General features: G+C 46.4%; 1 protein-coding gene across 1 annotated transcript; it reads left to right on the forward strand.

The window, feature by feature from the left end:
• Window positions 1-7004: 7004 nt before the first annotated feature.
• LOC138579987 (myb-related transcription factor, partner of profilin-like) lies at window positions 7005-103250 on the forward strand. Its single transcript, XM_069650216.1, has 5 exons — window positions 7005-7425; window positions 7757-8261; window positions 9902-9966; window positions 10040-10115; window positions 103238-103250. The coding sequence occupies exons 1-5, from the start codon at window positions 7005-7007 to the stop codon at window positions 103248-103250; spliced, it is 1080 nt and encodes a 359-aa protein (XP_069506317.1).
• The last annotated feature ends 40929 nt before the right edge of the window (window positions 103251-144179 follow it).

The raw sequence follows: 144179 nt of genomic DNA on the forward strand, positions 1-144179 counted from the left end.
AACCTCCATGGCGCTAAGGGACCTCGGAATCAGGCGGTAAGGGTCGGCGCTGTTTACGCCGCCGTAAACCCCTTACCGCCTGAGTCGTAATGAGGGCCTTTATCTTGATAGGCCCAAAGATCTAGGCCTCTGTGTTGCTGGCGCTTCCTAGATCCTGACCTCTTCAGCTCGGCATAGGTCAATGAAAGGCAGTTGAAACAGTTCAACAACTGACCTAGTGTCTTCCCCAGCCAATCAGGACACAGATTAAGAACATCCATGTTGGCTTGGGCTAGTGTCAACACACTAAATAGCATGTTAAGGTCCAACTCTTAAAACACCTGAATAAAAACTTAAAATCACCCCTAATTATGTGAGCTAGCAGAACTAACCTAAATACATTCACTACAGTAGAGAACCCTGACAACTGTCCAGCAGGATTGTGTCGCCCGCAAATCCTAACTATGCTATTTATCACTATTTAGATGTACCAACCCTGATGTAGCTGAATAAACTGCCTTTACCCAGTACATAAGACAGGGATCAATTCCCCAGTTGTTAAGTTTAGCACATAATAGGGGACGAGAGACCAAATCAAAAGCTTTGAAAAAGTCCACAAAACAAAGGTAGAGCTTCTTAGGAAAGTGGCCTCTGAACTTAGCCATAGCACAATAAAGTGCACAGATGTTATGTATTGTGCTATGTCCTTCACGAAATCCTGTCTGCTATCTACGTATCAGCCTTTTTTTGTGGCCCAGGCATAAAGATGTTTTAGCAGTAATGAGGCAAATATCTTTTATCTGGAATCCATCATGCCCAGTAATCTATAGTTGGTGGGATCGACCCTACTACCTTTCTTAAGAACTGGAATGAGGATGGATTCCCACCAACCAGATGGTATGATTCCTTTAGCCATGCTGTCCCGAAAAAGGTGTTTCAGTATATACATCCAAAAGATAGGGTTGGCCTTGATCACCGCATTAGAGATACCATCGGCCCGGTGCTCTAGAGTTCTTTAATTTCTTTATGAGACAGTACCAATCTGTGGAGTCAAAATCTAAATCACTTGTCAGGAGCTGAATCATACTACAATTCCGTGATGGCCTTAGTCCATACAGACTCTGCAATAACATTTTGATCCTGAAGTTCACACCCTAGTGAGAAATGTCTAATCATGGCCCACAACTTTTTATTGTCATTTCTCCTGAGTAAGCTGTATAAGAGTTTCCAATTAACATTGGAAGTAGAGAATGTATGTGCCCTGAGCCAATTCTCATACTGAGTTGATAGTTTAGCTAATTGCGTCGCTTTATCCTTCGACGACAACCAGCTGTTAGATTTAACCATCGCTCTGCAACTTCAAAATCAATATGTTGAGTAGACAGAATTCATCTTCCAATGAATGGGAGCTGTGCCAAGAAGTTCTGGAGGAGCTCTTCTCTCAGTGGGGGATTCCTCACGTAGACCTCTTTGCTTCCATTGAGAACAAGAAGTGCACATTTTTCTGCTCCAGGCAATTTCCTCAACAGGGGCTCTGGGGGATGAACTGACAGTCGATTGGATATTTAACCTCCTCTATGTGTTCCTGCAGATCCCTCTCAGACTGCTAGTTCTCATGAGGCTGCGCTTGTTCGGGTCCACAATGATTTTGATTGCTCTGGACTGGGGCCAGAGAAAGTGGTATCTGAAGTTGATGAGCCTGTTAATCTGCCCTCCCTAGTGCCTTCCACAGAGAGTGGATCTGCTCTCCTATTCAGGGGGGAGGTGCTCCATCTGAACCTGAACAGCCTGAACCTTCATGCTTTGCTGCTGAGAGGCTGAGATATAAGAAGTGCTATTTTTCGCATGATGTCCTGGATGTGTTCCTCTGCATTTGGAGACCTGACACCAAGTCTATTTATGCCTGCGGATGGTGTACACTTATGGCTTGGCGCTGGGAGAAGTACCTGGATCCCTTTACTTGTCCCACATCCCCTGTCCTGGATTTTCAGCTTCCCTTGGCCCAGATGGGCCTGTAAATTGGCACTGTGAACCAATGCCGCTATTTATGTTTTCAAGACGACCCCTGAGCATGCCTTGTTCTTCAAGATCTCCACAGTTATGTAACTCTAGCGGGCATTGTGGTTGCCAACAGTGCCGCTAGGTGCATGAGTGCGCTCCAGGCGTTATCATTTGAACCTGTTGATGTGTTTTTTGTCTAAAGAGAAGGTGATATTGAGAATGAGGCTGTCCTTTGTGATGAATTTATGGTGACAACAAGTAAGACAGACACAAGTGATCACAGTTCAAGGGTGTTTATTGAACAATGAATGCTGTGTGCATGTTGGAAAAACACCTAATCTAAACCTAAATCTAAGATGGCAGTAGCAATCGACCCTCAAATGAACAATAAGGCAGTCCTAGTGGTGTTGTGTCAAAATAAAAGGGCCTATACTAAAAAACCCATTGCCAAACCTTGCAACTAATACAAAACAAGGGTGTGCGATAGTTCTCAAGAAAGGAAAGAAGTGTTCTCAAATAATATGTCAGGATGCAGTAGCCTGGGTCTCCCTTCCCCACGTTTTGGAAACGTGGAAAAATGGGAGCTTAAAGCACAGTTCAGTCTCAGGCTTCTCTGGCACACAATGACAGTTTTCAATGGAAGCTCTCAGGACACACTCAGGCTTTTCTAGCACAAGAAGATAGTTCAGTTTTTAACCCTCGAGCTTTCAGTTATAAGGGCCGTCGACGGCCAAGTCTCATTTCACTTGAAAGTCTCTTGCCTTCGAGGACCTGTCGTGTTCAAACAACAAAACAAAAGTTCATTTAACAAATGAAAGTTCTTTTCCAATGCTCACTGGTTGATGGGTTCACCCCAGGGTCCCCCGCTTCTGGGGTGCTGACTCTTCTCAATCGTATTCCATAATTTATCACAGTTCCTTTATCAATTGACTTTGGGTGACAGCTTCACCGCTGGATCTCCCTTGGTCGGGCTCGGACCCCTCTATCTTTTCAGGATTTATTTTCCCTTGGTTTCTCAATGTTTTCTCTCACTGTGAGATTAATTTCCCTTTCTCTCACATTGTTGGTAGATCAAAGTCTTTCGATTGTACAGGGATTTTGCTAGACTATCTGTATGACCACTTTGACCTATTTCGCCGGCCCTCCTTCAGCCTTCTGGTATCTGTAGTTTCTCTCATATGGAGCTCTACCAGAGTCTCTTGAATTGGCACCCATGTGGTGCCAGTTTCCCTCTGCAGCAGGTCTCCCCTTCACACTTGTACAGTTCATTCAAAGTTGATCAGCTTTGGTTCAAAAATGTTCTGCTTTGCGATTCTCTCTCAACACAGCCCGGCTCTTATCGGTACTCCCCTTGACTCACCGGCTGTGATGAAGCGCTTGGCTTTTGGCTTCTCTTGCGTCAAGGCCAGTACCAGCTTCCCTCGCTCCTGCTTATTGGCATAGGCTTGCCCTATGTACAGTTGACATCTGCTGCAGGACACGTGTCCTATTATTCACAGTTTTAGGCTCTCTTCCACGAAGTTTCAGCAGGTCTGGGACGAAAAGGGCAATGTCACTTCTTTTCTCGCCACACTCTCGATTCCTGCTGCCTTTCTCCTTCTCTTGAACTGCCATATGGTAGCCGTCTTGTCGTGCTGTCTGCTGTACTCGCCTTTCTCGTACTGTGCTCTCTGCCTCAACCTTTTATCCCTGTGGGGAAGGGAAACGGCCGTCAGGTGTGTGTGATTCTGATCAGCTGCCTGACCCTTGTATTGGGACATGTCAGGTAAATGGCTCTGGTGTTAGTCTGTTGTCCTTTGGGTTGTGCAAAAGTGTTAGAGTTAGAAAGGGGAGGGGCACAGTGGTTTGGAATGTCCTCTTTTAGAGGATGGGGAAAAGGTTTAAAAGGAAGGGGGATACCGCATCTCACCCATCGGTATCCCACTCCCTGGGGACCCCCATCCAGGTGGTCCTCCCTTACTGGTCGAACCCCAGGATCTACATCCAATAGCGATGGCCGTGTCGTGGACACCTGGATGACAGATCGCCAGGGACTAGCCAGGGAGACACCTTCAGGTTTCTCACACCTTCCTCTCAAAGATAGTCTTGGATTTCCATTTCGCTCAAAAGATCCATCTTGCAGTCTTTTTTCTTCTGCCTCATCCCTTCAAGGCAGAGGAGCGATTCCATCAGCTGGTCCTTAGCTACTACGTCTCTCAGACAAGGAATGGCAGGAAAGAGGGCAGCTTTTTGAGGGTTATGCTGTTACGTGCTGGCATGGCAGTGACCAAACAGAACCTGTCAGTGTGGATCATCCTCTACATTTCGCAATGCCATGATATGGCTGTTAAGGATGAGCTTGAAGGTCTCAGAGCTCATTCAACCAGAGGACTGGCTTCCCTGCACCCAGTAATTTCAGTTTTGGACATCTGCCAGGCAGCTAAGTGGACCTCTTTACACGTGTTCCCCAAATATTAATGTGTGGACTTCCAATCAGGGCAGGAGGCTTGCTTTGGTAGAGTGGTGCTCCAGCCTTTTCTTGTTTTAGTGGTGTCCTTGCTTTCCTCCCCCGTCCCCATCTCTGTACGGCTCTGGGTGGCTACTATAGATGGGGAATCTGTAGAAGAATGGAACCCATTAGAAGAACTAATTACTTACCTCTCTATAATGTTCTTTGTGGTGGATGTATCTCCCACAGATTCCTCATCACCCTCTCAACCTCCCAACTTGACAGATAGCTAGCACCCCTTTCGGTTCTGCTGCCCTTCACATCAGAGTGCTTGGGAAAAAGGGCAGTAAAGAACCGTGCTGGGCCTCCTGGTGGTGGCAAAAGATTCCGAAGATCAGCTGCGCTGGGAAATAGTTATCATATGAGGAATCTGTGGAAGGAAAATCCTTCAGCAAGAACATTACCAAGAGGTAAGTAATTTGTTCTAAAGTTGGCCTCTCGTGGAAGTTAGTTTGATGGCATGCTATCAGCTCCTCTAACTGCAGCGGAAAATGAAAGAGTGAGTGAGCAAGTTGGTATCACACAAAAAGACGTGGCTACAAAGATAAAAATGTTGTGGCAGTAAAGAGACAGCAACAGAGATTGATACAGTAAAAGAAACAGATATTGTGCCAAAGCAATACAAATAAGAACTGATGGGAAGAAACAGGGAAAGCAATGTAAAGAGGAAGTAAAAGCCAAAGCAATGTAAACCAGCTTGCTAAGAAACAGAGGATTTATCATAAAAAGTCAGCAATTGAGAGAAAGACAGAGTAACATACCAAGAGGAAATGGGGTTTATGTTGTTTGAATTTGTGGGTGCACTGCACTGCCACAGTTTAAAAAGAGAACGTTTACCATCTTTTACGTACTCTAGAATGGCTATTCTAACATGTGTGCCATTAAAGCGGCATATAAAGTAGCTCCTAACACCCAAGAGCTACTACTCAGCTCCTTTAGGAATTCCAATTTCGACCCCTAAGCACATATGCATTATGTCAAATATACAAAAAGGTTAGTAAAGCATTTTTTACACATATGCAAAATAAAGTTTGGTGTCCAAATTGGAACACACCATACCTTAGAATTCACACAGGAACAGTAATCTTAGGTGGGTGGGAATATGTTGCTATAATCCATTAACAAATCCAGGCCATCTCCTGGGAACAATGTTAATCGACGTTCAGTGTACGTAACAAAGGTCAGGTTTCTAATAATGTTATCCACAGTTCTCCCTTTGGGAGCAACGGGATCATTGCAATGGTAGTCTGACAGTCAATGCAGTACTTTCATGTAATATGTTTGATAGGATTCCTGGGGAGAAAATAGACAGTTACCTTTCATATTCAACACAGATAGGACGCCCAGGCTCATGTTCCGTAACTAAAAGCCTGGCTTAGATAGCTGCAGGGTTGGACTTTGAACCTGTTTCAATTTGGGAGGCGCAGGTGAATTTTAAATCTGGTATGTACCCTGTCTCCTTGGATCCTGATAAAGAAAGGAGACAAGCCCAGGTAAGTCTGACCATTGGGGAAAACTACTCCATCAGTTCTATCATAAATGGTCTATGGGTCACGGGTGCAGATTTTTCCTTATGTGGCATTTTTGGCAGCTGGGTCCAGCGATTCGGCGGTTTTGAACACCGTCAGCGATCATTTAGATTTGTATCACCACCAGCTAGCTTGGGTGGGCTGCTGCAAGAAGGACCCTTGGACAACTCCCACAATCCTCAGGCCTTGAAGACTCCCAGGACCCTCAGGTACGATGAGCAGTTAGCGTGACCCACACACAAGGGCTGGACGATGGACCAAAGGACTCTGGTGTACTAGGAATACTCTTCTCGGTAGAGAGCAGCGAGAGCGGAACAGCTATGTCCTAGGTCCACGACGAGGATGCACTGCACAGGTTACAGCACCAGACTGCATGATATGATATGATATGATATGATAGTTTATTTATATAGCGCCTATACACCATGTGTTTCAAAGCGCTTCAAGGCAAGGGGGGAACAAGGGAAAATACAACAACATTGTTACAGGCCATGAACAGTAAGGATGCGAAATTAACCATCGTACTCGGCCTGACGAAATTTCAGATAGTGCAAGTGCTAAGACATAGGGGGTCATTACGAGGTTGGAGGTAAGTTACGGTCCTTACTGGCATGGAGCAAATACTGTGTCTGTGTAGCCTAGCGCCCGCTATTAGAAGGCTATTATGACTTCGCGGGCACGAGCTTTGCGCCATGCCGGGAACGACCTTACCGACATGCCGCAAAAGACCCAAAAATCGCCCTTAGCGGCATAGAGTAAAGTGCAGATAGCACCACCGCCATCCATGCCTCCGGCATTAGCGGTGACCGCTATTAGCAGTGAGCGCTAATAGTGGCCACCGCTAATAGCGGTGACCGCAAATAGGCGGAACCAGAAGTAGCGTCACCGAACAGGAACGGGAAAGAGCACGGCTGCCATCTTGAAAAACACAATCCATTGCCATCCTCTGCACCGAGGATCCACATCACCACCATACCTGTCCCAAAACAAACCAGCAGCATATTAGAATGCCCAAGGCCCTGAAAAAAGGTGCTGCACGCATGCGCAAGGAGCGCTTCTCCGAAGAAGAGCTCAACATGCTTGCTGACACCTTGGCAGAAAATGGGGATGTTGTGTTTTCCAATGACATGCACCAACCTGCACTGTTTTGCAAAAAAGAAATCTGGGCGGAGGTGGCGCGTAAAGTGAGTGCGGTTGGCACCACCCCACGCACAGTGAAAAATGTCCAGAAGCGCTGGGATGACCTGCGGCTACGCGTCTGGAATATCATCTCGGCAAACCGTAGCCAGGGAATGGAAACAGGTGGTGGGGGTGGCTCACCCATAAAGATGACTCGCTGGGAGGAGACTTGTGCGAGCACCATCGGAATGGAGGCAATTGAGGAAGTGGGGGATATGGAGCGAGGAGCCCCGTCATCAGCTGATGCAGGTAGGTGTCCCAAATAAACCAGTGTAATGGAAACCATGAAGATGTCCCCCCGAACTGACAGTGTAATGATGCAAAGCAGGGGCCACCAGACACATGTACGCAAACCTGCCTACAGGCAGTGCACAGCACCATCTTGTCCACATGCATGATGCACCCCATACATGTGTCAGCCCAGATGCATCCTTGCATGACCCACCCAAAAGGCAAGCAACCCGTATGTCACTGCTCCAACGGTAAATACCCGCCATTCCATAGAAATGCTGCTACCCCAATGCATGCCTGATGCATGCAGACCCATCACTAATGCTCTCCCACTCTTCATCCCCCACAGGCACACAATCTGACAGCGATGATCATGACCCCAGGGAGCAGCCTGCGACACCAGTCAAGAAGTCCAGGGGCATGGAGGGAGCAAACAGGCCCTCAACATCAAGGGCAAGAGTGAAACCAGCACTACCTCACAAACCCCACACAACCGAAGAACCTACAGCAGCACCAATGTGCAGTATGCCCACCACCACAGCACCCACGCCAGCTACCACCTCACAGGAGCCAGTGGCTGAAGGCACTGTATCCACTGCCAGCAGTACTGTCGGAGAGGCAGCTGCCACAGCAGCCGTGTCAGATGATGAAGCACATAGTCTGACACCTGGCACACCTACCGCTACAGCCCCCCTGCAGTCACCCCATCTCTCCCCACCCAACATACACAATACCAGTAGCCATGAGCTGTCTGCTGAGGAGTCATGGCCAGGGAGCCTCAGGCCCACGGCGAGCATGCATGAAGCACCAACCATGTCGCATGCACCTTCGACATCCACCTGTGTCCGGGACAGGCAAGAGAGGATCAGGGCAATCCAACAGCGCCAGGAGGAGCTGGCAGGGCTGGTGACCCAGCACATCATCGAATGTGGCTAGGCATCGGAGGATATCAGGGAATGCGCAGCGTCTCTCAAATCTGCCATTGAGTCTACTTCCAAAGACATATGCAACAAATTGGCGGCTGTGTGGCAGGTCCTCACCCACATGGTGGCAGCATTGGAGGCCCTGCGTCCCGCACAGGTGGTTGAACAACCGGGCACCTCCTCAAATGCCAGCTCCACTCAGACCAGCCCCCTGCGTAGGTCTGGGCGGAACTTGCGCAGGTCGGACAGGGGTCCACCTGATGCTGGCAGTGGACAAGGGGTGTAGGTGCAGCCTGCCATTTGGAACTCACGAAGACTAATGGTGCATGCGATTGCACACCATGTGTGGGGAAGTTGAGGGGAGAGGGGAGGGGGGAAAGGGTGTGTGGGGAAGTTCAGGGGGAGTGGGAGGGGGAAGAAGGTGTGTGGGGAAGCTCGGGGCAGGGGGAGAGGGTGTGTGGGGAAGTTCAGGGGGGAGGGGGAGGGGGAAGAGGGTGTGTGGGGAAGTTGAGGGGGGAGGGGGAGAGGGTGTGTGGGGTGGAGGGCTTGTGCACTTTCTATGTTCTAATTGTTCAATATACCTGTTGTGAAATGAGAATTCACATGACCGGACATTGCTTATTGTGTACATGTGCTTTATTGGTGAACAGTGTACAGTGTCCATGTCCCTGACAACCCAGTGCCCTGAGTCCCACCTCCATGGCACACTCCGCATCCATGTGCGTTAGAAACATTGGTTAATCAAAGTCTGGCGCACGGCACGTCCCACCTGTGCATCGCTACCTCCCTAAAGTGCAGCTCCATCTCCACCCTCCTCACCCCCCTCGTCAGGTGGTTGCAGTTCAGCGTCAAGGGGCAGAAGCACACTCCGTCTGATGCACATGTAGCATGACACATGCCATGATGATCTTGCCCACCTTCTCATGCCCGTACTACAGGAGTGCCCCACCAGACCTGCTGAGGCAGCAAAACTGTGCCTTCAAAAGGCTAAATGTCTGCTCAATCACCACACGGGTATGTGTTGTTACGCTCACCTGGTATCCACGGGGGACGCCACCCAGCCAGTTGGTCGCTGATGCCCTTCTCAATGGTTCCCTGGTGTGGTTCTCAGTGTTGATGGGATTCCACCTGGAAATAAAGACTACGTTAGGACTGGACGACCAAGGTAAGTTTTTCCCCACCTCCTTTGTGATTGCAGCCCCTCCGGGTTCTCTTCTCACCTGGTTGTCGGAATTGGTGGGCTCTCCGTCCTGCTCTCTGGGCAGGGGCACGTTGTCTATGGTGGGCGCGTGCTGTCCAGTTACTTCACTGACTGCGGCCCTAGTAAAGTCTTTCAGGTAGGTCTTATTGCGAGTTTATGAAGTTGTTATTCTTGCATGCCTTTTCACTGTTCTAAAATGTCTCTTTTTACCTCCCTTAGGTGCGCGGAGTGTCCGCTTGGAGAACTAGGTAGGCTGCTTCTTGCCTGTAAACGATGGGGCACCAAAGCGCTATGATTCGGTAAGGAAGCGCTTTGCGCAGCACAGCAAAGTCTTGTCTTCACTGACCTGTGCTTTTCTCTTTTTTTGTAGGTTGCACTGTGCTCCCAGCGCTGATGGAGTTCCGGAGCTTTGCCGGTCGAAAATCAGCCAGCCAGGTAAGTCTCTAAGCGCTTTGTGGTTGTAATGTCTCTTCTACCTCCTTTAATAATGTCTTTCTCCCTTTTTCAGGTCCATCGATCCGGGCAGCAAACTCTTCAAGCGGAGCTGCCCAGGAGCTGCGAGCAGTGAAGGGTGGAGATTACAGGTAAGATTCTGCTGCTAACGATGTTCTTTGTTTTTCTGCAGGTCCGGAATTCGTCAGACTCGTGAGAAAGCTGGACACGGTGAGCGTCACGTTGCTAGTAGCAAAGTAACGCAAAGCGTGTTGTCTTGTTCGTGTGTGGTTTAAATAGCCACTACAAAGTAGTCCAGATAAAGTAGTCCCTAGGCCACCACACCCAAAACACTATACCGCATAGCTTGGTTCTAGGAATCAAGCTATGTGGATGCCTCCATGTTGACTGAAAGCCCTAAAAAGTAGTTCCACAAACAGATGTCTATCTTTGCTTATGAGCCTGGTGCCAAAGGCACCAGGACTGGCCCCAAGAGGGCCTGAGAAGTGGATGCCAGGCCTTATAAGCGATCCGAGTCCTGATTCCACCTGGCCAATGGGCTTGCCAGTGGGGATCAGGGCTGAGGGTCGTGACACGTGTATGCGCACGATTGTAGTCCTCTTCGTGCCTGTTCTGCGGGTTCCGGACAGGGGTAAGGAGCCACCTCTTCAAGGGATAGCTAGCATCACCTGCATGTGTGCAACAATGGTTATGTGTAAGTGATTACATCAAATGGGACCTGTATCAATGACACAATAGCATGCATTTATTTCCTGTTATCCACATATCCATGCATGAATAGAGCCACATAAAGTAACTGCAATGTATGAATTCATCTGATCGACAGGTATGCGTGGCATCGTCTAGTGGGCGCAGGGGTGTCCTATTCATTATGAGTGCTCATGCACTGTGGTAGTCCACGCCGGTTGTTCCCATGATCTAGGTGATGTGTAGTCAATTGTATGCTTTCATCCTGTCACCGTTGATGGCAGACTCTTGATGATCTCAATTTCCACGGCAGATGTTGCCATGCTGTTATGCTGGACCTCTGTGTTGGTGTAGTAGTGGGTTCATGTATTTTGCCCTCATGTGACTCCTTTGTACGCAGTAATGGACAACTGTCCTTTTTGATGATGGAATTTGGTCCTGTGCATTGGCCATACTAAATGCATGTCGCTGCATTGTGTTGCGGGGGATACGGTCTGATTATGTGCAGTGTACATGTTGATGGAAATGGAATGGTTGTAGCACTGCCTCATTTTCATAGTAGGGCAGCTTACGTCTTGCATTTAGGTGTCAGGTCCAGTCTGGCCTGCTTTGGGGTATGAGCATGGTCCATCCTCTCAGGTACTCTCAGCTAGGTGAAGTATGCATCTCTCCCCCCCATCTCAGCCAGGTGAAGTATGCATCTCTCCTCCCCCCATCTCAGCCAGGTGAAGTATGCATCTCTCCCCCCCATCTCAGCCAGGTGAAGTATGCATCCCCCCCCCATCTCAGCCAGGTGAAGTATGCATCTCTCCCCCCAATCATCTCCCCACATCACACTACCATGAGCTTGACATGCAACTCACCGAGTAGCCAGGATCTTTGCCCTGCGTGTCGCTCCATGTAGCGTGGTATCATGGAGTTCCGCATGACCATTGAATCATGGGTTGATCCGGGAAATCGGGCATAACAATGTGTGATGATCTTGTTTGAGTCACATACCATTTGTATGTTGATGGAGTGGTATAACTTACTGTTGCGGTACACTACCTCCATGGCATGTGGGACCACCAATTCAACATGGGTGCAGTCGATGGCACCAATGCAACCTGGGATGCCTGCCAGTGAATGGAAGCCAACTTTGGTGTTGGAGATCTCCTGGGCTGTCCGTGGTAGGAATATGTGGTCGCCTGTGTGCTTCAGGAGGGCATAATAATGGTTGTGATATGCCATGCATCTGCCCTACTGTGTGCTGGTAGGTGCCTGTGCCAGGAAGTGGAGCACAGACACCACCTTCAGTAGAGGGGGGATGGCAGTATGGATGTCTATGAGGCTGGCAATGTCGTTATGTATCATGTCCACAATGGTGGTGATGGTGTCCCGGTCCAGACGATACAGGGTGTGGATCTGCTCAGGGGTTAGGCTGAATGGATTGGCTCTGATTTGAGGGATTGGGGCCTGCCTGTGTGGTAAAACTGCCTGCACTGGTGGTGCATGCTGTTCCTGCCTCACCCTCCTTCTCCTCCTGTGTCTCCTCTGTGCTGCCTGTTGTTGTTGTTGTAGCTGGAGTTCCACTGCAATCATGTCCTCCAGCCCCAACATTGCTACTAGTATTGGTATAATTTTTGTGTGTGACTGGGTGTGGGAAGGGGTGGGGTGTGCTCCTTTTGTGTTGGCCCAGTCTACATTGCCTCCACCTGTGATGATTTTGTGCACCTGTCGCAGTTGGGAACACTGCACATGGCCGTTTACGGGTGGTTCGCGATGCCGGTATTTACTCCATGCCGGTAAGGTACTTTTTGGGCTTCTGTAGGCCGCTATTTGCATGCCGTCTGACTTGTGTTCAGCTCCAGTTTACGCCATGCCGCTATTGCCGGCATGTAAGGTTGTGTGCCCGCGCCCATGCCGGTATTAGAGGCACCGTTATTTACGGTGCCGCTAATAGCAGGTTGGCGGGTCGTAATAGGCCAGAGCGGTAAGCGATGCTGGTAATTCTTTACCGGCATCGTTTTTCCCTTACCTCCGACCTCGTAATGAGGCTCATAGATAAGGAAGGGAGGGGGGAGTGGGAAGGAAATGGAAACAGACATGCGACTACCGTACTTGCCTGACGACATTTCTGGTCGAGCCGGAGGAAAACAAAAGGTGAGGGAGAGGGGTGCAGAAAGGGAGAGGAGAAACAAAACAGGCGACAATCGTACTAGGCGTGACAAAGTTTGAGATAGTGCTGGAGGGAGAGGGGGGAACAGTAAGGGGATGGGTGAGCGACTGACGAGTTTGCAATCATACTAGGTCCAGTGACAATTCTGATAGAGAAAGTGCATAGAAGAAAGTAAGGGGAGGAGATAGGGAAAAGGAGAGGGGAGGGGAGGAGAGAACAGCGAGTAAGCAGTCAAAAAGAGTGGAGAAGCAAGAGGGGAGAGCGAATACAATTGCAGAAGTCAGTAGTAACACATAGGGCCTCATCACGACTTTGGCGGTAACCCTTAAATCCGGCAGTAGCGCTATTACCGCCAGATTTAAGGGTCCGCCAAATCAGGGCTTCGGCGGATTTCGCCCCAGCTCTGAGCTGGGGGGAAATCCACCGAAAATTCGCGCTCATACCGCCAGCGGAAAATCCGCCGGCGGTATGAGCGCGAAATTTCCCCATTGAGCCCAATGGGGAATGGGCTCAATGGGGAATGGGGAATACCATTACCGCCGAACTCGTGATCCGGCGCTACAAGCGCCGGGGGGTTCGGCGGCAGGGCAGATAGCACCGGCGCTAACAGCATGATTCAGAGCCACCATCAGTACAAGATGCAAAGGAAGTCCAGCTTGAGAGTTGAGAAAGGGTGATGCACCGTGAATCAATGAAGTCCATAAAAGTAAAATCCAGCATTGGCCACAAGACGGTGATGGTGAAACCAGAATGTATCAGGACAGACTCCTGTGTGCTGAAACGGGGAGGGGACAAGGGAACAACACGGGGGACCAGAGAGGGTGGGGATGGCCTGTGGGGACAGAGGGTTTAAACACATGTTGGTGCATGCTTACCAGCTGTCTTAGCAGGGGGTCGGACCCTGGATCCTCCTGGTCCGAACAGTTCCAAACAGGAATTGCCAAAAGGAAATGCCATTTTCTTTGACTGCCCTTCACTTTGGATGCCCGGGCGAAAGACGCCCTTGATCCAAGAGTTAAGAGCAGGAAAGAAGAGTGTTAGGGAGAATTCTCTGTTTAGGCTGAATTTCCTAACCTAGTGAGACCCCCAGCAGTTTTGCTGGATTTTTGCCGTTTATTTTTTTTTCTCCTGCCAAGAGTGAGACTCTCTTACCCTCACTCTTGGACATGATTTGAGTGTGTTCCTTTGACTCTAGATGTGTTTAATGGGCTATGGGGTCTTTTACTCCATAGGGCTTCATGTGTTTTTGTGATGTGTGTTACACAGCACCCTCAGTGCAGTAACACAGGGGTGTCATAGTGATCCCCCAGTATATACTCCATACCCTGGGACTGACTACTGTCTCCCAGGGCATGTAAAGTCACCATTGACTTTACTAGTCTTGAATTCTGAACAGAACCAGTACAAACCATCATATTGTGGACGTACTGGCTGGGGCAATTCGATTGCCCCGGGGTCTGTTAGTCGAGGGGGCACGTCTCCGTCCCCCCTGATCGAGTTTTGGCTGGTGGCAGTGGATACTACTTTTTATATTCCACCACGAATATTTCTCTATGGGATTTTCCCATTGTTCGAGGCTACTATCTTTATTTATTTAATTATGATAGCCTCGAACATACCGCCGGTTTATTTATTTATTATTAATTCTCCGGTTGGTATTTTTTGCCAAAACTCGGTTCTAAAATGGTGTTTGTGTTCTCTTCTGTGACTCCAACCCAAGCCAGCCGGCTCACCACTTAGCATGTTTGAGTGACAGCTAGGCTGAGTGAATGGGGGTTTTCTGCATAAAAGCAGGGCTTTGGGGACTGGAACTTCTGAAGTCGCCACAGGACCTAAGAATCCGACGAGGGAGAAGCTGAGCCGACCTGCTACGACGACACCGCCGGTGGAGCCCTGCTGAACCGTCTCACCACTTTTCCCAACGACAGAGGAGATCTCCCGCCGGAGAGTCTTCTTCCTTTGACTGGTGGGGATAACCAGTTTCACCGTCTTTTCGCCTTCCCGACGCATCTTGTGGCCGCCTTGCCTGTGCCAAGCACCTCGGCAACCGGAATACCACGTTTTACCACAACCGCGAAATAAAGGGTAATACCTTTAACCGGAAAACTCTGCGGCTGGTTTCTTCCCTGGCAGTGCAACAACCTTCATCTTTCCTCCAAGTCGAGATCTTCTCTTCCCCTGGACGACGCCGAGACTTGCACCAGCTTCCAGGAACAACTGCCACCGTTGGAGGATCCTTCCCACTTAAGGTACCGTGTTCCGCCTGGCTTCCCTTGCCACCGACTGTACGGGGTAGACTTAGCCCCCGGCTTTTCGAACCTGGGTTAGCCTGAGACACCCTGGCTAAACTTTTCTGAGCCTCTCTAAACTCTTTTCGAACTCTCTGCAAGACTTTCAAAGCCTAGTGTAACTGTGAGATCTTGGGCGCATTTGTGCTCTGCTTTCTCTAAGAGTGGGCCCAGCCTATGGACTTTGGCTCACCAGTGACTTTTGCTCTTCTGCCTTGCTAAAAGTGTTCCTAAATCTTAGAGTGGTGTATCTTCACATATTCTGCCTTTTTCCCTCCCTTTTTCAAGAATTTATTGGAGTCCCATCTATAGTTAAGCGCTCACCTCTGGAAATAAGTGGTGTTAACTAAGACTTGTCTGATAAGGAATAAGGGTTGTATATATCATAATAGTAACTGTGTTTAGAGTGTTTTACAATAAGAGTGCTGGAGTGTTTCAAACAGTGTGTGTTTAAATAAATAATTATATACTTTGATACCAAAGCTTTGGTCAGTGTTTGCTTGTGCTATTGTATCTGAATGCCTATTGTGTATACTTTGCATACTGCCTAAATCTTCTTGAGGGAAGTCTGACTGCTCAGCCACAGCTACCAGGTAAATATGGGTGGTACAGACTGCTACCAAGTGGGTTTACTGCTAACACCTGTAGTCCTAAATCTTTTGCAATGTTCCCAAAGGGAACTGCACAGGTTTCTGCCTAACAAAGAGGGAGGGCTAAGAAGGTGGGTGGTGCTTAGGCTAGGTGACCTAGATCCACTTGCACCTGCTCGCCATCTGCAAAGGAAAGGAGGCTGGAGGGCTCCTAAAGTAGGGAAAAAGAGCAGCAACCAGGAAGGCACCAGGTGGGCGGGGCTTGCTAAGTGGTGAAAAAGACCGGAAAACAGGAAGGCACCAGATGGGCGGGGCTTATGCCAGGTGACCTAGATCCACTTACACCTGCTCCCCAGCTGCAAAGGAAAAGAGGCTGGAGGGCTCCTTAAGTAGGGAAAAGAGCGGCAAGCAGGAAGGCACCAGGTGGGTGGGGCTTGCTAAGTGGTGAAAAAGAGCGGCAGGCAGGAAGGAACCAGGTGGGCGGGGCTTAGACCAGGTGACCTAGATCCACTTACACCTGCTTCCCAGCTGCAAAGGAAAAGAGGCTGGAGGGCTCCTTAAGTAGGGAAAAGAGCGGCAAGCAGGAAGGCACCAGGTGGGCGGGGCTTTTGCCAGGTGACCTAGATCCACTTACACCTGCTCCCCAGCTGCAAAGGAAAAGAGGCTGGTTGGCTCCTTAAGTAGGGAAAAGAGCGGCAAGCAGGAAGGCACCAGGTGGGCGGGGCTTGCTAAGTGGTGAAAAAGAGCGGCAAGCAGGAAGACACCAGGTGTGCGGGGCTTATGCCAGGTGACCTAGATCCACTTACACCTGCTCCCCAGCTGCAAAGGAAAAAAGGCTGGAGGGCTCCTTAAGTAGGGAAAAGAGCGGCAAGCAGGAAGGCACCAAGTGGGCGGGGCTTGCTAAGTGGTGAAAAAGAGCGGCAAGCAGGAAGGCACCAGGTGGGCGGGGCTTAGACCAGGTGACCTAGATCCACTTACATGAGATCTCAGCAAAAGAAGTCCCCACATCGGATGGTGTGCTCCAAGTACAGGACCACGACTCCTCAGATTTTGAGGGTGACCGCTGCTTTGGGCCAGCAGTTCAAGGGAGGGGTCATTGTGAACGTTCTTCCATGGTAAGTGAAGAGCAAAGCTTTGCCTTGTAGTGGATTGGATCTTGGCAGCAATCCTGCAGCATCCCACAGTGTCCTCTTCTTCTTGAGAGACTTGGATCAGGCAGTTAATTAAGGAATGCCTCCAGATCACCTACTGATATACTAAATCCTCTGCCGGGGGACTCCAGCCCACCAATGAAAGGACCTGCAATAGTCACACTCTGGACACCTGTCCCATAATGGACAGCCAGCTTAGCAGGTACAGCCATTACTCACACGCATCCAGAACATCTGATTGTGTTGGACTTTTTAACCACAATTTTTTGCAGTGATTTTATTGGGGCAAGCCCTCATAACCCCCTCAACCGCCACACTGCCCAAAAAATCAATATTAAATATATGTAACTGCCCCTCCTAAATAAATACAGAGAAAAATGCGTCAAAACTGCCATTTCACCAAATGCGGCGAAACAGCCATGACCAAGTGAGCAGGTACTGACTCTCACAAGGTCTTGTTCAGTGTATTGGTGCTGTCTGCAGCCCTTCACCAAGACCACATAGGTTTCAGGCACACAAAAGGCTGGAGCTTTGGCCAGAGCTTGTGAATAGGATGCCCATATATGGCCACATCCTGCTTCTGTTTGGAAGGAAGACAACAAGTAGGACACTGTAGCACAATAGACAGAGCTTCAACACAATGGGCCTTATTACACGGAAGGCGGTAGGCGGTTAATGGGGCCGGTAGAGCTGCCGGCCTCGTTAACCCCATACTGCCTCATTACAAGGTCTCCTCGTGGGACCCGCTAAGGACGCCTGGTAAAACCAGGCATCCTTAGCGGGTCCCGCAAGCAGACCATGATGCAAACTACGGGCCCGTCATTAACGGGCCTGTGGTTTGCATCCTACCCATTCCCATTGAGCCCTATGGGGGCTCGAATGGGGATGTACAGGGTCTGAGTTCCTGGAATGGGAAAACACCGGGCCCTCCAAGGTCGGAATGGCCTGGTATTTCCCCATTCCAGGAACCCAGACCCAGTACCCTGAATGGGGGTAGAGCCATGCTGCAAATAGGCTCCACTACACAGACATATTCTGAGGTAGTAGTTCTATACCATAGACAGAAATGCGAGCACTGGTAGTCTTAGCGGCTGACCAGTGTCACAAAAACTAATGGGTTAGGCCAGGGAGTGAGTTTGAAAAATATTTTAGATTTAAAAAAATTAACATCAAAAAACGATCTGCAGATATGCTGGGGTCTCATTGGAAAAAAATGAGTAAGCTGCAATAAGAAAATATTTTCCTAACAGTCCCAAGCCCCCCAGACTCACTTCAAGGAGCACTAAACCCATAGAATGATGGTTTGCCTTTTCCAGTTGGTTACACTTTCTGTACAGACCACAAGCATTGCAATGTCCTATGCTCTACTGTGAAGTCAAAGCATCGAATGCTTAGGGACCACCTGAACAGTTTAGGATTCTCTTCCTTCATGTTCATCAGCCATTTAAGAGGCATAAGCTCTGTTTGAATTTTGAAAGTAACTCTAGCAAGTAGGGTCTAGACCTCCTCAACGACCACACTATCGCAAAGTATTCTTTTTCCACAATGGCTCACCTCAACTCTCTGTATGAGAATCACCCAGCAAACCACCTAGGTACTGCGTACTCAACCATCTGTCAAAAAAGACCTCCCAAATACATGAATGAGAATTTACATACATATAAATGTATTATGTGTAAGACACATATAATGATCATAATAGCAGAATAGATGATCAAAATGTTGTTTAAATATACAATAATAAAAGGCAAGGTGAGCAGATTACATAAAAAACCAAATGCATTGGGGCATGACCAGGCAGCACTCAATGTGGACATGCCGTGTTATAAAGCCTCCCTGACTGCAGCGACCGGGCCACAGTGGTATGGGAATGCTGGAAGTGGCTATTCTGCAATGCGGCCCGAGCTGATCGGCATTGTACCCTGAAAAATATGGCAGCTCCTGAACGGTGCTTGCCGGTGCAGATCACGGCTTATGCGGGATTCTGAGGGCAATGACTGCAGGAACCAGAGCAGATGAGGCTCTCGCTCTGCTCCAGTAAGCAGAACGTGTGTAGCGTCCGGTACCTCAGTGCACACAAAGTTGCTGGGGAGCGGTAGCCTGGGGCAACCCTTGCCCAGGAACCTCGGCAGCCTTAGAGCCCAGGGTAGGCTGAGCGCATTACCCGGTGTGGAGCTGGGGTGGGGGCGCTCTCCCAGACCGTGGAGTGTGCTTCGATACAGTGGAGACCCGTGACTGCACACCTCCCCCCAGTGGGCGCAGTCCTGAAAGACGCACAAATGGGTTAGTCCCGCACTCCCCAGGGGGTGTGAGCGAGAGGGGGCAGGGGCCATCCAAGTGGAATGAGAGCACCATTGTTTGTGGCGAGAACGGGCGCCTGCACAGATAAGCCTAAAAGTGTGCTGGAGAGAAACTAGCAGATTAATAAAGCCCTGCAGGTCGGATTGCATGGGAAGAAGAGCTGGCACTCCACACGGCCCGTATGAGCTAGGGCTAAACATGTGATGGCCATAATTCCTTATTTGTCACTGTGAGAGACTACACATAACTAACCCTGGAGGCAGTAGAAAAGTTCCTGTGACCAAAAGTATGGCCTGTGAGCTGTTGCTGTAGATATATGGAGTGTATGGAGTGAGGTCGGCTGCATCATTGACAACCTGAGCCAGCTGGTGAGAATAGCAGGTTACTGGAGGTGAGGGGTCTCTGGGGCACTCTGGGGGATCCTGCATCTATTAGACAAGTAAGGGACCCCTAGACGGGCGTTCGAACCGTATCACTGTGAACGTGGGCTGCTGGAGACAGTGGGGGCACTCATTGTAAGACTGGGTTCATGAATTGCAACTTTACACAAATTACCATAAGAAATATTGCGACTGGCACTGACAAGTAAAGGAACCTCCAGCGGGCTGACGGACACAGTGGGTTAGGAACACTGATCAGGTCTCGGAAAGTGGCGAAATCGGGGGCAAAAGCCAAAGGGGGTGACTTCAAATCCCTATTAGGCGTGCAAGATAAGGAGGAGGGTGCTCAGGAAGTTTGTGCTGCGATGGGTTCTCCCCCTCCAGGGTCTGCCCAGGCAAATCCCACATTTACTAAAGACCTTATGGAAAAGCTTGTCACCCTGAAACAGGATCTCACAATGGAGATCAAGGAGGTCATTACGGTTAACGCCGTCGTTAACCCTTAACGCCTGATTCCAATTTTAACGGCTGCTTTTAGCAGGCGTTAAAATCCATGGCGCTAAACCGCCTTGGTGCTAATTACGGCACCGTAATTTACGGTGCCGTAATTAGCGCCTTCCCCACTCCCATTATGCCCTATGGGGCAAAAATGGGAATGGGGAAGGGTAAATGGGAAATGGGGATTTACCGCCCCACTCACCTTGGAATGGGGCGGTAAATCCGCCATCCACCATGGTGTACACATAGTTTACACCATGGTGGTAAAGTTGGTGTACTTACCGCCTGGGTCGTAATGACCTCCAATGTCTACGAAAGTCACGCTGGTCAAAACCATCACAGATCTCGACTCTCACCTACTGGGGCTGGAAGCGCGGGTAAATGATGGGGAAAATACACTATGTGAGCAGACGCATGACCCAGCAGAACTAACAAATAGGGTAGTGGGCATTGAGGAGCAACTAGAAGCGATTTGGCCCAAACAGGAGGATCTGGAAAACATATCGCTGAGAAACAATATCCGCATATGCATTGTTCCTTCACACACACAGGATCGGGACCTGACAGAGTATGTCCCTGACTTGTTCTGATTTTTGCTGGACCTTACCGACAGCATATTGTTACAGTGGATAGAACACATGGCGTTTACTCTTTGATGCAACAACGATGTAACCTAGTACCCGAGAGTCCATTACTTCCAGCTAAAGGAGGAGATCATGAGGGCAGCCTGAAAGAAAAAGCCAGTGGAATCCCGGGGGTTGAAGCTCTCCTTATATCAAGACCTCTCGCCTCGGACACTCGCAAATAGGAGGGGGCTACATATAGTCACGGCCTGGCTGCAGTCACAAAAGATCAAGTATCGGTGGGTCTTTCCTTGTAAACTGTTATAAGCACGGGGGAAGAGGCAGCCAAATTAATGGACGCTACCGGGACTCTAGCCCAGTCCTGAAGAAATGGGAACTAGTTTAAGTTCGGAATCTAGAAGAAGCACCAGGAAACCATGGGTCTGATGGGTGGTCTGTTTACTAGAGACTATGTATACTCTTCATAGAGTGCCAATTCTATTTTATGCCTTCAAGTGGCCAGTGTTGGCGCCAGTGGTCGAAGTGTATGAAAAGACCCTGCTGGCCTGCCCCAGCTCTCCACAAACTCCTTTTCCTCACCTCACCCACACGCAATCCAAACCCCCCAATCAAACGTGCCTGCTGTTTTAAAGCAACATTCAGTGCAGTGCACTGAAGTGCAAGTTTCAACTTCTTTCTACACTCTTTTTTAAACTGAACTAATTCCGTAATGGTTTCTTTTTAAAATTAAAGTATAGGAACGTTAACATATAATAAAAAGTAGAAGAGCACCGTTGCCGCCCACTTTGACCAGTGGTTGACACATACAGGTTGTTTACTGTTATACGGTTCTGAGTTATCGAAGAGGGTGAAAGGGGTTCCATGAGGGAATAGCACCCATTTACAAGTTACCGCGAATGTATGAGGAATTGTTTGTAATGTTCTGTTGCTATTTCATTGTTTGCCGGGGGATTCTTTTTTATTTTCTGGTCACATGAACGGTCTTTGTAGTAAATATTAAACAAGACTCACTAAAAAGAACGCTCTCACATACCGCTTTAGCTCAGTTGTAGGGTTTTTGGCCTGAAATAGAACATGAAGGTGTCCCCTGACCTTCCCTACCTGACCCTGAATGTGCAGGGTCTTAATTCACCACTAAAACGTAAGGCATTATTACAGAGACTTCCCTTTATGGATGCAATTCTGGTTTTCTTGCAGGAGACTCACCTGCGGCATAAGATGAAAAGCGTCTCTGTAATAGGTTGTATCTAAGGGTGTACTTCACCACTAGTGGCCTTAAAAAGCGGGGAGTCGGTCGCCATCATGTTCTGCAGAGGCTTGTCTTTGAGGGTATTGGGAGTGTTGAGGAACAAGGAGGGGAGAATCTTGCTGTTGAAAACATTGAGTGATCGTAAGGTCGCCATAGCAGTTATATTTGGTCCTAATGAAGGCTGTTATTCGGGGGGGGGGTCCTTATAGAGCAAACACTGGCTTGGGGAAGGGCCCATAAACTGCAGCAGGCCTTACTGGAAGACATAGTGCAAGACAGGTAGAAAGAACATACAGGGAAGAGTAGTCAGCAGTCCCTTTGAGAATTCTGGATAGCTCGGCAGGCCTTAGAAGCACACTTGATGGGGAAAACCGCCCAGTCGATACTCCATACAAAGCATTACTTTTATTCTAGGCGTAACAAGGCTAATAAATGGTTGGCAGCTAAATTGAAGGTGACCACTCGCAATTATATTGGGGCCTTAAGGGACACGGATGGGAAACAACAGGTTATCACAGAGGTCGGAAAGTTGGGTATTCAAGGAAAAGATCAAAGAAAAAAATAATTCTCCACCTACTCACCATTAATGGAATGCAGGGATGACGGGGGTGTCCCTCGCATACCTAAAAAGGGAAGCGAGGGACAAATTATATTTTTTTTAATTAAAGAAGCACCCTGCAGTGCTCAATGGGGAGGCGGAACTCGCATCGCAGGCATAGAGCCGTGCAGAGGAGCAGCAGGTAAGTCGGCGGCAGAAGTAAACATGAATGGTAGGGGGGTGGAGAGTGGGGGCATAGCGGGCAGGGCATGATGTGCGGGATTATTTTGTTATGGGCTTGTTGAATTTGTGATTTTAGAATTCCACCTTTTTGTATACGAAATAATCACGCACATCCGGAAAGTTGCAGGTGATGAAGGACTTCTTTTGCAGGGCCTCAGCCCCACACTAGGGGAATCACGCTCACATTAACAGTTTTATTCATCAAGCACGGCTTCCCCAAGTCCCAGAAGAGATAAGGGAGGCACTAGAAGGGGAGATAACCAGTCAAGATGTATTACAAACAATTTGCTCCCTTCCAACAGGCAAAGCCCCAAGCCTGGATGGCTTCACTAATACATTTTATAAAACATTTGCAGGCCTCCTGGCACCACACCTCACTAAATTGTTAAATTCTTTCTTAAACTCCGGGAAGGTCTCAGGATCTATGACAGAATTGTCTACAACCTTATTCTTGAAGCCGGAAAAGCATCCCGAAGAGTGTACATCATATCACCCAATAGCCCTCCTAAATACAGATGCAAAACTTTACAGTAAAATCTTAGCTACTAGATTGGGGGAGGTCCTCCCACATATAATCAATAGTGACCAAACTGGATTCATTAGAAACAAAGGGTGGTTGACCTAATTCCTTTAGCTACTTGTATTCCGGGTGGATTGTCCCTCCTTTCCTTGGATGCACACCGGCCTTCGACAGCATGTCATGGGATTACTTAAAGGCCTTTTTGCCTGCCAATGGATTTGGCCCATCCTTCAATAGATTGATTAAGGCAAATTTCCAAATTCCAGCTTCCAGAATTAAGATAAAGGCTCTTAGATCACCATTAATAGCCCTGAGCAGGGCCACGAGGCAAGGCTGCCCCCTGTCTCCCTTGGTCTTTGCGTTATCACTAGAACCTCTAGCACAGATCATATGAAGCCATTTCTGAGGCAATCTGTGGGGGGAATATGCAGAAAGTGGCATATTCCTACGCCCTGTCCCCTTTCCTCCATACTGTATGGGCGTCCCTCGCTAGGGATGGGAGGCAGAACCTTTTTCACCAGAAAAAATCTTGATCCCCTTTAAATTCAGAGGCACCCAGGGGCGCGGCCCTGGGAGCATGCACTCCCCTGACTCCGCCCAGCGGCGCCACTCCTCAGTCCCCACGTCGACGGGAACGGACCGCTTTCACCAGGGCTCCTGGGTTTGGCTTCGGCCTTGTAATACCACACCCTCTTCCCCGGATACTTTCTTCGATCTTTTGTCTTCTGTTTTTTGGTCTTAATCAGGAACTCGGTCCTCTGGCGCCATGCTCCTCCCCGGCACGTATCAACGTCAGCAGGCTTCAGCAGGTGTCCATCCTGCGAAGGGCTCTTCCCTACATCTGACCCCCACGCTTTTTGCCTCTGCTGCCTTGGCCCCAAATCACAGCTGGCAGGGTTGTACAGCGTGTGACGCGCTTACACCACACGCTCTGAAGAACAGGTTAGCTTGGTGGAGGGAGCGCTTCGAGAACTCGCCTCCCGAGGACTTGAAGGACTTCGTCAGACACAAGTCAAGGCCCAAGGTAGGGCCGCTTTTTTCCATCGCACCTCGCAAGGGCAACTCCTTCCCAAGGAAACGCCTGAGCGGGAGGAACCAGTCAGATTCTTGCACCAGCGCAGATACCGAGGCTACTTCAGCTACCGGCCATCAGGCCGAGGGGTCATTAGATCCTTCCGGGGACAGTGCTGAGGGACCGCAAGGTTCTTTTACCGGGTGTCTACCTGATGTGCCACGCCCTACTACCGGACAGATGTCTGAGGGGGCACCTGTACGCAGCACTACCGGCAACTCCGCCGAGGGCAACACGCCTACTAGGCCCCGGCCTGAGGTGCAGGGTAGGTCTCATGCTCCACCGCCAAGAGTCACGGAGGAGGCCGAGCCCAGCGGGGCGAGCACCACGCCTTTGGCACGCAGCCCAACAAAATGACAGCTGCGCCAGACAAGATGGCCGCTCGTCCGATACCGCCTCTTGGTGTGGAGCAGGTGGGAGAATGAGTTTCAAGGTGGGACTAGTTTCAACCAGGTACGTGGCCTAGAACTTATCCATCAGCATCCCCGGGCAGATTTATCCCACACCCAGCAGGCAGAGTATGCACAGACCCCAGCAGCCACCTGCTACTCTGTCAATACCTCCTACCACCCCACCAGCCTGTGAGGACAGAAGTTCCTCATGCTCATGAAGTCTCCTTAGATGGGGTCCATCCTTCGGGATGTGATCAGGGACATGCTCCCTCCGGTCCCACCGCTTGCGCCCATAGTAATTCCTCACATGGCTCCAGCGCCTCAGGCCCCCGCGCCGCCCTTGATGCCCACGCCAGGTCCTTTGATTCCAGCTTCCCTGACTACCACAGGTCAGGCGGTTCCACACCAGCCTCTGCAACAGCCATCGGCTCCGGTTCCTACACTGCACCCCTCCGCGCCCAGCACTCCACCACCCGCACCAGACCAACCGGACACCCTGGTAGACACCAACGAAGAGGAGGACCCTGACATGCCGTCCTCAGCCAAGACCTTTCATGAACGGCTCTCAGGTTTGGCAGAATATTTGGGGCTTCCTCAACCCGAGGTCGAACAACCAGAGGCGGGGTCCTGGCCGAGGTCCTCACTCTACACCTCGCTGCTAGAACTGGGATCCCGATGCAGAAGGATGTTGTCGACTTGGCCATAAAAGGATGGCTTAAACCCCACTTGGCCCAGCCTGTCAATCGGTACCTCGACACCATGTATAGGCAATTGGAGGTGGAGCCACTCTTGCTGTCTGCACACCCTCAACCACACTCTTTGATTATCGCTGCAGCGTCACTCCAAGCCTCAGTCGTCCTCGGCCACCTCGTCCTCTGCGCTTTTAGGCAAGGAGGAGAAGATCTTGGTGGCTTACGTAAAGAAGGTTTATTCCAAAGCCTCACATCACCTTTGTCAATCCAACGCAAACTTCATGCTGGCAGCCGTTAAAGGCTTTGGTGGGAAATATATGACTTCCTCCCAGAACTTCCGGTGCAGAGCCAGGCACATTTTCTGGCGAGCCTGGCGGAAGCTAAATTGGTGGCGCAGGACATCATGGAGTCCACTATTGCGCACATTGACACCTCAGGCTGTGCCATCTGCTTTGCCACGCACATGAGAAGGACTGCGTGGCTACGGGTTACCAAGTTCCACCCGGACGTATAGGAACGTATATTGGACCTTCTGGAGACCTCTTTCATTCCACCACCGATGAGGAGCTAGATAAAAAGAAAAACAGTTCCCAAACTACAAAGTCTTTATCCTCACGAAGGCCACGCTCAAAGCTTACACCCAGTGGGATCAACGCTCCGACAAGGGGCGTGCTTTTGGCGGGTTTCCGAGACTTCCAGGAACGGATGTCGACACAGCCTGACGTTCTCTGAGTCAGCACCGGCACAAATAGCAGAAGGGGGGGGAGCAAGGGTTTCTTTCAGTCCCCTTCCTCTGCACCAGTCTCAGAGGGAAAAAAAGCATGACGCACCCCTTTGAGTCCATGTGTCTCCGGTGGGGGTCAGACTTGCCCTTCATGCTCAGTCTTGGCGTCAGAAGTTCACGGATCCCTGGATTCTATCCATAGCGTCCACGGGTTACCGCCTACCGATTCCTTCCTCTCCTCCCTCCACCCCTCCAATCCCACAAATTGGAACAACAACTCTGTTGGCGGAAACTCGTTCGTTTGTAGAGAGCCAGGCAGTGGAGGAAGTCCCTCCTAGCGAGGCTTGGGCTTCTACTCCAGGATTTTCGCCATGCAAAAGAAGAACCAGGCTGGCCTGAGAGTTGTGTTGGACCTTTCTACCCTGAACCTCTCCCTCCCTTGCGGAGACACTGTGCAGGGGAGACTGGATGTGCTCCCTTGATCTGAAGGATGTGTATCTACATGTCCCAATTTGGCAACCTCATTGGTCCTTTCTACGGTTCAGGATCATGGGCTTCCATTTCCAGTACAAGGTTCTACCTTTCGGCCTCAACACAGACCCCATGGTCTTTACCAGACTTATGAATGCAGTGGCAGCCCTTCTCAGGGCCCAGGGTCACCATGTCTACCCGTATCTGGACGACTGGCTCGTCAGGGCGAGATCACCAGAGGCGGTTCACCACACTTCCTCCGCCCTTATGATCACACTTCACAAACTGGGATTTTCGATCAACCTCAAGAAGTCTCAGCTGCAGCCTACACAGAGCCTGACTTTTCTGGGCCTCATCTGGGACACAAGCTCTGAAAACGTTTTCCCCTTGGAGGACAAGATCACAAACATCAAGAGAGCCACAGGTCATTTTCTCAGCAGAGAGGTGACCTCAGCCTGGTGGTACCAGCATCTATTGGGTATCATGGCAGCGTTCCTACTGGCTGTACCTCACACGAGACTCAAGATGAGGAGATTACAGCTGCACTTCACAGCCTCATGGAATGAGGAGCGGGGCTCCCAAGCAGAGCTTGTCAGCATTCCTGCCTGTCTCCACCAGGACCGTGTCTGGTGGTCCACCGACTGCAACCTGCGGACGGGCAAGCCCTTCTGTCACTCAGCACCTCAAGTCACCATCACCAAGGATTCCTCCCTGGAAGGCTGGGGCGCTACCCTGGGCAACCACAGCGTCCATGGAGTCTGATCCCTCCAGGAGCAGAAGTCCCATATCAACTGGCTGGAGCTGAAAACTATCTGGCTCGCTCTCAAGGTCCTTCCTGCCACTTATCTGCGGCAAGGTGGCCCTCATTCAAACGGGCAACTCCACCAACATGTATTACATCAACAAGCAGGGTGGCACCAGGTCCCTCCCTCTGTGCTGTTTAGCTGTCAGCATGTGGGAGTGGTCCCCGGAGAACAGCATCTACTTGACTGCAATCCACCTCCCTGGGGAGTCCAACCTGGAGCCGGACAGGCTCAGCAGACTGGGAGCGGACAATTACAAATGTCAATTGAATGACCAGGTCCTGCTGGGGATCTTCAGCAGATGGGGGCATCCTCAGGTGGATCCACCTGGGTGAACAGGAAGTGCCTGCATTTTGCATCTTGGCAGGGGCAGGGCCCCCCGCTCCCTGGGCGGAGCTTGCCAGATACAGTGGAACAGCATGACAGCATATGCATTTCCTCCCACTCCCCTGACCCACAGGGTGATCTGCAAGATAAAAGAATTGTGTCACCGCAGCATCATTCTGAAAGCTCTGTGGTGCCCGGAGAGACCATGGTTCTCGGAGCTGCTCCGCCTCTCGGACAGACCTCCCATTCAGCTACCACTGGGCCCAGCTTACCTTCTATCTCGGTAGCGGGGCAGGGTCATCCACCCCACCCGCAGAAGTCATCCCTCGCAGTGTGGTTCCTGAGCAGGTCACACTAAAGCATCTGGGGCTGTCACAGGCTAACCTAGACATCATTCAGGGCGCTAGGAGCGATGCTACTAGGAGGCAGTACAAAAGTAAATGGACTAGGTTCTGTCATTGGGCGGACTCTAAGGAGATTGACCCGCTTACTTGCACGTTGGACGACATACTATCCTTCTCTGCACACCTTGCACACTCAGGGGTGCAAATAGACACATGCTGCACCTACCTTGCAGCCATAGGAGCTTACCGGAACTCGGAAGAGGAAGTCTTTTCTTGCTCCAACCCAGTGATTAAGCGACATCTGGCTGGCCTCAGCAGGCTCTACCCGCTCATTAAGAAACCACACCCTATGTGGGACCTCAATGTAGTGTTGGGCACACTGTCGCCAGTGGTCGAAGTGAGCGGGAGCGGTTGGGAGCGGTGCTCCTCTACTTTTTTTAATTAAGTTGTACAGCTCCTATACTTTTATTTTAAAAAGAAACCGTTCTGGAACGGTTTTGTTTTAAAATAACAGTGTAGGAAGACAGTGAAACTTGCACTTTCAGTGCACTGCACTGCACATTCCCTTAAACACGAGGCAAATGTGTTTGGGGGTTTGTATTGTGTGTGGGAGGGGCAGGGCAATGGGGTTTGTGAGGAGCCGGGCAGGCTAGCAGGGAACATAGTTCCACTACTTCTTTTTTTACACTTCGACCACTGACTGTCGCACAAACCCTTCAAACCAATGGTGTCCACAGACATCAGGCTGGTCACCATTAAATCAGCTCTCTTGGTGGGCCTTACGTCCGCATGCAGAGTTAGCGAAATCCAGGTGCTAGTGGCTTCAGAACCGTACACTACCTTTCACAGAGATAAGGTGATCCTGAGAACGCATCCAGTGTTCTTGCCTAAACTAGTCTCTTCTTTCCATCTAAACGAGGAGATAGTCCTACCTATGTTCTTTGCGGATCCTAAGGACGATGCTCAGAGGGTCCTGTACGTTCTGGATGCCAGGCGCGCTCTGAAATGTTATCTGTACAGGAACAAGAGCTTCTGCAAGTTGGATGCTCTCTTTGTCACCTTCGGGGGGTCAAGGCCGGGTTATCGGGCTTCCAAGGCCTCTATAGCAAGGTGGATGGGTTCGGCCATCAAGGAGGCCTATGAAGGGCAGCCCAAACTCTTCCAGCTAAAATGCATGCACATGCGGCCAGGGCCAAAGCGACAGCAGTCATGTTTCAGGGGCACGTTCCATGGCAGGCTATTAGTAGGGCAGCCACGTGGGCCACCCCTTCGGCTTTCTACAAACACTACTGTTTGGATGCCAGTTACAGGTCACATGCAGCATTTGGACAGGCTGTGCTAAGGAACTTGTTTTCTTAAGGAGGGTAACCTCTCCACCCTGAGGCTACATTCAGTTGTAATTGCCCATACAGTATGGAGGAAAGGGGACGGGATATAGGAGTAATTATAAGTTACTCACCGTAGTGACTAACGTACTCCTAGTCCATAGTCCCCTTTCCCCCATACGTCCCACCATCCTTCCCCCTAATAAAACTGGTGTCATTAAGCAATGGTAATATTGCTGACGCGTCAATGGGGACTGAGGAGTGGTGCCAGTGGGCGCAGTCATGGGAGCGCATGCTCCCAGGGCTGGATCCCCTGCGTGCCACTAAATTTAAAGGGGAAGAAGATTTTTTCTGGTGAAAAAGGTTCGGTCTCCCGTCCCTAGCGAGGGACGCTCATACATTATGGAGGATAGGGGACTATGGACTAGGAGTAGATTAGTCACTATGGTGAGTAATTATAATTTATATGCCGACGATATAATGTTTTCTCCAAAACCCTCTAGTGTCCCTTCCGGCACTTCTAGAATTGCTAGAGAGATTTGACTCGTTATCAGGCTTTTGCATTAACCATGGGAAGTTGGTGGGGCTGGTGATATCTGAACCTACTAAAGTCCAATCTGCCCACTGCACCTTTTTCCCATTTAGATGGACAGATCGAGAAATTACATATCTGGGAGTTCACATTGCCAATACATACAGGGCCCTCCTGGGGGCTAATATTCCCGCTCTGTGTAAAGAGGCCAAGGATATTTTCAGGCGGTGGGAGATGCAGGAGATCTCGTGGTTGGGGCGAGCAGGCGCGGTCAAGGTGACCTTACTTCCAAGACTCCTGTATACCTTCAAAGCCTTGCCAATCATTGCCCCAGAGCAAAACTTAATGGAAATACAGAAGGCAGTGCGGCAATATATTTGGCAAGTAGACCCCCGAGAATTTTTCACAAAATTACTCCTTAGATCTAAAGAGCTAGGGAGGCTAGAGGTCCCATGAATCCAGCGGTATTTTTGGGCACGACTGGTTGCCCCAATGTTAGATTGGGCATCGGAAGAGCGACACCCGAAATGGAAAGCAGTGGAACAAGTGGGCTGCCTTTTCCCCTGGCCTATCTTTTGTTCCACCCCAAATCTACGCGAATCATTCAACAGGGTCTCTTAGAATCCACTAACTCTACCATGTGCCATTGGGATAAAGTGTGTGCTCAATTAGGGTTTAAATCAGGTCACCTTTCCCGATACTACAGAATCCAGAGTTCTCCCCAGGCCTAGAAAGGGGAGAGTTTGCACAATGGGAATCTCCCAGGGTTTTACGGTTGAGAGACCTATACAAGGAGGAACACCATTTGCATTTATATAAAGTAAAAACAAGTTTAATTTACCTGAGGCAGAGCAGTTCAGAAATTTTCAACTCTGATACGAATTGTCAAACAATCAAGTTAAACAAGCAGGGTCCCGCTCGCCTAAGGGAATTGAACTTGGGGTGTTAGAGGGTCAAGAAAAACACACAATATATACCTCCTATCGATTGCTGGAAAATGCTGCTCTGGAAGATAGATTACCTTGGGAGAGGGAATTAGGGATTGAAATCTCTGAGGGATATTGGGGGAAAATGTGGTCTAGCGCCCATAAGAGCTCCAGCTGCACCTCCATCATAGAAAGGGCCATTGAATTGTGCTTTTGTTGGTATATGACCCCTCAAAGGTAGCATGCCATTCGCCCTGACTACTCAGATAATTGCTGGCATGGGCTTGGACAACTGGGAGATCTTGCACACATGTGGTGGCACTGTCCAATTATGAAAACTTATTGGCAGGAGATTCGCTCCTGGATAATAGCTATTACAGGTAGCTTACTCCCTAGGTGCCCATTGACTTTGCTTTTGGGGGATGTCCCCGAGGATGGTACCTTCACGCTTACAGGTGCTTGATCGGATCTAATATCACATTTATTGATGGCTGCAAGAATAAATCGGGCACGCTTTTGGAAAACTGCAGAGTGGCCCCAGCATTTCATACTGGAGGGTAAAGGTGTGGGAGATTGCAGCCATGAAAAAGCTTACTGCACACTTATTAGATCGCATGGCAGGGTTCTCCCGCACCTGGGCCCCCTTTTTAGAGTTTTTCCAAGAGAAAGAACACATGTTAGTACGGCCGCAAATCCTAAAATATTTATTTCAGAGCTGACTGTGCAAGGTAGTGCCGTATGGGTGGCAGAGGGACTAAAAAGACATTTCATTGTGGGGAGTAGGGGGCTGCGTAGTATTGGGAAGGGCCAACCGTCTTGCTTTCTTTATTGGAGCTCACAAGCCTGACTTTGTCTACTAGTGTGACTGTACTTGAATTTATTTTATTTGTTTAAGTTGTCCTTCTTTAGTTGGAGGGTTCAATTATAATATGTCAAAATGAAATTCCGATGTTTCCTCATTTTCGTTGTGTTGCTATGACGTTGATATTATGATATGTTCATTGAGATTTCAATAAAAAGATAAATTGATCCAAAATAAAAGAAAAAAAGCAAATGCATTTCGGACCCAAGTCCATCATCAGGGCTGGATCTGTATGTGAAAGAAAGAAAGAAACAATGAAACAAAGAAAGAAACTAAGAAGGAAAGAGTATTCGTTCAAAAACCAACATAAATTTGGATATTGATAAATACACTAAATAGTATAAACCATCTCCTAAATATGCAAAACATACCTCTATCATATCTAACTAATGGTGTATGTAGAATCATCAAGAGCATTATATTCAAAACCTAAATTGGTATACATCTAAAACAGGTCCAATATAATAAAGAACAGCAAATTAACCCAATTGCTAATAAGGCTAAAAGAAAAGAGAAACAGAAGAAACCGTGTTGCCATGTGAAACTAGAAACAAGAAACAAAGCGTGTCATTGTAAGAATGGGTGGTGAAAAAATACCTGGATACATATGTCTCACGAAAAGGAAAGAGTGTCTATTCTGGAGCTGCACTAGCAGCTACTGTTACATCCAAACTTTTAAACAATTTGAAGACTCACAATATGCGTACATGCAGCATGACGTGATGACATTACCGTGGAGTGCCATGACATCAATGTGTACGCGGCACCATGGCGCTCCAAACCCCTGCAAGTAGGAAAGTAAATTCAGAGAATGTACCTGGATACATATGTTTCACAAACAGAAAAGCGTGTGCTATTCTCAAGCTGCACCAGCAGCTACTGTAACACTCAAACTGTTAAACAATTTGAGGACTCGCAATACGCAGGCATACCATGTGACGTGATGATGTCACCATGGAGCACCTTGACATCACTGTGTATGTGACGCACAGCGCCATGGCGCTCCAAACCTTGGCGATTAGAAAAAGTTAATTCTGATGGTTAATAGGGCAACTGCCCCTTGTCAAGAAATAAGGCTAATTGAAGGAAACAAACAACCAAAACAAAAGAAATTATTGATACGTGAGGAGAGTATGTTATAATGAATGTGAAAAAGAAACATAAGGGTGATAGGAAAATTGATAAAGAACTTGTAACATAAATACAAATATAAATACAAGTACACCCATGACCAGTGGCCAAGATAAAAAGCCGAACAAATAAAGGAAAAGGAAGATAAAAATATGAATCAGGCAAGCCGCAAAATTGCCTGATAAATTAAAGTAAAACAAATATGGTGGAACTGAAATAGATAACGTCTGATGAAAACTGTGTACCTTCATAGAGATAAGCATGGTGAAAAATAAAAGAAATAATGTCAAGTTAAATTGAAAATCAACACACTAATTAAAAAATCACAGATAGAAAGATGTAGATTCACAGGTAGCAAATAAATTTGCAATCATCAGTCATTCCACCCCTTTACCCTCTCCCCCGGAGCAACAGAGTCCGATTTGTCGATCCAGAATATTTCTCTACCACCTCCACAACTTGAAATGGAATCTGGGAGCTCTGACGATGTTGTTCCTGGAAATGGCATGCCGCTGCTGAATTCATGTTCTTTGTACAAATATCTCTGTTCGTTCCTACGTTGTTAAACCGCCATACTGCATTTTCTGACGTAATAGAACCCACATGGGCATCTTATAGAATAACTAACATTTGCAGTATCACATGTCATAAAATCTAACAACTTTATCTTTTCTCCTGTTTTAGGATGATGTATAATATTGCTGTCAAGGAGTTCCCCCCTTCTCATCTGAGTTCGATCTTTGCTGGATTTCTTGGTCGATGCCTTCTTGCGAACTGATCGAGTCTTGAATAAAGCTGCACGAGTCTCTTCTGACTCCAGCATGCGTTCAAGGTTCCGGAATGCAGGAATCCAGGAGTCCGGGAAAGTAACAGGGTGTGCAACAAGCACACAAGTCCAGGAACCAAGAAAGGAAGGAAAGGGACTAGGATGGGGTAAGCTGAAAGAAGCAAAGGATACAATACCGCGAGCTACGGAGCACACGTCTGGTCGCTACTTCGCAATAGCATTGAGACGCGCGGGCCAGCAGGGGCGTGGCACATTTATGGGACGTACAACGTCCGCCGTGAAGGCTGGTGCGAGGCGTGTCATGTGATACGGCCATGTTGGAAGAAACAATGAATACAAGCCCCGTCGCGATAAGGACCAGGAAGTCCAGAAGGGGCACGTTCTGTGGGTCATGACAGGATGCCTCCTCCGAAAACCGGTTCCACCAGGTTTGCCCGGGTGTATAAGGTGAAATCTTCTGAGGTGCCTTGAGATTAGAAAGTAGCTCCCAGGTTCTTTCACTAGGAGGATATCCTTTCCATTCAACCAGGTATTGAAGCTGACCCCGTTTATACCTGGAATCACATATTCGGGATACTTCATACTCCAATTGGTTGTCGACCAGTAGAGGAGGAGGTCGGCAGGATTTCCGGGAGGATTCGTTGTAGGGTTTTAATAAGGATGTGTAGAATACTGGGTGAATTCTCTTCCAAGAGTCTGGTAGTCTAATCCGGTATGAAACTGGATTGATAATTTCCTTGATGGGAAATGGACCATAGTACTAAGGGGCCAACTTGTTTGGCCGTAGATGCCGGGGTAGTAATTTCGAAGACAACCAGACTTGATCACCGATAGCATAAGAAGGACCTGGTCTCCTTTTTAAATCCGCATACCTCTTAGTCTGTGTTCTTACCCTGTCTAAGGTTTCTTTGGCCTCCTGGTGAACGTTGATTAGGGTTTCTATCCAGGAGTCGACAGTAGGTACTGGTGTAGGATGAGGGAGAACAGAGGGTAGAACCGATGGATGGAAACCTTGGCTACAAAAAAAAGGACTGGTCTTAAGTGCTGAACGGTCAGAATTGTTGTTGGCAAATTCAGCCACGGGTATCAGGAGCGACCAGTCATCTTGAACATTGGTGGCAAAACATCTAAGATACTGTTCCAGGGTCTGATTAGCACGTTTTGTGGCCCCATTGGTTTGGGGATGATAACCAGACGAAAGGGGGCGTTGGATTCCCAAAATGCGACAGAGGTATTTCCAGAATTGAGAGACGTATTGAGGTCCTTGATCAGATATGATCTTGGAAGGAAGTCCATGTAAACGAAATATGTGTTCCAGGAAGATTCCAGCAAGCTCGGACGAGGATGGCAGCTTACACAGGGGTGTAAAATGAGCCATATGAGTAAACAAGTCTATGGTTGCCATGATGGTTGTGTATCCTCGGGAAGGTGGTAATTCCACAATGAAGTCTGTAGCAATTAATTCCCATGGTCTTGTTGGCAGCGTTGGTTGCAGTAGAAGATCCGCCAGTCTCTTGTTATCATGTTTGTTTTGACTCCAGACAGCACAAGCTTTGATGTACTGTTGTACGTCGGTCTTCATTTCAGGCCACCAAAACTGTCTTTGTATAAGACGGAGGGTGTTAGTTATGCCACGATGTCCGGAGTGAGGGGTATCATGGCAGAGGTTTATCATTCTTTGTTGTAATTTCTGTGTAGGAATGGCCAGTGCATTGTCCTTGAATAAATATCCTTCCTTAACTCTTAGGTTCCATGGATTCTTCCTTGAAATATCCTTCCAAAGGTCAGAGGACTGGGTTTGCACTCGGATTTTTTCCAGGAGGTTGACTGCTTGAGCTATAAAGATTGTGTGGGGAAACATCTTAGGATAGGCCTTGTCTTCAGTGGTTACAGAGTCAGAACGTCGAGATAAGGCGTCAGCAATCATGTTTTGTGATCTGGGAACATGAGTGATTTGGAATTGGTACTGGACAAAGAAGTAGGCCCAACGCGCCTGACGACTGTTCCTGCACTCCAACGACTGTAGAATTTGAAGATTCCGATGGTCCGTGCAGACCTGAACTGGATATCTAGCACCCAGAAGTAGATGTCGCCATTCAGTGAAGGCTTGGCGGATGGCTAACAGTTCCTTTTCCAGGACGGAATAGTGTGTCTCACTGGGAGTCAGGGTTCGTGAGAGTTAAGCAATGGGGTGTTCCAGTTTATCCTCAAGTACCTGTTTCAAGACCGCTCCTATGGCCTAGTTAGAGGCATCCGTTTCCACTAGGAATGGGCGATTTATGTCGGGTTGGGCCAGGATGGGGGCTTGCGTGAACTCTGTCTTCAATCGTTGGAATGCTTTATCTTGCGGTGTAGACCAGATAAAGGGGGTGTCTTTCTTCAAGAGAGCAACGATCGGCTGAACGATCTCAGAAAAGGTAGAAATGAACTTCCGGTAGAAGTTGGCAAGCCCCAGGAAGGATTGAACTTGTTTCACAGATGTGGGAGCGGGCCAAGCCAGTATGGCTTTTACCTTTGAAGGGTCCATACCAATTCCTTCTGGGGTAAGGATGAATCCTAGGTAGTGAACAGAAGTAACGTGAAACAAGCATTTTCCGGGCTTGGCTAAAAGTTTGTGTTCACGGAGTCGTTGTAATACTGCCTTTACATGTTCTTCATGCTTTAGAGGATCCATGGAAAAGATCAATATGTCATCCAGATAGACAATGACGAAGAGGAATAACATGCAAGAAAACACCCTATCCATAAAACGTTGAAAAACTTCGGGGGCATTAACTAGTCCAAAGGGCATGATTAGATATTCATAGTGACCAAAGGGTGTTCTAAAGGCTGTTTTCCATTCGTCTCCTTCCCGGACACGGATTAAATGGTAGGCACCCCGGAGATCCAACTTCGTGAATATTACAGCGCCTCCCACAGCTTCCAGGATATCTGAGATCAGGGGTGGTGGGTACTGATCTTTGAGGGTGCATTGATTTAAGCCACGATAGTCGAGGCAAGGTCTGAGTTCCTTGGTGTCCTTCTTTGGAATGAAGAACAACAAAGCACCCGCTGGAGATTTTGAGGGTCTTATGGTGCCGTTTTCAAGATTGGTGTCCAGGTATTCTTGGAGGGCCTTTTTCTCAGGTTCAGAAAGAATGAACATTCTTCCGAAGGGAATCACTGCTGAGGGATCTGTATCTATAGCACAGTCTTCAGGTCTGTGAGGGGGTAAGGCCTGGACTATGGCAGTTGAAAATACATCAGCATATCCCTGATAGGCCTTTGGGACTTGTATGATATTGGAAACCATGAGTGGTGTTTTCTGGTCTCTTAGTGGTTTTTTAGGAGGTGTCGAGGAGGGATCCAGGGATAGACAGTGGGAAATACAAAACTCTGAGCCCAGGAATAGTGATCCTGCTGTCCAATTGATATACGGATTGTGCTTTTGTAACCAGGGCATACCCAATACCATGGAGTAATGGGCTGACTTAATGATGTCGAATGTAATCCGCTCTTGGGGATGGTTTATGGAAAGTTGCATCTCTTTTGTCTGCAGGCTTATGGGTCCTGAAGAGAGGGGTCTTCCGTCGATTGCTTCCACCGGCTGCATGGTGTTTCGTGTCTCGTACGGAATATGATGACTAACAACCCAGTCTTGATCAATGAAGATTCCCATAGCTCCGCAGTCCACCAAGGCCAGAATGGGATAGGTCTTATTCTTGGAGGGCGACAGGAAGGCCTGAAGTATCACCAAATGTTTTGTCCAAGAGACTTCAAGGATGGAATTGATGTGGAGCAAACATCTCTCTCCCGAAGCTCTGCTCCATCTAGGATCGGGAGCTGGCGTTTCCCGAACGCCGAGGAGGGGCTAGAAGCCACTCCCTAACCAAGTGTTTGTCTGAGGCACAATACATGCACAACCCCGTATGAATCCTTCTCATTCTTTCTTGTTGGGATATAGGTCCACGGAAGGCTGCTATCTGCATGGGTTCAGGTTCAGAGACTGAGCCTGGGTTTGTGTCCGTCTTGGTGATATTCTCGAAAGAGAGCTTCGGAGGATTAGCTCTGGATTTCTTCTTCTCTGCCTTCCTTTCCTGGATACGGAAATCTATTTGCAAGGCAAGGTCCAGTGCCTGAAATGAGTTTGGGCGAGCCACTCTGGCCAACTCATCCTTAATCTCCTCATTCAGTCCTCTCCTGAAAAGGGTAAAACTAGCCTACGGGGACCAATCAGCTTCCTTGACTAATTGCTTGAATCGGGTAACATAGGTGAGCATATCCTGGGATCCTTGCTGGAAGTCTAACAGGCGTTCCTGGGCACTATAGACCTGCTCTGGACGGTCAAAGATGGTCTTAAGGGCTTGTATGAAGCCATCATAGTCATCCAGAAGAGTATTGCCGGAATTAACGAGGGGCGTAGCCCAGGTCAAGGCATTTCCTGAAACGTGGGAAATTATGAACCCCACCTTAGCCCTGGGAGTTGAAAAGTAATAGGGCTTAAAAGTAAAGTGGACCAAACATGAATCCAGGAATCCACGAAGGGTTTTTGCTGAGCCATCGTATTTGTCCACTATGCCGCCCAGCAATACACTTTCTTTTGTGGCAGAATCACGGGATAGAACTAATTGTTTGAGAGCAGCGTTTTCCGCCTTTAGATTCTGCACCTCGGTTGATAGCTCTTGCATGCCACGCATCAAATCCTGGACAGCCGCTTCCATGTCCATATCGAGTTCGGTCGGGTGGCGTCTCAAACTGTCAAGGAGTTCCCCCCTTCTCACCTGAGTTCGATCTTTGCTGGATTTCTTGGTCGATGCCTTCTTGCGAACTGATCGAGTCTTGAATAAAGCTGCACGAGTCTCTTCCGACTCCAGTGTGCGTTCAATGTTCCGGGATGCAGGAATCCAGGAGTCCGGGAAAGTAACAGGGTGCGCAACAAGCACACGAATCCAGGAACCAAGAAAGGAAGGAAAGGGACTAGGATGGGGTAAGCTGGAAGAAGCAAAGGATACAATACCGCGAGCTACGGAGCACACGTCTGGTCGCTACTTCGCAATAGCATTGAGACGCGCGGGCCGCAGGGCGTGGCACATTTATGGGACGTACAACGTCCGCCGTGAAGGCTGGTGCGAGGCGTGTCATGTGATACGGCCATGTTGGAAGAAACAATGAATACAAACCGCGTCGCGTTAAGGACCAGGAAGTCCAGAAGGGGCACGTTGTGTGGGTCATGACAATTGCCCTTATTAACAGAATTACAGTTAGAACAAGGAAGGCAGGGAAAGGTTCATTTGCAATTAACATTCCGGATTTGTCTAATGTCAGTCTTAACCACCTCTCCTCTTTGCCCTTAATCTGCCTACTGATGAAACATACAGATTGTTCGCAGTCCATTTATCCAAGAGAGATACAACTACAGTAAAACTTGCTAATGAAGAACATGTTTGAATAATGAAAGGTCTCACAGTAACGTGCTCTGAGAACAGTTGCTTGACAAAGGATATCATTAAGTCCAACATTGTTTATTCAAAGCTACCTTTGTTGGGTATTTGGAAGAGATAATGGCAGAAAGGTGGGTTGCTATGGTCCCCTATCCACCCATGGCGATTCTGTAGTAGACAGCGAGTCCCGAAAAGGCCCTCCTGATTGTGAGTAGTGCATATCTTCCACTACTCACAAATTCTGCATTTTACTGGGGAGAGGTTTGCTGTTACCCCATCCTACCACATGCTCAAGGTAAACCACAGAACGCTGCCCAATCTAGCATTATAAAGTCTTGGTAAGTAGGTTGGCCTCAAAAAGAGCCTGCAGCACTCTGTTAAAGCTGGAACCATGTTCATCCTATGTGGAGATAAAGACAGCAATGTCATTCAGAAATGCTCTGCAAAAGTCATGCAGCCCCTTTGAAAAATGCCCTTTTGAAAAATGATTCTCCAGCTATTGGAATGTGGCTGGTGAATTATTTCATTCAAAAATACTCACCTTGAACTGACAGAAGTCTTCTGCAGTTGGAAATGTTGTCTTGTCCTTGGCAATATACCAATAACAAGAAATGACATCAAATCTGATAAGATCCAATGCAGCCGCTAGTTTGTCCACTAAATCATCATACCAAGGCTTGACCAAAGCTTGGCTTGACTTCAGATATTAATTTGCCTTAGCCATCATGAGTACCATCTTTTTTGTAAGCCCGAACACGCAATCCACCACATTTAAGGTAGCAGGATGGTGGGAGGTGTCCCAACCTTCCTTCACATGAGTCAAAGTGCCTCTGACTGAATTTCCACAAAAAGGCCATAAGGTGCTGGAACTGTTACGCTCACCTGAAATCTGCGGAGGCAATGGGGCACGGTGGCAGCCCTCCCTGAACTTGAATCACCCCCTTCAGGCCTCTCCCTCAGTAGAAAAGCTGTGAGCGGTGGTACATGGTGATACTGCTCCTGCGTGGAGATAAAGAGTGTGTGAGTGCGCCAATCTGTGATTGTTGTACCTCTTGAACCCTTCACCCCAAAGTACGGTTTCTGTGAGCATACGCCAGCCAATAAAGCTCACCTTTGAATTATGGAAGATTAAGCTCTCCGTCCTGCTACTTCTGGCAGGGGCGCATCGAATGGGATCTAGTTCCTTCACTGATCCCTGTTAAGGATTAGTCCTGTCCAGCTGCGACTATGCTTCTCCTTATGATTGGTAAGTCTTTCGTTCTGTTTAATGTCTTTATATGTTGCTCCTATATATGCCCGCAATAATGTCTCTCTTCTGTTTTCTTTCCTTAGATGTAAATGCGGCCTCGATGCAGCTGTGAGGTGTGATCCGCGGGCGGGTGGAAGATGGATGCTACCTCAATGTTCGACAGCAGGTAAGTGATAGTTTAAGGAAAAGCAGAAGTATGGCGAAACGCATCCTTAAATTGACTGTTTTTTTTTCGATGTCTAACCTTGTCTTCTGTTTTTCCTTGCAGGCGCTGCTGTCGACGATGGAGCATGTCGTTCTGCGGTGCCAAGATGAATATTTCGGTGTTCCGGAAAGTGTAAAGATGAATACTTGGTTCGCTGAAGAGATGTACAGGTAAGAACAGCTTCCCCCAGTTGGTAAGTATGCTGGCAGGAAGCAGGATGTCCAGGAAGCATGATCTTGAAAGGTAAGTCTGACCTCAGGCGACGGTGAGCGTTACGCTGCTCGCAAGTGCAGAATAACGCGAAGCGTCTGTCTTGAGGATCGGGGCAGCTTATATAGCTGAGATCGTGGGCACGCCCATTAGGGCTGGCTTACCAGCGACACCCTGCCACTTCTAGAGAGTGAGCATGTACAAAGGCAATCCATTAGCAGCCACACCCAAGAATACACTTGGGGCTGCTTAATGAATTGAATGTTCAAGGTTAATGCATCCTGTTTAATTGATGGAATGTTCAATGGCATCTGAAGTGCTATGTCCATAATAAAAGCTTTTTGGTGTTAAATGGATGTTCTTGTTTACTTTTGTTCATGAGCCTGGCGCCAGGACAGTGTCCACCCAGGTCTCCTGTGCATGCGACCCCTGCATGCCTGTGCCCCTGACTTCATGACCATGACACCAACCCCCTCTTGAGGCATCTCTCTATAAGCAAATCAGAAACATGGCAGAAGGCCACTTCTGTCTCAAGGGTTCTTCCGCAGCATCTATTAAGTTTTTAAGGTTCAGTTGAATCAGCTAAAGCATTGGTTTGGGAGGGTTTTGGGGTTTGGGGGGTGGAGGAAGGCAGTTGAAAACATATATGTTACACCACATTCCTGCCAAATAGCCTTCATATAGCTGGACAGGAAGCTGGTCACCCCATCAGATACAGCTTTTTTTAGAAAGCCAACTCTGGTGAAAATAATAAGAGCCTTTCCAATTGACTAGGCAGCTACAGTCCTTAAAAGGATTCCTTCAGAGTATATAGAGGAATGCCAAATACCGCTAAGGAATACCTATTTCCAGATGCATTTGCAGAGACAAAGGGACCAACAATGTTGATCACTACCTTCTCAAAAGGAACTCCCACTGCAGGGAGAGGCAACAGAGATGCTTGGACTCTTGAGCCAGTTTTTCCACACAGTTGGCAAGTCTTACAACTCCAGCAGTGACCTTTCACTTGGACCCCCATCTTGTGCAAGTAGACATGAACGATTCTTCATTTGTCTTCTAATGATACCTCATGGGCCAGCTGCAGTAGGAAGGGTCTAACTGTTTGCAGCACTGCCAACCTCTTTTGCTCTCCAACAGTAGACTGGTTCACTATACATGAGACTATCTTCTCAATGAAGTCTGTGTTTCTCAGGGGTTTCCTCTATAACATGGGAACAGGCTTTCCTTCCTATGCCTTCTAGGGTGGGATATTCCATCTGACCCTTAATATGTTTTTTAGAGGGTCCACCTTCTGCAAGTAAACCCTACATGCCACGATGCTCTTTCTGGTTAAGATCTTCAATACACTTAGTCTCCTCCTCTTCTTAGCCAAGACTAGGAGTGGGAGTGGGTCAGGCACCTCGTGTTAACTTTAAAGTGTTCATGGGACAGAAGACTTCTTCCGCCTCTTGATCTTGGGTTTCCCCTTTACATTAGGCTCAGTTCTGGCTGCAGTCTCAGCCTTTTTGGTCTGAGACCCGGTCCTAAGAGGATGATCAGCTGTGCCAGAGACAAGGTCCAACAGCAACACATTTTTGGAGCCTCTTTCTGTATGCTTATTGGAATATTAGCAGTCATTCCAATTCTTGAAAGAATAACACGCATAACTGGGGCCGTTTGGAGAGGACCACTAACCAATTTAGTAAGTCTCTGGGGAACCTTAGCAAATTCATCTGAGTTGACAAGTGATATGTCTACTACTGGCCCCAGTGTCTCTAACGCCAGTGATCTCCGAACCATTGTCAAAGATAGTATCCTTGAATGAATACTTAGTGATATTACAGGGATGTTGATAGATTACATTTCCTTGTTTTTCTCTGTGCCCAAGAGGCATTCACATAAATTCTTTCTTAACACCAAAATGTACTTCAGTGGAAGTGAAGGATGCCCCTGTCTTAATACCTTCATCTTCTTGACAGAAATCTAAGCTGACAGATTGAAACCCAAGGGTTTTATCCTTCCATCTGGGGTCTGCATTCACAGTCATTAACTCCATAAACAAAACAATTCACAAATGTTTGTGTACATGGAGACTTACAATGGGCAGACTTTTCTTTGGCACCTGGAGTTAGGAGGGTGTTTATCAGATGTTCCTTCATTTTGCCCCTTGATGCCCTTATGCTTTTGAGAAGTGACGTTGTCCTTGTGGGATATCCAGTGGGACACCCTGAAGTCTGCAGCTACTGCTAAATTTTGCGATCAGTGTTTCGGAGTCGTCGAAGTGCTGGCTCCACTCTGTGAAGCAGCATCAAAAATAGGTTGAAGCATGAACAAATGTTATGTGCCAAAACTCTTATGGTCATCTACCCACCCATGCGGGTTAAGGGAGTCATTAATCCAAGTTACCAATGTCACACTAATCTTATGATCTAAATTTCTTTAAGTATGTTGCTGCAAAATAAAGTATGGGAGATTCATTCAGATTAGCATACAATTTGCTCTCACTAGAACTTAATTCTGTCAGGGCACTACAACCACTCCTTGGCATCAGGTCTTGCGGAATCGAGGATTAGGAGAGCGTTCAGATCCATTACCATTACTGGACCCTAAACCTCTGGAACCGGAGGATTTGGCCAGTTCAGGCTCATTTTATCGAAGTCTAGCTGGTGAGGTCTCGTCCCCTTCTGAGAAGCAGGATCCTGTGCCTTGTACTATACGTTTCCATCTGGACCTTTTGTAAGGTTAGTGCAAGTTCATTAATCCTACGTTTTTCTCTTTCTATACAAACGATTCTCAACTTTGGATGCAGTCACGGAAACAACAGATGAGGGACTAGAAAATGTGGAGGGGCCTGCAGTGACATTACTACCTCCAACAACTAAGGAAGCAGCAGATCCTCCTGATAATCATGACTTCTTTTAACTATTTCAGCTTTGGTGTTTGAAGTATTCAGGGACCTAGACGTATATAAGTCTTATCAACTTATCAACCTTGTACTTTTTCAGGGATTCTGCAGTGTATGTGTCCATGTCTAAAGGTTGCTTTATTGATAGCACTTGACTTAATGCACAGTAGTGTGTGGGTCTATTGGTTGGCAATTCTGTAACACTTCACAGAGTCTTTACACCTGTATCCCACCGCTTACCACCACTTTGTTAGAAAGTTTTTCAGAACAACTACTGTGTTGGTGTTATGAGAAGCCAACCCTAGTTGTCCTCTGTTTCACACATACGTCGAACTTGGCTTTCTCTTGGTAACAAGGACAAGCAGTTAGGCTGATACTTAGGTGATCAGGGATTTGTTGTAAAGTACAATTAACAAACACAAAAGCTTGACAAGCACTAGAATGTACACACATGTAAGTTAAAAAATACTTCTGTTTATTTATTTAGCAATGCTTGCACATTAAGTCAAAGATAGTAAAAGGTAAGTAAAACAATATGAACATGTATAAAAATCACAGTTGGATGTCCAAATTGTAAATCACACCACACTTGAGAATTCATACAACTACAACAGTAACACAGTAACTTTAACCTAAAGTGGGGGTGAAGAATGTTACACAATATCACACCACCACTTTTAAACTAAGTGTGACAAGACCAAGCCCTATCCGTAAACAGTGTTCATCAGTGTTCAAGGTAAGTAACTGAGATCTGATTACTTAATGATTGCTTGTAATGTTACTCAAAGTGCTCCCATAGGTGACATTGGTCTCTTACAGCGGGAGCCATAGATTCAGTGCAGTACTTTAGTATTGTATGAAAGATAGGATTCCCGGGAAAGGGAATCTAACTATCTCAGTTATCCATAAAGGGACTCAGACATGATGCCCAGGCTTAGATTTTACCAACAAAAGCCAACCCAGGTAGCTGGAGGGTTGGCCTTTGCACCCATTGCAATGAAAGGGGGGGAGTGGCAATGGAACTTCAAACAGGTATGCACCCAGGCCCCTCTATTCCCGGTCAGCAATACAACAACCCCATTGGGGACAGCTACTGCGGTTTATGTCTTTGAAGATCCAGGTGTCATGGGTTCAGAGTGTTCTTTGGGTGATAGCATTGACATCTGGGTGCAGTGATTTGGCAGTTCAGTTCCCAGTGAGCGGCCTTTCTTATCCAAAGTAGGCTACAGCTACAGGAAGGACGCTTGCGATAACCCTCATGACATTTGATAACCCCGAGCAAGATCTGCAGACAGCAGGGTGATGGGCCACAAGTCTCGAGCTGCACTAGGCATTCTCTTCTTGGTAGAGGGAAGCGGCACCAGAACAGCATTGTCCCAGGCCCACAACGAAGATGCACTGCATTGCCTAGGGTACACCACAAGGCTGTATGAGATACCAGCAACAGAAGTTCCCACTTGGGATTGTGTGCTCTAGGAACAGGATCTCAAATCCTCTGAACTCTAGGATCATAACTTCAGTGATGCAGGACTTTGAGTTAATTTAGCCCAGCTGAAGGTCTCCTCTGTCAAGTGAAGAACCAAGCTTCACCTTACTTCACCTTGCTGTGTATTGGTTTGGCCAATGGAGGTTTCAACAGCAGTCCTGCAGCGCCCGTTAGCAGCCCTTTTCTTGTTCAACGATTTGGCTCCAGTGGGTGACTGAGGAATGAGTCCAGATACCCTTTTGATAAACTAAATCCTGGGCTGGAGAAACCCCAACCCGCCAATGAAGGAGCCTGCAATATTCAAAGTTTGGGGGTTCGTCCAATCATAGTCAGCCAGCTCAGGTACAGCCCTGACTCGCCCAAGGTATGGTGTTGCAAATTCGGGATTTCTACAGCCTCTAACCATGACCACACAAAAAGGATGTCCATATATGGCTTCATATTGCACCTGACCTGACCTGACCAAAAAGACAGTGAAGTTCAAAATGCAGGTCGTAAACAAGATGGACAACCATTTTTAGTACACAAGTGTGATAGCTTGTCATGGAGTGTGGCGTTTAATTCTCCCCTTATGGGCTGCCAGGAACTCACTCCCTTGTAAGATGGCCACATGGAAGACCAGAATAGGACTTTATTTCTTCTCTTCTTGCTATATTTCCTGCAGCCTCTCTGGAGAATGGGAAAGAGCACAGAGAAGGGGACACAGTAGCGAGTGACTAGGTTTGTTCTATCTTCGGGTCCTATTTCTGAGTTCTGCCTCATATGAGTTGCCTGAGTCCAGAAACCTCCTAAACACTTCTCTTGCTTCCTCCTTACCAGAACCCTCCGCCGCCTCCAGAGATCCCAATGATACTTGGAAGCCCTGCTGCATCCTTATCGTTGGGTTTCTGTGCGCCTCACATCTCTTCCTTAGCTCTCCCGCCTTCTTAATATTGTGATCAGTGTCCCTACAGCGCCCTGCCAGACTTCTTCTTCAGAGCCCTCCGGCCCACATGAAGCAGATACTTTATTTTATTTATTTATTGAGCGTGTGTATGGGGCTATACATCAAAAAGGCGCTACAATACAATGAGATGGGGCAGCAGGGGGGAAAATAACAGTAACAGGCCTACCAGGCCTTGTGACATTGGAACCCAGCTGGGGGGTCTCAATGAAACTACTTTTCTGAATTTCCCTGCTGCCGATCATCACCAAAGAGCTTGTCTCCCACAGAGCTTTCCCTTCCATGTGCTCTGTTCGTCCGTGGACTGGCAAGGTGTTGACTGGAAGGAATAGATCTTACCTTGCCACACCTTGAATGTACTTGTGGAAAGAGGTCAAGCTGGTCGCTGTCAAAAAGACTGGCATGTATTAAAAAAAGCAATAGTGCACATAAGTGCACCCAATATTATGAAATATAAGATGCCACTGCCACCAGCTCGCCTGGGCATTACTAGATTTAGAAACATTTCCGGTGATGCAGGGGAGCATTTTCTCTGACTTTTATTTTGTTATCTGTGAGATAATGGCGCTTCACCACAGACACAGACTGGGAACAGTGTGAGCTTTTGGGGCTTAACAGTGTCCCCAAAACACATTTGTTAAGCCATGGATTGGGGTTCAAAAAGACCTCGGAGACAAATCAGTCCAGGATCACATAAACTATCTGCATATATGCTCGGCGGCCACATGGAAAGCTGAAAAAATCTAACTTAGGGAAATTATGTTGAGCAGTTATTCTGGCTGTGCTCAGAACCTCCAGACTGTCTCATTGAGCCAGGGGTAGTGGGCACTTATGAGCATAGGTCCCAATAATGGGCTGAGCTTGCTTAGGTGGGATTGTAAGGGTGGACTTACACTTTCCTTTCCAAGATCACAGTATGTCCCGGAGCTCAATGGTCGGAATCTCCTTTGCTTAATTCCATTGCAGAGTGGTATGTTGCAGGGATCTAGATTCCAGTGGAATACTACAAAGTCGCATATTCCAGCGCACACCTGTTTCTGCTTCAGCCCAGCCGACCTCACAAGTCCAAAATATTTCTATCACGCATTTTAGTCACCTTCTTTGTAACTCGCAATACTCATTTATTTTATTTCAGCTCTTGGAGATGCAGTGGATGCACTCAAAAAAGCAACTCCTTCAGGTAAGAGACTGCATTTTCCTTGTACCATATTCCTTTACCAAGTACATATTTAGCTGTTATATACATGTGCATTTTGCATGCTCGTTTGTAGTACAGTCAGCGTTCTGTGTACTGCGGCTGCCCATAGTGATCAGGTTCAGGCAGGCTCCCTTTTCAATGAAGTAATTTACAATGCATTTTCCCAATGTTCTATGTGCCTTACAGTACAGTTGTCTATACTGAGCTTTTCAACCCCTGTGTGAACATGTATGACCAATAATACTGTCTTATTAAGTCCATGCGTTGTGTTGTGTATAGATGGGTACATTGGTGGGCAGATGATGTTTGTTTGGGGGGCATTCATGTGTTTCTGCTGAGTTTTTGGAGTGGTTTGTCTGTGTGTTTGCCTGAGCAGATGCATATATATTTTGAATGTTGTATGAAGAGGTTACCAGTGTTGCCAATCACAGTTGCTAGGTTTTTACTGGCCCTCTTTACATTTATTTTAAACTTATTACACTTTTGATTTAGAAATGAGATTTATCATTTTGTGAATGCTGTACGTTGCTTGTAGTGCCATGTCCTATAATGCACCTGCCACCTCAAGTCTGGAAAATCTTATGGATACTATTTACAAAATGTTCCCTTTTTCAAGGCACCTCTTACAACATGACCGATCCAGAAAACCTGCACTGTATGAATGATTCACTCTTGCTAACAATTCTATGGGCATCACCCTTTATTTTAAATTGAGTGCATCTGTCTCCAGCAGTTTTTCTAGGTTTGGCAGACAACACTTGTTAGTGTCCATCTTTGTTAAGACCACTTCCACATGCACTCTTTGCATTTTTTTTTGGTTTGTGACTTTTGCATCCTTTTCACAGAAGAAATTGAACATTGTGAATTTGGTTTATTTCATGAAGTAGTTATGTAGTAGACAACCTGCAGGGGTAGAGCCAGCTTCCAAATTTTGGTTTGGCAGAGGATAGTTTTACAAAGTGGATGAAAGTGGCACCATGAGTAATCACACAATACTGTGGGGAACTTAAGGCAATGAAACAGGTCACACTTGGAAATCTGTTTTAACACCTCTTTATTTTTGTGCTAGAATGGTCAGAATAAGGGTTAGACAAATGCCTAAAAGAACCGGGGACATTCTAAAACTAGAGAGGGACTTCTATATACAACCGTGTCAGGATAGGCTAATGAAATAAGTTGTTCTTGAGTTATGATTCTCTCCAAAACACATTTCAAAGTAATGATTAATATTTATAAGGTCATGCTCCCTCCCAAGATACCCTACTCTGCAAAGTAAATGTTCAAATGTTGTGGCCAACTGAAAGTCTTTAACCCTTGTCTTACGAGTCCTTTGCCTCCAAGTTATGCTGTGCTTCAACACAAAATGTTCCAAGGTCTGTCCAACCAAGGAGTTCAATAATCCTACACTACAAACTTCTGGTCCTATTCTAATCAAACCGAAGAACTGACCCTTGGACTGCCCCTTCAGGGGTTACTCGCAGCACAGATTTACCTTCAGCCTATCTGATTTCACCACATATCTTTGGACATCTCCCTAGTATTCAATTCCACAGCTTTCTCTTTTGAAGCCTCTCCTTCGACTTGCAATAGTCACTCGTAGGCTTCTCTCTGCTCTCGGGTCTTCTGGGCTCTTAGGTTTCTACTAGAACTTAGGTTTCTTTAGGTTTCACAGCAGGACCTCCCTGACCTTGGGTTTCCAGTAATTGTTAACTGGTCCATTCTGGACCTTGGGTTTGAGGTTGTACTATAGGTATCCACTGCACCCTACCTTTAATTAGTATTTCTCCTCTTCATTCCAGGACCTTTTCAGGCAGATGATTTTCTTGGCTCTTGTCAGGGGCCTCAGACCTTCCCTAGGGCTTCACTGGTGGAAAACCTTTGGCTCCTGATTTCCATCTCCCCAAGGACTTGAAGGGTTGTGGTGCCCTATTGGTTTGTCACCCTTCCTCCTTAGGGGATTTCAGGACTTAGCAGCTCTCCACCAATGCATTTCTCCAGACAGTTATTCTCCCAGTCTTCCTCTCTCCAGCATGTTCCCCTGTAACAAGTGAGCATGACCAGTTATGCAGACCTTTTGCCACTATCCATTCCTCTCAAAAAAGTTTATCAAAAACATGCTAATAAATGAATAGATGTAATTAGTAATTTCCTGCTTTTTTGCAAGAAAGAAAATGCATGGCTCAAACACAGCAGAACAAAGGATGTATCCAGATTCCTTTCAGCCACAAGAAGGTAGTCCATCCTCACCCCCAGGCCAGTCAGAGGTATACTGTCTATCCTCTACTACGGTGCCTGCTTTACCCTATATGTAACTGTTAATGATGTGTGTGAAGTAATTTCAGGAAATAGTGTTTTGCAAGAATATTTCTTTGCAAAGACTTCCTGTGTTTAAGAGGAGGTTGTTTCTGGTTTACATCCATTTGTAGAGGGGGAAAACGCAACTGCTCCAAAGCACCATTTATCGCTTATGCATACTTAAATAGCTGCAGTTTGTAGGCATTTAATGGTTTTGGGGGAAATGGTTGCACATTCGGGAAACTTGCACAATTATTTACACAACTAGTAACTTCGCACGCCCCAATGATAAATTTTCTGAGATGGAACTCCTGGAAGCACACAAAATAGTGGAAAGATAAATATGACGCTCAGTCTTGCAGGATTGTGTCCTTCAGTGGCGCCTCCAAATACAGGCAAGGGAAGATGAGCATTAAGCCTGTTAGTTAACAGGTCTACCACAGAGAGGCCCAGTACCTGTTGAATTTGCCACCACCTGTGTGTGTCTGTGCAGCCTCAGCGCGCTTGTATATAGTTGGAATTCTGTTGCTAGGTAAATAAATCTAGCATTTGCAGGTGCAAGTGCATTACTACAGACTGAACTCTGCATCTTTTTCAGCCAAGTACATTTAAGGGTTTCTTCAGGAAGAAGTACAAGTCACTCGTCTTACATATTCGGAAATGCACAGTTGACCTTCACAGAAGAAATACAGAAATGAACTGCATTAAACTAGAGTAGATAGCGAAAGTAAGAGTAGGAGTTTCTGGAGGGTTGTAAAAGACTTTCTTAAGAAAGGAGCACAGTAAAAATGGACTGAAGTACTCGGACTCCTTTTCATCTTCTCACCTTCTGGCATTAGAGGAGGTGTAATGTAGGGGGTTGAAGACAGAAAGACAAGTTAAGTATTTGTTGAGAGGTGTAGTAACAAGTTATGATTTCTTGTTCACTAAAGATTGCGGAATTCACCAATTTGCAGGTAAAAGAAAATCGAACTCGTAGAGAGGGGAATGTAGGACTAGAACGCCCTGAATTGATGAGAGTAGACTTGGCAGAGAATGTTGAACAGGAGGGGGCAATGGAAATACTTAGAGAATAAGATAATTTCTGACTCAAGTGCCTTTAGCTCTGCCGGAGCGCTTTGGGGGAGTTTTAAAAGGTGCCAGATCTTCCTAACTCTGTGTGAGCTTCACTTTTGTGTGGGCTAGAAACATTCCCTAATGATGCGGCCAAAGTAGCTTATATTTTATCACACCTCACTGGGGAGGCGGCTAGTTGTTCTGTGCTTTTAGTGGGTCAGAAAAATCTTATTTTAAAAGATTTTGGTCAATTAAAGGCACAATTTAAGAAATTATTCGACAGACGTCAGCTAACTCAGGAAGTTGACAGAGAACCTTTGGAACTCAGGCACAGTGGGAAACATCTGTTGACTTACATCACTCAGTGTAAGTCTCTTGTGTTGGAGAGTAGGCGAGCAGAGCAGAAGCAGGCTTCCCTATTTTATTGGGGACTCCAGGATGATTTGAAGGATGCTTTTGCCCACTGTCACTGCATGCCCTTCCTGGTGACTTAGGAAGCGGTGGTGCTTGTGCCTTTATCGTACCACCACGTTTCCTCTAGAACAGCATTTCCGCTGTAGTCTTTCCCAAGATGGCGCCTCTTGTGTTTATACAGTCTGCTTCTTTCATCAGCGCTGCACATTGCAATCCCTGCTCTCTCCACTTTGGGTAAAACACTAGTGTTTTCTGTTTTGCGCCTCATGTGCCTTTTGTTCCTGTCTTTTGCTGTTTCACGCTCAACTCCGGACTGGGTTCTGGTTGTCCTTGCCCTTCCTTCCAGCCTTTTCTGCTTACTTGGTGTCCTCCTTCTGTTACAGACTTTCGCTTGCTGTTAGCTTTTGTCCACACCTTGAGAATGCTCCGCCGGCACACATTGCTCCTGCCCAGAGCTCTTTTATTTGATTTCCTCCTTGACAGTTCTCCCTCTGACCACCCTTCGTCTTTCCTTGCTCTGGTTTGCCTGCCGCCCACTGCGGCCTGTTCTACTGCTGTTTCCTGTCAGTTTTACGAGCCATTTCTGTAATTATCAGCTTCTAAGGGGAACTGTTTACCTTCAAGACATCGCAGCTTAGGCCACTGTCTACCTTTGGAAACTCACCACAGCGTCTGCTTCTCTAAGGAATCAGCCACGACACAGCAAAGGTTTTTTTCTGCCTTATCTGGCTTTTTCCCCTTATTGGCTGTTCCGGGGTAGGGTGTCTCTTGCCCCGGCTGTTGGTACAAGCAGCCATAGTAGCTTCCCCTCGTGATAAACGACCTACCAGAAAGAAGTCTTCCATTCTACTACAAGAGGAACTCTCTTCCCTGACTTCGGAGGAAGATTCAGGTGAAGAGGAAAAGACTAACGTTAACACCCATGTCTTGTGAGGGCCTGATAAATTTACTGATGCAGGTAGACTTTTGCTCAGGGGAACGGAGGATGGCAAAGAGAAGAGGAATTCTTGAACCTAGAGTAGCAAATAGAGATAAATCTAAGGTTGAGCCCGATTAAAAGGAATTTTAAAGCAAGATTCTTTGTGAGGCCTGGGAAAGAGAGGGGACTGTTGTTTAAGGAGTAACATGATAGGAGAGGACAGAATAATCTATGTTTGTTCTGTGGAAAATCTGGGCACTTTATTGGTAATTGTCCTTGGTGTCTTCAAGGCTACCAGTCGGCTAAGTCCAAAACTCAGCAGGTTGCAGCGAACATCATTCAAGCAGCTGCCCCTTACATCAACCTTAACGTATCTTTGTCTGTTCAGGTGGAGTTGTTGGGGAGTGAGCATGTAGTGATTGATTCAGGAGCAACAGGACATTTCATAGATTGAAATGTGGTAAAGGCAATGAAGATCGCAGTCAATCCTAAAGAAAGAGCTGAGTAGGTTAGAGCAGTAGACGGGACTCAATTAACTTCAGGGCCAATAACCCCTGAAACCGTCTACGTAGTTATGAGTATAATGGGACGTCATTGTGAGGAGATTGTATTTGAGATTATAGGTACTCCACAGTTGAAAGTAATTTTAGGGATGCCATGGTTGACATTCCATAATCCAAGAATTGTTTGGGGACATAGGATAATGGAATTTCCATCCTGCGTTTGCAAGGAGCTCTGTTTTTTGAGGAATCATAATTAGAACCTTCTTATAGTTCATCTGCAGTGTTGACTGGGTTGTTGGAGATTAGTCCCAATGAGCACAGTATCAGGGCAGTTATTGGGACGTTACCTGAAATGTATTAGGCGTTTGACATGTTCAATGAGGAAGAAGCCAAGGAGTTACCTCCTCTTTGGGATTACGACTGCAAGATAGATCTAGAAACAGGGACACACATTCCGTGAAGTCTCATATATGCATTAACAGAGAAGAAAAATGAACATTTGAAGGAATACATTCAAGAGAATTTAGAGAAAGTATTCATTAGCCATTCCCAGTTACCTGGTGCTTCACTGCTATTTTTTGTCCCTAAGAAGGAGGAACTTTACGAACCTGTATAGACTATCAGGCACTGAATAAAGTAACGATTAAGAATAGGTACCCTTTACCATTGATTTCGGTAATGCTAGACCAGATTCAAGGGGCAAACATTTTTACAAAGCTTGTTCTACATGACACTTTTCATCTAGTATAAGTCAGAGAAGGCGAAGAATGGAAGATGCCATTTCGTACCAAATGTGGCGAATTTGAGTACCAAGTGATGCCCTTAGTCTATGTAATGCCCCAGGCATCTTTTCAATTTTTTCTAAATAATGTTTTGAGGGAATCCCTTGATGTGTTTGTAGTGGTCTACATCAATGAAATACGTATTGATTCAAAGGATTTACACCAACACCAAGAACATGTTCGACAGATTTACACAAATTGAGGGAGAACAAACTGTTTGCCAAGTTGGAAAAGAGACATTTCCATGCCGAAGAGGTGGAATTCCTGAGCTTTGTAATCTCTCCCAGGGGTTTAGAGATGGATTCTTGGAAGGTACAGGCACAGAGGGATTAGCTAGCACCAACCAGTGTAAAGGATGTCTAAAGTTTTCTAGGATTTGCAAACCTCTATCAGAGGTTCATTCAAGGTTTCTCTCAAGTGGTGTCACCTGTAACAAAGCTGCTTAAGAAGGGGGTGAAGTTTCTTTGCACTCAGAATGCCGGAAGAAGCTTTTCAGAAACTCAAGAACCATTTTATTTCAGCCTCTATCTTGTTGCATCCTGATGTTACACTGCCTTTCTTTGTGGAAGCAGATGCTTCCAATCTTGCAATTGGGGCAGTTTTGTCTCAGAGACACGCTAAGACTGGACAACTTCATCCTTTAGCCTTTTTACCGAAGAAGCAGTTACCTGCTGAACGGGAATTACACAATCACAGATCACGAATTGTTAGCAATCAAAAAGGCTTTTCAGGAGTGGTGCACTACTTTATTTTGGGCACGACATTCCAAAACAGTACTCACAGACCATAGAAATCTTCTTTTCCTGAAGTCAGCAAGGATCTTGTCCCCTTAGCAATTGTGTTGTTCCTTATTCTTCACTGGTTATGACTTTGTGGTAACCTTTAAACCCGGTCGGCATAATGGAAAGGCAGACACCTTGTCAAGGCAGTTCCTGGGGTGTAAAAGGGAATTGAATATCAAGAGAGAGCCAATCGGAGCTGAAGAAAGATTTGTTTCTGCAACTACTCCGGAACTGAATCAGTTGCATCAAGGAATTCTTTGAGCAATGTCTGAAGATGAGTTACAAGCTTGGATTCACTCAGATCCGGAACGGCACTTTGAAAATGGTCTTCCGTACTTTAAGGACAAACTATACTTACCAACCAAAGAACTTCGTTAAAGCATAATATGTGAATGCCATGAGTCAAAACTAGCCGGTCATCCGGGTTTCAGGAAAACCTTAGTGTTAGTGAGTAGAGATTTTTGGTGGGAAAGTTTGAGGCAATATGTGTTAGACTTTGCAAAGACTTCAGAGGTTTGTGCCTGCTCCAAGTCAGGTGTGGGAAAACCGTCTGGGTTACTAATGCCTTTGCCATTTCCGCCTAATCCATTTCGATGGATTCTATTGTTGACCTTCCCAGAGATCAGTGTTGTTGTTCACTATTGGTAATTGTGGACCTGTTAACTAAAGCAGCCCATTTTATTCCCATGACAGCAAATATAACTTCCAAAGATCTTGCTAAGGCTTTCTTACAAGAGGTGATCAGGTTGCACGGGTTGCGCACACAAGTGATTTCAGATCGAGGTTCCCAGTTTGTTTCGGAATTTTGGAGGGCTTTTTGTAAGGAGTTAGGTATTGGGGTACAATTATTCTCTGGATATCATCCCCAGACTAACTGCCAAACTGAGAGAGTCAATCAGGAGTTGGAGAAGTATTTGTGGTGTTATTTACAAGAACAGAACTATTGGGTTGATCTGTTATTGTTAGCAGAGTACATTTACAATAATTTAGTGAAAGATTCTACTACCTTTTTTCCTTTCTTCTGTAACTATGTGTAGCATCCAAGATGTCTTAAGGGGTACCAATCCAGAGTGTAAATCCTGAAGTGGAGGATAGATTAAATCGGCTGAGGATTTGAGGCAGATTTGCAGAAAAGTAATCTAAGAGATAAACAATGTGTGGATAGGAATGATAAGCCTAGCCCACAGTATCAAGTTGGGGAGAAAGTCTGGTTGTCCTCAAAGTTCTTATGATTAAAGGGAAGAACTAAATCCAGTCCAAGATTCTTAGGACTGCATTTCTTCGAAATAGAAAAGGTCATTACTGCAGTGACTGCGGTGCTAAAGTTCCCATTAAGCATAAAGCCACATCTGACTTCTCCTGTAAGCTTATTAAAACCCTGTTTGGAAGGTACATGGTTTGGTAGACCTCCAGGAATATCTTGGGTCTCTAGGCCCAGCGGGCATGGTCTTTGCCCTTCTGTAATGTCTTGGCAGGCTCAATAACGAGGGTCTGGATGGTTGGCCAGAGCAATGCCAGAGGTTAGGATTAATGGCAAACCTTTCAGCCATCACCAGGTAAGATCCTCTCCATCTGCCCGGTAAGCTCTCCTGTAACAGCTTGGATACTCTGCATAGCCTTCCCCATGCTTGTGTTACCTACAGGGAGGACCTCTCTCCCCTTCCTGGTTTCCTGCTTCAGCTTTGAATGGGTTTTGCCCAATCAAGTTTTGGGAACAAGTAAACAGTTCATTCATGTTCCTCCAGTGAGGTATTTGGTATCTCCCTCGTCTCAGTACTTAAGGTATGCATATTCCTTGAGGAGTCCACACTCTTCCTCGTCCCAGTACTTCCTATATTGGTGGTATGGCAAAACCATATAGGAACACTAGGCAAAGTGTTGATGGCTGGAGATAGAAATGTGTGTTAGGGTTAGGTGGGCTATGGCATACCACTTAATCCGATAGCAGACTTCTCTCCCCATGAGATCCACCTGCTGAGTACCACCCCCAGGGGGACTGTCGGGTAGCAGCCTCACCTCCCTGACCTCATGGGAAGGGACTTCCCGTAGGGGAAAAGTGGGACAAAATCCAGGGATTCCTCACTGACCAGTAGGTGCACATTTTGGCAAAGTTTGGTAAGACAGTATAACCAAAATACTTTTCTTTCGGCCACTGCCCAAACACTGTGGTAGTCGTTGCTTTTATTGTAGATTAAGTAGAATTTCTATACGTTGGTCTGAGAAAATGGAAATAACAGGAGTAGCAGAACACAACCATCTATTGTATACATCTTGAAACACTGCATACAAAGTAATACGATCAAGAAATGCATACAGAAACTTTTGGCCATACTCAAATGTGGTAACAGGGCCATTTCCAACACCTGTATTTGCATTGAAATCACACTTCAGTAACCTTTGAGCTTTTAAAGGAGGAGTAATTTATGTGATTTACTAGTCTGCACTGACTAGTCTGTAAAGACTGGTAGGGAGTGTCTGTACCTCCGCTCTCTATATGGTAGAGGAGAGGCACAGCGGACCCCAGCCAAGATTCTCTATAAGGTAGCAATGGACGAGCAACCAAGGCCTAGCTTCTCAGGAGGTGATGCGGGCTGGTTCTTAAGTAGAGTGTAATCCCCGAACCCCCACAAAGGAATGTCCACACACTGTATTACTGAAAACACAGTCTTCATATAATTAATATTCAAAGGTATGTACACGATCACAATAACGCACTTTGTACTTGGAAGTCAATAATAATAAATATATACACGTCTAGAGTGGTACCACTAATGTTACAACTGTACGGTTAAAATGTCACACAGAACAATAACGAGTAAACCAGCAATAGAGATAGGCAGGAACGTAAGATGGTTGAAACAATAGGCAGAATTCTGACCCCTACCAATAGGCACAGTTCTGTGTGGAGATCCCCCCACCTGGGCAACCTGTAAATAAAGATATATAGCACAAGCTCAGTGCATATAACGTTCGATAGTCTTACTTCTTCCTATTAAGGTTTTACCCCCCCCCCCCCAATGTACCTGGTGGAGTAGAGTTCTCTGACGATGCGCCGACCGATCCTTCTTGAGTGCCTCCCTTTCAGGCGGGAGCCACGGATCATCGAGAGGTGTCAGGGAACTTAGCATTCGGTGTCGGGGAATCGACGGTCCTTCTTGAGTGCCCTCCCTTTAAGGCGGGAGTCACGGGTCGTAGAACGTCCGACGGTGAACAGGGTGAACTACGGCAAGGAATTGACAGCTTAATTCCTAGCGGTGCTCGTCAACGACAGAGCGTTGGCGTCCTGCAAGGAAGAGGCGTGGTTGACACCTCGTTGACGATAGTTCTGGACCGCAAAGAGATGATGAAGAACTGTGGCCCAGCAAGGGCGTCGAGTCGTCGGCGTCTCTGCGGTCTGTAGGTGGTGGGAAACCCACCAGTGGATGCTCCTCGGCACGTCGACGGTCGGGCCTTCTCCAGCGGGAGACAAGCGGGTGGCGATGCAGACGAGAGCGTCTGATGATCAATGGAAGTTCTTAGGCAAACGGGAGCACGGCGGCTCCGGTCGGCGACGGCGGTGGTCGACAGTGGCGGACAACAGTCCAAGTGCTCCTCCTTGGAGTTCCACAGCAGTCCCCGTATCGGGTCGGCAGCCTGTCGAAGGTCTGTCTACCAGGGAGCGTTGGCAAAGATCAGCTGTGCACGATGGTCCCTTGTAGCTCGGGAAGAGGGCGCCTTACAGGTCCCCTCTGGGTCAGTCCTTGGAGGCACAACAGCTTTCAGATTGTGAAGGAGAGCAACAGCAATTCTTCTCGTCCAGCAGGGCTTCAAGGTCAAGCTTCAGTTACCCCAGTTACTCGTCGTAGTGGACTTCAGCTTCTGAACACGATTCCTAGCAGTGAGAGGTCCCCAGATATACTGTTGATCTCCCATTCACTCCGCTGGGTCACACTCAAGCATCCAATCACGACTACGGGCATTCATGCAGGCAGGCAGCCAATCGGGAACACGAGGTATTCAGGCCATTCACTTCTCTCCAGACACTCACAACAAGTTATGTGTATTGGGACAAGTACCGAGCCATTCAACACTCCAAGCTGCATTCATACCGGTTTCGGGCAGGGTTGTCTCAGTCATTGTGTCAACCACCAGATACTAGACACCCACAACACAGAATGCATATTCGTCACACACTCTATTCACCCAGGTCCCACCCACAGGAGGTACCCACAACATATATCACTGGGAAGGCTCCAGCTAGTTTGGCCGGGCCTTCACAACAACACCATATATGCCACTTTCATCCAACAGCCAGTCAGGGGGAAGGGACAGAGTCAGGGATTCCCAGGACTTTGGGAAAACAAGGTAATGGGTAATAGAAAGCAAGAGGCCACAGGGGCCATCTTGTTTTCCATCAGGAATCAACGGATCCCAATGGCAGGGCCGGGGTATCCCAAAATGGAGGATACTCCGCGCACCTGTCAATTTCAGCATGGAGCTGCCACCAGCCCATACCCTGCTCTGCGGGCCACCCACAGGTGCCCAAAAACATACACTAGGGGCACAGGGTTGTACCCCCACCCATGGGTGCCATAAAGGTATCCCACAGGTCCGTTCACCAAACCAAAAGAAAGAGAGCTGCACTGCCAGGAGTCCCACATGAACTTCTGTGTGGAAAACACGACAGAACACACGATAAAAAGCAATAAAGAACAAGGATACAGAGTCCCTGTCCCTCCGATGCATTTCCAGCATCACAGTCGCCCCCCCCAGACTGAGGTGGAGGGTGCCTAATCTCCCACGGGATAGACACCCTCATCCAGACGGTCAACATACCTTCTGGAAAGGCCATCTGCATTATCGTGACTCTTCCCTGGTCCGTGCTCTATGGTGAAGTCTAGCCCTTGCAGGCTAATGGACCACCTGAGCAGTTTCGGGTTCTCACCCTTCATCTGCATAAGCCACTTTAGGGGCTTATGATCTGTTTGGACCTTGAAGGTAGACCCCGTAAGGTAGGGCCTAAAATGCCTAAGGCTCCAAATTATACTAAAACATTCCTTTTCAACAGTAGCCCACCTGAGTTCTCTACCCTTGAGTTGTCTACTGATGAATATGATAGGATGTTCTCTCCCTTTGTCATTTAACTGGGACAAGACAGCTCCAATTCCGGTGTCGCAGGCATCTGTCTGGACGATAAAGGGTCGGCTGTAGTCAGGCGCACACAACACGGGTGCCCGACAGACTTTCTTTCAAGCCATCAAAGGCCCTCTGACAGTCTTCAGTCCAATTAACCTTCCTAGGCTGTTTGGGTAAAGTCAGAGCTGTCAGTGGTGCAGCTATGGTTCCATAGTCCGCCATGAAATTGCGATAGTAACCGGTGAGGCCCAAAAAGGCTCTCAGCTGGGTTTGAGTAGTGGGAGTCTCCCAGTCCTGTACATCCTGTACCTTACTGGGGAAAGGTTGGATTTGACCCCCTCCTACCTCATGACCAAGATACGTGACTTTCCCCTGAGCTATCTGGCACTTGGTGGCCTTGATAGTGAGGTTAGCCCTTTTCAAGGCCTGCAACACCCTACCCAGATGTGTCAAGTGCTCTTCCCAAGTGGAACTGTAGATGGCAATGTTGTCTAAAGCCACACAAAAGACTTCCAGCCCACTGAGAGCATGATTGACCAACCTCTGGAAGGTGGCAGGGGCATTCTTCAACCCAAAAGGCATGACCCTAAGCTGGTAGAGTCCCTGGGGTGTTGAGAACGCCGTCTTTTCCTTGGCATGGTCCGTCAGAGCTATTTGCCAATAGCCTGAGGTGAGGTCAAAGGTGCTCACAAATTTGGCAGCACCGATGGTGTCCACGAGCTCATCAGCCCTGGGCAATGGGTGCGCGTCAGTTTTGGTGACGGCATTGACTCCTCGGTAGTCCACACAGAACCTCCAATCCTTGGTACCTGCCTGGGAACTTGCCTTGGGGACAAGGACCACGGGACTGGACCAGGGACTGGTTGAGGGTTCAATAACACCCAGATCCAACATCTTGGCGACCTCAGCCTGGATGTGGTTCTTAACCGTATCTGACATTCGGTAACTCCTGCTCTTGACAGGCACGCTGTCACCAGTGTCAATCTCGTGCTTACACGACGGTGTAAGGCCTGGCGTCAGCGAAAACAGAGAGGCATACTGCTGGAGCAAAGTCCTGCAGGCCCTCTGCTGCTCGGTTGTCAAATCTGGAGAGAGCTGCACTCCCTCGACTGAGCCATCCTGAGGGTTGCTATGCAGCAAATCAGGAAGGGGCTCACTCTCATCCTCTTCTTGCTCTGAAGCCAGCAAGAGACATGACAGTTCTGCTCGCCTGTGGAAAGGCTTGAGCATATTAACATGGAATACCCAGAGGGGCTACCCCTGGGATTCCCATGTCGACCAGATAATTGACCTCACCCATCTTGGAGACTATCCGGAAGGGTCCAGTCCATTTATCTACCAATGCCCGAGGCTTGGTAAGCTCCATCATGAGGACCTCCTGTCCCGGAGTCCCCTCCACTTGCGATGCTTTAAGGTCATGCCAGTATTTGTTCAATTCCTGGCTGGCCTTGAGATTCGCCGTTGCTTGACCCATCATCTGTGTCATCCTCTGTCTGAGGCCTAACACATAGTCCCCCACTTGCTTGGCGGGACCGGGAGGGGTGGCTTCCAAGCCTTCTCTGATCAAGGCGAGGAGCCCCCTCACGGGATGTCCAAAGAGCAACTCAAAGGGGCTGAAACCAACACCCTCTTGAGGTACCTCTCTGTAAGCAAACAGCAGCCATGGCAGGAGGAGATCCCATTTCCTCCTTAGGGGCTCTTCCAAAGCACCTAGCATGCCCTTGAGAGTTTTATTAAATCTCTCAACCAGACCATTGGTCTGGGGGTGGTAAGAAGTGGAGAACTTGTAGGTTACCCCGCATTCTTTCCACATGGTTTTCATGTAACTAGACATGAAGTTGGATCCTCGGTCAGAGACAACCTCCTTGGGGAATCCAACACGGGTAAAAATGCCCAGGCAACCACCTTGGCAGTAACAGTCCGAAGGGGTATAGCCTCAGGGTACCTGGTGGCATGATCTACCAAAACCAGGATGAACCGATGTCCACCTGACGTGGAAGGGTCAAGGGACCGACGATGTCGATGCTCACCCTCTCAAACGGTGTGCCAACCACTGGCAATGGCTGCAGTGGGGCAATGACACTGCCTCCAGTCTTGCCAGACAACTGACAAGTTGGGCAGGTCCTGCAGTGGGACTCCACTTCTACTCCCATCCGAGGCCAGGAGAAATGGGCAGAGAGCCTCTGCTTAGTCTTCTTGGTACCAAGATGACCAGCCAAGGGCACCTCATGCGCCAACTGCAGTAGGAAGGACCTGTAAACCTGGGGTACCACCAACCTCTTGAGGGCACCAGGTTCAGGCTTAGTGGGCTCACTAACAAGGAGCTCACCCTCCCCATAAATCCGAAAAGTCCTTGGCACTTTGCCTTGTGTCTGGGACAGGGCCTGTTTCCCCTTCAGCTAACGAGCATTGAAGATCGGGATGATCCTCCGGGTTGAGAACCTCTCCCACAGGAGAGTCTTCTGGCTCTTCTCCCACAGGAGTTGAGACGGGGTTTACCACTGGACCCAGCCCGTCCGGAGCACGGATCCCAAAGGGTGGTGTAGGAACATCAGGAAGAGAAGGGGCTCCCTCCACAAAGGTGGCCTTCTTGCTCTTCCTTCATCGTGCCTTAGGCTGCGCCTTCGGCTCGGGTACCTGACTCACAGCCAGACCCGGTGTCACCTGTGACCTAGTGACCGCAGCAGCAGTAATGGGAAGACCATCCGTGATCACTCCCAACTCGACTAGATCGTTACCTAACAGAATGTTAGCAGGGACGTTGTCCTGAACCAGGACAGGAAGCTTTGCTGTCTTGTCTCCAATTACGAGTGTGACTCGGGCTACAGGCGATAATTTGGGAGGCCCACCAGCTAACCTGGTGGTTCTCAGAGGAGCGTCTACATAGTCCTCTGGCTTGAGTAGGGTCCTGTCCACCACTGTCATGCTTGCCCCAGTGTCTCTCAAACCAGTAGAAGGCTGGTCATTCAGGAGGACACTTCTCAAAAATCTACGGGTGTTCTGTGGGATAGTTGCCAGTACTTCCGCGTACTGGTCCCAGGCCCCAAGGGACACTAGGGAAATCTCTACGGGAGCACCAAATGTGATCCCTGTAGAGGAGGGGAGGACAGTGGCCTCCACCTCAGACATGGGGTAAGGGTAGGTCAGGCTGACAGCCTGTACTCCGAGTGCCTTACCTTTACACTTGGAGTCACCCCTTTTGTGATCCAGAGTCCCACAGTCCCAACAAGTGCCGGGAGTGCGGGGTACAGTACTGGAACCACTGGGAGCCTGCTTTGCAGCAGGTGGACTACTACTCTTATTCCCACCCACAGATGACTTATCCCCACTAGATTTCTGGGTCTTAGGAGAGGAGGTATTAGGTTTATTCGACTGTGACTGCTTTTGGGACTCCTCAGCTTTCTGAGAGGCCCCCTTTTCTTTGTCCTTGTCCTTCCCACTGGAGTCCTTAGGGGACACCCGGTGGGAGACCCACTTGTCAGCCAACCTAGACAGCTTAAAGGGATCCAAAATGTTCTGGTCAGCAACATACTGACACAGCTCCGGTGAACAGGCTTCAGAAAAATGCTCAAAAAACAACAGGTGGGACAATTCAACAAAAGTTTTCACCTTGAAACCGTCAATCCACCCCATCATATTCATGTGCGCAGCACTCACCCAGTCGACCCAAGACACATTCTCTCTTTTCTTAAAATCCCTGAACCTTTTAAGGTATTGGGAAGGTGTCTTGCCAAACTTGGCAATCAAAGCAGATTTCATACACTCATACTGACCCCTTTCTTCCACACTTAGCTTCAGAATACAGTCATATCCAGTTTGAGGCACTCTGCTTAGCAAACACTTAGCCCAATCTCTTTTGTCAACATCATGAATTGCACAAGCCATTTCAAACGCTTCAATCCATTGGAGGATATCAGAACCCTCCGAAAACACACCAACCAAATCCTTCATAAATTTAGTTGCTGGGGACCTGACACTCTCACTGGGTTTCGCTGAAGTCTCCACTCGAGCTTTCTCTAGCTGGATTCTCTGACATTCAGTGTCCTTGTCTTTGAGTTCAAGATCCCTATTCTTGAGTTCAACTTGTTGCGCCAGCTCCTCTTTCTTAAACTCAGCATCTATCCTTAATAACTCAAGTTCCAAGGTATTGCTGGGGTTCGGAACAGAGGCAGCAGGAATGGCGGCATTCCCAGAAACAGATTCAGTAGAAACCCCAGGGGCACAGTCCTCATTGGCTGCACCGCCCCCCCTCATCAAGAGTTTCACCCTCGGTCTGGTAGTCCACCAGAGCAGCTATCAGCTCAGCCCTAGACATATCCACAAAGTCTAACTCCCTGGCTTCACAAGCACTCTGGAGAGCCTCTAAGCTCATCCGAGTCAATTTACCATTCGCAATAGACTCCATTGCTTGTAATGCAGTTATTTTGTATACACCCAAACCTTAATCGAATAAAGTGCAGATATTTTGTAAGTGGCACGGTTATACACTGCTTATAAAAACCATAAGCATCCCACCGCTGCCACCAGTGTAAAGACTGGTGGGGGGTGTCTGCACTTCCGCTCTCTATATGGTAGAGGAGAGGCACAGCGGACCCCAGCCAAGATTCTCTATAAGGTAGCAATGGACGAGCAATCAAGGCCTAGCTTCTCGGGAGGTGATGCGGGTTGGTTCTTAAGTACAGTGTAGTCCCCGAACCCCCACAAAGGAATGTCCACACACTGTATTACTGAAAACACAGTCTTTATATAATTAATATTCGAAGGTATGTACACGATCACAATAACGCACTTTGTACTTGGAAGTCAATAATGATAAATATATACACGTCTAGAGTGGTACCACTAATGTTATCAAATCTCATTAAAGTGCATCAACTGTACGGTTAAAATGTCACACAGATCAATAACGAGTAAACCAGCAATAGAGATAGGCAGGAACGTAAGATGGTTAAACAATAGGCAGAATGCTGACCCCTACCAATAGGCACAGTTCTTTGTGGAGATCCCCCCACCTGGGCAACCTGTAAATAAAGATATATAGCACAAGCCCAGTCCATATAATGTTCGATAGTCCTACTTCTTCCTATTAAGGTTTTACCCCCCCCAATGTACCTGGTGGAGTGGAGTTCTCCGACGATGCGCCGACCGATCCTTCTTGAGTGCCTCCCTTTGAGGCGGGAGCCACGGATCGTCGAGAGGTGTCAGGGAACTTGGCGTTCAGTGTTGGGGAATCGACGGCCCTTCTTGAGTGCCCTCCCTTTAAGGCGGGAGTCACGGGTCGTCGAACGTCCGACGGTGAACAGGGTGAACTACGGCAAGGAAGTGACAACTTCGTTCCTAGCGGTGCTCGTCGACGACAGAGCGTTGGCGTCCTGCAAGGAAGAGGCGGCACCTTGGTGACGATAGTTCTGGACCGCAAAGAGATGATGAAGAACTGTGGCCCAGCAAGGGTGTCGAGTCGTCGGCGTCTCTGCGGTCTGTAGGTGGCGGGAAACCCACCGGTGGATGCTCCTCGGCGCGTCGACGGTCGGGCCTTCTCCAGCGGGAGACAAGCGGATGGCGATGCAGACGAGAGCGTCCGATGATCAATGGAAGTTCTTAGGCAAACGGGAGCACGGCGGCTCCGGTCGGCGACGGTGGTCGTCGACAGTGGCGGACAACAGTCCGAGTGCTTCTCCTTGGAGTTCCGCAGCAGTCCCCGTATCGGGTCGGCAGCCTGTCGAAGGTCTGTCTACCAGGGAGCGTTGGCAAAGATCAGCTGTGCACGATGGTCCCTCCTAGCTCGGGAAGAGGGCGCCTTACCAGGTCCTCTCTGGGTCAGTCCTTGGAGGCACAACAGCTTTTAGATTGTGAAGGAGAGCAACAGTAATTCTTCTCGTCCAGCAGGGCTTCAAGGTCAAGCTTCAGTTACTCCAGTTACCCGTCGTAGTGGACTTCAGCTTCTGAACATGATTCCTAGCAGTGAGATGTCCCCAGGTATACTGTTGATCTCTCAGTCATTCCGCTGGGTCACACTCAAGCATCCAATCACGACTACGGGCATTCATGCAGGCAGGCAGCCAATCAGGCACACGAGGTATTCAGGCCATTCACTTCTCTCCAGACACTCACAACAAGTTATGTGTATTGGGACAAGTACCGAGCCATTCAACACTCCAAGCTGCATTCATACCGGTTTCGGGCAGGGTTGTCTCAGTCATTGTGTCAACCACCAGATACTAGACACCCACAACACAGAATGCATATTCGTCACACACTCTATTCACCCAGGTCCCACCCACAGGAGGTACCCACAACATACATCACCGGGAAGGCTCCAGCTAGTCTGGCTGGGCCTTCACAACAACACCATATATGGCACTTCCATCCAACAGCCAGTCAGGGGGAAGGGACAGAGTCAGGGCTTCCCAGGACTTTGGGAAAACAAGGTAATGGGTAATAGAAAGCAAGAGGCCACAGGGGCCATCTTGTTTTCCATCAGGAATCAACGGATCCCAATGGCAGGGCCGGGGTATCCCAAAATGGAGGATACTCTGCGCACCTGTCAATTTCAGCATGGAGCTGCCACCAGCCCATACCCTGCTCTGCGGGCCACCCACAGGTGCCCAAAAACATACACTAGGGGCACAGGGTTGTACCCCCACCCATGGGTGCCATAAGGGTATCCCACAGGTCCGTTCACCAAACCAAAAGAAAGAGAGCTGCACCGCCAGGAGTCCCACATGAAATCCTGTGCGGAAAACACGAGAGAACACACGATAAAAAGCAGTAAAGGACAAGGATACGGAGGCCCTGTCCCTCCGATGCATTTCCAGCATCACAGACACTAAGACAAAAACAGCCACCACAAGTGTACGTACATTCCCATGTCTGCACTGTGGGAATTGCAATAGCATAATCAAAATAAATATGCTGTGTCACCCTATGACGGGTGAAAACATTCTATTGAGAAATTATGCTACATGTGACTCTGAAAATGTCATTTACTCCAAAGGTTGCTCTTGTGGCCTTTTATCATTCATAGTTTAATCCTTTATTGTGCATATAGTTCTAAAACCTTTTAAAACTACACAAATACATTAAATTTCATAAAACGGAACATATCAACACATTAAAAACACATTAAAAAGACATTTGATACAAAAATGATCTTAAAACCATACTGAACAACCACATTACTTCAATTATCAACATAGCTTTTCTTAACATAAAAACAATATCCAAGTCGAAAAATAGAAGGGTAAGATGGTTAAAAACGTTAAACATGAATAAATCCCACAGCCACTAGCACCATCAAGTAATAAAAACCAAATCAATTTGGCAAGCATATTTACAATCCCTTGCCTTTACTATATTCCATATTCTACTAATTTGATCAGGCTTAGGAATTGGAACAATGGTTTGCTCAAATAGTACGTCAATTTCGACCAGCACAAATTCCATAATACCATCCCGGTTTGATTGCTGTAAACATGAATACATTTTTTAAAGCATCTGAAGTGATGTGACTTTAGAACCTCACAGTATAAAAATAAATGTTCCAAGGTTTTACTACTCTCGGCGCAGAATCTACATATTGCTGACAGACCCTCTTCTCTTTTCCATTTAGCACTATTTACCCTTGTAGGTAGGATGTGCAGTCTGAATCTTAGTAGCATATATCCTACTTTCCATGACGGATGTTTGCAGGGATATTGTGAACACACTCCTAGCTTTTTATAGGTCAGGCTGAGGTTTTGGAATTTTTCATAACTGCCCACTTCATTACATGTGCAGCACCAATCTGCTCACCATCTTTTTTGCTTATAACAACTAGGGTGTGCAGCCAATAAATCTCCATCTAACCCAGTGGTCTTCAAACTTTTTTGGCCAGGGCCCCCCTGAGCAAAATTTGGGCAGGTCGGGACCCCCCAGAAATGCCAAATGGACAGTATATATTGCGCGCCGTCACCTGCTCCCATCAAAGTCGCTGGGCTCCCTCATCCCACTCCTACCCAGTTGCTGGTCTCTCCCCACCCCATCACACACCCAGGGCTCTCCCCACTCTGCTCCCATCACTATCCCATGGTTCCCGCCCATTGTGCTCCCACTATAGTCCCTCGGTTCCCCCATCCCGTTCCCAACACAGTCTGAGGGCCAGTGGCGGCTGGTGAATCTTTTTTAAGTGGAGGGGCATTAAGGGGAGGTTCGGGGGGGTTTCCCCCTGTGAATTCTTTTTAAATTTTTTTTTTAAATAATAGGTTAAAATGTTGCATTGTAGAGCATACTTTTAACAAAAAATGGGTAAATAGCCAAACAGTTTGCAATTGTTGCTGGGAGTCCAGGGGGCAGGCATTGATATTTTATTTCTATCGCGCTCGTACACAAGTGTTTCAGAGCGTGACAAGGCAAGGGAGGGGAACAGAGGAGAATAAAACAGCGATCTTACTAGGCCCAGTGACATTGGGAACGCGCAAGTGTGAGGGGAAAAGTGCATGGAAGGGGGGAGAAGTGGAAAGTGTGAAGCAGAGGAGAAACAGATAAATAACAATAAATAAATAATAAAGGCAACAAACAGTGGTAGTGCAGCCAGCAATTTGCAAGTGCTACGTTTAAGGCAGCAGACAGGGTAGGTCTGATAAGTGCAGGAAGAAAGATGGTTCTCCTCAAGTTTTAGAGTGGCAGGGCGCTGTTCCAGAGGGAGGCCCCAGCCGAAGACGGAGATCTACCCCCAGCTCGTTTCTTTGATAAACGACTGACCCTGAGGGAGTTGGAGGTAGAGGAGTGAAGAGCTCGAGAGGGAAGGTATTTGCGGAGGAATAGCTGAAGGTATTTTGGACCCAGGCCCCAGAAAGCCTTGTGGACAAGGCAGAGGGTTTTGAATGATAGATGTCCGGTAAAAAGATACCATCCCTGTCCCCTGGGCCCCACTGGTCCTAACACAATGAACATTATTATGTGTATATGCAAGGCGCTGCACATTCATACAGCAATCACTCTATCATTCACATGAGCATCCATCACCATACACTCACTCATAACGCATCCATACACATGTTTAAATAAAAACAATGAACATAAACGTACCTTCTGCATTGGCCTGTGTGTGGGTGCTGAAACGGCCTGCTCCAGCTGCTCTGTCCGTATGTGCGAGGAGGCGCAGGAGCTCCCCCTCGGACATACAGACATGCAGTGCCCCAGCCAGCATTTCCAATGAGCTATGCATTACATTTTAACACAAAGCACCCCTTTGGGTACTATTGAAACAGTGGGCTTCATAACTAATCTGGCGGTAGCTGTGCCGGTAAAACCGGCACGGCTGCCACTGGAGTTGCATCCGGGTCTGGCACCCGCGAATGGGCAATTACTAGGTCATGCCGAGTTAGGCGGACATGATAATTGCCCTTTCGAAGGTGCCGGTAGATCCCCATTCCCATTTGAGCCCCATATGGCTCAAATGGGAATGGGGAGCTCGGATGCACCGGCACCGTTAATAACGGTGCTGGTGCATCCGACGAGCTGAGGTCAGACCTGGCGGGGGCTGTCAAGCACCCACGAGCACAACTCTTACTATGGCGGAACGGTAGCAACGGTGCCGGTAGCTTACCAGCACCGTTGTTACTGGTCCGCCATAGTAGTAATGAGGCCCAGTCTGTGACTAAAGGAATGAATATCCATTTACAACTGTGGGCCACTTTTTCATTGTTGCCTGAGACAGTTTCATGCTTCAGCCCGCCCATTTCTTCCAATCTATAAAAAAAAAAAAAAAATCTTTTTTCATGCTGAGCTCTCAGGGCCCCCCTGGGATGCACCCGCGGACCCCTAGGGGGTCGCGACCCACAATTTGAATACCACTGATCTAACCCCTACTCTTCCAACTTTTTTGCTGTGCTGGTGATAAAATGAGTTATAGATGTCCCATAATTTTTTTGTTTACTCTACAAACATCATATTAGAAGGTGGGGTTTTGAATTTATTCCATAGAAGGATTCTCCTCTAAATAATATGGGTCTCTAATGATAATAAACCTAACTCAAACCTAATAACACTGATCGGTATAGCTTTAGGGAGCCTGAGGACTTTATGCCATAAAAATCCTTGTAAACAGCAACAATTTTCCTGCAACAAGCAGAAATTAATTTCTGCCCCATAAATCAGCATGGGAACTATCTTGGACTGATAAAATGTCAAGAGATGGATACTAGAAAATGTACCAAACTTAAAATGAAAATTTCTCATTTGGGCAATAGCCACTAACACCTTTGCATAAAAACCCTTGATTATTGCTCTTTTGGTGGGAGTACTCAAAATGTCATAGCCCAGGTATCTCAGGCTATTCGCCTCTGGAATTTTTTAACCCCCTAACGATAATGATTTTCTTTTTATTTGCTGACCTGCTGTTAATGTTATTAAATGGGTTTTCCTTGTATTTATAATTAGGTCATTTTTGTAGAGTACACTGTTCAACATTCTCTAAATAGCCACTTTAGTACAGTCTAGAATCATAATATCATCTGCGTTTGTAACCCAAAGCGATTTAGTACCCAAAACCTCTGGGGCAAGAAAAGAAGATGATTTAAGGTGCTCCCCCAAGTCTGCCATATATACATTTAAAACAAATGGTGCCAATGTGCAGCCTTGGCATAGACCACTATTTGTCTCATTCTTTTAAGACAGCACTCCTTCAATGTTTAACCTAATTCTAAGGGTTGAATGTTCTTTCAGGTGAATGAGGTGTGCCAACAATCCTTTGAGCAGCATCCAATCTGAACATTTCTTCCACAATTTATTTTGATTTACCCCGTCAGAAGCTAGTGATAAGTCAACAGAGACTATATACACTTATTTTAAGGTCCCCTCCCAAACAAGATGTTGCACATGGTTAATAAGCCAACCTGCCACATGCGCACCCACGTTTGATCGAAAACCCAGTTGGTTAGGTTTGAGGATACAGTTTCTATTTACCCAATCTTCAAGATGAGAGAGAAGTACTGACCCAAAGATCTTTGAATCCGTATTAAGTAGTGGATTGGTCTATCATTTTCAACCACTTCTCTCACTCCCTTCGTAAAAATGGGAACAATATGTGCCTCATTCCAAGAAGCTGGGATACGTTTAAGTGTTATAATCCGCTGAAAGTATCCATATACATTTTTTGCAGAAGCTTCTGGGCAAGCTTTAATAAGTTTGTTACAGAGTCCGTTCGGGCCAGGGTCTCTAGAATTACTTCTTTGTCAAATTATTTTTTCTATTTGATCAACTGTAGGGCACATAGACCAATTAATGGATTTCACATTGTCCCAACTTACTAAAGGGTCCACGGTCGTTTATAAAGTCTTGAAAAATGTGAAATCCAATTTTATTCCAGTATTGGATAAGATGTACAACCATTTGAGTGACCTCTTTTTGCTTAATTAGTTTCGAATAACTTGCATCTTTCTTACTTAATATACAGGAAATACCTTCTTCACTTTCCCTTTAGTAGACTCGCAAGCTTATTGATTTAATTTTATTTTTGGAACTCTGCTTCAGTCTCCTAAGGTCACTCAAATCTTCGGGCATGGTGGATCCCATTCGGATCAAACTTCTCGCCACTCTCCTATAATCTCTTTAAATCTGTTGGATTGTCAGATCAAAATGAGGCCTACTAGAGATAAAGTTCAATTTGTGCAGCCTCAAGGAATTCTCTTTGAACAAAGGGTTAAACGATAGAAAAATCGAATAATCATTAACTTCTCCTTATTCTTTGAGAAATTCCATTCATAATTTTTCATTAAAGTCCCAAAAATCTCTCTCTGTCCAAATTAGCCTATTTTTACCTGAAGTAACTGTAACTCTACACATTCTTTTCCCTGTCGATCTGAGTTGATTTAGACAGGAAAATATCACTGTTAATCGTTCATGGTCACAGGGAATACCACTACTAATTTTGAAACTATATTCCATTTTACATGCTTCTTCTGAAGCAAATATAAAATCAATCATCAATGATTTACCCCCACTACTACAAGTGCTCCGGTAGCACTTGGCCTGGCTTTGTTTGTAGGCCAATACATCTAAATTTCAACTTTCAAAACAAGACCACCACGTTTTCCCTTTTACGTCCTATACAGGAAGCATATTAAGGGCAGCCCGAAGCTCAGAGAATCTTGCTGGATTTTTAGGCTTATTTTCTTGTATTATAACTTTATTTTTTGTTCTTTTCTTTTTGGATTTGAGGGCCCTATTTTGATCATTTGCTCCCTCTGCTTCTTGATTTTTTGCAGGGGGTGAATTCATTAGAGTTAACGATTACTCTAGACCCAATTGAATGGCTCCCAAATGCAGACACTCCTTAATTTCATTCAGCCCCATGGGAGTGTCGGGAGACGGGGAAATAATATTCCCAACTTGCTCCATGGGAGATTCTTCACATTCAACCCCTAAGCAGAGAGGATGACGGTTATTCCTATCAGCAATATTTGGATCTGAACCAGTCAAAAGCCAGGTCTGAGAGGTAGGGACATCCAAATTACCCTTATTAGATGGGATAGATATTAAATGATCTTGTATTTTTTCAATGTTCACCGCAGTCTCAAGAATTTTCCTGTGGAAAGATAGGTCTTTAAATTCCTTCTGGATATCAACCAGCTTTGTAACTAGACCAAGGACCTTGCTTTTGAAAACAATGTCACCTCTTCCCTTTTAGGGAGGGATTCCACAATTGTTAAAATAGTCTGCGGTTATTCCGTATCCTTTCTGTTTTCTTTTTTTCAAATGTCAAACACTTTTACTAAAGAAGACAATACGAAATTAAGTTTGCTAAACGTAGAGGAACCCATTTCTGGTCTCGGCGGATTTGAATACTCTGTAGCATTAATGAGTTGAGACAAATCATGATCTCTGCTCGCTGGGTCTTCAAACGGAGTATCAAAAAGTTATGGCGTATTGGTCAAGGAGTTCCTAGAACCACATATTACTGCCACAAAGGAATCTTCATTGTACATTACACTAGTTGCCTGACTGCTCCAAGTCAATTAAAATGCTCTGTATTCCCTCGTTTATTTCTGTATCCACAGAAAAAGAATCTGCCTTATCTTCTATAACTTTGAAATTGCATGGAAAGAATTCCCCATTTTTGCATAGAACGGATGGCACATTAAATGTAAAATCCATATTTTGCTGAACCACACTCAAGTTACTAGAGTCTTGAAAAGCTTTGTTTGGTTCCTGGATGGTAACTAAACCCAATTTGCTTTCCGCTGGTAAGTCATATTCATTGCAATACTTATAACTGGGCGTGGGTCATCAAAGCCTCGTATTATCACCACCAATCGTCCTTCTTTGGGATTTGAAGAGGTTTCTAACTTTGGCATCATAACCTGGAACACTTGGGGAAATAAACACTTATTCTCAGATCCAGCTTGGGGAAAAGCTCGCTATTGCACACATAATTACTCTTCAAGAAACTTGGCTGGCGCAGGCCCCCACATTTGATGGCTTTGTAATTAACTACCAGCCAGATGGGCAATGCCTGAGAGGTCACCCCCCGGGGGGATTGCTATCCTTAATTAAATCTTGCTCGGAGATAAAAGAAATAGACTCTGTTGATATCTCCAAGGGTGTTCTAGTGACACATATCAACGTAGGGAGAGAATCTCCCCTCAAATTACTTGTTGTCAATGCTTATTGGCACAAAGGGCTGGGTACCTTGAACAAGGTCCTTGAAGAAATACAGGCCTACGTGTTGAATTGGTGGGTCTGTGCCCAAGCAGACATGTTGTGGTACTAGGGAACCTAAACTCTGACTAACTATCTCCTTCCAATGAACATGATTTGGCGCATCCCGCAAATATCAATGATAATAAGAAGAGGAATGGTTATCGTTGGCTGGCAGCCTTAGAGGGATTGGGTTTATGGTCTCTTAATGAGGCCTTGTCTTCCAAAGCCCCAATTACTCATACTTGGAGCAATGGCATTTCAAAGTCAACTCTGGATTATATCTTTGTGGATGATGGCCTTGGTGTCTATTGTACTCAATTCCGGGTCACCTTTACGAACTCTAGTGACCAGGCTATAATCGAAGCTAACTTTATGATCCCTGGAAATTTCCATCTTAATTTGTAGAATAACGCAATAAAATCTCAACATGCCTTAGATCTAATTGTAAATAGCGCAGGCTCTCAGGTTCGCTGGAACAAGGGTAAAGTGGATAGGGTGAATTCTCTCTAAGATGACTTTCTCTGATCAACAGATTTCACGTTGAAATTTAAATACTTCAATTCAAATGAATTTGGGTTTTTTGTAAAATTCCTGCTAAAATCTAGCGCCGCCACAGTGCCTCCCCCGAGGGAAATAAAACTAGTCATAAGCATGCCCAAAATCGTAAAGTGATTGAGCGTAAAAGAGAGAAGCAGAAGAAGCTCAACCAATTGTAAAACTAAAAGCCCAGCTGAACTCGTAGAAGATAAAAGAAAAATTCACCATGGATATCGAAACTGGGTAAGACAATCCAAAGCCTCTCGTGAGCAATGGGACAGAGGAGCAATGCTTCTTTGCCTCAAGGACAAACATTCCAGAGCATTTTGGCAAATAATTAACACCAGTGAAGCACCACAATCCCTGCTTCAAATAGTTTCCAAATAAGACTAGGTCTCTTACTTTGGCAAAGGTTTTTCAGCCCTGGGAAACACTAGTGGGGAAGCAGTCTTGCCGCCATGGGGCTCTAATGTGGTTTCGCAGTTAGACTATGGTGAAGACATGATTCTAAGAGTTATGAATTCGATTAGGTCCTCAAGGGGGCGCCAGGACCAAATGGCCTGGCTAATCTTGTGCTCAAGTCAAACAGGAAATCATGGGCCAGTGTACTCACTGTTTTATTTAGAAACATACTTGCTTCAGGAACATTTCCACCTACATGGTCAACGTCCCACATTGTTCCAATATATAAAAGAAAAGACTGAGCCAACAGGACAAATTATCGACGAATAGCACTGCCAAACGTGGACGGTAAAGTGTTCGCCTCAATTGTGCTGTACCATCTGGAAGCATGGCTAGTTGAGAAGGTGAAAATGTCAAAATGCAAACTGACTTTAGATGCAATATGGGAACTTCACTCAATGGATTAGTGATTAACACGATTCAAGATCTTGCGCTGAATGGAAAATATATGGCTGTTCACGGCGCGTGGCTCGATTTAACAGCAGCTTTTGATGCGCTTGATCGAGAACTACTTTGGAAGAAATTGGCAGGCTGTGGAATCCCGACGGGCATTCTCAACTTGTTAATTGCTCTACACCACACAACCACTATCCAAGTCTAATCGAACAGTCACGGAACGTCATCAAGAGAGATCCCCCACTGCAAGAAGAGTGAGACAAGGCTGTATGATTGTACCATGTCTGTTTAATCTGTATTTGGTGGATATTATGGAAGCCCTAAAAGATGCTTCACTAATTGCTCCAAAAGCTATGAATCTCTGCCTACAATGGCTCTCTTACACTGACGACTTTTTCCTATTTGATGCTACTAGAATAGGTCTGCTGCGTCTGATTTAATCTTTTGCGGCCTATATGAATACTCATGGGCTTTCTGTTAATCAGATGTTAAAATAATCAGATTCTCAAACAATAGGAAGCAAAGCAATTTCAAATGGTATAAAGGTACAGCACTGATCCAGTGAACAGAAACACTTGTTTTCTTGGTATTCCCAGTGTTTGCAAGACCAACTTTGTGCTACAGGTTTTTATGGTTGAACAATTTAATCTCAAAGTTAATCCCACAAATGAAAATGATTGAAGGGCAATTTGGCAAAGTCTCGCTTAAACTTGTAATACGGTACTACGAGGCAGAAATTGTACCTAAAATATGTACGTTATAGAGACCCAACCTTTTTCACTTTTAAAATACTTGCATTCTATGGAGAGAAGAATTTGGAAAACTGTATTGAGACTTCCCCTAAGTCTGCCTGGAGTTATTGTGCAATACGAACTGGTTATCTCCTCCCTTCAATTGCGTGTCTATTGGAAAATTCTCTCCATCTTGCGGAAAAGTTTGATCCCAACTGAGAGCTCTCTTTTTGAAGATTTTAACCATCTTTACACCCTGCAGGCTGGCTCACGTATGAGAGCGATAAGGACTCTCTGCTACACCATGCTGGAAAATGTAAGTTGTACTGTCCAAGACCTCACTGACTCTCCTGAGAGGGTGAAAAAGTTGTTTTATCAGTATGATTGGATCTTGACTACTGATCGACTTCATTCTTTCCCCTCTCTCGTACATTTAAGAGCAAATTATAAAAGGAAAGGTGTTTTGGCTCCATTTCTTGGAATCTATCCTGATAAGGTGACACAAATGAATTTTACTTGCTTTTGATGGAATCTGTTAAAATCTAAACAAATTCTAATTAGTTTTGGCAAGGCTCCAGCAACTGATTGATCCTGTAGGTTTTGTAAAAAATGCAGACATCACTGAATCCACCAAACACTGAGTGCTGGACAGTCAGTCCTGAGTTGAAGTCTATTTGAGAAATGTATCTAAACAAAGAGTTCCGCATCTTGACATTAGCAGACAGAGATGAATTTTGGAACACATACTTAGTGGGTCGAACCACAGCTGTTCTTGTATGTATATCTGGCTTTATTCAAGCGATTTGTTTGGATGAGACATTTGGGATGTGAAGGCCTGGGTTTGATATCCTTGGAAAATTCTATATAGAAGTGAATAAGAAAATCAAGATCTGAAATTTAAATGATTATTCTCTAGCTGGTTGTACAGTAGGATGCAATAGATAGTACCTTAAAAGAATTCTCTTGTGAATGTTAGGGTTTTGTACATTGTTGACCTTTGTAATTTAACATTCTTTTTTCTTCATTTTTATGTCAGATTTTCATTTTCTATTCTTTTTTAATATATACATTTTCTGTAATGTTTGTAATGATGAAATGTATGAATTTGTGTTTTATTAAATGTGGAGTTTTTTTCTCAACTGAAAAAAATATATATATATATAAATAAATATTAATTGCGTAGTTCTGTTTCAACTTGCGGAAGAGATTTCAGAGGATTTATGGGGAAAATGGCCCGTCCTCTTCCATGACTGCGCAGATTCATTTTACCAATGGAAGAGGAAAAAAAGAACTGCAAAAAACACTCACCAGTGCTATTTCTTAATGGGGTATAGTCCGATTTCTCAATAGATGCTCCTGGAAGGGTACCCTCTTCCTCCGCAACACTGGAACCCACAGCAAGCACACCACGAGCACATGGTCCTCAAGAGGGGTATTTGAGTCTTGTGCTGACTCTGCCACCACCTCACTGCACTGCCAGGAAGGAAAGACTCCAACAATCACGCCGCCAAACAGGGGAACCTCACGGTGCTCACGGAACACACAGCGAGCACACCGCGAGCGCTCCACGCAGAAGAGGGGTATTTGAGTCTTTTGCTGACTCTGCCTTTGTTATGTGGACCAGACTTCAAGGAAAGCACAAATAAGATGGAATGAACATCACTCGTGCATTAGGAAAAACAACCCTAGCTCATCAGTGACCAAATACTTCAAGGAGTTTGGGCATTCTATAACCCAATTATGATTCCAGATCTTAGAAGTGATTAACAGAAGATACATTTCAAATGGCATGTGCAAGAGGTTAGAACAGAGGGAAGCATTCTGGATTCACAGATTAAATGCTTTGATCCCTGGAGGAATTAATGAGGTTATGAATTTACATTGCTTCCTATGACTGATCAAGGCTATCATGTCATGCTAAATTCAAATACGATATAGAGCCTACTGTTGCATTTCCCTACTTATGTTTTTAATCTATACTTGTGATATCCTTACTTTTTATGTCTAGTTTGAATCATTTCACTGTCGATAACTTGTTATTATTACCATTGCATTCATACATATTTGTAGTCTACTATACAATCATTGTCAATACAGTGATTTTGGTGTTGTTGAGATAGTTGGTATCTTCATTTAAGCAGTGCATTCCCCACCCTCCTCTCATTATTACCACATAGGCAACAATATAATTGTTTATATAATTGTCTTTCAGACTTTTTCCACTGTCTTATTTCGTAGTGACAACTGACTCTTAATTACATTTGAACGATTATGTGCCGATCTTTTCAACATAGTCTACCTTTATATAGCTTGTTTTATGAGGGGTTTTCATCTGATTTATAGTTTGCTTCTCTCAAAGCTTTATCTCTCTACCTCCCTACACTATTTGTTTGATTCGGTTCCTGTATTATTAATTTTTGTTTTGACACTCATTTTTGTTTGTCTTTTCCTATTTTTAATAATTTTTCCTAGTTTTGACTTTTAAGAACATGAGTGCCTTTTTTTCTATTTCTTCTATCTCTTAATTTAATTTTTTCATTTGTTAAAGGCTTGCATTTTTATCTCCTATTCTTCATAATTTTTCTATTCTGTTACCTTGTCAATTAAAATATTTCCTTTCCTAGTTTTGTTTTTTCTTCAATATTTTCATTTTTAATCATTACTTCTTGTCGTTATTTTCCCACTGTTTTCTTCCCAATCTCCCCAGTTTTGTTTTCTTGGTACTTTATTCTGTATGTGTACCTACCCGCTCTTGTTTGCCACTTTAGTGTTGGTTCCTAGCGATGATGTCATCACGCTTTGATACCCGATGACATTATCATGCTCTTACATACATGCAGAGCTGGCCAAAGCTTTTAAATCTTTGTTGTACATATAATACAGTGCTCCTGAAGGATTTTCAGTGCAGCTGCATGCGTTCATACCAGTGTTGGATTTATCTTCAGGGGGCTAATGTTAAGCACCTCACTCTAAGGGTATGAAGTCCATGAATACTTGTTTTTGTTTTTTGATTACAATTTATTATATTTTTATTTATTTTTGTATGATTTTCTTTTTTCTTTCATTTTACTTTAAGTTCGACAAGCACAGTCAAACACATCATCATAATATCAATCACAAGTACAAACATAGCGATATTAATCGTATGGTTCAGGTACAGCGTTTACTCATCATTATCTTGCTTATTAGCAAATTCACTCCATATGTCTTTCGGTCGGGATGCATTCGGCTGCAGTGTTAAATACGTGTCCTCATAGTCACTAATCCAGGTCAGTTCTTTCAGCCAACCTTTCACATTAGGAGGATGCAAATCTTTCCATTTTAGAAGAATACAGCGCTTAGCTACCATACATCCGATGTTCAAAAAGGAGCGTAAGCTCCACTCAGGGAGCTTACTCCATACCTCAAATAACATACTCATCAACAACAGTTCCAGCCGTCTAGCAACTATTTCAGACAATACACCAGCTTATGTACATACGAAGCGCCTTCAGTACCGCATCTCGGGCAGCAACTCCGATGCACGGCATATGATTTCCCCACCTTACGTGGGGTATAGTGCAACATATACAATATTTTATACTGGATTAGTTTCAGTCTCATGTTCATGGACACGCTCTTAGTGAACATACACATGGACCGCCAGTGTCCATCAGTTATATCCATCCCCAGTTCCACTGCCCACCTCCCTCGGGCCTTGTATCCCATCGATGGGGCTCCGTCCATAATCCCTTTGCATAGGGCAGCGAGTATCCTGCAGCAGCCATGATAATTGGTTATAAGGGTGACCAACGCGTTCTCGGGGGCTACAATCGGATAGCATTCCCACTTTTTTTGCACTGCGGTCCGCAGTCCATAGTACTGAAGTATTTCCATGGGCGTACCCCTATGCTCCACCCGCTAGGTGTGAGGTGTCAAGAACTGGCACACTGGGAATAGATCCCCTATTGTTTGATAGCCCATTTTGACCCAATTTAGTCTCAATGAAACATCCCACGTAGGAGAAAGGCCTGGGAAGTTCCACAGTGGCAGCCAACAATAGTATGGTCAGCTTGCTGCAGTTCTCTCAAAAGTGGCTCTCCAGGTGACTAGTGTTGTCTGTACGGGATCATAAGGACATTCATCAGTATAGCTAGTGTCTAATATCAGGGATTTCATATCTACATTCCCTGCCGCCGCCCACTCTAGTTTGGCATGAGGCGGTAGCCCATCTGAACCATACCAGTAGGTGGAAAACTGCGCTTGGGCAGCCAGCCAGTATATTTCCATGTGCGGGTTGGTGAACCACCCTTGGTTATAGGGTCTCGCCATGTCCTCCCATTTCCTCATTGCCATGCTGTAGTGCCACTAAAAACTGGACATGTTCCTGTGTAAGTCTCTAAAGTACTGCTTCCCTGGCCACAATGGCACATTGATTTTCGTATGCGCATATGTAGCACCAGATAAGAAATTATCAGCCATCAATGTGCCTCCGTCTCTAGAAATTATAACACCTAGATACTTGAATCGGTAAGGGGACAAATGTAAGGGTAACAACGATCCACCCGCCGCGCCCCCGAGGGCAAGAGGCATTGTCAGTTAGCGGAAATGCCTCAGACTTCACATAATTCACAGTGAATCCTGAATATTGGCCAACCCGGGTGACATCCTCCATAATAGGGTCCAGGTTGTCGTGAGGATCTCTGACATACAAAAGCACATCATCTACGTACAGCAAGATAATCTCGGGTTGGCCCGCTATTCGAATTCCCTGGTTACTATGTCAGTGTCGTATCAGGTCAGCCATCGACTCAATTGCCAGGCCAAAGAGAATCAGGGATAGTGGACAGCTATGCTGCATACCTCTACCCAACGCAAGTGGCCTAGAGTTTATCCCATTGACCCTTACGGCAGCAGTCGGGGACATATACAACAGTTTGATATAGTGAATAAGGTGTTGACCCAAATTACACTTACATAACACCTCAAACAGGAACCAGGTCACCATATGAAAAGTTTTTTGAGCATCTAAAGCGACCGCCATCGATTGAGCCATGGGTGAGATGCGAGACATAACATTAAATAACTGCCTTAGATTCAGAGACGTGGATCTGCCTGGGACAAAACCGGCCTGGTCATGATTTATCACTCTAGGTATCAAGGGCAACAGCCAATTTGCAATTACTTTAGCATAGATTTCAGTGTCCACGTTTATAAGAGACAGCGGCCTATAAGAGCCACATTCCTCGCTGGGCTTGCCAGATTTCAATAATACTATGATTGTAGCCCCCCGGAGCGTCTCTCGAAGGTATCCCACTCGCACTGATTCCTCCAACATTTTCAACAAATAGGGGGCTAGAAGAGCCCTGTATTCAATATAAAATTCTGCGGTCAACCCATGCATGCCTGGAGATTTATTTCTCGGGAAGTCCCCCACTAATTGTAGAATTTCCTCCACTGTGAAGGAAGTGTGTATCTGCTCTTTGGCACTATATGAAAGAGGCAACATCGCAACAGAATCCAAAAGGGCCTGTAGGCCCTCATCATTGTTTTGGTCTTGCACTCTATATAGTGACTCGTAAAATTGCAAAGAGACCCCATTAATGCCCTGGTTAGAGTACTGCATCTGTCTGGGTTCATCACGCACTCCCACTTTATAATTCGGCCCTCTCTCCGCCAAGATCAATTTGGCTAACATTCTGCCTGGCCGCTCCCCCTCTCCATGTTTACTAGCTGAAGTAGGTTTAGCAAGGTATTTAACATCACAGTCCGCATGTCGTTTGAACTCCTCTAGCTGGGTTTTAATGTCTGCCAGAGTGGCCTGGGTGGGTGTCACCACGTATTGCCTTTCCAAGGGCTTTAAGCGTACTTTCACTGTAAGCTCTATGCCTACGGATGGTTTGGAGCATGCATATCTTGAACGTCTGCCAAAGTGTACCTTGCGTCACTACATTGTCATCATTGGTTTGAAAGAAGACGCGGACATCGTCGTCTATACTGCTTCTGAATACTAGATCTTGCAGGGCCAGGGACTTGAACCGCCACATTGCAGGATCCCAGCAATCTACCCTTCAATTTAGGGAGAGTACTATACAGGAGTGATCCAAGTACGTATGGGGGAGTATGTCAGCTAGCACTGTCTGTCCTACGAGGCACTATGAGATTAAAAATAAATCTATCCTAGAGGACATGTCATGCATAGATGAATAATAAGTAAGTGCCCAGGCAGTAGGGTGCAAGGACCGCCAGACGTCACACAAATTAAGGTCCTCCATTCGATGCAGAATACCATGGGCCGCCTTCAACAGTGCCCGCGACACTTACCTAGGTCTAAATTCAAGATGGTATTCATGCCTTCCATCCCCCAGATAATCGGCGCGAATGGGTAGGTCATAGGAACCTCTGCTAATCCTGTATAGAACGCTGGGTCATCAAAGTTGGGCCCTTAGGAGTTCACAAGCAACACTTCATTACCCATCACTTTGTAATGCACTATTACATAGCCACCATCCAGATCCATGTGTGAGTGTAGACACTCAAACTTTACCACTTTGTGAATCAGGGTCAACACTCCCCTGGACTGCGTTGAGTAATCAGTATAGAATCTGTTGGTCCCCCAACTTTTAGCAAAGGCGGTGTTCCCGCTTCCCTGGGCATGGGTTTCTTGTAAAAACAGAACGTGGGCCCTGTGTCGGGTAACATAAGATGCTAGCTTCCGTGCCTTTGAGTAATTCCCGAGCCCCCTCACATTCCAGCTTTTAATATTAATGGTCCCCATAGAAGCCTAGGGTGGTTTGCTTGGCACCCCATCCCTGTGCATGGCGAATTGCAGCTGGAAAGAAAGGATGTTAACAGCAATGACCTGTACTGCGTGCTTGCCAAAGCATTTTTTAAACCGTTTCACCCCAACAATCCCTCTGCCTCCCCCCTCCCTCATCGCCCCCAACTAGGGCCAATGCAAACCCCCACCACTCCATCCACCCTAACCCCAACTATAACACCAGTAGCATACCAGAAACCTTGCGTAGGGGAACCACCACTTATACTTTCATCAGCCTCCGATACTGTCGTAGAGAAGAGTGTTTGCTCACTTCTGGGACCAGCCCAAATACACTATGACACCTTCCCCTGCCCCCTCAGGTTCGAGTATTATGCGAAGCACAATGAACTCATTCTGGAAGAAACTCAACCAAAAATGTGATATACTTGCATTTATTTGACAACAGGTAAATTATATAAATAAGCAGTATTTTAGTTGAATGGGATAGAATACAAGTCGTGAATCACAAATGCTTTGAACACAAACAGGTCTTGCATTCCTAGGTATTATGGATGTTGGCATGAGATTGTCACATCTAGGACCCAAGCCACCCTCACGCCTGGTGCTTTCACTACTCCTTGGGACTGGCCTTGCCCCTCTCTGGAACCAGCACGAAGGTGGGATATGACTACTAGGAACCTTTGGCCCAGAGTGGTTGCTGGTTCCAGGCGCTTCGCAGTGTGCCCTGATTAGAAGCCCATCAGATGAGTCGCTCCCGATTAATGTGAGCATGCATTCTTATTGGGCAGGCCTGTCAATCAAAGTGACGCAACCTGCTAGAATCTTCACGGGGCAAAACCTGTTTTTAATGGAAAAATCCCCTTCTGCGCTGAGCTCTCTACCCCTCCCACATTTATGGCAAGGAAGTGTTGCCTAGGAATGTAGTCTTATCTGCACCTGTTCTGTTTTCCCGTGCAACTCAGTGTCTGTTTACAGTGAAGCCTCTTGCGAAAGTGAAAGCTAAATACCAGTATTGCAGTTAACTCTCTCTAAGAAACTTCATGAGGGCTCACGTTTATTATAGCTCACTGTGTTAGGTGTTTAAGTGCAACTAAAGCATTACTAAGCCATTTACAAAGCTATGATTATCAGCATTGAGTACACTCTTCGAATAAGCTATCAGTATTGGCTTCTAATACAGGAGGCTATAGGCCTAATATGCAATATGGTTAGCTTGGTGGGTTTATGCACCTATGCATGCTTTTCTCTTTACACTACATTCCACCCCTTTTTCGAACTGTGGCCAAAAATGCTGGATTAATTCCATAATTTTGAACCATATATGCTATGTTGTAGGCCCATCAAACGCTTCTCCAGTTCAGCCATTTTATTGTAAAGGTAAGTCATCCTGCGCAAGAACCCAATGAATAGTATAGCAATTAATATTAGGGCTACAAATAACCACAGCAAGGGATGCAGCATTACGTTTAACAGCTTTGTAGAAATGGGAGACCAGCCGGGAAATATGTCCCACCAATGATGAGCAGTGACTGATTGCAAATGGTCAGCTGTCTTAATTAGCTGGTTTTTATCTATTGTCATTTTACAATCGGCAGTGATAACTGAGGTAGTTAAAGCCCAAAAAGATTTTCAAGAGGTTTGAGCAAGTTGTTTTATAGCTTGAAGCCATGAGGTAATAGTCCAGTTAAGCATATGAGTGAGCTCTGCATGTAAGGTGGTATGGGACCAGTATAAAGAGTGGGTAGTGATATCTAAGATAGTCACAACCTGATCTACACAGAATACCTGAGGATTACCCTCTAACGTATAATTGTTAATAAGTAATGTATGATTAGTAACAATGCAGGCCTGATGATGGCCGATTTAAAAAATGTCAGTTCCATTAATGTGTTACTGCATCCAGGTGCACTATGGGATGCATGCATGGGTCTAGCATCCTTCCAGTCTGAGGGCACACCCACCCCTAATCCCAGGGCACACACATATGACTATGGGTTGTGTAATTATGACTGTCCACCCACTCCCCTCGTATTTGTGGAACCCACCAGGATTGTCATGGGCAAAATTACTAAAGGGCACCATATTTCTAAAGCATAAGCAGTTCACTAATTTCCATGACTGCTTGGCAGCTATGGTTTAGACAATGAGAAGAAAGTGGTTTAATTCATATGTCTGCAGGTAAAAGCAACTTTGTGTGCCAGTGTGTTGGGGACAGTCTCCCCCATTCAGACCGAAAGGCCAACCCTTGTTGATTTATCAGAGTTTGCCACAGAATGCATCTAGTGTCTGTGGCAGTTTTATTTACCTGCCCTAGGGTTGAAAAGATGTCTTCATAACAGAAATTCTGCCACCTCCAATTATTACCTATACTCTTGGCAGCATCTTTCAAAGCAGGATTTAATAATGGGCCCCACTGCGCCAGCAGTTTTATCGCAGCACTACATCAGAACCCATAGCAGATAATTTATTGCGCACTCTATCTATATAGAAAGCATTTAACGCTCCCTCCCCCATCCCTGCTGCCCCAGCAATTAATGAATCAAATCCCGTAGCCACGCGCAACTTAGCTATTGGCCACACAAATTGACTCCATTTGGAGCAGCTTGGTTGAAACAGCAAAACATTGCCTTTTCGATAAATCTATCTCTAATTGCACTTTGCTAAAGATGGAAGCATGCATCACATTTCTGTAATTCAAATGTTGCCTCACTACTGGAAAATCTAGCACGCGTACTGTTTCAGTGTTCAGTGACTAAAAGAACACCATTCGCCAAGTGGCATGTCTGCTATATGCAATATTAGCTTTAGACACAAATATCATACTGCTATCCGGTAGTGATTTTTTCTCTGCACAATTACACTTTTCACATTTAGTCAAGTTATAGTCTACAAAGGATTGGCGGTCACAGTCTCCACAATCCTTTGGACAAAAGAAACATCATGAAACATCAATCAAAGTGTTGGAACCATTCACAGAAACATTTGGGCCCAAAATCTTGCTAACAACTGAAATGTGTGTCAACGACAAAAGGGGTCTGACAATATGCCAAATCAGCACTCTGGCAGATCCATGTGGATATTGATCTTTGGTGCTTTTCTCCCAAGTTGCAGTACAATTCCCGTCATCGCGCAGGACTGCAGTATTGGGTGTGGTGCATGAGGTTCTCAGAGTCCATGTAGCGTCCTGCATTAACACGTTTTTTTATAGAGAATGCGTCTGTTTGGCTGGCTAGGAGCACCCACAGTCATGGAACGTTACGTTTTTGGTGTCAGCCTAGTAGCAGCGATATAAACAGGAATGTCAGTATTCTGTTAAAGTACAACATAAGTACTTCCTCCCACCCCTTTGCTTAACACCTCCCTAGCTCCAGGTTTCTTATTGGGAAGATGAACCCACACCTTTTTCACAGTGCTAACAAAACCGCCCTCACCTCTCTTTGTGGTGTCAGGGGCTTGTTTACTTTCAATCACCTGGGGAACAACTGCCCGCTCACAGATCAATTGTGCAATGCGGTCATATTTGGGTAATGGTACCTCAGATGAACCAGTGTATTGCAAGAGCACAGAAATAGTTCCCCGGTAATCACACCTCCCAATATATCAATGCCTTTCTTTGCCAGGCTGGATCGTGCAGCAGTGCGTCGATAGGTGCCAGCTGGCAACTTGATCCCAATGCCCAGCGATATCGAATTAGTTTGTCCTGCTGGTATTGCATCATCTTCAAAGGTAGAATGATCTAGTCCAATACTGCCTGCTGTGGCTTGTGCAGGCAGCTTTGCTTCTTTTTCAGTTTTCCATACAATAAGTGTTTTTGTTGCTTCTAGATTTTCACTTGTCAGTCTCACAAAGGGTGTCTGTTTCCCAAAGGACGATCATTCAGTTCAAACAAGGCTTGTGCTGTATGCTTGGACCACCCCTTGAAAGTGTGAGTCTGAGTGACGTTCCTTATTTGTTGTTTCAGTAACCTATGCATTCTTTCCACAAGTCCTGAGGCTTCTGGATAATGGCTAATTTGCAGTGTCCATTTTATGCCTTGCTGCAAAGCACAGTTGTGGACATTGGGTCCTGCAAAATGGCTACCTTGTTCCGATTGGATTTAATCTGGAACACCATAATGCGATATTCCATCCCTTATAAGGTAGCCCATTGATCTACATGAGCGGATGGATGGGCCAACAGCAATCCTGAGTATGTGTCTATCATTGTCAACGCATAATGTTTTCCATTTTCAGATGGCAAAGGTCCAATATAATCGACCTGCCAAATGGTGGCTGCTTTTTCACTTCTCTTCAGAGCGCATTGATGTTTTCTTTCCAGTGGATAGCACTTTACTTCACAGCATATGGGGCACTGTGATTCAGCTTGCTTGGCATTGTTCATTGTGATGGGCAGTTGTCTCTTCTTATCCCATTGATAGGTTCACATTTGCCCCAAATGTCCTGATGTTTGATGAGGCCTGTCTGCCATTGCTTGTAGCACCTCATTTTCTTCAGGAGTTGTCACTGGGCGAATCTTTGCCATTTGATCAGCTTCATAATTAAACAGTGCAGCAAGTCAAGTGTCAGAAGGCATGTGTGCATCTACATGCCCAATGTAGATCTTGCTCTTTTCCCCTATATTGGGGTGATCTTGATCTTCCACTTGTCTTACCACTATGCTTGCTTCCAATGAGTCAGGCATTGATATGTAGCCCAACTGTCTGTGTATATGTATGCAGTCTCTGTGTCTTTCACCTGTTCAATCACGGCAGCCACCGCTTGCAGCTCAGCATACTGGCTTGAACCCCCAACTCCTTCTCTCATTAACAGTGTCTCTCGATGGGGTTGGAATGCAACTGCTTGCCACCGTCTCTGTCCTTTTTCATACTTTGCAGTGCCATCCGTGAACCAGGCAGAATTCTGTGCTTCTTCTGACAATGCATCATAGGCTGGTGCGACTTTGAAGGGAGATTCTGGCTAGGCCGCAGGGGCACTCGGTTCAGGCATTTCTTCCAGATTCACTGCTTTGAGCATCTGTTCCTGCGACTTAAAGACCCCTGTACGGCCAGCCTTTGCGCGTTGCTGCAGATAGCACTTCCACTTGACATGAGTTGCATCTTGCGCTCTGCCACTCTTTCCTCCCATAGCTGCTTCATGCACTCAACCCATGATAGAATTTGTGTGCAAACTCTCACTGGCTGCTCTCCAGTGATGCGTTCGGTTTCAACTAGATCCCAATACACTGCATCAGTTTGCTTCTGAAGCAGAGTATATCTTGTTATAGTGTCTGGTTTCCTCGACCAGAATCCTTGCAGCACTCTTTTCTGTCCTTGCTCTTGCCACAAACTTCACACAACAACATCACTGTAGACAAGAACTTCCAATTCAAAAGGATCACTTTGTGTCATGAGACCCAGCGTAATCTAATCCTGCAAAGCACCTTTAGCTTGCTGAAAAGCAGTCTGCTGGTCAATGCCCCATTCAAAGTCATATTTCTTCCTGGTAACTTTGTAGATTGGTTTTAAAATCAAACTGAAATGAGGTATGTGATTTCCCATTAACCCAATGGGGGTCATTATGAGCCTGGCCGTAGCAGTGCCGGTACGTAATTGCCCATTCGCGGGTGACGGAAAATAATGCTCCCCATTCCCATTTGGGCCCCATAGGGCTCAATGGGAATGGGGAGGGAATGGGGAGGGCGAATGCACCGGCACCATTTGGAATGGTGCCGGTGCATCCGACATGCTCTGCTCGCGGGTGCCGGTCGGACCTGGCGGGCGGGACAGCAACCGCCAACAGAACTCGTAGTTTGCTGGTCTGGTAACAATGGCAAGCTTACCAGTACCGTTGTTACCGGACCGGCAAACTTATAATGAGGGCCAATTAATCTTTGCCCTTCATTTTTGTTCACGGGTTGTGTCATCTGTTGTACCATTTCAATCACAGGCTCAGGAATTTTCTTGACTGAGCCAGACTATATTGCACCCAAAAACTTCACTTCCTGAGCAGGTTCCTGTACTTTCTTGGGATTAATAGCCCACCCTCGGTTCTGCATGTGTGTGATCAGTTTTTCAGCAGTATTTTTAACATGAATTCTCTCACTACTTGTTAGCATAATGTCATCAATATAGTGCACTACATGTACATCATTCAGCTGCACCATTTCCAAGTCCCTGGCAACCAATCCATGACACGTAGTGGGACTGTGCAAGTACCAATGGGGCAATTTAGTGAATGTAAATTGTCTGTCTGCCCAAGTTGCTGCAAATTGGTCCTGTGATTCAGAATCAATGTCAATGGAGAAAATGCATTGGCCAAGTCATTTACTACATGCCATTCACCCGCTTTTTTTGTGAGTTTCTCAATCAAGGTAATTTCTGGCACTGCCACAGCCAAACGTGGCACTTTTTTGTTCAACTCGTGGAAATCAACAACCATTCTTCAAGAGCCGTCAGGTTTGCACAAAGGCCCAATGGCGAGTTGTATGGACCGACTACTGGTCTCATTATGCCAGCTTTTACTAGTGACTCAATAGTTTCACCAATCTCTTTGTGCCAATCTGTACTGTTTCATGCATAGTGGCTCTTTAGAAGTAGGTAAATACAACAGAGTCCATTAACCATGTCCAACAAAAACTGAGTTCAATGGATTTTGCGGTTGCCAAAAAATAATTCACCCAAATCAGTAGTTACACTTTTTCCCAGCAGCACATCCATCCCCAATATGTATTCAGATAGGTCAGCAATCAAAACATTGGCAGTGAAAGGCAAACCCTTGCCAATTGACACCTTTATGCGAAAGGTTTTTGCAATAGTTTCTGCCCCCCCCTTAACCAAGGATTCTGGGGCCAGATAACTTATTGGGTTTGCTGTTTAGAATTGTCACTTCGGCTCCTGTGTCTAATAGGGCCAAAACGTGTTTCACTTTGTTATTTAAGTACAACGTGAGTGGCACAAAAGGGTGCCTGCCTCTGGGACTAGTTCTCTGTATTAACTGCACCTCCGAGACAGCCCTTCGATCAAATATGGGGACTTCCCATTTCACCTTTAGGCTTCAACACATCTTCCTCAGGGTGTGCAATAGGGCTAGCCTTATTCTGCCCCCCTTCTTCTCCCTTTCCCATTTGTCAAGCAACACATGTTTGTTTTCTGTCTATGTCCTCTTGTGGTATCCCTGCTTTTAGCAAGTCAACACACATTTGCATGCACGTTACACTAATAGTGTCAGCTGTATCTTTGTATTTTGCATTTCAAGATAATTTCTCTGAATCTGCTCCCGATGCAACTAAGCATGCAGCTTTTCTCTCATCCAACCCTTCACTTGCCCAAGTAACAGTGCAGCATCACCAAGAGCTTTGCCCTGCACTGGACCTAGCAATGACAGCAATGCCCCTTTCATATAGCCAGGAGCGTTTCACAATAATTGAGCTCTCATGCCTGCTGTAAACACTTCCATGTCAGGTCCTGCAAAATTAACCTATACATAGCACACTGTAATCCCATCTCCCTAAGCTGATCTGTAGCTTCAGGTAATGAATTCCATGCACCCCATGTTTCCTCCACGTCCATTGAACTTGCATATAACACTGTTAAATCAGTTTGAAGCCAATTAAACAATGAATGTGATCCTTGCTGTCCTAACGCTCCTCGCAGGATCTGCCCCAACATTACATTGGTAGTAGCTGAACTCATTTTCAACTTTTGGAGGCAAGAATATTCCATCGGCCCCTGTAACCCAGGTTGTAAGAAACCACTTGGAAATCTGTTCCCCTGCTCTCTGTCTGAATAGTTTAGCAATGTCTAAAAGCTCTGTCTGAGTGTAATCTTGGATGATTTGAGTATTCTGAATGTTACCTCCGCTAGCTTCACCTTTTGAATTATTTGTAATTAACGGCTGCACTGAGCAAGCACATTTTTTCCTGAGTACTCTCCTGCTCTTCCCCTTCAGAATTCGAGTTCTGTTAATCTCACCTCTAGCTGCTGATCCCAGCCAAAAGTCTGTTACATCGCCTGACCATAAATTTGGTTCCCAAGTATCCTTCCTAATTAGTGCTAAAATTCTTATCTTTGAAGGATTACTTTTCCTCTGCCTGCACTTGTGTGTGGCAACACGCAAGGCTAAGGAAGCACATCTGTCCTCCATTTGGTCAGGCCGTTTTACTGACGATTCAAGGGTCTCCTTAATAATAATTTGTTGCTCTTTCAGCAGGGATATCTCATCACATAATTTTCAAACCTGTGCATCCTTAATTAGCTCTTTCTCATGCATCTTTTGTAGTGCTTGCAGGAACAACCAGCCCATATTGCCTGCTTTTTCTTACTTTTCCCAGGCAGTAAACAAGCCAAACAATCACTGATTACCATTGAGGAAATATGATTCCCAAGCATGTCCCATGCCATTGGGGCAGAGTACTGATGCAAAATGTCTGCCACAGATGACCATACATTTGTTACTGGCCATCCGGAGATGTGGCAGCGAACACTACTTTCATCATTGTGCTCAACATTCCCCTGTTTCTCCCAGAATGGCATGCTCACAAATCCGCTAAGACTACGCCAAAATGCCTTATGAAGGGTGTTTTCTCACTTCTGGGACCAGCCCAAATAGACTATGACACCCTCACTTCCCCTCTCAGGTTTGAGTATTATGCAAAGCACAATGGAAGATACTGGAAGAAACGCAACCAAAAATGTGATATACTTGTATTTATTTAACAACTAAAAAATTATATATTAAACATTTGTTTTAAAAATGAAATATAAATGAGCAGTATTTTAGTTGAATGGGATAGAATACAAGTCGTGAATCACAAATGCTTTGAATACAAACAGGTCTTAGGTTTGTAGATATTGTGGATGGTGGCACGAGATTGTCACATCTAGAACCCAAGCTACCCTGGCGCCTTTGCTCCGCGGGACTGGCCTTGCCCCACTCTGGAACCAGCACGAAGGTGGGATATGACTACTAGGAACCTCTGCCCCGGGGGGTTGCTGGTTCTGGGCGCTTCGCAGTGTGCACTCAGCAGAAGGCCATCAGACGAGTCCCTCACGATTAATGTGGGTATGCATTCTTATTGGACAGGCCTGTCAATCAAAGTGACGCAACCTGCTAGAATATTCACAGTGCAAAACATGTTTTTAATGGAAAAAAAACCTTCTGCGCTGAGCTCTCTACCCCTCCTGCATCCTATGGATGGGAAGCGTTCCTTAGGAATGTAGTCTTATCTGGACCTGTTCTGTTTTCCCATGCATCAGTCTTGGCTTCTAATAAAGAAGGCTCGCCAGTCTCAAGATGGTGTTACAGTCCCGATAGTTCAAGAGTCTCACAATGGCGGGCCTGGGCGTGGCCCCCGGCTTAGGTCTCATTGACAGTGTTCTATGCCCCTCTCAATAACAAACATAGATGAGAAGGCCTGGTTCCTGAGCAGATCTTCCAGTAGAGCCTCCACCGCTGCTTCCATGGGGCTGCGACCAAAACCCTCAGGGTGCCCCACGATGCGGACGTTGTTGCTCCTGGACCTGGATTCCAAGTAGTCACATTTAAGTAGCGCTCTCTTCAGATCTCTGGCCATCCCTGTCATTTGATTCTTGAGGGTTACACTGTCATCCTTGCCACTCCAATTTGCGTCTCTGCTTCTGTCACCCTTGAGCATACTTGCTCCATTTTGCCACTGAGAGTGCTGATATTCGTGGTTATGCCGTCCAACTTGTCTGTCATGGTAGAAAATCCTGCCTGCATACTCTGCATCAACTGCTTGAGGTTGGGGGTCTCTTGCTCGCTCTGCTCCGCCTGGGCACTTAGTTGCATAGATGGCTCATATGAGGCCTACTGGATTGGCATGCAAATACCTCTTGATTACTCTGCCCCTTCTGGCAGCCCCCTCCTTTCTTCATGTTGGCTACAAAGTGCAAGTAGTGTACCAATGGGGGCCGCCCATAGAGCAGCCACACAGCCACCGGGACCCGGCATGGGCCACAAATCTACCAGCGCCACCCGCTATCAACACCAGGGTTCAGCAGGCAGGATCTCCCACAGTCAATTATAGTCAGCAGCACTATGCTGGTTGCCTCCGACTGCATTCACCTCCAGCTTTTGGCGCGCCAGGCCACTAGCTAGTCCACACTTGTGGCCACCAGTTCCTGCCTCTCAGTCTGGGAGCACCCTTTTCATGGGCCATAGCCCGACTTAGCTCCAGCAGGCCGCACTTCCTCAGGCTCCTGCTGCCATGCGGCACAGCCACTCAATTCTAGTCTTTACTCCACTTTCCCTGCCGTAGCACCACAGGCCATACACTGTCTGCCATTTCAGACACCCCTGGGGTACCCAGTGTCCCTCAAGCCCCTCACCGCCTCTCAACAATGCTCTGGCAGGGTGTGTATGCCCACAGAGCAGGCACTATCCACGGGTGGGTAGCCTGGGGCGGGGGGGCTAGGCCGGCGCCTCCATACTCCAGCATTGCAGCAGCTCTACACCACACAGTGCACCACCGGAGCAGCACAGGCTCCCTGCAGACACTGTCAACCACCCCAACAGACACAGAGCAAGTCAGGCATCAGGCGCCCCTAACACGCTGCTCCTTCGTTCCTTTGAAGTCCTACTCCGGTGATAGATACTCCCGCTGCACTGTGATTGGGTGTGTATGTCGGGTAGTGTAGGGATCAGGGGCAGACTGCACACTCCGGCATGGCTCTCTCCACACCGGTGGATTCAGCTGCTCCTCCTCCCACCGCAGACCCCCTCAGCCGCAGCCATACGAGGTCTAATTACTGTGTCTAGAAATGAAGAAGGTGCCCCCAAGTTCGGTGATATGCGCGGCAGTCATCTGCCAGCCAGCAGCTCGCTTTCCACCAGATTATCAATGCAGTGCTGAGATAAATGGGCCGGATACTCTGAGGAGGTCACAGAGGCTCACAGAAGCGCAGACATCTTGCAGGCTGCTCAGCAGCGCCTGCCCCCTCTTTATGATTTTTTTCAATATCATTTTGAACGCAGAAGGGTACACCCCATTGTCTATGTATTGGACCTATTGGTCCCCGTTTTGTGGCATGTCTGGTTCACTGTGATGCTCATGTGTCGTGTATATTTGTTAGCGTTTTCCGATTTTTTGAGTCTGATATCCCTTTTGAACTCACAAATACTATTATCATAACAGATTATTCATGTGGCATATCTTTTAACTTGTTGTGGTACCTTGGCGTATCTTCAAGCCAGCTACGTCCACGATTTATTATTTTTGTGAAATTTTAAAACACTAGTTAGTAGTTTTGTTATTATTTTTTGGGATGTTTTCCTAGCTACTATTTGTTTCTTTTTATTCACAGACATTTCTCTGATGAAGGACCTTGCATGGTCCGAAATGCATTGGCCATTCTTTGTCTGCCTTTTGAATTGGAAGGTGCTAAAACCACATTACATTGATTCACTGGTCATTATATTTCAGTGTTTGTGTATATATTTGTTAAAAAAGATTGATTGAAGTATTTACTACTGACGCGCTACTATTTTCTGAGTATAATTTACTCTGTCCTTTTGATGATACAGAGTGTTGTGATTCCTCCTCCTGATCCTCAACCCTGTCATCACTTCTACAAAGCTGTCAATAATGAGCAATATCCATCCCTATTGTCCCTATTTCTGATATTCCCTCCGTCACCCTTCACCAGCCATCTCATCTTGTACTCTAAAACTACTGCTCACCCATTTAAGGCTCCCTGTATAACCAGTGTTTATGTTAGAAGCATTGTCCTTAAACCAAATAAGTAGAAATAGAAATCTAAACATATATACATCGGTGAAGAATCTCCTAAACCTTCCCCTGAGTCCTTTAAATCTTAATCTTCGAAACTGGGACCTCCACCTCTGAGTGTGTCTTTGGGAGGGACCGAGAGTAGACGGAGCATAGTGAGAGAAACGGGCATTTTCCAATTCAGGAAACTCCTCCCTTTGGAGTGGGGATGTAGCCTGATGAGAGAGAAATTCTCCTTTGGGGTACTTATGCTGCAGGTATGAGAAGCTCCCTGTTTGGTGCCTGGTCTTGGCTCTAAGTGTGGCCAAAGCTCGGGTGGCAATTCAGTGGGACTCCTGAAGATGCACGCTCCTGCTTGTAGTAACAAGGCTCATCCCATTTTTGGGGATGTAGGGTCTGTGATAGGGTCTGTGATGAAATGCAAAGACTGGTGGACTAGCATACCAAATGGATTTGGTGAAGTGCTGCATTGCCACAGCACCATTAAGGAGCAGGGGAGGGGCTCTATCACCCAACAGGGACTCATTCCACATTTAAGGAAGTTCTTCCCAGGAAACAAAGGGCTCCACGATTCGTGGAACAGGGTTACCTAAACCAAAGGGCATTCACAACCTAGATAAAGAGCATGCGAAAATACTCAGACAATATGGCTTCTCTCACTTTGTTGGCTAGCAGCAAACTGGAGGAGTGAGCATCCAATTGGTAACTTCGTATGGACTTGGGGACTAGTTGAAATCTGTTGGTTCATGGGGTATTGATATTGATATTTTATTTCAGAGCGCGACAAGGCAAGGGAGGGGAACAGGGGAGAACAAAACAGCGATCTTACTAGGCCCATTGACATTGAGAACGCGCAAGTGCATGGGAGAGGGGGAGGGGAAAAGTGCATGGAAAGGGGCAGAAGTGGAAATTGCGAAGCAGAGGACAAACAGATAAATAATAAATAAATAATAAAGGCAACAAACAGTGGTAGTGCAGCCAGCAATTTGCAAGAGCTAGGTTTAAGCCAGCATACAGGATAGGTCTGATAAGTGCAGGAAGAAAAAGGGGGGGTGTATGGGTACAGATACAGACCCCAGTGCAATCGGTGGCCCGGAGGCAGTGCGGGAGGGTGGCGGATTGAGCAGGTACCTGGGCCCGGAGGACAGAGGGTGGCCAGGTGCATGGTGCCAAGGGAGAACAGATCAGCAGGGGAGAGGGGAAGCGAAGGCAGAAGAAAAGAGGAAGGTCTGAGGTGCTTCCGGAAACGGAGATGGTTCTCCTCAGGTTTTAGAGTGGCAGGGAGGCTGTTCCAGAGGGAGGCTCCAGCCGAAGACAGAGATCTACCCCCAGCACGTTTCTTTGAAAAACTACTGACCCTGAGGGAGTTGGAGGTAGAGGATCAAAGAGCTCGAGAGGGGAGGTATTTGCGGAGGGATAGCTGAAGGTATTTTGGACCCAGACCCCAGAAAGCCTTGTGGACAATGCAGAGGGTTTTGAATTTAATCCTTGCATCCACTTGGAGCCAATGGAGATATTTCAGAGCTGGAGAGATGCGATCCCAGGGCTTGAGGCCAAGACAAGTCTTGCAGTCCTGTTCTGGATTAGTTGCAGAGGGCGGAGAGTAGGGGCAGGTAGATTTAGAAAGAGGCTGTTACAATAGTCCAACTTAAGAGAGAACCAAAGCTTGGGATACCATGGGGGAAGGAGAGGAAAGGCAGAGAACCTCTGAGGAGGTGTAGTAGGAAATGTGACTTTTTAGAGACATCAGAGATGTGGGCGGAAAAGGAAAGCGTGGAGTCAAAGATGACCCCCAGGTTCTTTAGCCTCGCAGGTGGGGGTAGGAGGAGGACCAAGGGAGGCTGGCCAGAGAGTGAGGGGAAAGGATGGTGAAGGTGTGCCGATGAGGAGGATCTCCGTCTTGCTGGCATGGTTGACTGTGTCAAAGGCAGAAGACAGATTGAAGAGGATGAGGGAAGAGGGAATGTTAGAGTCAAGGTTGGAGAGCAGATCTTCACGGATGTTCAGAAGAGCAGTTTCCATGCTTCTGACAGCTCTGAAGTCAGACTGGTGGTCATGGAGACAGCCAACAGAATTGGAATGAAGGTTAAGCTGAGAGATGGCCAACTTTTCCAGGGGTTTGCCCAGAAAGGGAGTAATGGAAATTGGGCCATAGTTAGCTGGACAAGAAGGATCAGCTGTGTGTTTCTTGAGAAGAGTATGCACAAGGGAGTGCTTCAGATGGGAAGGGAAGGATCCTGAGGCAAAGAAGTGGTTACAAAAATCAGCAAGGGCTGGAGCGAGGGTGTCAATGTGGTCCTTGATGGTTTTAGAGGAACAGGGATGAACCTGTTTTGATGAGGCTTTCATATGTAGTTTATAGTTAACTAAAACAAAGTAAGCGCTCCAATCAAGTCTCCATTGGGTGGATTAATAGTCACTGCTCTGAAATCCCGTTCAGTGCTCTAGAATACCATGCTCCAGTGCACTCATGTTCGCACCCATCCCACCAGCTCCCCTACAAAGCAGTGTACTTGTTTAATTTGCTCTCTTCTTTGCTCCCCTAACTTGTTTCATTTTTTCATGTTTTCTGTTTCCCTCAGTAGTGGAAGGACAAAGCAGCGGTGGTCAACCACCAGGTAAGAGAGCCCCATTTTACAGCATCATGCTTTGTTCCACTTGAGTAGTATACATGTTTTCTGATTTAGGAAATGCTATGTTCACAGGGAGCATGTGCTGAGAAGCCTCAGGGGAGATATATTTATTAATTCCCTTTTGTTAGAACCTTTCCCCCTGAGTTCACATCTTCGTACAGGGGCATGCATGTCCAAAGGTAAGGTGAGTTAAGAGAGGCGAGTCTTTTTTCTAGATAGCGTGACAGGTATGCATACCCTTGCCCTCTAGGGATGCTGTAGTTATGTGTGTGTTTGGTTAGTCAGTAAGAGTAAAGGAGGCCGCTCCCCATCACCTTCAAAGGAAAGGTGGCCTTGAGGAGTTGTCTTTAGTGGGGGTGGAAAGACTGATTCTCTCGTCTAATGGTCGTCTACAGCATTCTGAGCTCTACCTTTTCACAGACCCCTGCAAAGCCCCTCAAAATAAACTTTTTTTCCGTTGCAATAACACTAATACTTTACCAGTTAACAGGTGGGATAGGGATTTCTGCTATTAATAAGAACATTTAGAATGTATTTCTGTTTCTCTTTCCTGCCTTCCTCTAAACGTTTTATGTGCAATGGATTAAGTAAAGGGCAACTTTTGTTTCACTGAAGCACCTGTGCAAATATAACTGCCCTCATGGCTCTGGAGAAAGTAGGTGCTTTAAAAGGAAAGTGTAGCCAGTTTTAAGTGTTCGGACTATACTGTTGAACCTTTGAGTGTGCACTGAGAAATGTCTGTGTTACCCACTTGCCAGTATTAATAGAGCACACACGTATTTGCCCTGTCCCTACAAGGAGTGGGTGCCTTGAGACCTATGGGTGATCTGGCGCGCTACAATAATTAAAGTAAAGTGTTAGTACACATGTAAGCACATGCTTCTGTGATATGTGCTTTACCCGCAGGTCATATATTTCGTATATCATTGTTTTGCTGAAGTATAATACTTTGTTGTACTTTGCCAAAATAGCTTTGTAGGGAAGTAATGACATATGTATGCATTAAGGTAGGCGGTTTTGGGGTGGAAAAGGTGGGTGGCACCCGCGGAAGGATGAAAGAGGGGTTATGGGGAGACCGGCCCTTTAAAATAAAATAAGAAAAATGAAAATGAACACGTTATTTTGTCGAAGTACAACAAAGTATTTTTGCTTCTGCAAAACAACATAGAACCCATATATTTGAATCTAAATTCCTATATTCAATTGCAGTGCTCTGTCATGCAGTGATCTACATTACAGTACAGTGCTCTATAGTCTCATGTTCCAGTGCACTTCTGCTTCCACGCATTATCACTAGCCCTCAATTCCAAAGCAGGTCCATTGCTCAATTTACTCCATTCTTTGCATAAATTGTTTTATTTCCTATTTTCCTCAGAAATTAAAGATCAGGCAGGTATCTTCGCAGGTAAGCACTTTGCTCCCCCCCTCCTAATCCATGTATAAGATACCCCATAAAATGCCCACGCTCTAAGATGGTAGATAAGTGAACACATCTTGCTCTGATGTACCCTTACATATTGTGTATGTTCCTTTGGTGTAGCCAGTATGTTTTGTATTGAAGACCGGCAGGGACACTTGTCATTAATATTTGATGCAGAAATTCGTTTTCGCAGAGGAATATTTTGCTCTACAATTTAATTTCCTGTACTATAATTGTCACTGCAGCTTGAACAATGAAAAACATATGTTTTTGTTTTTTGGGGGATGGCTACTTATAAACCTTTACTGGTACGGCTATTCACTGAGTATCTCACGGTACATTTGAGAAGACATCATTTAAAATGTTCAGAGTACAACGCAGATGTACATTTTTACCATTTCAATTTCTTTCTTTTGTAGTCATAGTCCAATACATAATCATGTCTGTTATCTCAGACCATCTTCTAATTCTTCCATGCAGGCCTACACTAGGACATGCTTGTTGCTAACCTAGTTAAGGATCAGGATACAATACAGAGGTACTTCCACGTCCCATCCCTGTTCCTCAATACGTGTGAAACATCGCATCCTATGGGGATGGGACCAGAGCATTTTTTTCAGCATAAAAAAGTAATTCTGTGTCTCATATTTATGCAAAGCCGGTGCATACGCAATCATGACCTATATCCCCAAGAGCGATGCTGCTGGATTTGCCCATCAGTCCACTCCGCGCGGTTAGGAATGGGAGTGTGCAGCAATACAGGGGTGTTCAAATGCCTTGTTTTTGTCCTCAATTTTTCTTTAGCTCTTCTTCTCTTGCTGACTCATTTGACAGGGGCTTTCAATTTGTTCTTCCTGTGATTGCCATTTCCCACTCTCTGAACCTGAGGCACTCTGTCAATAATGTCTTGGAGTGGACCAAGGGTGGGACTTTTGTCTTAATTATAACTCCCTTTTAGCAAGAACACTCCTCAGGAATTCACAGCGGTAGAAGGTGGTCTTTAGCTCAACAGCATCCAGGTGATTTCCAGGAATTTATAATAATAATAATTTGGCATTTATATAGCGCTGCAAACCCTCAGGTATCTGAGCGCTGCTTATTACCCACGGTGTGTGGTGCTCGTTTATCGACCTCGGAATGATGAAAGGCTGAGTTTGGCCACGCTGGGATTCGAACCTGCGTTAGCAGACTCTGCACCGATGTCAAAGCGAGCGCTCTACTCGCTGTGCCACTTGACCGGCTATCAAAGAAAATAAATGCCAGAAGTTGAGTGATGTTGTTTACAGGGCACACCTGGCGGGTAGCCTCTTCCTGGGAATGTTCTGTGCTGGGGGGACTCTCTTGGTTGTTTTGCGCTACCAAGGGAAAACCCTAGATTCCACTTTGTGGAACAAATCTGGACACCGGAGCCGTCCCTGGGATTGAATTTGTTCACAATAAAATGACTGATGACCAGTGCAACCCAATAACTGCTATTTTGAGAACATTTGTTGCATGGCTGGGTTTTTAGATCCTTGTTTGATGAGACCTTGGTCAGCCCCTACCATGTACATCCTTTGCGAAGGACCATTTTGCCCCATGGGTGGAATGGTGGGTCCTGGCCAGAATTTCACTGCCTCCAACCCTGTCCCTTCTCACAAATTCTTTGCCTTTGCAATATGTAGATTTGTTTATTTATTGTTTGCTTTTTAGGCACTTACACAGTTAGCCAAATCTGTTTCAAAGCGCCCCTGCCCCAGTGGATGCTTGGCTAGGGCATCCATTGTGGCAGTCGACCACAACAGCATTCTGGACTCAGCCTTTCCTGACTCCAGTAAACACACTGGCACCTCAGTCTGCAATGGAGGATTTGTTTTTCACCTGTTTGCAGAATCTGGTGCACTCAAAGCCTAGGGACATGATCAAATACGTCATGCCCATGTTATTTCTGCCTCTTTACCCCATGCTGGATTTGCCTGAAGAGGGTCCAGCTTTGCCAGTGATTCTGCACACTCTTGCCCCTCTCCCGAGTGCCCACCCATTCTTCCTACTTCTCCTCCTTCTCCATCTAAACCACAGCCTCCTTTAGACCGGGATGTGGCTCCTCTTCCTCACGGACATCTGGACAACAATCATCCAGCTCATTTGAGAGATGATGAAAATCCAGAGGATGAGGATTATGCTGACATGGCTTCCTCAGTGATAATGTTTCATGAGCGAGCAACAGGATCGATAGTTCCTTGAAAAATAATTACCTGAGATGCTGCTAACAGAACCAGGTGTGCTGGCCAGGAGTTTATCAGTCAGAGTCGCAGAAAGTTCTGGAATTTCCTTTCAGAAGAATGCCCTTGCATAGGCGCATAATTTGTGTATAAAGCAACATCTAGTTCTAAGTTTCTGCTCTTTAAGCTCAGAACAGATATGTCTGAGTTCCTGTCCTGAGCCTTTATATTTAAGAACTCCTGGGTATTCCTCTTCTACAGCAGGTCTCACTAGTGAGGATAATGCTTTGATGTACAGTTATTTTTCCCAACATTAATGTGAAGCGAAAGATGACACCTTTCTCCTAGTACAAACCTGAAGCTTTGGAGAGAGATAGCAGAAAATGTGGAATTTCTCCAGTCGCAGACGTTAGACTATGTCATGGAAGGTTTGTCAGGGTCATTGCTCAGGTTATTTTGGAGGTCACAGCTAATAATCTGAATGCTGTTCCACAGGCAAGGCTTTAAGGGCTGGTTTATGAAGATCGGCCTGGCTTCATGGGACAACAGGTCCAAAAGAAAAGGATAAACTTAACCTTTGATTGGGTAGAATTATTGCATACCGCCAACGATTATGCTTTGAATGAAAAGAAGCCTAGAACCTTGACAGCAAAGTCACTGTAATTTCTGACCAGTGCCTCACCCAAATATTTTCTGGGCAGCTCACGACAAGAGTTACGGTCTCATGCTTTCTGACGGATTCCTTACTCCCACAGATTCCTCATCTTAGATTTCTCTTCTCCAGTGGCAGCTATCTTTGTAAATGTTTTCAGCCACTATGGGGATTAGTGCAGCCCAATGTCTGCCATGTGCTGCTCAGGAATACCACTAGCCTTTGTATTTTCTACTGCATCATGTGGAATCGCACCTATTTAGGTTTCAATCTATGTAGAAATTGAGCACATCAGCATTGCGTCACAGCTCCAAATCCCTCCTCCAAGAATACCAGGGTCACAGAGACTGAAGGTGAGTCCCAACACAATTGTAATGGAGACCATAAGAGAAAAAGAAGCAATACAAAAAGAGGTGCCCCTTGCCCAATGACACTTTACAATGGAACTCTTTTTCCTTGTCCTCCAATGGAGGAGCCTCCACTCTCACTCCAAGGATGGTGAGGTTAGCTCTTAGACTCACCACCACCTAAGATACCGTTCTCCACCTGCTCCTCTGCCCCAGAGCAGTGGAAGGAATTCAGATGGACATCTTTCCAAAGGCCCCAGCACTTGTGGCTGAGCCATGGTCCGCTGCTCTTGGACAAGTCAGCAGAAGACACCTCATTGTACTACAATCTCATATTTGCTAGCGCATTTCCAGCTTCAATTATGGAGATTGCTTTGCTCCTACTACGTGCCACTTTGGTAAAGAAGCCATGGTGTCAACTTCCACAGAACCAACATCTCACCAGACTTTGCTCCAGTTTCTAGAGCCCAATGTTTTTCAAAAATCAGATCTAAAATAAAGAGGGTGATCTGGTCACTGGTTGGCTGGAGCACTTGAATTCTGAAAAGGTGAAAGACTTTCTGTAAAGTTCTATGAACAGAACATCATTCTTACTGAGCTGGCTTGCAATCTTTTAGAAAACAGTGGTCTGGGCTCGTCCTGTTCTATGCTATCAAGGCCATGCATGTGCATTTGAGTTGGAAACGTGTGACAAACAAATCAAAGCACACTAACCATGGTAGCCACAGACAAAGCACTAACTTGAATGCGATTTTTAGCTGAGAATCAAGCAACTAACATTACGAATAGATAAAGCGGCAAGCTACAGGATTGGGCAGTGTGAAATAAGAAGAAAGACTAACAAAATACTGTAGCATTTGAAAAGTGCATCTATGTGCCTGCAAGCTTGTGTAGTACACAAAGGTGTGAACAAATCAGATGATTCACCAGCGCTGACTGCTCAGTAGGTAGATGATGGGCATGGACCGCGGGAGAGAATGCACCCTCTAAACCAAAGGCTGGGGCCCTACCATACCTATGATGCCCGGTTGTGGTGAAGAAGCATTGTACTATGACTCTGTCGTGTCATTCAAGTCAAGGAACACACTCTAGATAAAGATGAGTTAGCACCAAGAGGGGCATGCACATTCATGGAGTCGATGTGCCTGTATTACAATATAGATAAATACTGAAAGGGACACATAGATGCACTTCAGCTTGAGATTCACATAAAAGTTATATGGGAGGATCTTTCTTTACTGGGTTTCTGTTCATAGAGAAAGAAAACATTTGAACTGAAGCATTCTAATGTGATCGAACAAAGAGCACACAGTAAATGTGGAATATGAGATATAGGTTTGTAGTATTCTGATGAAATAAAAAATGATTACAGGTGCTGGAGAGAGAGGCAATCCTGGCGCATAGATTGTAATGTGTAGAAAGAGCAAAAGAAAGTGCCCTCACATGTGGGACACTCCCGCCCCCTTCACACTTTCAAGGGCTAATATAACCAAACAATGTGTAGGAGATACGCAAATATGTAAGCCAATTATTCCTAGTTGTTCACAAAAATGGGCTGCTTGTAAACATGCATGATGAAGAATAAAGTAAATGATATTTCTATAAAAAGAAGTCTGAATCCTTTCTTCTATGCTTTGTTAAATGTTTTATTAGGCAATTTCGGGCCAGTGTAGCTCAACACCTTTCGGACATAACAGAAACTAATATTATCGGTAACACATTTTTCTCAATGACAAGATTGTGACATTATATTAAAAAAGAACACAAAGTTTATTTATTTCATATTTGAGAGATGCAAATAATCGACTCCCATACAGGAAAACAAGCTTGTCAATATGCCAGTCAAGTATACTTCCAGCTGGAGGTGCTAACAAAAACATGTTGGAAAACCATAAACTGATGTAAAATTTAATCAATATTGGTCCTGTACATTGATGCACAGATAGATATAGAAAGTTAGGCTGAAACAGTTGTTTAAATGGCATCTATTGAGGATATGAACAATCTCATCAAAGGTCATGTAGCTGCCTCAGTAAGACCAAAGTGCAGTTGGAAATAAACAGATACACATAGTGGGCAAAGCTTCAGTGGTACAATCTCGAGCCTAAATCTGATTCATAGAAATTAAGCAAAATGGAATTCTTCCCTCAAGATCTGTTTTTCACACTGGAGCTTTTTCAGTTATTATTTCTTTGTATGCTTTTATTGAAATTGTTTTAAGATTGATACTTGATTCGATTACTATATGTATAAAATCAGTATTTATTGTGGCCCACTTCCGAGTGACACCTTTCATATGCCTCTGATTCGAACATCCAGCATAGATAGTAACATGCTTATGCATTGATTTTTTGTTGCTTGTTTCATTGTAAAATGTGAGTTTGGTTCACCTCATAAACAATAGGTCCTAAATAACCGGTTTTATTAATTAGGGGTTACTCTCTTTGTAATATAGCTCTTCAGATTTAGCTATAATTTTGACACATCATTTACTCACTCTGTTACATAAAAACGTTATGATGTCATCACGCCATCTATTCTTCACACGCTAATATTTGAAGCAGCCATTCTTTCCCCATGTTTCGCGTTTTGGAGTGCCGTACAGCTTTTTTGATGAGTTTTCCCCGTGTTAATTATATTTAAGCCTTTTTTCTACTTTTTTTTCAAATTTTAGAATAGAGGACTGACATATTGATAGGCTTTTTTCCTGTATGGTAATCGATTATTTTTCATCTCTCAAATATAAGGTAAATCAACGTCGTGTTCTTTTTTAATATAACGTCACAATCGAGTCATTGAGACAAATTAGTTATTGATACTTTTTCAGTTAAAACCACAAATTTATGATAAATTATACCTGAAGAAGGAACATGCTAAGTCCCTAAAACGCATTGAGCTACATTGGCCTGAAATTGCTTAATAAACCTTTTTAAGGATTCAGAAGTTTTTTCATAGAAATATCATTTATTTAGTCTACATCACATATGTTTACAAATAGCCAATTTTTTAGAACATCTAGGAATAATTGCCTTAGATCTATGCATCCCTTTTACAAATTGTTTGACTACATTAGCCCTTGAAAGCGTGCAGGGGACGTGAGCATTGTAACATGATGGGAGGAGTCTCTTATTGAAATTATGATGCATGACAGAAGAAGCAAGACAGTTAGGTGCTGTGGACAAGCGGAAACTAGGGATGAAAAATGTTCTGTGGCCGAAGAAAACTGAACTGCAGGAAGGCTTTCTTTATTTTTTATACGAGGGCCGAGGTTGCAGAAAGCAAGATGAAAGTCTAGTTGTAGAAAGTAGGGAAAAAGTATTGTTGTCTCATATGATATGTGATGAGAAGCAGAACCTGTTGTGTGCCTCGACAGGTGGGCTGGTGTTAACATATAACGTATAGTTGAGGCAGCACTTGAGACACGGTTTGAAAAGGGGTGAGAAAGAAGGATAGATTTTTGTATTTTTTTATTTTTTGTGGTTTAATTGTATTACAATTTTTACAAAAAAGGAAAGAATTAAGCGTCCATACAACAGTCCTTGTTCCATTTTAAATTCGGTATACAACACCACTCCATCTGGTCCGACTTATCACTGACTCTCTATGAAAGTCCAATTTTCTCTATGAAGAGAGCCACAGTGATTGCCCACTTGTATTTTCCCCACTCTTGAGCAGTGTCCACCAAGTTTCTTCATCCTGTGTGCTAGCTGTTTTCAATATTTTCATTAGGTAAATGTCCCTTGCTACTTGTGTGCCCGAGCATGTCAATAGTAGATGATGTATTGTCTCTACCTGTTTTGTGTTACAAAAGCGACATTCATTGGTAGTTGATTCTCCTCTAATCGCTGGTATCCCATTTGTTCTCTGAACGTTTAATCTGATTCTCAGAAAGGTACCGCTCAATTTTTGTCCGGGAACTTTTTCAAATTCGTTGATCTTCATTGGGTTTGTTGGCAGGTTTTTTGTTGACTTATAGGATAAGGTCACCTCTTGCATTCTTATCCAGTCTAACTCAACCAGTTTCTTTGCCACCTTATCCGAATTTCTTATGATGGTGTCCTCCGTCAAGGCTACCTCATCCAGAAGGTTGGTGTTCTCCACCGCCCATGCTGACAGCATTTGGTCCTTTCCGCTGTACAGTTATTTTTTTAGGATTTCAAAGATTTTTGGTCTAGACTCCATTATGATTTTCCTATACAACATCATGGAGTTTCGTGCCACCATGCCCCTCAACGATGTTAAGCACAGTTTTCTCCTAATTAGGGCTATCGGCACCGATTGTGCAAGTCCAAGCACACGTCTCCAGAAGTAGCCTTCGAGTTTGTCCTAGATTTGTTTTGGGATTCTTGGCATTGCTTCCGAGGCATAAGTTATGCTAGGGGCTACTTTTGCCTTAAAGAAGGTTATCACTGGTGTAAGGGAAAATCGTCCAAACTTCCTGTCCATTACCTTTGCTTTGTAGGACAGTGATTTCATTTTTTCTCTCAAGGTCTCTTGCATTGGGACTTCAGTGATGCTGTTGCATAAAGTCACGCCTAGATATTTGAAGCTTTTGTTGTTTTCAAGTTTTTCTTCTAAAACATACAATTTTCCATTTCCCTTGCTTCTGGTTGACCTTTCAAATGTCATTATTTTAGTTTTCGTCCTGTTCAGTTCCAAATCCTTAGTCTTCAGATAATCTAACAGACTTTCCAGTTGTCTTTGCAGACCGACTTGAGGTTGGTCTACCAAAATGATGTCTGCATACAGGATTCGCGACACCTTGGCTTCGCCTATCGTCGGGGGGAAAGCTTCTGATGTTCTTTGCCCATTCCTCATAGTCGGATATATAGGCATTGTATAAAGCCAGCGCCAATGGGCAACCATGTTTCACTCCCTGAAACGTCAAGATTTATTTTGATAAGTCACCGGCTCCGTTCAGTCTGACTCTCATCGAAGTTCCTTCATTTAGTGCTTTGATGGGTGCCAAAAGTGTGTCGGGGCAGTCCTTGAGGGCTAGATTGTTCCAAAGGCGATTCCTGTTTACTCTATCAAAGGCTGGCACAAGGTCAACAAATGCCATAAAGACCCTTGGACTTCCTTGGTGTACTTTGGCTTCCAGACTGCTCAGGGGCAGGATATTTGCTGTTGTGCCAAAATATTTAACAAATCCTATCTGGTATTGGTCGATGGCATCCGATTCTTTTAACCAGCACTGCAATCCATCCAGAACACATGAGCCAAATAGCTTGCCGATAACATTGAGGAGTGCTATTGGCCTGTAGTGCCTTGGATCGTCTTTTGCACCTTTTTTAAAAATGGGAACGATGTTTGAGGTCTTCCATGAAGGGGAGACTGTGTTGTTTAAGTTTCAGTTCTGGAAGATTTGGCTGATCAACAGAGACCATGCATCCACGTTCTTCTTCAAATCAAGGTTTGATATACCGCCAGGACCTGGGGCTCTAGAGTTTTTAAGTTTTGTAAATTTAATCGTGATGGTGTCAATATCACATGGAATTTCCCATCCTATTATGGATTGCTATTCAACAACTGATGTAGGAGTTGTCGGTGCCTTATACAGGTGTTCGAAAAACTTTACCCACCTTTCTTCACTCACGCCGTTTGTGCTCTTGTTTGTTGATTTCATTAGGGACCAAAAGTCTTTAGATCGTTTTGCGCTAAGTATGCGCATCATTTGTTCAGCGTCCTGTTGATAGAGGTTTGCTTGTTGTTGACGGATCCAGTTTTTATAGGACCATTCAGACTTTTTAAATTTTGTATGCATTTCCAACGAATTGGTTTTTTTTGCCATTCGTTTGATTTTCCTCAAGATCACTCACTGAGCAACCAGCTGGCGGTTATAGGTGTGATGGTAAGTTTCTCGATTTTTGCAAGCTTGTGGCTTTAGTTTCCTGATATACAGTCAGTAGGGGCACATAGTCCACCTCCCTGTTTCGGCCTGTAATTGTTGTTTCCTTGTCTTTTTGTTTTAAGGATAGGAGACTTTAGATTTCATTCCTCATGAGGCCTTCACTGTTTGCTGGTGAACAGCTTGCAGTGATCCACTTTATCTTGAATAACTGGGCTGAGAAAGTGTGAAAGGTTTATGAGCTTCCCTCTGGTATTTAGGCAGCACTAATGTAAATATGTGTTTAAGTCAGAAAAAATTAACCCATTGAAATTTGGCACAGAATAGGTTATATGTGACTGCATGCAACAAGACAAGTCTGTGTTGTATCTCTAACATGGCCTTGCTGGCCTGCACCTGGAAAAGAGTAAAAACTCCTTATAACTTGCTTCAACAAAATTGTTGATATCTCAAAACATATGTGCATTGGGGGCGTTTTATTCTGTGTTTGCTTTCCTCCAAAGGTGAACAATAGCTCATGTTGCTGTATTCTCCCCCAAGAACCAAAAGAGAATTTTATGAAACATTGCAGTGTGATTAAGTCAAATGTGTAACGTGTCGGTTTTCCTTCTGTTTTCAACCCTTGTCGTAGGCGTTGGGGAGAATGTTGTCTTTGTATTTTCTGCAGTTTATTTTATCTTATGTTCAAAGTTGGAGAGTAGTCATTTAAAATATTGTGCAGTTGTGTTGTTGGGTTTTTGGTGTCCAACATCCATCCACTGGCCTTATTCCATCTCACATTATTACATTGTGAGAAGTAAAACGAAAATGGAACTTCTTTCTTTACACAGTTTTTAAAGACTTTGCGGAAACAAAGCTACTCATGCTCATGACGTTGACATAACAAAAGATAGAATTATGGTATCAAATGATAGTGAGCGAAGTGGAACGGAAAGCTTAGTCAATTTTTGTGGCACTGAAATATGTTTATATTTCAAATCAAACTTTATTTCTTTTCATACACAACTGTTCTGACAGGAGAAAGTGCTCATAACAATACCAATTTTTAACAGTTGAACAAATCCATAAATACACAATTTTCCTTATCTGATTCTTTAACTGTGCTTATTTGCAACTAGTAACTTCCCTTTCTCTCACCCATGCATCCTCCCTCGTCCCAAACCTTTACCAAAAAGAGAACACAGCCAGGGTTTCCTCACCCCCTTAACTTGTTGCTCCAGTTTACCTTATCACCTATCCAGAGAAGGCAGCACAGCCAGCTATTCAACAATAGTATTATTTGTTCCCCTTCTTCCTATTTCCAGGACCTTCACTCCACCCGTTTAAGCTCTATGTTTGGAGCAAATGGTAAACAACTCCATCTCCAAGTTACTGTCTGAGTCATTCAGTCAAGCTATTGTATTTTCCATTTGGTAAAATGACTTTGCCTTATTAATCCTTTCAAATTTGTTATGGCGCCTCTGCCTCTTTCATGCCTCCAAGCTCTTGCTGCCAAAAGTAGGTGATGTGCCAAATGGGAGCGGACATTTTGTTTGTTTGTTTGTTTATTTCTAATGCGCACCAGACCTGAGGGTATGAGGGCGCAGCAATAAGACAATACAAAACTTACAGAGTTACTGGGTCAGGTCAAGGTAAGGCAGGTAAACATATAGTAAACAGGAAGGATACATAGTCACATCAAACAGGTAATACGGTATGCGTTAGTAGAATATACTAGTACATCCTAGCTATAAATAACACAGCAATCAGTCCTAAGGATCAGTGGATTTTAGTTAGTTAGTAAGTTAATGTAGTTAGCTCTAAAGTTCAAATAGGGTTGATCTGCTCTAAGGGGGTGTGGTAAGGAGTTCCAAAGTTTGGCTGCTTTCACAGGAAAGCTACTACCACCAGCCTTGGTGAGTCTGAATCTTGGAATAGTCAGGCAATTGGCATTACTGACTCTCATGGGTCTGTTGGAAGGTTTTTTGTGAAATCTATCTGTGAGATAGCTTGGTGCAGCATTTTTTAGTGCTTTGTGGGTGAGGGATGCCGTTTTTAGGACGATTTTATTATAAGTCGAGAGCCAGTTGTTTTGGCTTCTAGATGCCGAGATATGTACTCTTTTGTTCACACCTAGTGTGGCTCTTAATGCATTAGTTTGGAGGATTTTTATCCTCTGGATGATGGCTTTGTTGGCACTGATGTAAATCACATTACAGTAATTTAGCCTAGAAAGTATTAGAGCTCTGGACAGGATCATGCAGCTGTCGTTCGAAAGGAAAGGTTTGCCAGTCCTGATGAGCTTGCACGTGTAAGCAGTCGTGGAGGCCATTGATTTCACTTGCTTGTCAAAGGAGATGGTAGAGTCAAGGTAGAAACCAAGGGTTTTCACTTCCTTGGCTACCTTAATGATGTTTCCATCAATGGCGAATGATGAATATTTCTGACCTAATTTCTTAAGGTTAAGGTGGGAGCCCAGGATGATAAGCTTCGTCTTGTCATCATTCAGGCATAGACCATGAGTGGCCATCAATGCCTGGATGATGAGATACACTCTATTCACCAAAGCCAAATCCTTGTCATAATCCCCAGAAAGTGGGAGGAGAATCTGAGTATCATCTGCATAGTTAGTGTAGGTGATAACCAGAAGGTCCAGATCATCGAACAGGGGCCTGGTGAATATATTGTATAGAGTAGGGGAGACACAAGAACCTTCGGGGACACCACATGTGATAGGGGCAGGGTCAGCTGCTGCAGAGAGGGAGAAGACCCTCATGGTTCTATCGCTCAAAAATTATTCTATCCATTTGATAGCCTCTGTGGAAAAATGGGCTGCTGAGTCCAGATGGCCGCATAGGACCTTGTGGTCCACCAGGTCAAAGGCGGCTGAGAGGTCTAACAATAGTAGGAGGGCTGTTTTACCTTTATCCCTTAACTCATCGATCTGTGTTTTGAGGTCGATGAGAGCGGTTTCCGTTCCATGTTGGAGGCGGAATCCGGATTGTCTTGCTCCCAGAAGCTTATGGCGTTCCAGATATTTTTGGATCTGGGTGTAGGCAAACTTGTCGAGTATTCTAAGCAGGAATGGTACCGTTGTGTTAAGGCGGTAATTGTAGGAATAAGTGGGTCTAGGGTTTGTTTCTTCAGCAGTGGGAGTACCCAGGATTGCCTCAGGTTAGTGGGAATAGTGTCGGATGAAAAGGAGGCATTAATCAGTTTAGAAATAAAAGGGGCAAGATCTCTTGCAGCATCTTTTATAATCTGCGCTGGGCAGAGGTCACCTTGGCAGTTGGAGGGTTTAAGTGAAAGAATGACTTTTTCCACTCAAGTATAGAAGTTTTAGTAAAGTGGAATCTGGCGGGACGGTCAGATGGTGTTTCACTGGTGGGGATGTTTAGGTTGTTTAATTTAGGTGAGTTGAGGGAGGCTTTTCTTTGGGCTATTTTGTTCTGGAGAGTAGCTACTTTATTGGAAAGTGCCTGTTGTATATCTGAGCACCATGTTTTGTTTTTGGTACAGATATCAGGTGTAGGGATGGGAGACTCTAATTCTTTTAGTATGGTGAATAATTCCTTCATACTGGAATTAGCGTTAAAAATACATTCATTGTACGAGTTTCGTTTTGCCAGGCAGATTCATTTTTATATTGAGAAGAGATTTTGGTTAAATTGGTTTTGTTGTTGTCTGAAGGGAGTAGCCTCCAGGCAGTTTCACATTTCCTTTTTAGGAGTCGAAGGTCCTTTAGCTGGGGGGTGAACCACTTGTTTAGGTGGGCTTTAGGTTTGCTAGGTCTAAGGTTAAGTGGAGCAATTGAGTCCAAAGCCGTTAAAATAATTTTATTATATTCGTGAACCAGTGTACCTGGATCTAGGTTGTCAGCTAGTGCTTTCAGAGTAGAAAGAATGGCAGGGATCACCTTCTCCATTGTAATATTCTTTTTGTTCCTGGTATAGCAGGGTGGAGCAAGGGGCGTGACCAACGGGAGTGGTCTAGTAGTGGCTAGAGTGAAAGACACAAGGAAATGGTCCACGATTGCAGGGTGATGGAGGTGATGGTGGCGGCACAGTTATAATCAGCTACCCAGTCTAGGGTTCTCCCTTTAATGTGGGTAGGTTTGTTCATTTTAATGGGAGAGGCCCAGTTCTAATAGGGTGTTGGCTATGTTAGAGGCATGCTTATCTGTCAAGTGATTGAATCCTAGATTAAAGTCACCTAGTAATAGTAGTTGGGTGGTAGTTTTCAGGTTGTTAGATAGTAAGGTGTGAATGTCCTCCTCGAATGTCCCGAGTGGACCCACAGGATTGTATAATTTGAGTGGGGGCTAGTCTCAGCGAAAGGTTTAATCTAGATATGATAGCGATGCCTCCACCTCTGGTTTCATCTCTATCTTGTCTGATTATCGTGTAACCATCTGGTACGTCTAGCGTGAGCAGCGGTCCTGCCGAGTCATGTAGCGAAGATTCCGTTATGTTAATGTTAATGTTAAAGGACATTTGTACTGCGCACTATCACCACCGAAGTGGTCCCCTGGCGCTCTGGCAGCTCTGAAAAGGGGAGGAGAGGGGGTGGGTTAGTGGGAATAGGCTGAAAAAGTGCAAGAGAGCAGTGCTGTGCTGTTGGCAGCCGCAGCCCGGTGGGTCCGTTGGCTGGGCTTGAGGTGTTTTGCGGTCCGTAGTCATCGTGTGCTGTTGTGCAAGTCTATGTGTGGTTTGTTTTGTTGTTGCATTGTTGGGAAGTTTGTGCGGATTGCTGCGTTTTAGGCTTGTGGTTGTGTTTTGGTTAGAGGTTGAGAGATGTATGCAGAGGGTTGGAATTGTTAGTTGGTTGGTTAGTTGGCATTGCTGTCCTAGCTATTATGGGATTCCATCTAGGTGCAGCACATGCTGACATTCACATTTCTAACCAGATGCCACACGAGCTGAAGTTAAGAATTCTGAGTGTGGCACATGCTAACAATCACATTTCGGTCTAGATGCGGTGCAAGGTAGAGGGCGCTAGAGGGCCACCCAAGATGGCCGCTTAAGTCTCAGCTCCCGTGTAGCCCCGCATCAATCCTGCCTGATCCTGCGGTTCCTGGCTCTGCTGTGCCCCGGAACCCCTGTTCCTGAAGCGCTAGCCTCCTTAACAACACTCTCACGAAATCTGGAGGAAAATCGGCGCTCCCTGCCCGAAAATCGGCCCAAGCGGCCCGACCGCCGATCTACGCAGGGCCGGCCCACTCGACTCCACGCTCCCAGGGCCGGCCAGTCTAACTACATCGAGCACCTCCCGCGCTGTCTACGGAGAGTGTGCCCAGAGAGAGGGAGAAGATCAGCAGCGGGCCGAAGCGGGCCGAAGAACGCCCCCCCGGGCCGGTGACGAACCATCGGGTGAGCCTGACCTTCCGCTCTCCCCCATGTGCAGCGGAGACAACAGTCGGTGGATTGGACTCCTTCATCGTCCGCCACCATCGGCTCCGGCAGCCGGCTTCCCAGCCGTGGGCCGTGGAGCATAGCCTCACCCCCCGCTGAAGAAGGCGGTGAAGAACCAGAGGGAGCAGCTGCGCCCCCCCAGCAGCCTCTACATTTGTGCCCGGCCTCCTCAACCGAGCCCGTCCGGCGATCGGAGCCCGATCAAGAGAAGCATTGGAAGTGTGTGCCCAGTGCAAATCGAACACAGTTGGTGGCATCCCAGGGCTGCCAGAAGGTAAGGAGGGGTGGAGAAACTGCGACTCTCCCCAGGAGCTACCCCGAGGGGTGGGGACCCGCTCCCCCAGCTAAACTTTCACAACAGTCTCTGCCAGTCAAGGATTGTCGACACACCCGTACGCTCGGAGCCCTTGAGGTACCCTGTACTACAACACAGGGGTAAGGGCATTAGACTATCCCCCCTCCTCCTCCTGCGCTAGATTTACCCAATGTTAAACATCCCGTTCATCTATCAAAGGCACCCCATGACTGTCGGCTCCCCATTCTAAGAAGCCCATGGGCGGGTATCCCTCATCACACATCAGTCCTGCAACGAAGCTATTCGTGGAATCTGTGCCACCGGAGGAGGGCTCCATATACAACGAGAACCGACCTCCCCCCACCCCTCTCCTGTATTGACGCTAATTCTCCTTTTACGCCCAAAGGTACTCCCCAAGAGAGGTGAAAGGACACAGCAAGACCTCCCGCCTTCCCAAATTTAAGCTGCTTCGATCCCGCAGCCGTGATGGGGAAATACGATAAATCACAGAGGAAGCTGAACTTCGAAAGTGGCACGACCCCTAGGGCTCCACCCCCCCAAGAAGACCAAGCTTCTTCGTCTGTTTGCCCCCAACAGGAAGCAATCGAGGAGAACCCCTTTGAAATAAAAGAAATCCTTCTGGACCTGAAAGCTGGCATCGGCAGTTTGAGTAACAAAATGGACGGCCTAGCGTCCAAGGTCGATCTCCTACAACATTGCATGGATTCCCATGCCGAACGCATGAACGAGATGGAGCAAAGGGTGTCGGATCTCGACGATAGCTCGGCAACCCTAACCAACAGAGTCTCTCAGCTGGAAACACAGATGAAACTAACCATTGCCAAGTGTGAGGACCTAGAGGGTCGATCGAGGCGGAACAACCTGCGGATAGTCGGAGTGAGAGAACAGCAAACGCAGGAGAAAATGGAAGACTTTGGGGAATCTCTATGCACCAATCTATTTGGCCGGGAGGCCTTGTCCCAACTATTTATTATTGAGAGAGCCCACAGGATTCCCGCGACGAGACCAGCACCAGGCGCTCCTCCCAGGCCAATAATTGCGAGGGTGTTGAATTACAGGGATTGCGACGCCCTGCTCCACCTCGCCAGGGAAAAGGGCGAGTTACGCTACGACGGAGACACAATCCACCTCTATCCCGACTTTTCCCCAGCAGTACAGTTACAAAGGAAAACATTTGCTAGTGTCAAACAGAGACTCCGTAACAACCAACTGCCGTATTCAATGCTCTATCCAGCACGCTTGAAAATCCAGCACGGGGGGAGGGTCCAGTTCTTCCAAACCCCGGACGAAGCAAATCTGTTCCTCGATCACCTAGGTCTCCCAGATCAGAACCACGCTCGCCCTAGACCTCAAAGAGACAGGAACCCCAGGAATCCTCCTTAAAAGGCACTTCAAAGCTACGCACAAAATGCGGCACAGCAGCGCAGAGTAAACCAGTTCATTTACAGCAGTACGAGTCGGGGCAAGGCCACTTGGGAGGCCCCAGGTGCCCCCAGCACAGCTACTGTTCAGTTACTGTTTGCCTACGTTGAGTCGGTACATTCGGGGTGTGATTTAAAGCCTCCGCATGGTGACTCCATGGGCCTTTTTGGTTTTGGGTTGGGTAATGCAGAAACTCCCGGCGGGCCAGTTTGAGGTTGCCCGCCCAGGGGAGAGTTACGTCTCGGGCCTGTTGAGGTTAGCCCGCTGTTCGAGCCCCTCGATGTTAAGGGGAAAGTTAAGCGCCACCGGATCGCGTCTGTCCGGCTCCTCGCCGACTCCCTGCCCGCTGCCGAACCCGTCGTCGCACCGAGGCCCACAGCCCAGAAGCAGGGACCCCAACGAAAGCTCAAATACCGCCAGACCTCCGCAACCCATGAAACCAGAAACACGGCTCGATATAAAATCTAAGTCGCCCCATTCAATGTTCTAACATGGAATATAAGAGGTGACAACATTCCGGCTAAATCCAGAAAAATTCTGCAATACCTAAGGCGCCACGAAGTGGACGTAGCATTGATTCAAGAGACTCATTTTGCTCAAGGGAAGGACCACCAGTGGGCCAAAAGCTGGGGCTGCCACAGATACTTTTCATCTTACTCCACATACTCGAGAGGAGTCGCTATCCTTATACACAGGCGGCTCAGCTTCCGGCTACTACACACGGCAAAAGACGACGAAGGCAGAGCACTATTGGTGAGCGGCAATATTGCAGGTCAGAAAGTGACATTTGTTAATTCGTATGCACCGAATATAGATGGCCCCGACAACTTTGGCTGGGTGCTAACACAGCTCTCGTCGCTCAACCCGGCAACAATCGTCTGGGGCGGAGACATGAACACGGCGTTAGATCCTGTAAGGGACAGATCAACGACCACTCAACATCCACCCTCCAAGGCCAGTCTCCAGATAAAAGAAATTTGTAGAACATTTGACTTACAAGACTCGTGGAGAGTCTCCAATGGGGAACAGCGCGAATACACCTTTCACTCGACAGTCCACAATACAAGCTTCAGGATTGACTACTTCTTCACCTCAACAAACACCCCCCTATCATGCGGCCGGTGCTCCATCCACCCGAGAACACTCTCAGACCACTCACCAATCCTTCTTAAGCTCAAACCTGCCAACCCTGCTCCACCGCTACAGCGTTGGCGCTTTAAGCAGGGATCACTAAGGGACGAGGTCTTTGCTTCCGAGCTAAGAGAGGAGATCGACGTGTTCCTGGAGGCCAACCTGGGGTCGGTCCCCTCAGCAGGCACAATCTGAGAATCCTTAAAATGCTTCATCAGAGGAGTCTGCCTCGCCAAAGAAAATGGCATTCTCAAACTTATTAGAAGCGAGCTTACAACCAGCGAAAAACAATTGAAGCAACTCGAGATCCAGAATCCGAACAAAACCAACCCGCAGCCAGCAGCCGCCATAAAAATGGAACTACAGAAATTCAACGCAACAGTGGAACGTGAGGTTAAGTTTCTATACCGCACCAGCCAAGTCCGTCAATATGGTCAGGGCCAGAAACCAGGAGCTCTACTGGCAAATCTAATCAGAGCCGACAACAAGCAGTCCCAAATAGAAAAGATCAGAATCAGGCAAGGAGAGGAAGCCCACACGGATGAAAAGATAGCAGAAGAATTTAGGCTTTTTTATCAAGATCTTTACAGCGCCAGGCTCCCGAAAGACTTGAACCTCCCGCTGAAATACTTAGAAGACACCGAAATCTATTGGGTCGAGCACCAACTACACGAACCTCTGAATGAACTGATTTCACAGGAAAAGATCCGAGCAGCTATAAAAACCCTACCATCCTCCAAGGCACCAGGCCCTGACGGCCTAACAGGTGAATTCTATAAAGCCTTTGCAGAAACCCTGGCCCCCCTGATGGCAGCTGTATATGAGGAAGCATTGGAGCATGGGTCCCTTCCTCACTCCTCCCGCGAAGCCAATGTCATTCTACTACACAAATCAGGAAAACCTCCGGAAGAATGCGCCTCGTACCGCCCGATCTCACTGCTTAATCTAGACAATTAAATCCTTGCCAAAATCCTAGCGAATAGATTGATGCCCCTGATGCCTGCCCTGGTGCTAGCTGACCAAGCGGGCTTTATACCAGGCCGCAATACGACCTTCGGCATCCGAAGAATGTTTGGAATCATCGAGGCTCTTAACCCAGCAGACCATGCAATTGCAGTCCTGTTAGACGCAGAAAAGGCGTTCGATTCGGTGGAGTGGCCGTTTATGTTCCTGGTTCTCACCAGGATGGGGTTGGGGGCTCGCTTCATCAAGCTCGTCTCCCTCCTATACACCAATCCACAAGCTAATATCGTAGTGGGCTCGGGAAAATCATCCTTAATAAACCTACAGCGTGGCACAAGACAAGGTTGTCCTCTTTCGGCACTAATATTCGCTCTGGAAATGGAGCCACTAGCCTCCAATCTGCTGGAACTCTGTCAACAGAGGGGTCTCATAATCGGCCCACACAAGCTCATAGTATCCCTATACGCCGATGACGTGGCCCTATATATACGTGACCCAGAGGTTAATCTGAACCCAGTCATGCGGGAAGTCATCAAATTTGGGGCGGCCTCCGGATTGAAAATTAATTATTCAAAATCAGTCGTCTTCCCACTGACCCGAGACACAAAACTGTTTGCCGACGACTTCGGGCTCACGTGGAGAACTGCCGGGGTTCGATATCTGGGGATCCAACTGTCACTGGACCATCAAGCAGTGTTCTGGGATAACTATGAAGAGGTGCTCAAATCCCTGCACGACAAGGTCTCTCGCTGGAAGACACTCCCACTGACACTCTGGGGCAGAACCTCATTAGTCAAAATGGTAGTATTGCCAAAACTGCTGTACCTCTTCAACAATATACCGCTGTTACTACCACAAACCTTCTTGAAAAGGCTCAAAAGCTTGGTTCTTGAGTTACTCTCGGCTGGCAAACCAGCTAGAGTGGCGTATACGATACTGACACTCCCCGTGTCCAGCGGCGGCCTGGCCCTCACTGATCTTAAAAAATATTTTTGGGCAGCCCAGGCACAATACCTCAGCCACTGGTATGCAACGCAAACAATCCGTCCTCATGTACAGGTGGAACGAGCCCTGGCGACTCCCAACTTCCTGACTGCAGTGGTCTTCGCCCAGCTCCCCGTTCCCAATCGCACGATGAACGTGATGCTCACAACTTACAAGGTCTGGAGGACCGTGGGGAAGAAGTTGGGGGTGCACACAAGGTACTCTGCCCTCTTGCCAGTCAAATTTATCCCTGGGATCCCTCTGACATCGGAAAAAGTGTTTCACCAGTGGGTTGATAAACTGCATATAAGATCCCTAGGGGACCTATTCACAGAAGAAGGTTTCATGACACCAGACCAAGCCAAACAGAAAGGGGGCAACACTGCGCTAGATGTGTTCCTCTACTTCCGAACTCGCTACACCCTGCAGACCCACCTGCCAGACTTCCCGCGTGAACCACATACGTGGCAATTGTTGCACAATGTTATTCAAGCGCAAGGAGACGGCAGGTTGGTGTCGCAAATATACAAAACTCTGACCACTGAAACACCCCCCGTCAACACTGGGGCGGAAAACAGATGGGAAAAAGCGCTAAACACAAATATACCAGAAGCAGATTGGAGCTACATATTGATTCAGTCTCAGAAAATTGCACTTAATTCCCGGCTCAAACTTATTCATTTCAATTTCCTTCACCAAACATACTACATACCGGAAAAAGCTACCAAACACCATCCCGACATCCTGACAGAGTGCAAGAGATGCGGAACCATAGCCGCGAGCTTTATACACATGGCATGGGAATGCCCCGAGGTAGCCCCCTTCTGGAACAGGGTGCTAGATAGGTCAACGGCAATCCTAGGAGAAGCAATACAACCGAGATGCACGGCAGCCCTGCTGGGGATGACCAGGCTGCTATCAGCTCCTTCGAGGAAACTGGCCGGAGTCCTACTAACACTAGCCCGCAGGAGAGTTGCCCTGGAAAGGGGCCGCGACCCCCCGCCATCCTACACAGCCTGGCGAAAGGATCTACTCTATTACCAGGATGTAGAGACAGACTTCATTAAACTCCTTCCTCAGCACGCGCCCCCGCCTGACATCTGGGGTCCGCTGATAACTTTTCTGATAAATGAAGATGAAACCTCCTCAACAGACACTTCGGAGTCAGGCAACGCACCCTGATACAGTCTGAAGTCAGGCCAATAATCCCCAGAGCGAGGACCCAGTGGGGCGAACTGTTGCTAACTAGCATATCTGCCTTGAGGCGGCAGGTGGGTGCGGGCGGGGGGGGTGAGGAGGGGGATGGAGGGGATCTAAGTTAACAGCACAAAGTTGATAATCCACCCTAATGTGGGTGTGTAATTGTTCGGTGTGTTAAATACCAAAAATAAAGGTTTTATAGATGCGGTGCAAGGTGAAGTTCAGAATTCTAGGTGTGGTGCATGTTAAGAATAACATTTCTATCTAGGTGCGACGCAAGCTAAGGTTAGGAGTCCTTGGTGAGGCACATGCTAACCATCACAATTCTATCTAGATGCGACGTAAGCTAGGGTTCAGAATTCTAAGTGTGGCACATGCTAACAATCACATTTCTATCTAGATGCGACGCCAGCTAGGGCTCAGAATTCTCAGTGTGGCACATGCTAATAATCACATTTTTATCTAGATGCGACGCAAGCTAGGGGTCAGAATTCTCAGTGTGGCACATGCTATCACATTTATATCTAGATGCGACAAAAGTTAGGGGTCAGAATTCTCAGTGTGGCACATGCTAACAATCACATTTCTATCTAGATGTGACGCAAGCTAGGGGTCAGAGTTCTCAGTGTGGCACATGCTAATAATCACATTTCTATCTAGATTTGGCGCAAGCTAAAAAATAAGAGCCCTGAGGGTGGCAATTGCTAACAGTCACATTTCTATCTAGCTGCGACGCACGCTAGGGGTCAGAATTCCCGGTGTGGCACATGCTAACAATCACATTTCTATCTAGATGTGACGCAAGCTAGGGTTCAGAATTCCATTTGAGTGTGGGACATGCTAACAGTCACATTTCTATCTAGATGCGACGCACGCTAGGGGTCAGAATTCTCAGTGTGGCACATGCTAACAATCACATTTCTATCTAGATGCGATGCACGCTAGGGGTCAGAATTCTCAGTGTGGCACATGCTAACAATCACATTTCTACCTAGATGCGATGCAAGCTAAAATAAGAATCCTAAGTGTGGCACTAGCATATGCAACACAAGGGAATATTTATAATTCATTTACAGAGGTCACAAGTTTCCTAGCTATGTATTGTTTAAGTCTATGGCAGTCTAAGATAAGGAAGGTAAGGTAGAGTGACAGGGGCTTTCTGGATTAAAGTGATTGCTCTACACCCCACCTATGCCACACTCACAGTTATGTTGGTGTCTGCTGGCTTCCTTTGCTTCCCCTGCAGACACCTGCTGACACTTCGTGAAGCCGCCTCTGCTGGAGCTGCCCTTTGCCTAGGGGCCCTTAGCCGCGGGGCTGTCGGGCAGAGGGCTGCTCTGGGGTGTCCTTGATGAGGGTGCAGGCGCCAATCAGGGCCCCTGGGAGGTCCGAGGGGCGGGGAATGGAGGCCCGGGAATCGTCAGGGCCGTGAGGGAGAGCCCACTACAGCCTCTCGCCACGTGCTTTTTAAAGCACAAAATTGCATCTAAGTTCCTAAAATGGGGAGCTGAGGGTCGCACTGCTCTCACCTGTTGTGGGGTTTTCAGAATAACGGTCTGTAGACCGGTGTTGACTGAGGGTGTAGGCGCCAATCAGGGCCGCTTGGAGGTCCAAGGGGCGGGGAATGGTGGCCCGGGAATCGCCAGGGCCGTGGGCGAGAGCCCACTACGGCCTCTCGCCACGTGCTTTTTAAAGCACAAAATTGCATCTAAGTTCCTAAAATGGGGCGCTGAGGGTCACACTGCGCTCACCTGGTGTGGGGTTTTCAGAATAATGGCGCTGGTGAGGCGCTTACACCAGGTCTGTAGACCGGTGTTGACTGAGGGTGCAAGCGCCAATCAGGGCCGCTGGGAGGTCCGAGGGGCGGGGAATGGAGGCCCGGGAATCGTCAGGGCCGTGGGGGAGAACCCACTACGGCCTCTCGCCACGTGCTTTTTAAAGCACAACATTGCATCTAAGTTCCTAAAATGGGGAGCTGAGGGTCGCGCTGCTCTCACCTGGTGTGGGGTTTTAAGAATGGTGGAGGGCACCTCTGTGTTCAGTTCACACTCGTAGCTGGCCCCTGTGTGTCGGCTGAGTGAGTCTGCAGTCACATTGAATGGACCCAGAATATGTACCGCCAGTAGCCAAATGCTGTGCTGGATGGCCCATTCCAAAATATGAATGGCAAGGTCCATAAGAGGTTGTGATTTGGTGCCACTCTGCTTGTTCATATAAAACATTGACACTCAGTGTCCGTGCTGATGCGGACCAACCTGTTTGTGATGGACGGTTTAAAGTTTTCAGCACCAGAAATACAGCCAGGAGTTGCAAATAATTTACATGAAACTGGCTGTCCTGCAATGTCCACAGATCGAAAACCTGGAGATGATTCAGTGTCACGCCCCAACCCAGAAGGGAGTTGTCCGTGGTAATCGTCACTTGTGGGCAGGGCTCCTGAAAGGAGGCCCCCACTGTAAGATTGTTGGTCGAAGACCAGCATAGAAGATCCGCCATCATGCAGAGTGGAACTGGGATCATCTTGGAAACCAAGTCCAAAGCCAGACACCAAGAGCTCCAAAAGAGCCAGCTGAGTACGCCTCATTTTGAGACGTGCAAGAAGAAGAGCAAGTACGCACAAAGCCATGAGGCCCAGAAGTCTCTGGAACCACCAAGCCATCATGTGCTCTGACTGGATGAAGAGCTGACACGTGGCGAATAAATCTTCAATCCTGTCCGCCATCAAGTACACCCTGGAGTCGACCATGTTCCAACTGAAAGCCAGGAAAATCAGGTCTTGGGAGACTCAAGACTTCCACTAGTACACCGACAGCCCAAGTTAGAACAGGATATGGCAAGGAAGTCCAGATTATCTGCCAGTATCAGGTCAGAGATATCTGTTGCATGGGCAACCAGGGACCTAGCTTTTATGAGGGCTCCTTTAAGAGGGTGTGCCTCCAATATAGCTGCAGCAAGGGTGGGAGTGGGTGGTGTGAAATCAGCTATCTTAGGTTCATGCACAGTCTGTTGTTTGGAGATGTCAACCGATGAGGCGAGGAAGTAATACGTTTGGCATTATTGGGTTTCTTACAGGTAGAGAGGTTTTCTTATTCATACCATTTTTAGTGGTTCGTACAATTTTGTTAGTCTGGCTCGGAGTCTTAGGTTTCTGTCGTTTAAGGTGCAGGGATTGCTTACGTAAGATCTCGCTGTAGTCAAGTGGTGAGGTTGGCTATTGATAGGAAAGCAATTTACTGCCATTTTAGCCAGGTTAGGTATGGCTTGTGCCGCTCCAAGGGGTGGGAGCCAGTCACAGTACACTAGTATGCTCGTTATAAGGAGTATACTGGTAGCGTAAGGGCTATAAGTAATGGTGTGCATGATTGGCAGAAAATATACTAGTAGTAGGCCACTTTAAATGGCACACAATAAGGAATTCACATGGGCGCAAGGTAAACAATGGGCCAAATCAGTAAAGCCTAAGAGCACAGCAGGCTAATTCAAATGAGCATGGCAACACAGAAAGCTAGTTCAAATGGGCATAGCTGCACAGAATGCTAGTTCACATGGGCATGGCAACATAGTAGGCTAGCTCAGATGGGCATGACACACAGTAGGCATGATACACATAATAGGCTAATTCAGATGACACACATAATAGGCTAGTTCAGATGGGCATGACGCACAGTAGGCATAACACACATAGTAGGCTAGTTCAGATGGGCATGACGCACAGTAGGCATGACACACATAGTAGGCTAGTTCACATAGGCATGGCAGCGCAGTAGGCTAGTTCAAACTGGCATTGCACACAGTAGGCTAGTTAACAAGGGCATGGCAACACAGTGAAAAATAGCAGGAAGGAGTGATTAGTACACAACCTGTTGGCGGACATGCTCAGAGGGGCATGAAAGGCAGCGATGCAAAAATGACAAGTATTTTCATTTATATTTACTGGAGCGACACCCAGCAGCAGCCCCATTGGACTGAGTGTTGCCTTCTGACCCCCAACTTCTTTTATACAGGAAAGAACGTCAGCCCAGAATTGTGTATTACCCTACACAGCCACTACACATGGGAGAACATGTCCCTCCCTCCACATCCTCCCCAGCATAAGTGTGACCATCCTGAGTCCATTGTAGCTAATTTGACTGGTGGTCAAACTCTCTTGTTCTGCTAAATTCGGTTCACATGTGTTCTTTTTAAATGTGCAGGCTTTTCTCTGCAGCTTCCAATGACTAAAACATGGCATTGGCTTACTATGTCCGTTCATCCTCATTACTCCCTCCCTCCCTCTTACTCGTTTCAGTACCAGAAAGTGTGGGGGAAAGGTAAATGAAGTTCTGGGCTAGAAAAACCGCAGGGGCGCGTAGATAACCAGTTACTTCACTGGTCCGAAGGAATTGGAGAGTTCCAGAACAATATTGACTATGATGTTCCTGGCGAGGAGCCGTAAGTATATAGTTCGTAAGAGTTCAAAATATCTGACTTTCACTCTTGTCCGATTCCTTGCAGCTTGCAACTTGACCCTAGAGAAGATTGCCTCATGCGGCTGGTAAAGTTCAGGTAAGAGTCTGTATTATCCAACACTGTCCGGTAATTGACACCCGTATGTAATCTGTTGCTTTCTCCCTTATTACAGGTACAGAGTGAGAAATTATGGCGTTTTGAGGAATAATACCTCCGGCGGTAAAATCAGGTAAGTCTATTATGGTGAAAGAGATTCCCTTGGTTTGTTCTTTCGGCTCACCTGGCTGTCCGTTTGTTGCCCTTAGGTGCCGGAGTTCGGCGAAGATGAATGGAGGCTGCGCCGGCCCGTGGAGATGAAGAATGCCTGCGGCGGTAAAATCAGGTAAGTCTATTGTGGTGACTAATATTGCCTCTCGGCTCACCTTGCTGTTCTTTATTCCCCTTAGGTGCCGGAGTTTGGCGAAGAAATGATGAAGACAGAGGTGGATCGTGGAGGTGCTGCGAAGACTGGTGAGTATAGCGCGGCGCTGCAGCAGGCGATGCGACGTGCATCAAATAACGTCTTTCTTCCAGTTCCAAGGCGCGATGGATCCAGAATCAGGTGAGGAAATAAGTATTGTTCTTGTTCTAATCTTTTTCCTTCTTTCTCCCTTTTTTCTAGGAGCTCCAGACTCGAGGCGGGCGTGGCAGAAGACTGGATGCTGGCTTGCAGGCACAGTGAGCGTTACGCTGCAGGATGCAGAATAACGCGAAGCGTGAGGTGCTCTTCGGGCGTGGTTTAAATAGCCTTCAAAGTAGTCCCAGGTAAGAAGTTCCCAAAACCACACCCAAGTAAGAAAATAGTCCCTGAAATAAAGTAGTCCCCCTTCAGACTTCACATTGGCTTGAATGCTGAGCAGCATGGTCTGCATGAGGTAAGTGAAAGCAAATGAGCCTGGTTCCTATGGCGCTAGGACTACTGACCCCTTCTATGAGCCTGGCGACTACGGCGCCAGGACTGTACCCAGATAGCCCATAGGCGGGGCTGCTGGGATTTTACGAAGTATCTGGATGCCTGCTCCCGGGACAGATGGACCTGGTCCGGATGCCCGGGGGTAGGAATCATGACAGCAGGGAATTCAATCCCTTAACTTTAAGGGTTACCACTTTGTAACCCTTCTAAACTCCTTCATTCCCCATCATCACCCTAATCTATGGGATACCGGCTTCTTCATTTTTTCACTAAACCCCACTTGTACCGACCCCTTTTCACCCTTCCCTGCAAACCTGGGTTCCAATAAACAATATCTTCAACTCTGATGCATTCCATTATTTCCCCCCTCTTATCCCTCACCCTTGTTATTCGTCCCCACCTACCCAATTATTCCTCACCTCCCTATAATAAGTCCTCTGCCTTAACCAAAGCTGGTGGTCGAATGCTCCCTCTCTAACCCTCTCTCCTCATTGGGCATTCCCATGAGCCTACACATCAGTAACATCACAATTGGGTACGCCAGAAGTCGAAGCTTCATCCTCTTCCTAATGAGCCTACCCACAGCAATAATAAAATGGAACACTCCCATCAATTAAGTCATCTCCACCGGTTCACCCTCCCTAAAACCTTCTTTAAATTCCTATTCCATCAAATTGCATCTCCATCTTGAGAGTCTCTCCCCAAATCTTAGTGAATCCCCTACAAATTCTATTGTAGCTCTTAAAAACAAACATTACCCTTGTCTCTTCCCCACCTCTAGCGTTCCTTTTTCCTTCCCCAGTTCTATGTAGACCTCCATGTTCGTAGCTTCTCCAGGTTTCAGTTGTAAACATGTCTTCAACTATTCTTCAGGCCCACCCAGATTGGTCACCCTCATACATTTTCTCAAGCCTGATATTTTCAGTCAGCTGATTTGACTTTACCCCTCCAGTGGCCTACTTGGAGTTGGGTGGCCTTGCCTTTTCTGAGCCCTCCCCTTCACAAGGCCTTACCAGGGATTTGACCAATTGCCTCTAAGCCCTTCACTGTTTATTTGCCATCCCCTATCTTGAAAGCCAGGACAAGGGAGTACAACCATGGATACATGATTTGCTTTTGTTGAAGCAAGGTTGTTAGTTTTTGTTTTTTTGCATTCTCTTTCCTTCCACAGGGTGCAGGAGGACAAATCTCAGAGAAGATGAATTCTCATGGATTCCTTGCTACCACGGATACCTCATCTTTGATATCTATCTTCCACTGCAGCTGGTCTTGGGAAAGTCCACAGTGTAACCATGCATCAATGGCGGACGTTAGATGTCTTTCTCATATCAGTTTTTATTTCCTCGGAGAGGAGCACAACATGCAGGATTGCGGGTCATGCCAGTCTATGGACTCCAAGTCACTTTGTGAACGGGAGGCAAAATTGTTCACCTTTCTCCACAAGGAGTAAAACAGTTCCACAAAAAGACTCATTTGAGGTCACCTGGTGTTGAATGCCGTACAGAAGAACGGTCCCGCTCTGCAAGGACAAGAGGAAAACAGAATCCCAAGAGATCATGTTCCCCCGGCGGGTCTTCAAAACACCATTCTTCTTTCTTATCAAAGAAAAGGAGTCACTGATCCAGGGACTCCACGGCTGATCAAGCACTTTTCTCCACAAAAGTATCCACCCCAGAGGAACAGGAGGCCTTTGAGCTTAAGATGCTTATGTCTTTGCCAATGCGGATTCGCACCAGGCCTGATGGCTTATGCCAAAGTGGGCTTTTCCCACTGCTGCAGTGTTTCAATGTCTAGGCGCTTCTCCCATTACTGCTGTATCTTAAATCTAGGTGTCTATCCTTTTTCAGCAGTGTTTCAAATTTACTTGTTTCTCCATTAGGTGCATCCCCACTGCTGTGCCCTCTTTAATCTAGGTGCATTTCCACTGCTGTGTTATCTTAAATCTGGGTACATTTTCATTACTGTGTTTTCTAAAACCTAGATGGCATTTTGCCCTGCTGTGCCTCTGGAATCTAGGTGCATCTCCACTGCTGTGCCCTCTTTACTCCATATGCATTTTGCCTGCTGTGTTTTCATAAATCTAGGTGCATTTCCCCTGCTGTGTTGTCTGAAGTCTGGGTGCATTTGTGTCGCTTTGTTGTCTTGAATCTGGGTGCATTTTGCTGGCTGTGGTTTCTTGAATCTTGATGCATTTCCACTGCTGCGTTATCTTGAATCTGGGTGTGTTTTGTGAGGAACCTGAGGGTATTCTCACTCCTTGACCCCTTGGGTCCTCTGCGCAGGTGGCCAGGGTAAGGGAATCCCGATCCTGGGGGTGGAGAAACGAGGGAGGATCACCTGGGTGGAGGGTCCTTGGGCACTTGGAGTGGGGAGCCCTTGGGCAAGACATGGTTTCCCCCTTTCCCTATTGACGATCAACCCAACCCTTTCCCAACCTTCATAGGTTATTGCAAATCAGCTCCCCTTGTTTCCCCAAATTTGACAATTGACAGTAATGCGACAAAGAAGAGGCAACTAAGAGCAATGAAAACTATGCTCTTTTACCACTCTTTTACTGGGACGAGAAAGTTGCCTGCTACGAGCTGTGAGGGCCAGGCATGACCCTTTGATTATGGTCAGGCAGGGCTAATTGAACATTCACACCTGCAGCCTGTCAAGGGCTAGCAGGTGTATAAAAGGAGACCAGCGCAGCAGGGAAGAGAGCGACAGGAGAAGCAGTAAGCAGATCGGTGCAAGCAGCAGAGAACCTTATTGGAATAGGACGCTGAGATGCTGGGGAATGCACAGGGGGTAATCCCTGGGAGCGTGACATGGGAACTGGGGCTCCATGGAGTAGACTGAACCTGGCGAGGTGCTCATTCCCCTGTGTTGATCTATGAGTTTCTGTTGAATGAGAGACCCGGTGCATGAGTGTGCAAACTCTATTACCGAAGAATAGTTTCTACCAGAGTGGTCACGTGTGTCAGGAAGCACGTTTTTTTGAAGGTCTCTGAGCACTGGGCAATACATTTAAAGCAAAATGAACGAATATTAAACAACACATAAGGTGAAAATGAGCTACGGGCAAACCCCTTAATTATTGAATACCGAAATGAATAAAAATCTTGCAAACAAATGGAATTAAAACATGTTCACTCTAAAATTTTGCAAAAAAACGGAATGAAGACATTTTTTAACATAATAAAGGAATGGAACCTCAAATTCAGGCAAACCATTGTATGCTGAATTCTGAAGCGAGTATAACTTTGAAGAATAAGCTAAACAAAAGACATTTAGGGCCTCATTACAACTTTGGAGGCAGCCATGCCTTAATAATAATTCCCATTCCGCCTGATTACGAGGTCCCCTCGCGGGACCCGGTAAGGACGCCTGGTAAAACCACCAGGGAGCTAACAACGGGCTGGTCGTAATCGGCCCATTGTTAGCTCCCTCTCCCATTCCCATTGAGCCCTATGGGGGCTCGAATGGGAATGGGGAAGGTCCGGGCCCGGGTTCCCTGAGGGAGGAATTACCGGGCCCTCCAACTTCGGAATGGCCCGGTAATTCCCCATTCAGGGAACCCGGCCAGGACTGGGTTTTGGAGACAGCCATGCCACCCAATAGCGGCATGGCTACCGCCAAACCCGTAATGAGGCCCTATATCACCTTAAATCAAAGGAAGGTAATTTTGAGATTTTTTTTTAACTGTTTTATACTTGGGGAAGAGAGCTAAAAGGAAGCTGTGAGCTGGAAGGAGCTCAGAACTTTGTGTTGAGCACTGTTTTCTTTTGGGTTGCTGACATCCCTAAACATTGAACAGATTTAGTTGTGAGGGCAAGTATAGGTTTTGGACACAGATAGATTCTTAAGTTGAACTCTTTGACTCAGGCTTTCCTTAGTTTCAGGGAAATCTCACCTTAGCATCGGGCAAGGCAGGCCTTTTTCCAAACTGACCTTTAGGTTAATAAAGTGTTTTATTTTTAATTCTTAATCTGGTGTCTCTGTCTTGCTTCATGATGCCTTCACAGTTTCCACTGCTGTGTTCTCTTGGGCTAGGTGCGTTTGGCCTGCTGGGTTGTCACAAATCTGGGTGCGTTTCCACTGCTGTGTTCTCTTGTATCTGGGTGCTTTTAGCCTGCTGTGTTATCTTGAGTCTGGATGTGTTTCCTCTGCTGTGGTCTGTTGATTCTGTGTGCCATCTCTCAGCTGTGTTCTCTTAAACCTAGGTGCACCCTTCCTCTCTGTTACCTTGATATATGTTGGCAATCCTCCATTGCACCTATTACTGTGTAATTTAGCCATTCTATTGCACAATGGTTACAGGCAGATATCCTTGACAGCGTGCTTATTAGACTGCTCTGGTTAGTGTTTGTAGAACATGGGGATATGTAGTCGGACAATGAAGTTAGCCTGTCTGTTGCACTCAGAAAATCCCATTAACCTAGTTTCTATGGTCTGTCCCTCCGACAAGATGTTCTACGACACCCAGTCTATTGCATTTGGTAGACTAGGAGGGTTGTTTCTCTATAGTGTCCAGGAAGTCTACGAGGGTAGTTGGCTTTTTCTCCCCCACAGAACATCAGATGACACAGCAACATCGAAGATGAGCTCCACCTGAGCTTAAAGTATGTGTAAATGCACTACTTTGGCAGACATCCACTGCAGGCATAGCTATCCATCCACACACTCGAGAATGCAGCTATGACTATGTCACATTCGGTCTCGCTGGTCATATAACGGTTTTGCACTGATATACCAGACCTGCCTCACCACAACTACCATTAGAATACAGCAACGACCTTTGACAAAATGTAGTCTAGTTGGACACACATCAAACCTCCTGCACTCTCTGTCGTGACCTCCAGCAGCACCCTCCCACGTGCCTGACCTTTTGGGTAGCTTACTGGAGCCTAGCCAGCCCTCCTAGGTCCTAATCTTGGCCAAATGCACACAAGCGTCTTAATCAAGTCTTTGAATGTTCCCATGCTGAGACTTCTGTCGCCGAGGGTGTTCCAGCCACAAAGCTCATTGAGGCCATACAAATGGGGAAATGGTGCTATATAAATGACGACTACAATACAATACAATACAATACACAGTACTAGTGAGTTAGGCCCTATCAGAGATTAGAGTCCACTGCTCTCAGATGAGCCGGTAGAGACTCCTGAACATATATTGACCTAATGCCCTTGGGTTCAGCCACAACACAAACTGATAAGGAATTGTCTAGAGGTGGCACTGCACCATCTGCAGAAGTTGGTATTCCGGCCCAACCCTTTTCTCAAAGGTGCCCCCAATGAAAGGCTGTGGCGCTCACCGACAAGAGCTGACAGTAAACAACCTCTGGTCTCTGCTGGAATGCTGAGAGCACATCAGTTTGCCGGAGGTGAGAGCGATCTGGATGGCCCTGGTTGCTTTCCTCCCTTCGGTATGGAGCAAGACTGTTCTAGTCCTCACGGATAACACAATGGCCATACACTACCACAACAAACTGGGTGTTGTAGGCTCCTTGTTTCTGTACAGAAAAGCAATGCAACTATGGCTCTGGGCTCTAGAGATTGCAGCGTCTCGTATGCCAGCTCATCTGGCCGGCAGAGAGAACATGATTGCAGATGGAAGACAGACTTTGGCCTCCCAGAACTGGATGCAATGTCAGGAAATTATGGATGAGTTATTCTTCCATTGGGGAACCCCTTAGAATGGATCTTGTTGCTTCCAATGTGAACAGGAAGTGCAGGTGATTTTGCTGCAGGGAATTGGGGAGCTCCGGGGGATGCTTTGGCCGCCCAGTGGGATTTTTACCTGCTATATGCATACCCACCGATCCCTGTCATACTGCTGGTTGTCAGTAGACGACACCTGTTCGGATCCACAAAGATTTTAATCGCTCCGAACTATACCCAGAGAACATGGTACTCGGAATTGCTGGACATGTTCATCTACCCTCTCTGGTGCCTTGCGCAGAGAGCAGACCTCCTCTCCCAATTGGAGGGACGAATCCTGCATCTTGACCTCAAGAGCCTGTACCTTCATGCTTCATGGCTGCTGAATGGTTGAGGTATAAAGAGTGAGATTTGTCAGAGGGCATCCTGGACACGCTCCTCTCTGCTAGGAGACCTGCCAACAAATCCATTTAAGCTTGCAGGTGGTGTACATTCTCGACTTGCTGCAGAGAGAGGGATCTGGATCCTTTTACTATTCCACATTCTCTGATCTGGATTTTCTGCTTTCTGTTTGGCTCGGCTTGGCCTGCAGATTGGCACTGTGAAGGGGCATCTTGCTGTTATTTCGGTTTTCAGGAGGACTCCGGAGCAGGGCTCTGTTTTCACGATCCCCAAAGTCATGCAATTCCTGCAGTGATTATGTAATCAGTTTCCCCCATGCCAGTTTGATGTTCCGGCATGGGACTTAAATTTAGTTTTAGCATTTCTTATGTGTGCTCCATTTGAACCCCTTCATTTTTGTTCATTAAAATTGCTCACACTTATGGTGATGTTTCTGGTTGCCATAATTTCCGCTAAACTGATGAGTGTGCTCCAGGCGTTGTCAGTTAAACCTCTCTATTTGGTTGTAATCAAAGAGAAAATGGCACTGTGAGTGGGACCATCCTTACTCTGAATTTAGTCTCTGATTTCCATCTCTCTTAAAAGATCCAACTTCCTGTCTACTTTGCCCTACCTCACCGTTCCAAGGCAGAGGAGTGTTTGCATCAGCTGGACCCAGTGCGGACCCTGAGCTGCTGCTTCTCTTTGACGAAAGATACCAGGAAAGATGACCAGCCTTTCATTGGTTATGCTGATGCCCATGCTGGCAGGACTGTGACCAAATAAAACCTTGCCAAGGTGGATCATCCTACGCACCTCGAAATTCTATGATCTGGTTATGACGTGCCTGAGGGTCTCAGGGCAAGTTCCACCAGAGGACTGGCTGCCACCTCAGCTCTGCAAAGTGGAGTCACCGTTGCGGACATTTGTCAGGCGGTTTAATGGGCTTCTTTGCACGTGTTTGCTAAACATTACTGCTTGGTAATATTCTCAGTCTGGATAGGACACTTGTTTTGGTGGAACTGTCCTTCAGAGTTTTCTGGTTTAAGTGATGTACTTGCTACCTCCCTCTTCTAGATCTGCATACGGCTGTGGGAGTCTATCAAACATGAAGAATCTGTGGAAGGAACAAATCCATTAGAACAACAAATTACTTACCTCTCGGTAATGTTCTTTCTGATTAATGTTTCTCCCATGGTTTCCTTATCTCCCTGCCTACCTGCCCCTCTTGGCAGATAGCCACCTTGGTTCTGCACTCCCTCAGCGTCGGAGTGCTAGCAAAAAAGGGTGGAACTAAGGTCACACAACACTGTGCCTCATCATATACTGGCTCTTGTGTCCTATGCAATGCATTGGGTTTCGGGAGGAGCTGCACTGCGTCCCCCTGTGGCAGAAAAGTATCCAAAGAGCAACTGCGATGCGAGATAAATATCAAAGATAAGGAATCCGCGGGAGAAACATCCAACAGAAAGAACATTATCAAGGGATTATTAATGTATTCTTTTGTTACCCTTCCACTGCGGGGAGCCTGTCTCCTTGATTTTTTTCAGACTCTTTTCCTTTACTTTGTATTCTTGGCCATGCACCACATCGTTCATGGGCCATTCCTTGGTTTACTGACCATATGTGCCTGGTCTGCTTCCAATAGCACCCAATCTCCACCTGTAAAGAGAATATCCACTAATTGTTGCACTTCCCCTTCAAGTTGCTCCAGCATTTCATTTGCTGACTACGGGACACCGAAAATTTGAAGGCTACATCTTCTCGCATTGTTTTGAATGTCATCTAAGTGATATGAGGGGTCATTGTATTGTTTTCTTCTGATCTTTCAAGACATATCTCTGACTTAATTTTAAATAATTCTGCTGATTGTTCTGCAGTGCCTCTACCGTGCCTTCAATCTTCTCAACTTTTCCTCTCAGTTTTGAGGTTGTAATTTGTAATTCAGACCTATTTTTTATCAGTTCCAATAGAATGTGCTTTATACTCTAGTTGCATAACATGCCTCTTTTCCCTCCAGAACCATGCATGCAGGAGTGGGCGCAGTTATTACACCCCCACTCCTCGTTTTCAGGACTTCCTGATCAGAGATTGTACGTTGCTTTTCCTTCTACCTCAGAAACCCCTTGTTGTTGTGCATCTGTGGATGTATAGGGGCAGTGGTCACAAGGATAGTGCCTTCCCTTCCTGATCCCTGTCTGACTTTATTTAACAATGGTAGGTGAGAAATAAGTTTCGAAGGGATTGTGTCCTTTTTCTCTAGAGGGCGCTGCGCGTCGACGTCCGCCGAGTCGATGTCCCTCGACAGCCGCCGTATCGACGTTGACGTCATCCTGCCTATAAAGGCCACGCGCAGCGTCCGTTGCTCAGTTCCGTTTTTCCACGCTTACTCAGTGCCTCGGAATATCGTTGCTCAGTTTCGTAGAGAATTTATCCTATTTACCTCGAGATATTCGATCCATACTCGATGGCTTCCTCGTCGGAACTGACGACCCCTCGGTCCGGCTTCAAAAAATGCCGAGACTGTGGGAAAAAGATGTCGCTGACTGACCCTCACAGAGTTTGTCTGTGGTGTTTGGGAGCTGAACACCATTGTTCGGAGTGCGAGGACTGTATGTCCATGACAGCTAAGGCCCTAAAGGAGCGTAGGGGGAAGCTGGAGAAAGGTAAGACTTCAAAAGCTTCTTCTTCCTCGACAAAGTCGAGACATTCGTCTCCTCGTCACCATTCGCGCTCCAGGTCTCGGAGTGGGTCCCATCACTCCTCGAGATCGAAGCACTCGAAGAGGAGACGTCGAAGATCCCCTTCTTCGTCCTCCTCTTCCTCTGTTTCTCCTAAGAGAATCCCTTGCCCGACGAAACATAGTTCCCGGGCTGAATGGGAGGAATTCCGCAAAAATATGATGAGCGTCTTCGAGAAAGCGGCCTCGACCCCCTCGAAGACTGCCGAGAGCGATGCTCTGGTCGAAAGACCCGAAGGTCAAAAACGCCGCGAGTCGCAGTACCCGGCGAAGGAAGCTTCTCGAGCGCGTCACAAACCCTCGAGTAAAGCTATGACCGCGAAACCTTCTTCGAAGGTTCCGTCGACGCCGTCGACGAAGGTTCCGTCGACGCCGAGGTCGGTGTCTTCGACGACGTTGTCGAAGGGACCTTCGACACACGGGTCTGTCGACTCGACGCCATCTTCGACACCAGCGTCGACGCCAAGGAAAGTCACGGTTGCGACGCACTCAGTGGCTATCCCCAGGTCCTCGATGACGATGGCGTCGAGATTGTCGACTTCCTCGAGCAGAATCCCAATTCTATCAAGGTCCTCGAGGCCTCTGCCTTTGTTTTCGACGCCACGCCCGAAGCCTTCGACGTCGGCGTCGACGACATCGACATTTTCGAGGCCAATTACAACAAGTTTGGCACCCTCTGCCTTGGAGATGGGTTTCACACCCTTTGTAAGTTCAGAACAATTGAGCACTATGTCCTCAATTATGGAAGAGGGAGAACTATCTGAACAGGAAGACACATTTGAGTTGCAGGGACCTGCAACCCCAGTTCAAGAGGAGTTATCCTCAGAAGAACGCAGGTTAAAGGATCTCCATGATTCCTTACATGAGGCAAGTTGGTTAGACACTTCCCCTGAGGTGGAGTTTGCTAGGCCAGACCCAGGGGAGCATGCTGAAACCCCCTATAGAGCCTTAATGGCCAGGATCACAGAATTTATGGGATGGTCAACACCTTCGCAGGCATTCCAACAAGATGACCTCACGGATATTCTTGATAAAGGTCCACAGGAGGATCCTGTAGTGCCCTTTCATAAAGCTCTTCAAAGGAAAATCATGACGAACTGGGAAACCCCAGATGTCGTCCCGGCAGTAAATAAAAAACTGTCTACTAAATACAGGGTATCTTCTGCAGACCCGGAGTTTTTGTCAAAACACCCATCCCCAGAAAGTCTGGTGGTACAGGCAGCATCTTCTACTGATGTCAAGACTGCTTACCCTACCGTCCCACAGGACAGGGACAATAAGAAATATGATGCTATGGCAAAGAAAGTTTTTTTCGGCATGTAGCATGGCGTTAAAATCTGTTAATGCTACTTACACCCTCAGCCATACACTTTGGGAGTGTGCTTCTACAGCGGCTGACTGCATCCCGGAGGGAGAAGAAAGGGAGGCGTTCCTAAATATCATACAGGACGTAAAGACGCCATGTGCGAATCCCTCCAGACGGGCATTGATTCGGCTGACAGTATCAGCAGAGCAATGGCGGCACGTACAACAACCAGGAGATTTGCTTGGTTGAGAAAGTCTGGTTTTGCCCCAGATGTGCAAGCCAGGCTCTTGAAAATGCCATTCGATGGCTCTTCTTTGTTTGGGAAAAAGGCGGATGACAGTTTAGAAAAACTGCAAACATCAAAGGCAGCAGCAAAATCCCTAGGCGCTGCAATCCGTCAGACACCTTTTCGTCCCACAGGAACCTCTGCGAGGGGCAAGTCCTTTCGCTTCTACTCCGCATTCGGAAGAGGTAGAGGACGACCGGCTCAAAGAGGACAAAGAAGAACTACCCGAGGTGGACGGGGTAGATATTCAAAAGCCGCAGCAACAGCAGGTGCCTCTTTACCATCGGCATCTGCATCAGCCGCCCCAAAACCACTCTGAGGACTTCCCTCACAAGACACCTGTAGGAGGCAGGTTAACTCAACATCTGGCGGAATGGCAGGCTATAACGTCAGATGCTTGTGCATTGGAAACAGTTGCCCAAGGTTACTGTCTGCCTCTCCTACGCATACCTCAGAGTCATCCACCGGGGATCAGCTTTCAGAAAGCTCCAGATCCGCTCCTCTTGCAGGAAATTTTAGACCTGCTAGAGAAAGGTGCCATAGAACAGGTACCTGTAGCGGAGAGGAACAAGGGCTGGTACTCCCCTTACTTTCTCATTCCAAAGAAAGACGGAGGACTGAGACCCATCTTGGACTTGCGAGAATTGAACAAATTCCTCAGGAAAGACAAATTCAAGATGGTAACTCTTTCTCAGATCCTTCAGGCCCTTCAGGTCCAGGACTGGTTGGTATCTCTGGACCTTCAGGACGCTTATTTCCATGTGCCTATCCATCGCAAGCACAGGAAATACCTGAGGTTCGCAATTGGCAACTCTCATTATCAATTGCGAGTGCTGCCATTTGGGCTGACCTCCGCCCCGAGGGTCTTCACCAAGTTAATGTCGGTAGTGGCGGCAAGTCTAAGGAGGGAAGGGATTCACGTCTACCCCTACCTGGACGATTGGTTGATCAGGGCTGTATCTTCGGAACAAGCTCAGATTCAGCTAAATCACGTTTGCCACTCCCTTCACAGACTGGGCTTCTCCCTCAATTTAAAGAAGTCACAAATTATACCATCGCAGAGACTCCAGTTCATCGGAGCGATCCTGGACACTTCCCTGGGAAAAGCCTTGCCACCAGAGGTGAGGGCTCAAGATATTATACAGATGGTTACCAAGTTCCAAGATGCCCAACGTCTCCCAGCCTTCGACTTTTTGAGGTTGCTATGCCTCATGGCATCCTGCATTTTCCTTGTGCCAGAGGCTCGCCTGAGAATGAGATCTCTCCAGTGGGCACTGAGGACTCAGTGGTCACAATTCTCAGGAAGAATGACAGATCTTCTTCAGGTTCCCGACAGGGTGGCTCGAGACCTTCAGTGGTGGGCCTGTCAGGAGAACATTCTGAAAGGAGAACAGTTTTGGCAACCCTGGCCGGAGATAACAGTAGTCACGGATGCCTCACTCACTGGGTGGGGAGCCCACGCCAACGACTTGACCATCAGCGGTCGTTGGTCTCCATCGGAGTCCAGACTACATATCAACCTGTTAGAGCTGAGGGCCATCAGACTTGCGCTGAAGGCGTTCCTGCCAGCTGTACAAGGGAAAAATGTCCTGATAATGACGGACAACACAGTGGCCATGCATTACCTCAACAAAAGAGGAGGCGTAGGATCACTATCCCTGTGCAGAGAGGCGATGCAGCTCTGGCTTTGGGCAATCCAAGAAGGAATCTCTCTATCGGTAGTTCACCTAGCCGGAGAGAAGAACTTGACAGCGGACGCTCTGAGCAGGCAGAGCACAGTCTCCCACGAGTGGGAACTAGCTCAGGAAGTCCTTCAAGAGATCTTCGCCCTTTGGGGAACCCTTCAGGTGGATCTGTTCGCCACCAGTGTCAACAGGAAGTGCGATCTGTTCTGTTCAAGGGAATTTCCCCCGAGAGGAGCTCTAGGAGACGCGTTCATAGTGGACTGGGAGTTTCCGCTTCTGTACGCGTTCCCACCGGTCCCTGTCATTCCTCAAATGATCAGGAGGTTGAGAAGATTCCGGAGAACCATGATTCTAATTGCCCCGGATTGGGCCAGGAGAACGTGGTATCCGGACCTTCTAGACTTGTCCATCTGCCCTCCAATTCGACTTCCACTCAGAGAGAATCTACTCTCACAGAAGGGAGGTCAGGTTCTCCATCCAGACATCAAAACCCTCAACCTTCACGCTTGGCTTCTGAAAGGCTGAGGTACAAGGATTGGGACCTCCCTGATGATGTTATGGAGGTGTTGCATTCGGCAAGGAGGCCAGCAACAAAGTCTTTATACCGCTGCCGTTGGAACAGATTTTGCAGCTGGTGTAGAGAAAAGAATATCAACCCCTTTTCATGTGGTTCACCAATGGTTTTGTCCTTCCTACTCTATTTGGCGAATTCAGGCCTTCAAGTTGGCACCATTAAGGGCTATCTCGCAGCGCTATCCATCTTTAAGCGCACTGCGGAAGAACCATCCTATTTCAAGTTACCCTTGGTAATACAGTTTCTAAAGGGGTTAACTAACGTTTATCCCCCAAGACCATTCCAGGTCCCCCTATGGGATTTAAACTTAGTCCTAACTTTCCTGATGGGCACACCTTTCGAACCACTCCATTTTTGTTCGTTAAGATTTCTTGCCCTTAAAACTGTTTTATTAATAGCACTTACATCTGCTAGAAGGGTGAGCGAGTTACAAGCTCTTTCTTGTAAACGCCCTCATACAATCTTTCACAAAGACAAAGTTGTCCTGCAAGTGAAGCCTAATTTCCTCCCAAAGGTGGTTTCTGAATTCCATATCATTCAGAAGATTACCCTGCCATCTTTCTATCCTCCTCCTCATCCAGGAAAAGAGGAAGAGAGGTTACACAGGCTAGACCCTAGAAGGGCTTTAAGTTTTTACATCAGTAGACTGGCTAGGATAAGACAGGCAGACCAGCTGTTTGTAGGCTACGCAGGTCACAAGCTGGGGTTACCGATAACTAAGCAGACCATTTCCAGATGGATCATTCTAGCCATTTTGGAATGTTATAAACTGGCAGGAAAAGAGCCCCCTCAAAATCTTAGGGCTCATTCGACCAGAGGTATTGCAGCTTCATCGGCCCTCAAAAGAGGAGTGCCGGTGAAAGACATATGTGCGGCTGCCACATGGTCGTCCGCCCATATACGATTTTACAACTTGGATTCCTCCTCCAGTCAAGAGACTAGGTTTGGAAGGGCAGTATTGCACTCTATTCATCAATAAAAGGAAGCATTAAGTCAGTACTCCCACCTCCAATAACAGAATACTGCTATGGGAGCCTATCTAAGATAAAGAATACGTCGGAGGACACAATCCCTTCGAAGAACAAGTTACTTCTTACCTTGTAACGTTCTTTCGACGGGATGTTCCTCCGACGTATTCCTTATCGACCCTCCCATCCATCCCCGCAGTACTACTTCCCTTGTTGTTGCAGCTTACGCTCCTTCAGGGTGATTAGTCTAGTCCAGACAGAAAAACTGTGGGCTACAAAACGGAACTGAGCAACGGACGCTGCACGCGGCCTTTATAGGCAGGATGACGTCGATGTCGATACGGCGGCTGTCGAGGGACATCGACTCGGCGGACGTCGATGCGCAGCGCCCTCTAGAGAAAAATTTTCCGAGGCCAGCAAAGCTAGAAGGAGATATCTAAGATAATGAATACGTCGGAGCAACATCCCGTCGAAAGAACGTTACAAGGTAAGAAGTAACTTGTTCTTCTGAAACCACTGCCGACCCTCACTACAGTTCTGACGTAAAGTTCTCTCCTCACATGGTCTTTCGTCATTTGTTCCTTTCAGTGCACCTCATCTATTTGCTTCCCTTCTGTGTCTGCCTATGGGCTTGCAAAGGGATAAACCATCCATGTAGCCAAGCTACCTTCTACCTTTTCCTTGGAGTTCTGTACATCGGGCCTTGTGACAATATCCCATACACGTACTCCCGCCCAGACAGCAACAGTTCCTTCTCTTCCTGGCTCTGGCCTGTGCACACAGTCCTCTGGCGATCTGAGCTCGGAAAAGAGCTCACAGATTTTATGATCTTCTACCCCCTGATTCCACAGTGTCTCTCTCTCTCCTGGTGGTCTATTTCACGCAAGAAGGGCCAGTTGTCTGACTTTTCTTAAAGGCTCGGCCAGTCGCCCGGCATCCAGGTCTGGGTTGTGCTTTTATGCCACCCTCTCCCAGAATCCAGGATGTAAGGAGCCCAGAGGTTGTATTCCCCCAAACAGATTCCATGCTGAATATCAATTCAGAGCATACGGCACCACCACAATCACTCTGGGAGCGAGGACCAATTACTTGGGGAGGGGTTTCAGATCTGTACAACGTTCATTCAGCATTTTTTTTTTTGTGGATTGTTTTGCCATAAAACTTTGGCTGAAAAAACTCATCAAAAGGGAAGGGAGTGTTTGAGGGGTAACCGGCCCAAACAAGATATTTGCAGAGTTTTTTCTCCGTGAAAATATTTCAGCGTAAAAATCTAGGGATGAATGAACATAGAACCTTCAGATCAACCAACTTTCTTTCTCCAGATGCCGCCGTATTTCCAGCCTGTGGTGCACTCTTTCTCGCCAAGGGGCACCCCGTCCACCTTCCTTCAGCAGCTTTCCCAATTACCCTGTTCCCAGATGTGTCACCAAACCTATGCACCTCCAAGGCCTGAAGAGCTGCAATAATGTACCCACAGAGGTTTAACCCCCTTTAGCCGGTCCTGTTCACCTACCAAAACTCTTTCACTCTCAAGCAAAGAAGTAGGCGATATTATATACGACTGGTGTCCTGGGATTATTATAGAAGGCATAGGAGAACAACAATGGGCTAATATGTGCTGTAATTGGCTCAGATCCAAAAGAGGAAGGAAATCAATCTGGAATGACATTTTATTCAAGGTGGATTAAAGATTAAACAAATACAGAGTGGGACGTTATACAGCTCAAGTGTTAAACATAGGACATGGCCCACCTAAATTTAAGCATTCGAGAGCGGCTCCCCCAAAAAATCAAGACAGCAGGCTTCCATTTATCCAGCCAATCCTAAACTACTGACCATGGAATATTCCTGGAACTAAAGCCGCTGACTATCTTATTACTGACATTGACCCATTATCCACTCCCGCCCCCCGTCCCGCTCTGCCATACTTTCCCAACCTTCTGGTTCCATTACAGCAAAGTCTCTCTTCCTGGTTTTGATCAATTACATTAATATCCTGGAACATAGCTGGTCCAAAGTCCAAGTTGCACACCTCGGATTGGCACTGTTGTATTGATGCTGAGTATATGATTTGTTTCCAAGAAACGTGGGACCTTAATCTAATCTATAAACCAGGGTATATGAATTTTACTGTTCCCGTGCTCTGAAAAGGAAAAGGCAGACCAAGTGGGGGACTAATGACCTTTAACTAATCACGTTTACTTTATATGTTCTTTCCTTGAAATATGCCAATTAACAAGGGGGGTCCTGGGAGTCCCTCTGCCAGACATTAGTCCTGGTTACGAGAGACTTACCCAGAGTCTTTAGCTCACTATCTTTCACAGAGAAGAAATATCCTAAACATATCAGTCTTTGTCCTGCCCTGGGGCAGTCCAGCACCGAAATGCTAGGCAATTCTCCTCTGAACAAGAGTACCAACAGAAACCCCAGACACGTGTTTCGGTCTGGTTGGACCTCATCAGTAGGGTGGATCTGTGCCTCTCTAAGAATAGTGAGCAAGGGGTCCATGTCTGGATTCCCCTAGTAACTTAGGGTGAGACCCAAAGTTACTTAAATATGCAAATTAACAAGGGGGTCCTGGGAGTCCCTCTGCCAGACATTAGTCCTGGTTACGAGAGACTTACCCAGAGTCTTTAGCTCACTATCTTTCACAGAGAAGAAATATCCTAAACATATCAGTCTTTGTCCTGCCCTGGGGCAGTCCAGCACCGAAATGCTAGGCAATTCTCCTCTGAACAAGAGTACTAACAGAAACCCCAGACACGTGTTTCGGTCTGGTTGGACCTCATCAGTAGGGTGGATCTGTGCCTCTCTAAGAATAGTGAGCAAGGGGTCCACGTCTGGATTCCCCTAATAACTTAGGGTGAGACCCAAAGTTACTTAAATATGCAAATTAACAAGGGGGTCCTGGGAGTCCCTCTGCCAGACATTAGTCCTAGTTACGAGAGACTTACCCAGAGTCTTTAGCTCACTATCTTTCACAGAGAAGAAATAGCCTAAACATATCAGTCTTTGTCCTGCCCTCGGGCAGTCCAGCACCGAAATGCTAGGCAATTCTCCTCTGAACAAGAGTACCAACAGAAACCCCAGACACGTGTTTCGGTCTGGTTGGACCTCATCAGTAGGGTGGATCTGTGCCTCTCTAAGAATAGTGAGCAAGGGGTCCACGTCTGGATTCCCCTAGTAATTTAGTGTGAGACCCAAAGTTACTTAAATATGCAAATTAACAAGGGGGGTCCAGGGAGTCCCTCTGCCAGACATTAGTCCTGGTTACGAGAGATTTACCCAGAGTCTTTAGCTCACTATCTTTCACAGAGAAGAAATATCCTAAACATATCAGTCTTTGTCCTGCCCTGGGGCAGTCCAGCACCGAAATGCTAGGCAATTCTCCTCTGAACAAGAGTACCAACAGAAACCCCAGACACGTGTTTCGGTCTGGTTGGACCTCATCAGTAGGGTGGATCTGTGCCTCTCTAAGAAGAGTGAGCAAGGGGTCCACGTCTGGATTCCCCTAGTAACTTAGGGTGAGACCCAAAGTTACTTAAATATGCAAATTAACAAGGGGGGTCCTGGGAGTCCCTCTGCCAGACATTAGTCCTGGTTACGAGAGACTTACCCAGAGTCTTTAGCTCACTATCTTTCACAGAGAAGAAATATCCTAAACATATCAGTCTTTGTCCTGCCCTGGGGCAGTCCAGCACCGAAATGCTAGGCAATTCTCCTCTGAACAAGAGTACCAAAAGAAACCCTAGACACATGTTTCGGTCTGGTTGGACCTCATCAGTAGGGTGGATCTGTGCCTCTCTAAGAATATTTAGCAAGGGGTCCACGTCTGGATTCCCCTAGTAACTTAGGGTGAGACCCAAAGTTACTTAAATATGCAAATTAACAAGGGGGGTCCTGGGAGTCCCTCTGCCAGACATTAGTCCTGGTTACGAGAGACTTACCCAGAGTCTTTAGCTCACTATCTTTCACAGAGAAGAAATATCCTAAACATATCAGTCTTTGTCCTGCCCTGGGGCAGTCCAGCACCGAAATGCAAGGCAATTCTCCTCTGAACAAGAGTACCAACAGAAACCCCAGACACGTGTTTCGGTCTGGTTGGACCTCATCAGTAGGGTGGATCCCAGGACCCCCCTTGTTAATTTGCATATGTAAGTAACTTTGGGTCTCACCCTAACTTACATGGGGAATCCAGACGTGGACCCCTTGCTCACTATTCTTAGAGAAGCACAGATCCACCCTACTGATGAGGTCCAACCAGACCGAAACACGTGTTTGCGGTTTCTGTTGGTACTCTTGTTCAGAGAAGAATTGCCTAGCATTTCGGTGCTGGACTGCCCCAGGGCAGGACAAAGACTGATATGTTTGGGATATTTCTTCTCTGTGAAAGATAGTGAGCTAAAGAATCTGGGTAAGTCTCTCGTTACCAGGACTAATGTCTGGCAGAGGGACTCCCAGGACCCCCCTTGTTAATTTACTTTCCTTGAAATAGCCAACACTGATTTCAAGGATTTTACTCTTAAAATGCATAATCATGTAACAATATATATTGTAAAGTTGCTAACGCCCTAAAAAGAGTGCATTAAAAGCCTTTATTATGTTCTAAATCATTTAGATTACTATCAAGGCCATTATTCAAATACATTATTTTGGCAGGGATTTTCAATTTGAAAAATATGTTTATCTTAAATTTGTATACCACCCAGAGGATTCTCTGTGGACTATCTTGTCTCCTTTAATTGAGAGTTAACCATCCAATTACATTACCACTTAATTACTAGGCTAGGTGAACTGATAGCAAAAAGGGATGTTGCTTAATATTGAGAGCTGGTCCCTAATTAGGGATTTGAAAGTAATGATGAGAGTGGAGAGTGATAATGACTCTATCTGAGCTCTGAAAAATGTTACAATTAACAACAGGGCTGATGTCACAAATCCATGTACCAGAATATTACCGCAATCAAAACATTGGAAACAGATCAAATGGGCAGATATTAATTATGCAAAGATATTACCTTTAATCTATAGTGAATACATAACAGCTGGTTTGATCGAGAAGTGCTAACAGGGACAAGGGAACTATTGGAATTAAGGAAATAATTGCTGAATATAAATACTTCATAAATCAGAAGGAAACAGCAGAAATAAAAGAGCTGGGAGGAGTTTAAGTATCTATGTCCAACCAAAGACAACATTATTTTGGGAAATTGTTTTCAAAGGCAAGAACCATGATCCCCAAAAGCCAGCTATACAAATCATGCCCAAAGCATGGTTTGACCACCTTAATGATTGATATAATACATCATGTAGTAGTTCTGAAGTTCAGGAATTGTCATTCACCTATTCATCCACATTTAATTCACCTTTAACACACTTAAGGAGATCCTTGAAGCCCTTGTCCCTCGGAATGCAACAAAGCTCCAGACCCTGATAATATTCCAATTGATTTATATAAACCAGAAATATTAATTTGGGATGCCAATTATTTAATAGTTTAATATCAAATTTATCCCGAGTAGCTGGAGGGGAGCTTTAATCATTCCGATAGACAAAAAGGGTGATCACAATCTGGCTGCAAATTATAGTCTCATTTCTTTGTTGAGCGCTGCAGTCAATAAATATGGGAACGTTTTACTTGTCCTCTAGAGCTGGATCACTGAGGCAGGAATTCCATCAGATCTACATGCTGGATTTAGATCTGGAGTGGGTACTGCATACCAGATTTGTGGTATTTATTTACAGTATTTGAAATATGTTCTTTTATTTTAACAACCTCTATTTTTATTATTTGTCAATCTCAGTTCTGCCTTTGATTCTGTGCCTCGTAACATCCTGTGGTCAAAACTGTTTGAACCTTGTGTCTTGTTAAATTTGTTAGTGGCAATTTGCAACCTACATTCAGATATTTATTCTGTTGTATGTTTTGGTTTTGAGAAGCAATGTACTGATCCTTTCCCAGTTAATAGGAGTGTTGCTGCCACATTGTTTCTATTACATATTAATTCCCTGGTTACCAATCTGCAGAAAAATAAATTACTGGGTGTGCCTTCCCTAGGTGGGGTGTGCTCCAGTATATAATTATTTGCAGATGATGCAGTTCTTATTCGTAAAACCCCAGCTGGCCTGCAAAGAGGCCTAGATTTATTTGATGACCAATGTTTTCAAATGGGTCTAGACATTCATATTTCAAAAACTAAAACGATGGTATATCACCCAAGCAATAATGTTCATGGTGAACCTAATATCAAGGGCCACGGCACTGCAATTGAAAGGTTTGACTATTATGATTATCTTGGTGTTTGTCGAAGTTCAAAAGGCTGCTTGGGTGCTCTAATATTAATGAGTAGCCTAATACTTCCAGGCAGAGGGGCTCTTATTAGACATTTCTCCTGGAGGTCTGGTAGCAGGGCCGTTATACCTACTTTGGAGGTTCAAGGCATAAAATAAGCACTGTCGCATAGCAATTTGCTTTGCAATTGTGTAGGTTTGCTAATTAAATTGTAACCTTGTGTTGCAAAGCTAGCTATTTAAGATACCCTGTTCAAGGAAAGCACAGCTCACCCTGCATTCCTCTCTTACTCTCAGGGCTCTCTCCATCCTCCTTTGTCTGTTCACTGCGTGTTTAAAGGGGCTAATGGAGTGAGGGTGCAGCAGTAATCGTCTCCTCCACTCTTAACGGCCAAAGGCCTGTGCGGGAGTGCTAGGAACCAAAGTTTTTTTTCTTTTTCAAATAATTGCAAACCTGAAGTAATCGGTATGATACTTTTATTAAGCTAACTAATAATGTGTCCTTTTTTATCAAGGTATTCAGGTGTTATTTTATATGTGTTGTACTTTTTTGTCTTGTGCCGATAAAGTTTATGATGATGAAGCTAACTATATCCTGTCTGGCAAAGACAAGCATGTTTTAACAGTATGATGACAGCCATGCACTTCCATTCCTTACAATTTAAATTAGGTGCCTTCCTGTTTTCCTGACTTTCTTGCCCTTTCCGTAGTTAATTGTGAATGTGCATCGAGACGATTAAAAGAAGTACAATTCACGGCATGTGTATTCCTAAAAGCCGAACTACTGAGTCGAAATGCAAACTGACCTTTTAGTCTAGAAATAACATAGATAATGTAGCACAAGAAATGTTACCTTGTGTTAGGACCAAGATATATTCCTACACCCCTCTCTCTTCCCAGACAGTAAACTTTCTGCGAGATGACGCTGAGTACTTCAGCATATGTTGCCATAGTAAAATGCCCACGTCTGTAGGTCATGAACCCTCATCACATGATGGGTTAGAACAAATTTGCCACGTTGCTCAAGCTGTATAAAGTATGCTTGCTCCCCCATGCCTTTGCTCACCTTCTCTATGCCTGTACACATG

Source organism: Ambystoma mexicanum, chromosome 3p, assembly GCF_040938575.1.
Source record: "Ambystoma mexicanum isolate Mex_15411 chromosome 3p, UKY_AmexF1_1, whole genome shotgun sequence".
NCBI lineage: Eukaryota > Metazoa > Chordata > Amphibia > Caudata > Ambystomatidae > Ambystoma > Ambystoma mexicanum.

Coding starts and splice junctions, on each gene's coding strand:
- LOC138579987 (XM_069650216.1), top strand. CDS start 7,005: ATGCCCAAGGCCCTGAAAAAAGGTGCTGCACGCATGCGCAAGGAGCGC. Junction 7,426..7,756: donor CCCGTCATCAGCTGATGCAG/GTAGGTGTCCCA, acceptor CATCCCCCACAG/GCACACAATCTGACAGCGAT. Junction 8,262..9,901: donor TCCACCTGTGTCCGGGACAG/GCAAGAGAGGAT, acceptor CTTTTTTTGTAG/GTTGCACTGTGCTCCCAGCG.